The sequence below is a fragment of the Poecilia reticulata genome, chromosome 20, assembly GCF_904066995.2.
Source record: "Poecilia reticulata chromosome 20, P_reticulata-male-v2, whole genome shotgun sequence".
NCBI classification, from domain to species: domain Eukaryota; kingdom Metazoa; phylum Chordata; class Actinopteri; order Cyprinodontiformes; family Poeciliidae; genus Poecilia; species Poecilia reticulata.
Window position 1 is genome coordinate 8,745,866 of NC_088849.1, and position 140,521 is coordinate 8,886,386.

At 40.1% G+C, this 140,521-nt stretch overlaps 9 protein-coding genes, 2 long non-coding RNA genes and 1 pseudogene across 19 annotated transcripts; 5 read left to right on the forward strand and 7 right to left on the reverse strand.

The window, feature by feature from the left end:
• Window positions 1–814: 814 nt before the first annotated feature.
• On the reverse strand, window positions 815–10,584 carry LOC145549361 (uncharacterized). Its single transcript, XR_014085302.1, has 3 exons — window positions 10,412–10,584; window positions 5,542–5,693; window positions 815–5,223 (listed from the first exon to the last, which is right to left on the reverse strand). It is a non-coding gene; the product is annotated as an uncharacterized LOC145549361 (long non-coding RNA).
• Window positions 8,157–16,826, forward strand: LOC103482295 (crystallin J1B-like; annotated as a pseudogene). The gene is made up of 10 exons (XR_014085301.1): window positions 8,157–8,311; window positions 8,664–8,736; window positions 11,772–11,951; window positions 12,265–12,363; window positions 13,920–14,004; window positions 14,095–14,251; window positions 14,339–14,454; window positions 14,968–15,045; window positions 15,360–15,499; window positions 16,494–16,826. The product of XR_014085301.1 is annotated as a crystallin J1B-like (transcript).
• Window positions 16,827–18,651: 1,825 nt separating this feature from the next.
• sh3glb1a (SH3-domain GRB2-like endophilin B1a) lies at window positions 18,652–28,750 on the forward strand. The gene is made up of 9 exons (XM_008438376.2): window positions 18,652–18,926; window positions 19,293–19,434; window positions 20,318–20,446; window positions 22,527–22,660; window positions 22,886–22,978; window positions 25,829–25,918; window positions 26,041–26,141; window positions 26,382–26,613; window positions 27,625–28,750. Exons 1-9 carry the CDS (start codon window positions 18,864–18,866, stop codon window positions 27,730–27,732), a joined length of 1,092 nt encoding a protein of 363 aa, XP_008436598.2. The 5' UTR covers window positions 18,652–18,863; the 3' UTR covers window positions 27,733–28,750.
• Window positions 28,751–36,032: 7,282 nt separating this feature from the next.
• Window positions 36,033–40,931, reverse strand: nrros (negative regulator of reactive oxygen species). The gene is made up of 3 exons (XM_008438377.2): window positions 40,794–40,931; window positions 39,345–39,459; window positions 36,033–38,069 (listed from the first exon to the last, which is right to left on the reverse strand). The coding sequence occupies exons 2-3, from the start codon at window positions 39,444–39,446 to the stop codon at window positions 36,114–36,116; spliced, it is 2,058 nt and encodes a 685-aa protein (XP_008436599.1). The 5' UTR covers window positions 39,447–39,459; window positions 40,794–40,931; the 3' UTR covers window positions 36,033–36,113.
• A 5,843-nt stretch (window positions 40,932–46,774) lies between these two features.
• On the reverse strand, window positions 46,775–50,554 carry fbxo45 (F-box protein 45). Its single transcript, XM_008438378.3, has 3 exons — window positions 50,029–50,554; window positions 48,842–49,198; window positions 46,775–47,549 (listed from the first exon to the last, which is right to left on the reverse strand). The coding sequence occupies exons 1-3, from the start codon at window positions 50,353–50,355 to the stop codon at window positions 47,364–47,366; spliced, it is 870 nt and encodes a 289-aa protein (XP_008436600.1). The 5' UTR covers window positions 50,356–50,554; the 3' UTR covers window positions 46,775–47,363.
• An 876-nt stretch (window positions 50,555–51,430) lies between these two features.
• Window positions 51,431–56,402, forward strand: fam168b (family with sequence similarity 168 member B). Its single transcript, XM_008438379.3, has 7 exons — window positions 51,431–51,588; window positions 52,710–52,801; window positions 52,916–53,002; window positions 53,818–53,960; window positions 54,047–54,245; window positions 54,325–54,449; window positions 54,816–56,402. Exons 2-6 carry the CDS (start codon window positions 52,732–52,734, stop codon window positions 54,435–54,437), a joined length of 612 nt encoding a protein of 203 aa, XP_008436601.1. The 5' UTR covers window positions 51,431–51,588; window positions 52,710–52,731; the 3' UTR covers window positions 54,438–54,449; window positions 54,816–56,402.
• Window positions 56,403–56,780: 378 nt separating this feature from the next.
• On the forward strand, window positions 56,781–63,671 carry rbbp8 (retinoblastoma binding protein 8). 5 transcript variants are annotated; one of them, XM_081601416.1, is made up of 18 exons: window positions 56,781–57,223; window positions 57,304–57,346; window positions 57,422–57,517; window positions 57,941–58,032; window positions 58,748–58,820; window positions 59,057–59,253; window positions 59,337–59,429; window positions 59,643–59,716; window positions 60,169–60,236; window positions 60,324–60,582; window positions 60,696–60,840; window positions 62,260–62,354; window positions 62,468–62,591; window positions 62,659–62,796; window positions 62,876–62,918; window positions 62,995–63,082; window positions 63,153–63,294; window positions 63,376–63,671. In XM_081601416.1, the coding sequence occupies exons 1-18, from the start codon at window positions 57,121–57,123 to the stop codon at window positions 63,471–63,473; spliced, it is 1,971 nt and encodes a 656-aa protein (XP_081457542.1). In that variant the 5' UTR covers window positions 56,781–57,120; the 3' UTR covers window positions 63,474–63,671. The 5 variants fall into 5 exon arrangements, with proteins under 5 accessions (XP_081457542.1, XP_081457543.1, XP_081457544.1 ...); XM_081601417.1 differs by having other exon boundaries at window positions 59,060–59,253; XM_081601418.1 differs by having other exon boundaries at window positions 56,782–57,223; window positions 62,281–62,354.
• Window positions 63,577–69,099, reverse strand: slc35d4 (solute carrier family 35 member D4). The gene is made up of 15 exons (XM_008438386.3): window positions 68,631–69,099; window positions 67,975–68,021; window positions 67,824–67,901; window positions 67,641–67,722; window positions 67,448–67,525; window positions 65,885–65,910; window positions 65,475–65,526; window positions 65,347–65,395; window positions 65,219–65,261; window positions 64,611–64,646; window positions 64,347–64,381; window positions 64,185–64,254; window positions 63,970–64,063; window positions 63,824–63,888; window positions 63,577–63,746 (listed from the first exon to the last, which is right to left on the reverse strand). The coding sequence occupies exons 1-15, from the start codon at window positions 68,700–68,702 to the stop codon at window positions 63,683–63,685; spliced, it is 891 nt and encodes a 296-aa protein (XP_008436608.2). The 5' UTR covers window positions 68,703–69,099; the 3' UTR covers window positions 63,577–63,682.
• Window positions 69,100–69,639: 540 nt separating this feature from the next.
• On the forward strand, window positions 69,640–84,277 carry nsmaf (neutral sphingomyelinase (N-SMase) activation associated factor). 2 transcript variants are annotated; one of them, XM_008438388.2, is made up of 31 exons: window positions 69,640–69,787; window positions 71,946–72,032; window positions 72,942–73,020; window positions 73,339–73,400; window positions 73,553–73,589; window positions 73,682–73,732; window positions 73,979–74,050; window positions 75,370–75,417; window positions 75,541–75,593; window positions 75,691–75,820; window positions 75,905–75,976; window positions 76,077–76,185; window positions 77,152–77,328; window positions 77,441–77,520; window positions 77,622–77,712; window positions 78,333–78,396; window positions 78,588–78,639; window positions 79,033–79,153; window positions 79,590–79,721; window positions 79,809–79,851; window positions 79,937–80,103; window positions 80,605–80,716; window positions 80,964–81,022; window positions 81,172–81,239; window positions 81,324–81,391; window positions 81,471–81,594; window positions 81,767–81,850; window positions 82,021–82,171; window positions 82,398–82,500; window positions 83,377–83,486; window positions 83,677–84,277. In XM_008438388.2, exons 1-31 carry the CDS (start codon window positions 69,750–69,752, stop codon window positions 83,769–83,771), a joined length of 2,739 nt encoding a protein of 912 aa, XP_008436610.2. In that variant the 5' UTR covers window positions 69,640–69,749; the 3' UTR covers window positions 83,772–84,277. The 2 variants fall into 2 exon arrangements, with proteins under 2 accessions (XP_008436610.2, XP_081457541.1); XM_081601415.1 differs by having other exon boundaries at window positions 75,908–75,976.
• LOC145549336 (uncharacterized) lies at window positions 82,013–85,150 on the reverse strand. Its single transcript, XR_014085265.1, has 2 exons — window positions 84,748–85,150; window positions 82,013–82,484 (listed from the first exon to the last, which is right to left on the reverse strand). It is a non-coding gene; the product is annotated as an uncharacterized LOC145549336 (long non-coding RNA).
• Window positions 85,151–85,241: 91 nt separating this feature from the next.
• cngb3.1 (cyclic nucleotide gated channel subunit beta 3, tandem duplicate 1) lies at window positions 85,242–97,221 on the reverse strand. Its single transcript, XM_008438424.2, has 18 exons — window positions 96,877–97,221; window positions 95,805–95,949; window positions 95,122–95,185; window positions 91,913–92,055; window positions 91,522–91,821; window positions 91,223–91,431; window positions 90,681–90,731; window positions 90,367–90,453; window positions 90,208–90,272; window positions 89,973–90,095; window positions 88,288–88,429; window positions 87,932–88,091; window positions 87,745–87,842; window positions 87,536–87,619; window positions 87,345–87,463; window positions 86,097–86,249; window positions 85,843–85,993; window positions 85,242–85,529 (listed from the first exon to the last, which is right to left on the reverse strand). Exons 1-18 carry the CDS (start codon window positions 96,976–96,978, stop codon window positions 85,506–85,508), a joined length of 2,220 nt encoding a protein of 739 aa, XP_008436646.2. The 5' UTR covers window positions 96,979–97,221; the 3' UTR covers window positions 85,242–85,505.
• Window positions 97,222–97,529: 308 nt separating this feature from the next.
• On the reverse strand, window positions 97,530–111,664 carry LOC103482304 (cyclic nucleotide-gated channel beta-3-like). 3 transcript variants are annotated; one of them, XM_008438390.3, is made up of 17 exons: window positions 110,297–111,664; window positions 109,773–109,827; window positions 107,062–107,341; window positions 105,025–105,179; window positions 104,376–104,896; window positions 104,246–104,296; window positions 103,872–103,958; window positions 103,735–103,799; window positions 103,377–103,499; window positions 102,689–102,830; window positions 101,155–101,314; window positions 100,972–101,069; window positions 100,812–100,895; window positions 99,517–99,635; window positions 99,277–99,429; window positions 98,352–98,502; window positions 97,530–98,250 (listed from the first exon to the last, which is right to left on the reverse strand). In XM_008438390.3, the coding sequence occupies exons 1-17, from the start codon at window positions 110,399–110,401 to the stop codon at window positions 98,242–98,244; spliced, it is 2,358 nt and encodes a 785-aa protein (XP_008436612.1). In that variant the 5' UTR covers window positions 110,402–111,664; the 3' UTR covers window positions 97,530–98,241. The 3 variants fall into 3 exon arrangements, with proteins under 3 accessions (XP_008436612.1, XP_008436613.1, XP_008436611.1); XM_008438391.3 differs by having other exon boundaries at window positions 102,737–102,830; window positions 110,297–111,661; XM_008438389.3 differs by lacking the exon at window positions 102,689–102,830 and adding an exon at window positions 102,275–102,416 and having other exon boundaries at window positions 110,297–111,651.
• Between the last annotated feature and the right edge of the window lie 28,857 nt (window positions 111,665–140,521).

Here is a 140,521-nt window from a genome sequence, read left to right on the forward strand (position 1 = left end):
CCGTGGGCAACATCGCAGTCATGATTCAAGGGGTGTCTCCTGAAAGCGGATGCGGGCAAACCTTGTCGCAACCCTTCTCTTGTTTCAACTTCCTCTTCCACGCTGGGCGCCTGTGAAGTCTGGCAATTATCACCGTAAATGTGATTAATGTTACGGGGAGGCTGCTGGCAAAACATGCAGACACATAAAGATGCTGTAAAGTTTTTTTTTTTTATGACGCCTTTGCATTTGCATTGAAACATCCTTAATTTTCCTTTAAAGTGTTGAGTAACCTTGTAATGAGTAACCATGTGAGCTTCCTATGCATGCTAACGTACATGGTGGACGTGACCTGACATTATCCTGAACAGCTAACTAAAGTCACTGTTTAAACATGACATAAAAACTTCCAGTGTGTCACTGTAAGCAAAATAATGAGCAAAATGAGAAGTTGTGTCTCTGAACAATTCTATTTGAACTGTTAGAGAAGTGTTTTAGTTACGCTCCATGCTGTTCTTAAAGACTTTAACCTACCTTTATTTAAGTTTTTGTCCAACCAAGATGAATAATTTTGCTTAAAATGCAAGCAAAACTTATCAGTTTGGTGTCATTGTGAGCAGTGGCGGAGCTAGACTTTTAAAGTTGGGGGAGCCTAGGGGGACCAGGACTACCTCTGGGGGGGGGGGCACAATTTAAAATGTGTGTGCGCATACATATATATATATATATATATATATATATATATATATATATATATATATATATATATATATATATATATATATATATATATATATATGTGTGTGTGTGTGTGTGTGTGCATGTGTGTATGCATAATTTAAAAAAATAACCAAACTGAATATTTGGTTATTTTTTAAGCCCCTATGTCATTTGACATGTTATAATTAACACCTTTGACTGGCGCACATGGAGACATGATAGACTTTACGCATAGAGTTCATCGCAGAAGCAACTAAAATCAATCAAATAAAAGATCCTTTCTGAATATCATCTCATGGACTCTGAACTAAATGCGTCTTTCTGACCGGGAGCTGACAGCGTGTTGAAGAGTTATGGACACCTTGGTGAGGAAGCTCTGATTGGACACGTAATTTGTCAGGTAACAATAGTTCGGGTCGGACCAGAACTATTTGCCTGATGGTGGTTCGGGCTTCTAATGAGTTTACATTTAATGAGTTTGCAGCACACAGAGAAAACCTAAAGAGAATGTGATCTACTTATTGTAGTTTAAGTAGAGGAATAGCAGCTGACTGTTGAGAGAGGAAAGAAATTAAAGTGCAGATCCGTTAGAAACAAGCGCAGTGCGCTGGGCAATAAATGCTCCAATTAATCACACATGAGACAACAAACGCCAAATATACAATATATAGTTACACTGCTTAGTTAATGGTGTTTTAAGAACAAAACCAGTAAAAACTGAGTTAATACCTATGTCAGATTCCCTCCTCAGCCTCGTCTTGATAAGAACAGAGAGCAGTTCGCTGGTTTCTGTCCAGAATGTGATCAAGCGCATCTGACCACTTGGTGCGCAGACAGTTTCAACTTTATGCACAGAGAACATCGTGGAGCTCATTATTAATCATACTAAGAACAATATCTGTCAGAGAATCATCTCTGATCTGGACGCTTTAACGGCTTTGGAGCGTCTAGCAGCTGATCCGCTTCTGCTGGTTTTTCTCCCGCTGAGGGAAGTGATGCGGGATCAGGAAACGATCAGAGTTCTGCCGTCTGCTAATCACGTCATTTCGTGAAATGTTACCTGATTTCAAAAACGTTCTCGCAGAGAAATAATAAATGTTTCGTTTGATGACTACAAATTGGAAATAAAATGATTTTTTTCTTTGACGGACAACGAAAAAACTCCAGCTCCACCTCTGCTCCAAACTACGAACATTGTCGGCCCCTCTTCGGTTTTTTCTCTTTTTGCGGAGGATCAATAAATAACTTATTGGTGTTTTACCATCACCACCAGGTATGAAGTGCTTTAGCCTTTGAGTTGCACCACAGCAGCATAACTAAAACATCCAGGAGAAGAATATCAGCTTGTTGTTCTGAGTATAGAGGAGGCTGGTATCGCGCCTGATGAAACTCTATTTATTTATGTCACATGGACTTATATAAAGTTTTATACATTTTCTTTTCATATATTTGTTTTTCTTCTTTAGATATTAGGTTGACTTAGAATGATTCCAAATAATGTACAGGAATAACCTGGTGCTGTTACATGTCAATCATCAGGGGGGGCCAATCAGATGACAGGGGGGGCACTGGCCCCCCCTCTGGCTCCGCCACTGATTGTGAGTCACAATTAGTGGTGTCCCAACACTGGCCGTTTCTACAAAGACAACAAAGTTTCTTTGAGCATAGTTCGGCCTGACAAACAAAAAAAGTATTTTTATTGCACTTTTTTTGTCCCAAATGTCAGTTTCAATTGCCGCCTCTAAATGTGCTGTTTAACTTTCAGAGTTGGATCCAAAATTATTTGTGTTCACCCAATACCTGTCTCTGCTGGGTGAGAGTCAGAATACAGCTCACCAGTCCATCACAGGCCACCGTACATAAAATATTATCTATTTGAATCACAAATGTCTAACTGATCACAGTTTTTAGCTGGTAATGTATTCAAATCCCCATTAGCCAAAATAAAGCCATAAACCCTAGCTGTATTCTATATTTAGCCTGAGCTGGCACATTTTAGCATGCTAACGTAGCTAGCATGCTAAAATGTTAGCTACGCATGCAGTCGCACTTCAGTGTGCCGTCACTCCTGAATGGCAGAGGTTTCCCAACTTGAAGACTGTTTGTAAAAAGTCATTCATCTCTGCAGTTGTCCCCATGGATTAGAAATATATTACGGTAATTATCATATTCACATACTCTCAATGATCACATTGCTATAACATTATTGTTAACACAAATAGCTCATCAGCAGCAACTCGATGCACTTAGCCGTCTACAGACAGTGATGATGACTTGCTGAGGTTCAAAGCGAGAATTATAATGCAAAGGGAAGACGACATATGAGACTTGGGTTGCAGCGTGGTTGCTGGTGCCAGACAGTCTGTGTAATAAACTCTGTAGAGCGTTAAACCTCATGCTGACGTGAAAACACTCTCCCCAGTAATAAGGATGTTTCTTAGGAAGAACAGTTTGAGATGATGATATTTCAGAAACTGTTTAGCATTGATGCAGTTCTTCTTATTGTAAAATAAACTAAGGAAGAGTGGAAGATTATATTTTCTTATTTTTTTTTATTTTTTACTTTCAAATGTTTACATTCGTTCAGGTGCCACGTTCAACTTTTCAAATAATTGCAGGTATAAAGAGTAGGGAAATGTGGGAAATCAACCCCAGAACAAAAGCTAAAGACCTTGTAAAGATGCTGGTTGAAGCTGTAATTATCCCCTAGGGAAATGTAGTCATCATGGAGGAAGAGGCCATTACTTCAAATGCACAACATTAACCTAGCTTACAGTGTACAAAAGTACTTCAAGGAAAAAGGCATTCAATCTTTATACATGTTGACACACACACACACACACATATATATAAAAATAGGGTTTCCTGGCGGGCTTATAATACAACCCCGCCCAGTTCAAGCGTTTCTTGTTTTTCCATCAAAATAAAAACAAAAATTATACATAGTGTAAATACATACTCATCCCTTTTTAAAACCAAAGAAGACAGCAATGATTCAATGCCACGTCCACGCTCTCAGATGAGCTGACAAACAAATTCAACATGATGTCATCGTGATGACACATCTGTGGTATGTGATGCATATAAAACTGATCTAATGCCAGCCAGCTTTCTCGATGTGGTGGATCTGTCACCGCACCAAAAATCCCATGTTTTTTTTCCTTTGAGACATTAGTGGCACATTTTCCCAAAAGTCTTTGTAATATTTATTTTTTTCTGATCCTGGGATTGGATAAAAAAAAAAAATGGTGAAAGTAATACCAAGGAGTGGGCAGAGTGTAAAACAATGTGCAGCAGTATATGAGAAACAGAAACGGTAATGATTGCTATCAGGCCATGAACACAAAGCATAGCAATCAATCAATATGCTTTTATTAAAGTGGAAGTCTCTGGGGCCTAAAGAGGAGCGCCCAAGTGGAAATCTGGACCGATCAATGAGACAGCCGCCCGTGGACACCTGCTTGGCAAAATATGGCGATAACACACGATAGGAGGGGTGAGGTGGGAGGCGTCCCGCTGTAATTAGCCGATTAGCATAGACCGGGTGATGCAGCAAACAGATGTGACTTCACTTGCCAAACCCAACACTACCCTGAAAATGTTTATATTCCCATAGAAATCAGCAACGGAAAGCAAAATTTAGAGGACATGTTGACATAGCAGAGACGTGGTGTAATTAAACGTCTTTATGCAACATGAGATCCAGCAACCTTTTGTTAGCGGTTCAGCTCAAAGCATTATTTTTGCTCAAGCAACGTCTTTGTTCTTGCATTTTGCCTCTTGTAGCCATAACACTCACGCTGAACCTGAAAAAGGGAAGCTATGAGAGCGGCTCCGCGTCCGTTCGAAGGTTCGGGCACGAAGCAGGCAGCGAGCCGCCCCTCCGCTCCTCACCAAATCCTCGTATCATCTTGCATTTCTGTTAAGAGTGTCATTTATAGAGGCTCCTCCTGCTCATTGTGTCATTTGATCTGGTGACAGTGGCAGATCTATTTGTGCATCTCTTTCATCTCTCTGTGAAGGGCATGTTATCTCCCAGCCAAAGACAGGCAAAAGCTGTGCATAACAGCAGATGAGCTGCTTGAAGATTCATCTCCGTCGGTGCTGGCGACTCGACATTTCCCCGTAAATCTGAACGCGGTACATCTTGATTGCAGCATGAAATGAATCATTGTCATCTCTAATCGCGTTCTGATTCACTTGCAAGCATGAAATCTCATTTAAAACATTTTTTTCCTCAAGCACTTCAGCACTTAAAAGCAGCGTGGTTTGTAGCAGGAAGTGTGTCAGCATGGGGACCGGGGAGTGGGGTCACGCAGAAGCGGATCACTGCAGCTTTTGTTCATTGTTTTCTGGTTACAGCTATTGATTGCCCGACTCTACCCTCAGCACTCTATTTTTGCTGTTTTAGGAGGTCAGGAGAGAAATCAATGGGCTGGGAATACCCGTGAGGGGCTTGGGATAAGTGGTGACAGGCCTGGATTAGCGAGGTCTCATCGGAACTGTAACACCGGGGATGATCATCTGCGATGCGAGAAAGAGGCAGAGGAAGATAGAGAAGATGTTGAATCTAAATGGCATAGAGAGTCTGTTAAAGTAATCCATCCTGTGGTGTCTACAGGTTATCAGAAACTGAACTATTGACCTGGTAGCAATGTATTTAAGTGGAACATTAGCCTTATAAAATCCAGCCTCTTGCTCTACGCTTCGCTTTGTACAAAGGATCTGGGCTCTGGGTGTTGAGAAAAGATTGCTTATGGTGTTGAAGTTTTAAATTTTACCCAATCGCTAATGTTTGCCTGTGAGGTACATACTGTGCCGGTTTGATGCTATGAAGCTTACCAGAAGTTGCGTGCGCTGTAAATAACCATCCCTCCACTGCGAAGAGAGAAGTGCTGCCCTGTACAAGATGGTTGTGGGTCTTAATTCAGCATTTGGAAGCATGCCCAACACGGACTGAACAGTTTTAACTTCCACCACTGCTGTCGTCAAAACTGGAACAATAGGAAGTACACAATTCAAAAACATAAAATAGATGTCATCGTTCACTTCTCCTTCTGTTTGCTGATTGGTCCAGTTGAAATTTTACTGTCAAAATCAAGCTCAGTGAGAGAAACACCACACGGAGCTCTGAGGGGAGATGAGAATCCCCAAATTAAAGTTTTGGGGGAAATTCAAAATTTTGTAGATGTTAGTAGCAAACATTTTATACAAGAATTATTCATATAGATAATAAAACTAATATTGAATAGGTCCATGCCTGAATTCTAAGACCTACACCACTATTGATCCAAAGGCACAATAGTGTAGCTTGTATTTGCTTCTGAAATACATAAAATAGGCCAAAGAGGTTTTGGCAAGCTGTTTTATAGGGCAATAAATAAAACTGCTTCAAACTGAAGTCTGCCTATGGGTCATGGTAAACTGCATAAAATTTGGCAAAAACTGTGTTCTTTTCCATTATTTGCCTTGAATACGCCTTGTAAATAAAATAGAGAATTCTGTGACCATTTGGGTTTTTGTAGTCTGTTTCAACAGTAATATTTTCTGCTGTTGTATATTTTTTCATGTATTTTTATTCCATTGAGATGGAATTCCTTGACAGTTTAATTTTGTATTTTTTTATTAAGTGAATCTTTCATGTATTTGTAATGGTGTGGAAAAATAAGTCACGTTCTTGAATAACTCTGCGTTTATTTACCGTAGCACATCGGAAACGAGCTAACGAAGGAGCACAGCACCTTCACGGATTCCGCAACATAGACATAATATAAGAGTAGACCCCGCATTGGCTGCTCTGGCGCAGGAAATACGGCGGCCATCTTGGAGCGGTACTCTCTCCTACATTGCTCAATCAAAACAGCAGAAGATGCCTCAGCACTGAGGGATATTGTTGTTCGGATCTATGAATTATTGATATGAGGGCTCCACAGACAACATTTCACAAGTAAGATGGGCATATTATTGTGTATATTTTGTGATTGGAATATTACTTTACTGTATTTATGTCCACTGGCGAGATACCAGCTAATATTAGCTACGGTGCTTGGTAATACGGGTTCAGCCCCACTATGAAGGCTAACTGAGATTCCGTAAATCTAAAAAAATTAATCATTCCCTAACATTGACTTAGATTATCTGACACAAGAGCCTACATTAGAAATGAAACAATGTAACACATATTATAAAACTTATATTATGTATTAAAACATTCACCAGCAAAGTTTACACAGGTGGTAAAGACAATTATTTATATGTAATTCTTTCACTAGTAAGATACATCTTAAATCTTCCGTTTGTGTTTTGAAAGTTTCATAAAAACACGATGTGAGGAAGAAGAGGGAGACATCTATAAAGAGAGACGGATTCACTGCAGCACGGATGAATCTCTCATCGGATTTTGGACTCAGTCTCAGCTGCTAAATCTCTCTGAAGCTAGAACTCATTGATATATATATATCAACATGTATCCAATATATATTATTCAGTATTAATCATTATTTATTTGTGTTTGTATAGTTATATAAATATGTATTGATATTACTAAATTATTTGAGTAAATTATGAACGGCTGTGTGCTTTGTAATATGCTCATCATACATCAATATCAGAATATTCAATTCCTATTCTATTGTTATAGCCACTAAGCATATTTAAATATGCTGAACTATGTGTTAAAAACATACTTAAATAATACAATTGTTTATAAATGTAGCTTTGATAGATGTTTGAATATGGTTTCCAGTAACAAAAAAGCGTATTATGATCGATTAAATGCGCTGCTACGTCATTGCGCCTGCTAAACACATAAGCTGAGTGGAGTGGTGTACCGCTCCAAGATGGCCGCCCTAAATCTCATCAGCGACAATAGGCGAGAGCGGTCCATGAGGCGTCTATCTTTATATTATGTCTATGTTCCGCAACATCGCCTTCATTCTTACTCTTCCCACCGTTTCTCAGTTCCTTCTTGTCGGCGGCTCCACCTAGTGGTGTGGAGTGACATAACGATGCACAACAATAAATTTGCATAAATTGGATGAAGAAAAAACACTAAATCACACAAACCATATTGTTGATGCATTTTCAGAAACTGTTATTGCCCATTTTCTTTTACACTTTTACGGTTCCGACAGGGTCAGATAAAACAATAATAATAATAATAATAATAATAATAATAATAATAATAATAATAATAATAAAACTTCTCTTTTTTTAGCATTATACAGAGTAACTTTATTCGCTAAGCCTATATTTAAGGACCTAAAAAGGCAGAAAATCTGAGGATATTACTTGTGTATGCTGGCGAATTAAACAAGGAATGGCTGTAAAAAAGAAATTGGGCACTATGCATTCATACATAATATTTCCAAGGCAATTTTCAAAATAACATTTTTTGTGTGCGTCCAAACGACACAGATGGAATAAGAACTGAAGGCATCCCAGAGTTTTAAGCATTAGGCCATGACTCAGCGTGTTAAATAACAGCTTCCCATAGGCTGCGTGTGATTGGCTGTTCTTATCGCTTGGCTGATTGCAGTTTTAGCCCCTTCCAGAAAACTGACTGAAACAGGACTAGAAGGAGCTGTCTGAGAGCAGAAGATTGCACTTTGAGGTAGGAATGAAAAAAAACAAACAGTTTTTTGACTGATACGTTTTGCAGCAAAATACAATGTTTTGAGACATTTTAGTGACAGTAAACTACTGGGAGGACGAGCTTGAACCACTACGAGAATCAAACACAATGACTTCTGCATGTGTATTTTTTTACTCTGCGTCCGTCAAGTATTTTTAGCCACAAGTTACCATTTCCCAACAGCAGTAGGGAGCTATATTTCCACTTCTCTAATGAAATTCGCAGACTTTCATTTCAAGTTGTAGGGTTTTTTTTTTTTTTTTTTTTAGTATGAGACGTAATGTCACGGGAAGCCCTCAACATATTGAATGTCTTGTCTGTGGTTTAATAGAAGCAGATGGCCTCGAGCGTGGCTGACAGAGCCATTGGGGCCATTATTGGGGCAGCGGTGGCAGATGCAGCAGGTAAGATACACACCACCTATACAGATAACACTCCTCAGTCATATGATGTAAGTATATATAGGTACGTTGCTATTAAAAGCTCAGCATATTTCAAACAGAATGTCGTTGCTTTCTTTAGTCAGTGCTTTAGATGCTTTATCTGTTAGAAACATCTGGACGTGCCAGCAGAGTTTAAGGGAGGCGCCGTCATTTCTGAGCCATGTTGATTACACCCAACAGCGATAACCAAATTCAAAACAAGTCCTTAAATTCAGGTTACCACGTGTTAGCTTTCAGAACACTATAAAATGTAACAAAATGAATGGATGAATTCTAGTTATATACAGTTTGGATCAAAGATAAGATTTTATTCGGCCCTTTCACTTAGAAATGTAACTTGGGCTCAGTCAGGTTTAATGGAGTACGACAGGGTGCTAGGGCCAGGCTAAGACAATAAAAAGCAGGGCCGTGCAGAGACCACTAAAGGGGCAGGTGCTCAAAAACAAAAGAAGGGCACAACTAACCGCATTCTAGGACAGAATATTAACAAAGCTTCTCAGCTTTCAGAGTTTAATAAACAATGATAAATTACAAAAATGTGACATATACAATCAAAGCTAACGAACATCTCCATATAGAGCATAACACTATGCCTATGTAAGATATTTTATTAGTAGTTTCTTTCTGCAGGTCTATTTTGTTATAGGAAAGTATTGCAATATTCAAACCCGCAATTTAGCAAGATATGTAAATCAGAGCAAGACAACCAGACATATTTTGTCTTTACTGAATTACACTAATAAAAATATAAACGAGGGCACAATGCAACCTTTTAGTGGACTGTAATCTATAAAACAAAGAGCTGCCTGTTTGCTACACTTCGGTGGAGATGAAGATGGTCCATTCAGGGAAGCAGAGCTACATTAAACTTTAATGTGGAACTGCAGAAAAACGAAAAAAACAAAAGCAAAAATTGAATTGTTAATGCATGTCACCATGAGAAAAGCCTACTGAGTTTTCACAACACAACAAAAGATTTCTGATGTGTGCAAATAAATGTTTATGTTTGGTAAAAATTAGTTATTTAATTTAAACAAAATTCATTTTTAAAGGAATCATTACAATTCCAAAGGTTTTGATTACAATTTTATTTTACTTAACTGAGGTTTTTCTCCATTGAATAATTGGGAAACAAATTTAACTTCATACTCTGCAAACCAGACCCTAAACTTAAAATCTGGGTTGAGTTTTTTTCCCCTTTATTAATGACACTTTTATTACATTCATTATATCTATCATGGTAATTCAGGGTGAGTTATTTTTAATTCTAAATGAATATCCTTGTTGGACTTTTATTTAAGTGTTATTCTCCTTCAATATATATTTACCTAAGGCTAGAATAAATGAAATGTACATTATGCAGCAAAGGAAATTAGAAGATCGGACATATATCCATTATGGGGATGATCGGTTTTGGACGGGCGATGTGCCCATATTGCATAAGCGATACTAAAGAATGACTGATATCGTTAAAGATACAGGGGAGAAGCTTTTTAGTCATCTAGCTTTGCTAGCAAAGTCGTTAGCTAGCAGCTAACGACTGAATCTAGACCCCGAATCTATCAGGGTCATCAACAACAGCCTAATGTCTGTATGATAAAATACTGAATCGATAGATAAGAACAGTTTTCCTCACCTGAATGTTTCCTCCCGCTCAGTGGTTGTTCAGAGAAAGGCAGACGCAGAGGCCTGTCTGTGTCTGTTGTATTTCATTACCTCTCTGCTTAAACCGCGACTCCGAGCTGAAGCAGAAACGATACTTCAACGTTTCCGTCATCTGACAAGTAGCAAGTCTACTCCACTTTATTCACCAAAAACGTTTTTTTTGTTTTTATAATTCACCAAAAACTGTTCTGTGATCTGGAACGTTCGCTACGTTGAGCTCCAGTTAGCCGCCTTATCTCACTGCGCGAGAAGCAACTGCGTCATGCGTCACAGGCGAAAGGTCAAAGGTAACAAGGTTACCGGCTTATTATGTTGTACAAAAAAGTAAAGAATTTTAGCACATGTTTTTATGTGTCAGAAGAGGGCTTAGGAAATAATAATACAATAAATAAATAAAAAATAAAAAAAATTGACCAAAAGGGCACTTTGGGGCAAGGAGCAAAAAGGGCAGGTGCTCAAGCACCCCCAACTCCCTCCTCTGCACGTGCCTGATAAAAAGTAAAAATAAAATTATGCGAATAAATTCATAGGATTACGAGAATAAACTCGAAATAATACGAGAATAAAGTCATAATGTTACAACCAATCTTGTATATTGGATGTAATATTACAAGATTACAACCAGTCTTGCAATATTATGACTTCATTCTTGTTATTCTCATATTCATTCAACTTTTTTCTTGTAAAATTTTTCTTATATTATTACAAATTTATTTTCGTAATATTGTGGCTTTATTCTGGTAATGCAATGACTTCATTGGTGTTTATGCCTTTATTCCTTTTCTATTATAATTTTTTTTCTTAATATGGTCTTAATACTCCATCGTACTTGTAAGGCATCTATGATTGACTTTTGTCATATTTCTGGGATTTGACTGGGCCGATCTAACACACCTTAGTGTTGTTGTTCTGTTGGAAGATGAAGCTCCGCCCCACTTCTAAGTCAAGTTCTTCTTCCAGGATTATTTTTCTTCCTGTCTAACATCTCCATCTTGGTTAAGGAAAAATGCTTTTCTTTCTTGTACCGTAGCATAATTTCAGATTTTACTCGTGAAAAATAAAACGCTCCTTTAACTCCATTTCACAATTATAAACTACTTTGTGTGGATCCATTAGGTAAAATGCATTAAAGTCTAAAGATGTAGTTTGACAAAATGAAGAAGGTTAAGGGCTTTGAATGCTGTGTCTCCCATTACAGAGATGCAGCCCATTAACAGCAGGTAAAACGCTTTAGGAAAGCAGAGGAGAGAGAGAGAGAGAGGAAAAAAAAGAAGATATTATTAAATTTTCTATCTCTTCCCGTCCCTCCGGTTCTCCGTTAACCCCTACAGCCCAGCCGATGCACTGGATCTACAACCCGGACCGGCTGAATGAAGTTCTCTCCGACCTGGAGCCCCATCCCGAGTTTCGGCCTCTGTCAGCAAATCCTTTTTATCGCAGGACAACGGGCGAGCAGACCTGCTACGGAGACCAGGCGTACGTCCTGCTGGAGTCGCTGAGTCAGTGCGGAGGTACTGGACTTCTCCCAAAACAGGGCGTCGAGAAGTGTGACACGCACAAGCGAGATGCTTCTCAGAACCCTGGCTCGACTGTTTGTTATCAAAATTGTTCGTTTTTATTTTTGCTTGAAAGAAAACGTCGCGTGAAAATAAACAGAATCAGACATGATATAGCTGTCGAGACGTCACTCTTCTTCAGAAAACCTTTTCCTGCAGACGTCAAGCTGTTCTTTTATCACTCAAAATGTTTTTTCCAAGCTTTACAGTTTGTCTTTCTTCTAATTTACTTAAGTAATGATTACCGTCTCTGGCTTTTTTTTGATAGATGTCGACGTGAAAGACCTGACTAAGCGCTTCTACAAGTTCTTCGGGCCGGGAACGGTGTACGATCTGCCCATCAACGATCCTTACAGGAAAAAAGGAGGTAGCCATCTTTGCGACTTTCCATTTTTCCCCTGATTTCCCTACGCGTTAATGACCAACTTTAGAGGCCGGAGGGGATGTGAGAGCCACTGTTACGATCTGTTAAAGCCCTCTGTATGTTTCTTTTCTTTTCTTGCTCTCTCTACTGCGCCGTAAATGTTTGCTGCCTTGTTTTACTACTAGGATGACATGTAAGATTCAGTTCTGCAGTAACTTACCACAGCAGCACAGTACGCCGCTGGGCCCAGTAAACGGCAGACAGCTGCACGTCTTGGAGTCATTGCGTCGTTGTTTTTCGGAGGGATTTTCGTCACGACCGAACATAAAGCTTCACGTACAGAAACCTGAACTCAAGAAAGCATAAGGAAAAGTTGCTTCTTTTCTTTTCTTTCCCCCTCCTGAGTTTCACATCTGGTGAAAATCGATTCCGATATTTTACGATTTCTTCTGTTTTTGACACTTCAAAACACACTCAAACAGTTTCAGATAACCAAGCAATTTTTGATACGAAAGAAAGATAATCTGAATTCTGAAATAATACAAAAACAGTTTCTAAATATTTACCACTAGTCTTTGCCACATTAATGGGGTCTTACTGATAAATGATCTATTGAGCTGGATTTTGACTAAGGCATTGCAAAATCCTCACTTTTATTTTCTTTCTTATTGTTTTTTTTTTTTTTGCTTTTATTCAGAGGTAGACTTGTTTTTATGCTTTGAGTCATTGTCCTGCTGCCTAGTCCAATTAATTTAGTGCTTAAGGTTACTGATAGCTCGAGGTTGGACGTTGTTCTTTGGTATTTTTTGGGACAAAGTTTCATCAATTACCACATACCATCCATTTTTTGACATAGCAAAGCAACGACAGGCTCTACAACCGTGATGCAGATTTTAATGACATTTTATAAAAAATAAAAATCCACTCAATTTTTGTCTCATTAATCCACAGAAAATATTTCCAAAACGACAGAATTTCTTGTTCCCTGAAGTCAGCCTAGAAACTCTCCCACAAATGTCATTTTTACTCCTATTTCTTCCTTATTTTTTTATTTCTAATAATTGACACAGTCCAAAACTTAGCACAAAGTGAGGCTTGTGTTTCTTGTGCAGCTTCCTGGATGAGTTTATACGTTTTTTGTCGCATTCTTACAGTGGTTTCGGTGGGCCAGCCACTACTGGTTCACCACTGTTCCATGTTTTCTTCATGTGGAGAAAATGTGAAACACCACTGGGGTTTTGAGATCTTTTAGCCTGCTTCATGTTGTCAGACGGGTTCAGAGTGGGTGAATTTCTTTATTCTACAAGTCTGGCAGTAATCGGGCCTAGATTTGGGTTGTGAAATCGATTCCCAAGAAGCGGCTAATGACAATTAATTCCTGATCTAACAAAGGGAGCAGAGATATTTTGACAAACTGCTGAGCTGGTTTCATATTTTCTCTCCCTTACCAACTGAAACAGTCACTATCAAAATCACAATCTGCATTTACCCTTGTGTAATATCGACATCTATCTGGTGATCTGACCGCCATGAAACACTCTCATCATCTCACCGGTTAGGTCCCAAAGCCATCCTTCCCATTGACGGTCCGTGGAGGAACGCGAGCTTTCTTAAGAAATGTTGATGCAGGAAAAGAAGAACCTGGTGATAAAAAAAAAAGAATTATAAACTCAAACCAATTGCCGTCTTATATAAAATATTTGAAAACTTTAAAGGTTCTTTCTTTTTTTTTAGGCTGCGACGTGGACTGTCAGATTGACGGCGTCACCAAGCTCGCTCCGGTCGTCGCTATGTTCGCCGGGCGACCCGAGATGCTGGAGAAAGTGGAGAGCGCCATACGAGTCACCCAAAACAACGACATGTGCGTGGCAGTGACTCTGGCTGCTGCGAGGTGAGGAGGATGGGGACGATTTCGCCCGATTACGTCTTAAGCGACAGGGTCGTCCTGAATCGTGGTGTGTTTGTGTGCGAATTCCAGGTTTCTGGAAGGTTTCATTCTGAAAGGCCCGGATCCGGACGCTTTGGATGCAGTTGTGGCTCAGCTGAGCGACCCCAACAGGAAGAACCCTCAGGATCTGGACAGGGCAGTCATTGGTGATTGGTCTGACGCCGTAAACTAAAACTATCAAAATGGGGCCTTGCTTTGTGAACGTAACAGTCTTTAGTCCTATATATGTTACTTCTTAAGGGTTGCATTTACTGTGGTCATTAGAAATTGTGAAACTAAGAGTTGTACGGCGATTTTAAGAGGATAGAGTAAACATGCAATCTTGGGTAAGAACCACATAATTACCATCATGTGAAATGAGCCGCGACCTCAATCCAATCAGTTTGCCTCTCAGATTTAATTCCACAGAACTAATGAAAAGCCCCGGAGCATCCATGATAGTTAAACATAAGTTTTCCAACAAGAAATGCTGCACATGCTGATGTCTATCTTGAATTTGCACAGCGGAAACTAATTCCCCTTTAAACAGGATCAGTTAGAATGGAAGTATATGCAGAACATCTTTGAATAAACACCAAAGTTTGACTGATAAACTTCAAATGAACCACTGTATTTGTCTCTCTTCTTCTTCTTCTTCTTCTTCTCTGTCTCGACTGCAGCGCATATCAGCCAGGTGAAGGAGAACTTGGCCAAAGCGTCCCATCAGCTCATACCCGCTGTGTTCACTAACACATGAGGTAAGCCAGTAGATAGCAGCGGGACTCAGGTCTGTTGACTTGGCATCGCCTTCACGCCCTTCCTGAAAGCAGATCCTGTCATTAGGCCCCCCTTTTGCCTTTGATCTGTAATGCTCTCCCTCCGCCTCTGTTTTTTTTTTCTTTTTTTTATTCTGCCCTCCCATGCTGAGTTGGCTGTCTCGGGGTTTAAAAAGCTTTTAAAGTTCCCCCTCGCTAGATCCGTTCACGTCCCTGCTAATGGCGTCTGAAGAGCGGAGCAAATGACGGTGCTTCTGCGGATAATTGGAAACATGCCTGTGGCCGTCTGTGTCCAGCTTTGCCCGGTGCGTTCCAGGCGGCGCTGCACGGGGTCCTGACTATGAAACAGCTGGAGGAGGCTGTGAGGGACACCATGCGCCGAGGGGGATGCACCGCCAGCCGGGCCTCCTTCATCGGAGCCTGCTTCGGGGCGCAGGTACAGTAGGAATGTCAGTTGACGATCTGAACCTGTACTGGTAAAGGAAAAAGATTATTAAACACCTTCAGATGTAATGTATTTCAGTGCAGAGGTAAGCTTTCACAAAATGGTCATTATTACATTGACTAAAAGCTGAAAGAGACAATAATAACAAATGCTAATGTGTGGCACTTTGACCGGAACTTTGCCTCAAAACAAGGATTGTGAGAGAATGTTAAGTAAGTGTTAAAACATGGTGGAGGACGTGTAATGCTGTGGTTCTGTTACTCTACCAAAGGTTCTGGGAGTTTTGGGAGTGCAGCTCTTCAGATCAGAACGCCACAAAACCAGTGCAAAATGTTTCATCACACGCATCAAACTTCCTGCATGGTCGTCTCAGTTTCTAGAGCAATGATTCCCTTTGTGATCAATAAAGTATTTTTGAATTAAATTGAACTGGACTATTGTGGCAAAATTAGCGAGAGTAAATTGGATCACGAATGGAGACGAAGCGCTCGCAGAGCTAGGAGAACGTCTCGGCTCGCGGTTACGTTTTTTGGCGACAAGTTGGCAGAGCTGGTCAGCTTCTTATCGTTACACGTGATTGGCTACCGTCCATTTCCTCTGTGATTAAACGGAGCCGTGGTTCAATCAATAATTGTATGAAAAATTCCTCTCTGAATGTTTCAACCTTCTGAAATGGCATAGAGAGCACAACTCATTCATATCAAAGGTACCAGAAAGTGTACCACGGGTAATTTTTGTCCAACAAAATTACATGTGAACCAAATAAATGCCTTCAAATTAAAGGTTGTATTTTTGTAAAATTTCCAGTGAGACGCACTAAAAGTACAATGTTTTTTGCAGGTCTTGACGAGAAACAATGCATGGAAACATTTTGCACACATCCTCCTCGTCTATATTTGTGAAACACTCATTAGCTATGACAGCGCGCTCGTCTATTCCAAGAGTTTGTCTGCATCATTAATCTGTCATCTCAACGTATTTGCAGACCGGTCTCCGCGGAATCCCGGAGTCATGGAGGAAGAGGACGCTCAGATACCCTCTGCTGTTGGAGCTGGCTGAAAATGTGGTCAGCAAACGGCAGCAGTCGTAGCTTTAGCATAACATCTATTATTGACCGATTGAGTCTTGGCCTCCCCATGATACAGATGCACTTTGACATGGCAGTTCATGATGGCTGCATTCTAAAGTCTTGAGTGTAGCTTGAAAATATTTGCTCTGTCAAAGTTTATGTAGTTGGGGGAAAGAAAAGGAGGAGGAAGAGAAGAGAACGTGTGTGTAAATTGTGTGTGCTCAAAATAAAACATTTTTTCCCCCTTAACTACTGTATCTGTATCCGTCTGTTATCTTCTCGGCTGCTTGATATTAGGAAACATGTCTGGTGGGTAAATCATCCGCCGCAGTCAAGCTTCAGCAGCATTTCTATCTTCTTTATTCCTCTGAGTACGTTCTGTTATTTTTGAAGTGAAGGAGCTGCAGCGGACAGATTTACTTCTGGAACGAGGAGAGACTGCAACCTCCTACTCTCTCCGAGGAGCCTCTTTGCCTTTATGAAAGTGCTGACTTCGATATTCACATGTTTAAAGCATCCACCCCAACACTGCTGAAAGTTGGCCAAGCACAAGGCCATGCCAGAGACTTTATGTCTTTAGCAAGGCGTGGGTATAAAAATGTGGTGTGTAGGCTACTTAGTTGCTTTTCCAGCCCACTTGTTGAAAAATGACAAATGGGAAGTAGTTTAAAGTCTAAGTTCTAAAATGTAAAAAAAAAAGAAAAAAAGAAAAGTGAAGCGCGTGCTTTATTTGAAACAAACGGTGGCTTTGCCTAACAGGAAGAAAACAGTTGTGATTGCGTAATTACAGCCTACACGGTCTGTTAGCCAACGTTTAGGAGAGCGAAAAGGTTGTGACCAGCAGAAGCCTTTGTCTTCCTCCCACACTGCAGGCTCATTCTGTCATAATTACATCCAGACATAAGGAACATTTCATTTCTTTTATTTTTTATTTTTCAAAAGAAATCCCAAATTGTGCATTCTTTGAATAGCTTAACACAAGAACAGGCTTGTTAAATGTTTTCTTTTAAGATACATTCGGTCCCACTCAGAGAAAAGTGTCACCCTAACACCTTTATACTAATTTTTATCAGATTAGAAAAAATAAAAACACAGCTAACAGAAAAAGTGCAATGTTCTTCTGATCATTCTGTTGTTTTCTCAGTTTTATTATTATTATTATTATTATTATTATTATTATTATTATTATTATTATTATTATTATTATTATTATTATTATTATTTTATCTTTCCACTGCTGTTTTAAAGTTAGGAATGAACTCCACACACAATACAATGATTTTTTTTGGCCTGTTTATGGTCATACGCAGCATTTCAATCAGATTTAAGTCCAGACTTTAAATATGCCACTCCAAAATATCCATTTAGTTTTTTTGAGCCATTCAGAAATGAACTTGATTGTGTGCTTTAGATCATTGGCAATGTCCTACCAGGAGAGGTTCTCCTGGTAAAGAGCAGAGTATTTCAATTTATATTATGAATATAAACTATCAAAAAGTAAAAGATGTTCATGACTTATAGCATTATTCTCTCTCATAATACTTCCAAGTGTTTATCCTTGAGTACGGCCATCATTTTCATCTACTTTAGCAAACTAGTTTGCATAATTTGTGCTTAGTTGTTAACAATTTGGGGTTTTTAAAGTCAGTTGTAATTGGTCAGTGGTCACCCACTAATCTGCTTTAGCTGATGACCTGTGGGAACTTTTATAACAGTACTGAAAATACAGTTCTAGTTTAAGTAATTGTTTCGCTAGAGCGACGTAATCCCAAAAAACAGTAGGCGAAAAGCACGTTGTACATCTAATATGTATAAAACTACTTGCCATACAGGAACAAATATAGATCAAGAGAGATAGCCTATGCCGCCACATACTTTTGCTCCTGTGAAGAAAGTGATTTATAAGACGGCGTCGAATAAAATGAAATTATTAATTAATTAATTTGCCTGTTAAATGCAAGCTTCAAACAGTGTATAAATTATGAATTTTCTCTGTCATTTCATTCGAACTTTTTCATTTTATATTTTACCTATTTGCCAGTGAATGCCTCTCGCGCATGCGCGCGTCTACGTAAACGTTGTCTCTGAGAAGCCAGAGCTGTGAACTATCTTTCAGTGTACTATCTTTGTCTGGCTCAACAGCTGGGTGGAACTCAGACAAAAAAAAAAAAAAAAAAAGGAGAAGAAGAAAAGTTGCTTCAATGACACTTTTTGTTGGGATGACAGCTTGAACGTGAGATAAGCCCGTTCTTGTGTCAGGAGGAGAGCACTTTCACCTGGACCGCCATGGATTTTAACGTTAAGCGCTTAGCCGCGGACGCCGGTACTTTCCTGAGCCGCGCGGTGCAAGTAAGTGAAACTGTCGGGAGGAAGTTGTTGCTAACTAACCTAGCTGCTAGCCTAACCAGTTAGCTCAGCTGTGAGATAGTTACCGTTACTGCTGTTGTTACTATGTAGCTTAGTGCCCTGTTGTAACCTGTGTGAAAGACTCTCTGCCCTCCAAACTTAGCTGTTACTTTTAGACAGTGTTTTTAAACTACGCAGTTTTCGTTTTTTACATGGTGCCACATATAACCACCAACGCAGGCCTCAGAAACCATCAAACAAAACTATCAGATGTAGCTAGGCAGATAGCCACTTGACATCTCGGTCCTCTTTTGATAAACCGATAAATGAGCGAAACTAACCATTTTGTTCTCATTATTTGGCTGACAGTTTACAGAAGAGAAGCTTGGACAGGCTGAGAAGACTGAGCTGGATGCCCATTTGGAGAACCTCTTAGGCAGAGCTGAGAACACCAAGCAATGGACAGAGAAGATCATGAAGCAGACAGAAGTCTTACTACAACCTAATCCAAGTGAGTATTTTATTTTATTTTTTTTTACCTCGTCATGGACTTGTTGATCATCTAAGAAAATGACATAATCATATATAAACTGACATTACTTCTGAGTATTTCTTTCCTTCATTTTACCCCCATAATTTGGTGACAGTTTTGTTTTTCATCTTTGTTTAAAAACTGACACATTCTATTTTATGTAGAGATGAAGTTATATACATTAAAGCATACAACCCTAACATTTTTCTTAAATTGAACTTGGGGTGAAGCATCATAGTACATGCTGTATTTTGATGCATTTTATAGACTGGAAATGGTGAGATTCTTAGTCGTGATGCATTTAATGAATTGAAAACAAATCGTAAAAGCCGACTGATTTATCTCTTGTTCGTCATTTGTTCAGATTTGACTTTATAATCTGTGTAATGTGTACATGTAATGTGTACATCGCCCCTTTAGAACAATGCCTAACATCCCTGAGACGGTGTGCCTTTTTTTTTTGACACCCGTCTTTTTTATTCGCTGTGTGTGAGCTCAGCTGTGCATCCTCCACAGCTCACACCATGATGCCGTATCTCTAAAGCCCAACCGAAGCTATAGGCACAACAAATACATGGACCATCTGGGGATTCCAGTCTGGTGCAACAGTCGGTGCTGAACTGTCTAATGTTCTTTTTACGCCTTAAACATATTTGATCAGAACCAGCAGAAGACCATTTCAGTTTTTGCTTGTTATGATTGACATTAATGCAGCTTTCTGTTGTGAGATAACTGGAGTCAGGCTGAAGGGAGCGCAATGAGAACACTCCTTGCATGTGGCTACCTCACGGATGTCTTATGACTTTGTAATTGAGTTATCCTATTCCGTTTTGTTTTTGTTTTTTCTTCTTCTTTTCTTTAGATGTTCGACTGGAAGAATTTGTGTACGAGAAGCTGGAGAAAAAAGCCCCCGCACGAATCAACAACCACGACTTGCTGGGCCACTCCATGATCGAAGCCGGAAGCGACTTTGGTCCGGGGACTGCTTATGGTGAGTGAGTTTATGACGTCGACAAGCTTTCACGTTGTTTGTTCTACTGGAAAATAAAAAAAAAAGAATAAAATAAAAAAGCTGTTCAAAAAGTTACTGATACTTTCTGATCCCTTAAGACTCAGAAGCTTTGTGCCAAACATCAATTTCTTTCTGTTTATGCAACAGGCTGAAAGCTTCTTAGAGCGCATTAGCTTGGACTGAAGGTGGGAAAGCATAAAGTAGTTCATCTGCATTTTCCTTGTGATCTGAAAATGTGTATTAATTATTTTAACGGATCGGTTCTTATGGACAATTTTCCCATTTTTTTAAAACTCTGACCCATTTCTCTGTAAGACTCATAATCTAAGATTTAAGTACAGAGTTCAAAATATTCTTTTTGTCATATCAGTGTACTGTGTGATTAAATGAACAATTAAATTAAATTAAATTAAATTAGCCTCTGTTAGCATTTCTGAGTGTTTTGGTTGCATGTTGTAAACCGGTGGGATTTGTGGTTTGTTTTGGCAGTGCAGTTAGCATTAATAACAATATACTTCCCCACATTTTATGAATTCAGTCACTAAAAGAAGACATTAACCAGTATTTCTACAGTATGCTGTGTCCCTGGTTTAATAAAACATGGTCAGTATTGGTAATAAATAGTTTATGCCTGCAGCAGTGCTGCTCTGACTTTCCCAGTCGGAAATTTCAACTTCGGTTTGCATTCCTGTTGTTTTTCTGGCTGGGAACTCTGGGAAATCGCACTTTAAAGACTACAAAGAGAACGCACCATTACCATACTTACTTTTTTTTATTTCTGAAGAGTGCCAAGACTTTCAAATCCAGCACGATCCTCAGTAGACGGAGGAGGGAAGAGAAAAAGAATAGAAAACACCGTATATATTGCCTGCCGATTATTTTCTCATGAGACGGTTATTCTGATGAGAAATCTACCTTCAGATACAAAAAATTAATGCTAAGCTAATACTGTGAAGTTGCAGGAGCTAAATAAAAAGACATACTGACAGCAATGTGAAATAAAAATGAACGAAGGTCATGATTATTACGCCAGTGTGCACAAGATTGTACTGATGCAGATTTCTTTCTGAGACATATTTTGTTGTGGAGTTCAACTCTAAAATATTTTAAAATTTAGACTTTCTTTTTTTTAAATGTGACAAACATGAAATACTTTGCTTTGCACATAAAAAGTGACAGGGAAATGCTTTTCGACACATGAAATGTTCTGGTAAAACACAGCACTTTGTTACATTCATGAAACTTGAATAACATAATAATAATAATAATAATAATAATAAATGTTCAACTCTGGGTATTTATTTGTTAAATTCTTTTCATTCCTTCCATAATTATACTCTTGTTTTAAAGTTATGTTTAGAATGGTAAAAGTGGGATTTTGTTAAACATAAACTGAAATTTTGACAATAATAAAACATATTTGATAGTTTGTCATTGCTTCAGCTAATTTCTCTTTGGGAATCCAACTTATTGAGGCAAAAAACTTATATTGTATCTGCCTGTCTGAGTGTATAGTTTTATTATTTTAGCTCAAGACTATTTTTTATGTCTGAATAATTACAATGAGGTTTGACTTCCTGAAAGTCTAAAACAGAATCTAACCCTCTTTCTTATTTAAGACTTGAGTATTTCAGAAATGTGCATACAGAGAGTAAATTAGGAAATTGTCAGTGTTGCCTAGCAACTAGCAACCTTTCTCTTCTTGTTGCGTTGAATTAACTTTAAACTGTTCATTTTTTTCCTCTAGAGAGAGGGGGAAAAAAAAATCTGGATTTAGTTGCTAATAAGCTTATTACGTAGCCAGTGTGTCAGACAATAGAACTGCTCAACAAATCACCTCTATGTAACGGTTTGGATTTCTTAAAACTGATAAAATGACATTCATTTGGAAGATTATTTTATTTGTGCAGCAATTTTTTTTTTTAGAGGGCAAACAGTAAGGATCTGCGTGCGTGAATGTTCCCGAAACGCAGCTCCTGATGTTTTAAGCACAGACATGTTGAGGCCTCTGGCAGATTGCAGCGCTTTGTGAACTCTTCCTTGTGCTGCTGACTAACAGGAAACGCTCTGATAAAATGCGGCGAGACGCAGAAGCAGATCGGCGGAGCCGAGCGGGAGTTCATCCAGAGTTCTGCCATCAACTTCCTGACGCCTTTTCGAAATTTTCTAGAGGGCGACTTCAAAACCATCCTGGTGAGTTGGGTTAAACACGACAAACGTGTCCAAATTGTCCAAGAGCGAGCACGGAGGAAATGTCCGGGTTTTTTTCTTAAAACTTTACGTCATTCCCTATCTAAAATAAAGCAGCTGAACACAGCAACCGCACCCTTATACTAGTTGAGATTTTGCACCGTTTTTAGAATCCAGCATTACTAATGATGTTCCTTTCTTCTCTCTTTTTTTTTCTCCCCCATTTAGAAAGAACGAAAGCTTCTACAGGTCAAACGTTTGGATCTAGACGCAGCCAAAACCCGGCTAAAGAAAGCCAGGATGCCTGACGCAAGAGCTGCAGTGAGTACACACTTTAAAGAAAAAAAAAGTTTTTCTGCGACTTTTAAGTCACATTTGTAACCAGTTTTAGAAACACAAACATCCCGATACGGATTGAAAGCCTCTAAAGTCGCACAAGTTTTGACTGACACACGGAGCTGAACGAATGTCCAGCTCAGCCCTTGTGACTTGTATTCCTGATTCTGAGCACCGATGGGAAGTTTCAGGTTCCCCTTTTCTGGACGGTTTGTTTTTCTCTGTGACGGCCAGTTTTTCTTCATTTTGAAGTTCCATATTCTTTAGGGCTTTTCCTCAATGTGTCCTAAAGTATTTTAAAGCCAACTTATCGATATTTGCAAGCTTTTAGAGATGTTGAAATACCTCTAACAGACCAGCTTTAGATGCGTCTATATGAGGGCTGCATGACACTGCAGTGCATACTTGGTTAGTATTAAAGTATAATGCATTCAGGCTGTATATACCAGTAAAATACAGCGATAACTAATGTAGCATAAAATTGAGGCGTTACGGTAAAGTCATTAGGAACTTTGACCAAGTCCAAAACAGCAGATGTAGACCAATGAAGATGCACAATTTTAATCATAACAATAATAAAATTATTATTTTAGTGATTGATTTATTCATTCGATTATTCTGTAATCAAAATGTTATTTAAACCTTTGAGGCTTTTTATGCAATATTAAAAATACATTAAAAAAGGCAAATGAACAAATGATTCAATTCCTTTTTCAATATGACACTAAGCTTAAAAGTTCCTTTTTAGTGAATGCTAAAAAAAAACAATAAGTGCCAAATGGAAGTTTTTATTTTTTTACAGAATTTGAAGCTAAGACTCTGCCACTTGAGAGTTTTAGGTAGAACATATTTACAGACAGTTTTGGGCTTTTTTTTGTCTTAAATGTGAAATGTATCTATTTTTTTTGCACAGTTTTAACTTAATTACTGCTCTGAATGTGTTGCTCCTTCAGCCACTGGCCGTTCTGTGAGTCCTTGTGCTGAAGTCAACTGATTTATGGAATAATCGTAAATTAGTTGACTATTACTTCAATGTTCATTACGGTGAATCACTTCACCCCTAATTCAGTTTTATAGGCTACTCGTTGGGGCTCCATGCATTGAATGAATAACAGAAAGACATTAACTCTGGTTAATTAACTAATGAATCGTATCGTTATCTTGTCATTCACCAAAGTCGTGTGTTTTTCTAACTTTGTGCGCCGGTCGTAGAGACATGATGAAAATAAACTTTTCTTTAAGCAGTTTTTGGCCAATATTTCCTTACTTCTAATTTTACTTTATTCTTTGACATTTGTAATTAGACTTGACTTTAACACGTGATTCAGACACAAGCGGACGGCTTTAAATGCGCGTCTTCTCTCACAGTGTTAAAATTTTCTCCGTGTGATTAAAGCTCGACTGTTCATGCAAATAATCAGGGAGATATTTAACAGTCACCATGAGCTGCATCGTGGCTCGGTAGCATTCCTGTGGAGTCGGTAGGCTGCAAGCCGCTTTACTCATCAACAGCAAGTCATGTCAGGAAAAACACGTGATGTTATTTACTATTGGTAAATTGTGAAGCCTTTGTGAATTGATTAAAGTAAAGATTGCAAACTTGATTAGGGGCTAGTCTCAGCTCAATCCCATTAAAGACATTAGACAGATTTCCCTGGGCAGAGGCAGTTTTTCTCCTGTTGCAACACGCCTCTAAAACCTGACAGGCTGCATCCTTAAAAAGTCTTAAATTCATGCATTTAAAATTAAGCCCTTAAAATATCTTAAATTCACTTAAAAAAAATTAAGGTTGGCGTTAAATATGTTAACAACAGGTCTCAAATTTTGACTTGGCAGGACTTTTTAATCAAGTATACCTTATCTGTTTTTTTTCTTGTGGCCACTCTCAGACATCTTCATTGCAGCTCTCTGCTAACATGCCCTTACTAGCTAGCTAACTTTTTAGCGTATATCACAAAGTGAAAATTTATCACCAGTTGGCTGAACGAAGTTTGTACATTTCTTTGGAGACATAAGTCTTGATGAATTCCTCTCGTAATGGTCTTAAAAAGACTTAAATTTGAGTTGTTGAAACCTGCAGAAGTGCTGTTTGAGTAAGCAAACACGAAACCTCTACTGTAAATATTAGTTTCTGTGGGTTAACACCAGCCCTTGTTTTTTTGTTTTTTTCACTCATTCTGCGGCAACGTTTAGTCGTAAGAAAACAGATGAGAACCAACTAACAGCCGCCGTCGCCACAGGCGCAGTGCGGTTTCGTTTTTTTTTTTTGCCTCCGTACAAACACGGGAGTGAGGATGTTGCTGTTGCTGTGTTGGCTGCAGCAGCTGTAGCGCTAACTACTGTGTCACGTTTTGTGTTTTTTTTTGTGTTTTTTTTCCGCAATGCCACAGATGTGAGCAGAGGAAGTGACAGAGGTGAGTGGAATGTTGGAGCCGTGTTTGATTTGAACACACAGACGCACCAAAACCCCAGGGCAGTTATGTCAACAGCTGCTAATCTTCCTGCATCTCCTCCAAGACACGTTCAGCCCCAATTTTTAAAATGTCCGCTCCCCCCAATTCCCAAATTTTGTAGTGTTACAACCACAATGAATATATTCTGTTGTGGTTTAATATTCAAGACCAACTTTTTTTTTTTGTAAAAGAAATTAGCAAATAAAAACAAAGTTGTGGTGTGCATTTGTGTTCATCCCCCTAAATTCATCATGTTGTGTGAATGCTCAGCATATAAAGTGGTTGATATTTTTATAAAAATAAAAAAAAAGGTTTAATAACCATATTTAATTATAAAAACAGCTAAGCTTGGAAAAGTAAAGAGACTTTTCTTGGTTCTCAGGCAGAGCAGGAGCTGAGGATGACCCAGAGTGAGTTCGACCGACAGGCAGAGATCACGCGTCTGCTGCTAGAGGGCGTCAGCAGCACTCATGTAAGTGAACTCAGAGACGTTCATGTCTTTCTCTGCTGTAATTTTTTATTTTAAAATGATTAAAAAAAGCAGAAATGTTTCTTTTTTTTTAAATTGATTTTTTTTTTGTTCCACATTATCAGGCACACCATCTACGCTGCTTGAATGACTTTGTGGAGGCCCAGACGACGTACTACGCACAGTGTTACCAGTACATGGTGGACCTCCAAAAGCAACTCGGCAGGTGAAACGTTGCTGCCGCCTCGCTTTTGTTTTGTCCATTCCCAAAGAGCTGAGAGATTACACCTGTAATTTGAATAAAAGAGTGACTAATCTTCAAGTTCGGTCACAGTATCTTTAGTGCACGAATTAAGAGTTAAGACTTAAAAAAGACAAAAAAGAGACCAAATTTCATGTGTGCTCATTGTCAGTTAGCCTCTATTTTCGAACGAGTTTCGCTCATCCTGTCTCCCGCCGCCACCAGTTTCCCATCCTCATTCTCCAACAACAACCAGTCGTCCATGTCGGGCGGGGCCAGCGTCTCAGTGCCCACCGCACCCATGTCTGCCTCTCTGCCCAGCGTCTCGGCAGGCAGCTTGGCGGCGGCGGCGGGCGGATTCAGCGAGCTGCGGAGCTCCAACGGCAGCCGCAAAGCGCGGGTCCTTTACGACTACGACGCCGCCAGCAGCAACGAACTCTCCCTGCTGGCCGACGAGGTGAGGCTTCACGGAAATTCAGTCGCACTTACAGTTGTGTTTTCGTTATTATGCATTCCTGGTAAATGTTAGTTCCGTAGTATTGTTGTTTATTTTTAGTTTTCTTTCTAAGAATCCACAGACTTTCAGTCAGCTCTGAATCACAGCAGTTTCTTTTTTGCATACTCACAGATGCACCATCTGTTTAAACCACATGGTCTCCCATTGCAGGACTGCAGAAGTGCCACTCTTTGTATTTGGCTGATTAACAGTGACTCCATGTTGCCTCATTCCAAACATTTTTCTTCCATAAATTATTAGTCTTTGTCAGAGGTTTCTTTGGTTTCATCAACTTGCTAAGTCTGATAGTAGGAATGGTAGAGAATTCATTCAGTGGGCTGCTGAAAATATGCTTTTGAGTTAGAAAATGTTTAAAGTTGACAGAAAATGTGAAAATATCACTAGGTAATTATCTCTTATTGGAAGGCATTATAAACACCATCTATAAAGTCTTAAAAGAAGCAGGCATAAGAAAATAGGTCAGTTTTTTTGCACTTCCAAAATGTCCAAAATATTTTTATCCTTTTTCTGACATGTCACTTTATTTACTGATGATGTTGGCTTGCTCCGTTAAATTTAAAAAAGGACACCTGACCTCAGTCAGATATCTCCCATCACTGTTACTGGTGTATACAAACAATTACAATAAATAAACAAAAGACGTGCTTAGCCTGGTGGGGGCGCAAGTAAAGCCTGCTGGCCCGCCAGGCTTACAATACAATGACAGAGCAATATTACATAGGTGAAAGGGAAGTAAAAGTATTGGGCCAAAAACTGTTCCCTGTGGAACTCCTGATTCAACTGCATGAGGAAAATCTTTAATAACGTAGAAGATTTGACAGTGAATCCGATTTTTTGCTGTCAGTTTTTTTCATTTCCCTGTCAGAACATGCTGATGACCTTACTTTTGTAGTTTTGCAGACCTTTTGTTTATAATTCTCTCCACTTCCTGTTTGTTTATTTCCCCCCTAGGTGATCACAGTTAGCAGTGTCCAAGGCATGGACTCAGACTGGCTGATGGGGGAGCGAGGCAACCAGAAGGGCAAAGTGCCAATCACCTACCTAGAGTTGCTCAACTGAGGCACAAATCCTCTCTCTCTTCTCTCTCTCTCTCTCTCTCTACTCACATCCTGTGCAACCAGCTGTGATTCTGTATTTATACCATGCTGCAGGGACAGGCCTCACTTTCTATTTCATTCAGTTTTTTTCTTTCATGTTTCTTTTGTTAAAAAAAAAAAAAAAAAAAAAAAAAGATGGACTCTGTTATGCCGCAGACTTTAGCAGGAATAAATAAATCTGAATGACGGGAGAGCGGATGGACCTTTTTCCTCATTAGTTTGCAGAAAATCTCTTAAACCTTCTTTGATGCCTTTGGGTTTGGTTCTACTCGAACTGAAACACGTGCCACACTTTTGAAGATTTTGTTTACAAAATTGATCTCAGATGGTAACCCTAAATGCTCCCCTCCTTTCCGTACTGGAAAAAAAAAGCACTTCAGCTTGAAGTGAAGAGTTTTGCTAAATATTTTTAATTCTTATTTTATAAGCGATATTCTGGAGGAGCAGTAGCTGTTATGGTTGTCCTGAAAATGAATTTCGTTTGGACCTTATTGTTTGCGCTTTGCCACAGATGTGTTAGCATGAAGCTCGAAGCCGTTTCTGTTCTTGTCCAATGGATTGTTGGAATATTGCCTTCTACAATCTGCATCTACTCCATCAGTATTGAGCTCAGTCTGTTAAGTATTGATTACTAATTTTTCAACCCTCCAACGGAAAGCTTTTTTCCACCAGTTTTGCGGGACACAAATCAGCCACGGCTGTGCTTAAAATAATAATAAAAAAATAATAATTCTGCCTTGTTATGGAAAGAACTTGGTATTTGTTTCTCTGGTTTTGATCAGCTTGCTGTTTTACTAAAGAAAATGTTTGCAGTAAAGATTACTAACCCATCTGGACTGACATCAAGTTTGCATTTCAACTTTTATATGAGCTGTATTGTTGCATTTGAGGCCGTATTACAAAATCGAGCTTTTGTATTTTGTGTAAGTGATGCAGTGGCATGTGATTGTAAAATAAATATGAAATATGAACCATCGAAAGTAGGCATCTCAACGTTATTGTACAGGTTAAAAGAAAATTTCAGATTGCACGGGTGTACTTACAGATGAGACCACCAGAGGGCAGGGCAGGAAAGAATATTGGTGTGAAAGGCAGCATAGTACAACTGAAATGAACCAAAAAATAAATGAATAAAAGAATGGAAGAATCATTTTAAACAGAAGTTGACAAAGTCAGACATTTCAATCAAAACATTTTTCCTCTGAAAACTATTAAGAGTGTGTTTTCACACACAAGTGGATATTCATAGACCTATGGGAAGCAGTTTGTGTACTATTTGATATTGGTAATGCATGCCATCGTTTCTTTTGTGTACATCTACACAACCAGGCTGCACAATGTGGTCTTGCAAAAGAAAAACTTTCCCAATTACGAAAGCGTGTGTCCAACTATTAGGAGCAGAAGTTTTTCTCCACCAGCGGCGTAAAAGTACCTTCTATTTTTAAATGCCAACTAGTTGACGAATCACCAAAAAAATAAAAAAGATTTTAGATGATAACTAAATACAGAATCTTACTCCTACATTACAAGGAACATTTAACTCCTGTGGCTGGAATTTATTGATCATCATGGAAAAAAAAGTTAAAAATAAAGAAAAATGTTTTCTTATATGTTTAACTGAACTTAGTGGTGCTGTTAAGTACTGACATATGGTAGTTTATATCAAACATGATTGGAAAATAAGAATAAAAGAAACAGAAAAATTTATATAACATATAATTAAAATGTATGGCATAATAGTTCTATGTTTGAAAAGGGATATGGGCAAATATCCGTATGTTATATTGTACCCCAGCATCTCAAAACCAAAACTGTCTTTGCCTCATCGGGTTGAAGTATCTGACAGTAACTGTTGAGCATTATGCTTAAAAATTCAACAGTGTTGAATTATGCCATCCTCAACTAAATCGGTTAAATAATTGTTCTTTTCTACTGGGTGATGTTTCTACATTTCTGTATTTCTACACCGCTTTAATTCTAACTACAATAATTGACAACTAGTGTGTTTAAAAAAAACAAAAACTAGTTCGAACTTTTATCCTGTTTTATTTTTATTTATTTATTTTTAAGTAATCTTAAATCTCAAAGTTTTGTCAGATTTTTATTTTAGCGTTCTGAGCTTGTTGAAGAATTACCTCATGGCCATGCCCTTTATAATGAAACATTCGTCATCTTTATCATTCCATAAACCAGTGCACTGGACAGGAAGCCATTTTGAAAGCTTCACAAGATGTTCGTGCCACACAACATTTTCCATTTGAGGTTCCTCATCTGAATTTCAGAGGAAAATCGAAAGTTTTAAAAAGTTTTTTTTTTTTTAAACCCAACATGCACCCCCTTACATATTCAAGTGTGTGATAGATTGAGCAGATCTGTTGTTCTTTTATAGAATATTACAATTTCCCCTTGAATTATCTTGCTTTTGATACGACAAAGGTGTCAAAACCATGGAAAAAGCGGCCAAACGGCCTTTGGCAGAGGCAGCTTGGTGTGTTGTTGGGGGAGCTTCTCCTTCAGTGACGAACAGCTTGGTATCACTGAAGGAGATCTCAATGAACAGAGATGTCAGGATGAGATTCTGCTCCCGGTGGTAAACCCATATCTCTACTCTTTGGGACCAAACTCTAACCTCACATGGTGGCTGTTTATCAGAGACTACATTCGGAATTGGGTAGTAGAGGTCTGTTTGGATAGTTAAATAAATAAATAAAATAAAAAGCACCCAACCAAAAATAAATAACCAAACACATTTTCTTTTTTGTTTTTTGTGCTATATTTAATTTGGTTGTCTCCTGTTGTATGATCAAATTGTTGCAAACATTCAAAATAGATTCTTGAACTGGACATGTGCAAGTTTAAGTTTCCGCTTATTTATTTTTGATAGTCGCAGTTTTTGTTTTTTTGTGCGATTGGTTTTCTTTGACATCCTGGTGAAGCTCGACGTTCACTGCAAAGGGCCTGTCATAAGAGCAGAAGGGTAAAGAGGAAGTGAGTTTTGCAAACTGCCTGTTGACTAATAAGCTGCCTGTACATCTCTTTATACACGGGAGAATAATTTCATTATCCAGAACGTAGCTATTAGTGAAACCTAAGAGCTAGCCTCTTGTTAAATAAAGAGTTTTTCATTTATGTTTAACCCGAGACAATAACATGTCAAACCAACCTGCCACCACAGTGCTGACTGAGAGTTTAAATACTTCACGCCGTTATTAGTCCGTACCGGACCACATCGCTAACTGTTGCTTATCATTTCATGCTCCCAAAATGAGAGTTTTCACAGGTTTTGTCCATCGTGGAGAGGTAAAACGCAGTCAGCTCGCACAGATAGTCAGATGAGCGGTAGCATGCCTGAGAAAAAGCACTTCCTCTTTCAGCAGTCCTTATTTTCTTTCATATTTTGATGGCTGCCACAACAAATGTGCTATTTCGGCGATGTATCTGCAGCCCGCTTGAGGAAGACTTTCAAGTCACAGTAGCAGAGAATGCAGATACCAAAAAAAAGCGTTCATGTGCAATCAACTCCCTATCTGGTGACAAGTTGAAACTACTGAAAAACATTCTGCAGGAAAGTTAACAGTGGAGATGGGGTGATAAACAGAAGCACAATGATAAGCATCTGCTTATTTAAGATGTTTTGTGCAGGAAGCTGAAAGTACAAGGACACCAAGAAAAAAAATGTCACTGAGTACGGCTTATTTTCTTTTTAAGTATTGAGTTACATAGTTGCTAGGTGATTTGGCCTCAGTAACCATTTAGTCTACCACCCTGCTCAAAAATGGAGAGTGATGGGCTGCATTACTAACATTTCCTGCTCCTCTGATGCTCAGTATCCCTAATTTAGCTCATTCTGCAGATACGAATGGCTCTAACCCTTGACTCAAACGTACGTAGGCTTATCTAAAGGGACTTGCATAATACGGAACACAAACAGAGTACACTTGATCCACTGACATCTTCCTACTCTCTTTATTAGATGGACATTCGTTTTAGCATAGTATCTCGGCACTACAAATCATACCACCTTGCGATTTGGGAGAAAATGTGTTTGGAACTCTTGATTTTTGAAGGAAGGCAGGAATTGTAGCAAATGTTGCTCATGGTCCCCCAAGCTGCTAAATGGAGAGCATTGCATGACAAAAATATTGTCATCTGCACACTCGTTCTTAAGGATTTTTAAAGTTCCCAGTGGGAGAAAGTGACCAGCCATCCCATAAAGTTTAATTTCTAACTCATGTTTTTAAAAAATCTTAAAATACAATATGTCTGCCTTGTTCATGAAAGTAGCGATAGCTTCAGTAGTGAATTTCTGTTAGCACTTCTATTAGTTTGTCTCTCATCTAATGTTGGTGCTAGCTCGTTTTCAGCTAATAGCAGCTGGTAATGTGTGAGCTCCATGCTACTTTCCACTTGCAAGTACGTCATAGCTAACCTGATTTTCATAATGATTAAATCTCAGAATTTATGTTTATCCACGATAAGCCAACAATGCCAAGCAACAGAATATCTGTGCTAACACGATTATTAGCATGCTAATAATTCTCACCCAAACTGCAGTCTGAGCTGTTTCATTGACTAGTTAATTAAATATTAAGATGAATTCAAATCTATCTTTAGTATGGGAACTTCAACCTCCAATCAATCAGAAATCAATGCTTTGTGGTATACTTAAAAAACTGTCACTGTTAAGGTGCATTTCTTGATTTGCTCTCTATGAGGAAGTTGGTCATCGACAGAATACCTCAGAGTATTGTCAACATGTAGCTGTGTTCAGAATGACCAGTTGCAAATGGTGTGGGAAAATCGTCATTCGCTCTTGATTCGGGTGCAGCTTTTACTTAGAGTGAAATTGTTAAAAGTGAAATAAGGGAGTGAGAAATGGTGAAACAGCGTGAGTATCATTCTACAACAGTGATGTACCATCTCATAACAGATAACGGTGAGAGCTAGCAACCCTTTACTGTAGGGTCACCATAGATGAAAACAAATCGTTACTTGTTTACTTGTGTGTATGAGTTGGTATCAGTAGAGTTGGTCTGTACATAAAGTTAGAAAATAAACAATTTAAAATCCCCATTAGCCATTAAGTTGTGTGATCGCTAATGAGCCACATAGCCAACAAACAAACATTTTGTTTGTTTGTTTTTTTGCTATTTGACCACGTTTTTCTCAGGAAGTTGCTGTATGGGCAGTCAATAGCCACCAAGATTTAATTTTGCCCAACAATAAACATTATGTTGCAAGCTTTAATATGAGTAGAATGTAAGCAGAACAACATTCGAGTGGGAAAAGGATGTATAACAGGTGAATTAGACCAACTGAATACGTTGTTCATTAGATCCAAATGTGCAAACAACAAAACCTAGAAAAGTCAGTAAAAACCAGGCTCTTGTTGGACGCTGTGCTTCCTACAGAGAGTCTGTTCCCTCGACTATTGGAAAAACAATTGGTTGCTATAGGCGATTTTGCCCAATGGCTAATGTTTGTCTGTGGCATATGCAATGTGCCAGCTGGTTGAAACTTACCTAAATTTGCATGTCGTAAGAAGGGCCATGGACCTTTTACCAGCCATAAAACACTTTTTCTCTTGCTCAACATTTGGAAGCATTGCCGACATGGACTGAATGGCTTTGTTTTCTTCCTCTGTTGCCATAGCCACACTACAACCCTGTATAGGGAGACTACAATTCCAAACCAGCAAAGAAAACCAGTATCATCATGTTTGCTGATTGGTCCGGTTGAATTTCATCTGGAGAAATACCGTACAGAGCACTGAAGAGAGATGAAAATTGAACGGAGTAGGAAGAATCCTGCGAGAGGAATCTGGAGTAGCTATGCCTCAGAGCCTATGGAGAAGAATATGCTAACTGTATACAAAATGTCACAGCTGAGATTTAAACTTTAAACTTTCTACCCACAAGAAGTTGAATTTTTGCTCAAGGAATTTATCCAAAGTATCATGGTCAATCAAATCAGACATCACAATCTAAACCAGCAAAGAAAATGTTTTGCCTCACTGAGAGTTCACATCCCATCCAGATCGATATTTGTAAGCAAATATGGCTTTTATAACCAAAATTCGTGCGTATGGGTGACTGAGAGCGCAGATATATATGTGACAGAGCAGAGGGAATTTTTGATATTAGCAAGAAGTCACGTCAGGTAGTGACACAAATGGACACAGAAGATAATGTGGGCTGACATAGTGAGGTGACCTACTCGTGGAGGTTGGTTTCATTTCAGACGCAGCTGCAGTGCAGAGCTGAGATGTTCGTTGCTACCGCAGCAACCCATATTGGTTGGCTGGTTGTGACTAGACCCACAAATCTGATCCTTAGCAAAACAACAAACAAACAAAGCTGCCTGTTAAAAAGAAGCTTAAGTCAGAAGGGTTAGACAAGGGTTAGTGCAACAGGACTATCCATAATACTCCATAATACTATTTTGATTGCACCCCACCACTCCACCCGGATTGTCTTCCTGTAACATCCTGTTTCTAAAAACGCCCGGACATCCTCAGAGGTTCTTCATCCGCAGATTGACCATCCAAAGCTGTTCCGATCCCTGTGGCTGGTATTTGTTTAAGTCCGACTTCTTCTGATATGACATGTCCACTTGGTACATTTGAAGGTTTGCAGCTCATACGTGCAAAATTGCTGCCTGAAGACATATAATTCATCCATTTCACACCAAATTTCACTTCCCTAAACTTATTGGCATTCATCTGTCAGAAACTGTTGCGGCACACATGCAAAGCAGTACGCACGCAAATACCATTTACAGTCAGCCACGCGTATACTTGTGGTGTATATTTGGTAACCCATCTTAGTTTGTTCCACATAACCACAGATGGGCTATTTAACAAAAAAAAATCTCGAACATAGATATGTATTTCCAGCCTGATGTCTTGTGTGCGTAACTTCCTGTGCGTGTCGTATCCTCATTATAGATTATGAAATCAGTAACTCGTGTTCAGTGCAGTGTTTATTGCCCGTTTAACTTTTTTAATAAAGTTGTTTTCCGTAGTCGACTAATCAGATGGAAAGACTAATTTCCCACAATCTAAAGAAGCAGCAAAGGACCTTCCTTAAATGACTCTGATTGCCCGTCTTGTCGTCGTTTTGCCATTTCGTTCAACCAGAATCAAGTCTTTACCTCTGCGCATTGACTACTTGCAACCTAGCATCTTCACTTTTCTCAACTCCAAAACCTCGATGTGTTGTAGTATTTCAGTTTCACAGTAACCTTACACTCTTCTTAAGACATCAATATGATGATCATCTGTGCACGGCCACACTGTTTCCATAAATGACCAACACCTAAACCAAAGACCTCAAGCCATGAGTTTATTTCTCACTCTTATCAGCTTGTGCCCTCTGTTGACAATATTGCATCACCTGCTTTTGACCCAGTTTTCACTCGTGCATATTTTTTCTTTTCTCTTCTTCAACACGTTTTAAAGCGAGATAAAAGCTGAAATCACGTTTTGGTTTTTTTACTGACTCATAATGCGTAAGGCAAAAGCAGTGTCAAAACTAATGAAGTTTTTGAGACTCGGAGAATGTTTCACTCTGGTTTCTCTTTTTATGTTCCAACCACCATGACCCTGAGCATCACCACAGTGGTATTTTGGTTACCTTCTGGTTTGACTCCGGCACTTAATACAACTGCACACTTATCTACCAGCCTCCCCGCTACTACACAACAACACAAATCGCACGCACAGGAGTGTGAATGCTCCGCTGCTTCCTTCTGTGCAGGATAATGTTGAGCTGTTGTTGCACAGCCACAGATGATCGTATTTTCATCGCTTTGTGAATAAAATATTGCGTCGACACAGATCGTGCAGCACGTTTTATTGAAAAGACTGAGCCGAGGTGATCCAGAGTGACTCCTCGCACGCATCAGTGCGCTGGAATCGCATGTTGATGAAGCGTCTTCGTCTCACTGATGGGAAGAAAGCCCCAAACCCCTCCTCTCTTGAGATACAGAACTGGGCAGTTGCTGCACATCTTAGCAAAACAGGAAATTTCATGTTTCCTCTGCTGCTTATAGCTACAGCTTGCATCACTCTACTTCTGCATATCTTCACACACACACGCGCACACACCCACATACTGACAAACCGAGACCCACAAAAACACAGCCACAGTTTTACATGACGGTATTAGGATTCGGGCTGGTTTTTAACCACAGTTCAAGGAGCAATACAAGGCAATAGGACACAGTAAAATGCACCTTTGTTGATGCGGTTATCACTGCAGATAGCTTTTGAAGTGTATTTTATTTTATTTTCAACATCTAGACAATGTACAAAATGCATTCACATTTGGTGTTTATAAAGTATCAGTAGGATGTGGGCTTCAAATACTTCTTTTTGATCGATGTTTGTAGGAGTTTGGGCTTGTAGGTGAGGAACGTAACAATAGAGATTCCAGTCAAAAAAAGACAAATGGGCACAAGAAGCAGAATGTACCACAGGATTGACTCCCCTGCCTCTAAACAATAAAATCTTTCTGAGTCCTGCACTCTGTGGGTCATTTGTAGGATATCGTGGCATTCAATATCTGACATTGCAACCATATTAATTGTCTTTGCGCTTTCAAATATCCTAAACCACTCTGTTTGGCAGCAGTTGAATGCATTTCCACTGAGGAAAATAGTCTGAAGTTTTGAGGCTAGTGTATGAGCTTCACCAGAAGGGATGGTGGACAGTCTGTTGCCCCTCACGTCCAGGACTTTCAGGTCAATATCGTAAAGTGATTTGGGAAGACTGTAAAGAGAGTTCCTTGACAGATTAAGTGACTTCAGACTTTGAAAGTGGGACAAGTCAATGTCTCGTGTTTGAGTGTTTCCTAAGCCCAGATGTTGCAACGTCCTGCTTAAACATTGTAATGAATCTTGGACATCAATCCCAGGATTGTCAGACAGTTCTAGGTGGGTTAGCGACAACCCTGTGAATGCAGATTTTGGGACAGCTTCAAGGTTGCAACCTCTAAGGTGAAGCTGCCTAAGGGAGTCAATGTTGTTCCATTGCAAGCATTCTGTAATGCTGCTGGTGTTGATCTTTGTTTCATCGGGTAGGCAAATGCCAATGTTGTTATAGCTCAAGTCCACAGAGTGGATTCTTGGCAATGAAGAAAATAATCCAAAAGGTAGCTCCTTCAGATCGTTCCGACTCAGGTTAACATAAGTCAAATTGCCCAGCATGCTAAGCGACCCATCATTCGCCGAAACCTGGCTCAGTTTGTTGTTGCTAATATCCAGTTCGTACAAGTTGCTGGAGAACTGTTCTGTTGAGAAATTGAGTGTTTCCAGGCAGTTCGTGGCCATCCGGAGTCTTGACAGGGTGGGCATTTTCTGAATAAACCCATCGGGGAAATAATCCACTCGGTTTCTTCTCAAATCTAACGTGTCCAGAGAAGAAACATCACCGTGAAGGTCATCATCCCACAACTGAGCAGTCACATTTTTTATGTGCTTTTTTAGGTTATAGAACTCAACACTCGTGGTTGCGTTCTGGAGTGTGCTATTATCCGCTAAATGTTCATAGAACCTGAGAATATTGTGCGAGAGATAAAGGTTCTGCAATTTACTGCGTGTTGGCAAAAAAGGAAAAAAGAAGAGCCTGTTATTTGACAGATCAAGCGTCTCCAGCTGGAAAGTGTCGTTGAGATCCTGCCTTGAGATAAACCACTCGATGAAGTTGTAGCTGGCATTGAGGACGACCAATTGAGTCATGTGGAAGTCAGTCAGACAAGGCAGATAGTTGAAGGCCAAGTTGAGCCTCTGAAGCTTTGGGTTGCTCCCGAAGGCGCTGTCAATTTCAAACATTATGTTTCTTTGGAGATCAAGGTCTTTGAGGTTATGAAGATCCCTGAACGAGGTCTCATCCAATCTCTGCAAGAGGTTTCCAGAAAGATTGAGGTACTCCAGGGATGATAAGTTTTGAAGTAGAGTGGAAGCCATTTCATCGGTAAGCTTATTCTCAGAAAGATCTAGAAATCTCAGACTAGGTAGCGTTCTTAATGCAAGGCTGGTTTCCTCAAAGCCAATGTTTATATTGTTATTTGCTAGGTTTAGGTTCTCTAACAATTGTGAATCTGGAAAAACATTTGATTGTACTTCCTCCAGACCATTGCAAGCTAAAGTTATGGTGATTAGTGATGGGTAGCGAAGAAAAGAGACATTATGTAGTGTTTTAATTTGATTGTAGTTGAGCTGCAGCTCTTCTAAGTTCCCGGGCAGTCTTTCTGGTACAGATGAGAGTTTGCCATTGTTGCACAGCGCTGCCTTTTGTACCTGTAGAGAAACAAAAGCACGCAGGTTTCAGTTTTTGCATTGTGTTGTTGGTCGTGAAGAAGAATGAATTCATCGTTCCAAAAAGTCATAAAAATCTGGTTTTATTTGAAGTGTCGACCAAAACTTTAGAAAAATAAATATTTCCACATAACTAAAGACCAGCGCTGTGGGCTGTAGCATCGGGTTAAGTGCGAGGTTAAAGATCATCACGTCAAAGCTCTTTTAGTTAGATTTTTAGATTACTTTCAACAGCACATCACATTGATATAATCATCCACATGGTAGCACGCTATGTTGGCATTACTACTGCTATATTAGCTATATATATATACTGCGATATATATATATATATATATATATATATATATATATATATATATTCCTGCTAGATTATAGTTTTAGATTGCTGATTTGACCTCGTCCTACTAAGATGACAACGAAACCCCACTTTTACAAAGCCAACCTCTTGTTTTCTCTCTTTTCAGGAGTTTGTTTTCAGCCCATCATCTGAGCAGCACGGGTTTTTTCATGTGCATGAGAACTATTTTGCGATTGGTTCGAAAATTTCAAATGACTGAGGCTAATACAAAAAATAAAAAAAATAAAAAATCTCAACATTCCTCTTACCACTCAGTCAAAAACGTTCTGCAAACTATGTACCGGCCTTTTCTAGGGTAGGTATGTAAAATAGGTTGATACATTAGGTAAGTAGTGATAGTAATTTTCAGCTTTATGCCCTGTGTGTTGAGCGTAAAATAAAAAAATAACAAATAAGTTATAAGACAATAACTCAAAAAACTATTTTTAGTATATTTTACTCAGTTTTAATCAGTTTTCGATGCAAATATTTAATAATGTTTACTTAGTCTGGTTGTATTGGGAAATCTGTCACGAATTTACAGATTTCCTCAGCACTATTTTATGGGGTCATATTTCTGGTCTAAACAATTGTATTTGCGCAGTAGTATTTTATTATCTTTTCTAACAATCACTTTTTGCTCTTAATTAGTTTTTTGGGGGGGTATTTTTATGAGCATGTATGTATTACTTTATAGATTTGACATCTTCTCAATAGCTAGGAAGAACTTTAATTTGTTGTTTGTTTTTTTTAAGTAAGTTCATAAATAATCCTAAGGAAGTAAAATAATGTTTTGCAGAGCCAGCGCCTTTTTGACGCAGCCTGTTCTAAGCTCCTTTCCGTGTTGTTTTATTTTTGTCTTTGTGTATTTCACACTTTTTACTATTGTTAATCTCAATGAAAGTGATGCATCTTACCAGCTTGCAGGGACTGTATTGTGGATGGCTTGAGACGGGTGTCAGGATTCTCCACATGACCAACAAGCAAAATAGGACGGGAGTAAGACCTTGGTCTGGCATTTTATCATTCTCACTGTTAAAAAAAACAAAGAAAGAAGACAAAAAAACAAAAAAGTTGTCACTTCTCAGTTTCATTTCTGTTTACCATAACAAAACAAAAAAAACTCATGTGCCATGAAAGATAGCTGAAATTACTCAATGGTGACTTCTTTAACCGTGCACTTACTCAAGGAGAAAAAGAAATGAAAGCAAAAATAATTAAATATCTGCTTGACGTTAAGCTGATTTAAAAGTAAGGCTCTTTCTTTCGCAATTGCCAAAGCAAGATTTCAGTTTCTGACTCAAAATAAGAAAAAGATTGTCATACTGCAAGCGAAGTAATGCATTTTCTATTACATAAATTACGTAAGGTTGTGTTTTGCCATTTTAATAATTTTCCAAATCCTTAATTGTCACACTATGCTAAATTGTTGTCACTAAAAGTGCATGACTAAAATATCTGGTCCATAATTTATTTTATTTTTTTCCCAGTGGTTAGAAATCCTAAAAACTGAGATGTACGCTGCATGTAACTTCTTTCCATTAATCTACATGCTCATGACAGTCTAACATATTTCACAGATTTAGAATTTTTGGAATTTAGATCCTATACCAGTGAGCAGAAAGTGGCATATATATATATATATATATATATATATATATATATATATATATATATATATATATATTTTTTTTTTTTTTTTTTTTCATGAGAACGGAAGCTTTGGTCAAAATTTCCCAAATTTCTTCTCAAACCACTGTCATGCGTTTGAAATAGGGAGGTTTTGTGTTCCCCTTTTTGCCGGCACGCACTGTTAATCGATGCACTTTTAATACTGACTATTTTTGTTTGTTTGTTTGTTTGTTTGTTTGTTTTTACATGGAAATGCCATGTCGACGACAAATCTTTTAATGTCAACTTTTTTTTTTTTTTTTTTTTACTATACTTTTGTTGCCGGGTTTATCGGCGATCTTCAGGATTCACGGCGCCTGCACCGCTGCGCGCCGCTTTGTCGCACATGACTACTGTTCTGAGAACAAACTTGCTTAAAAGATAACACACAACCGGCTCGAGATAAAAAAAAATCATCGGGTGGATAAAAATGTATATATATTTTAAAAAAATGCCGTACAGTACAATTTGAAATCATGCAACCCTGCATATAAATTCCTTATATTATTGTGAGTTAACGCTTAAAAGGCTTTAACCAACTGACACAAGAAGTGCAGGCAATATCTGTTTTCAGAGCACATCATTCCCCATATCTTGCTCAAAGATTGTAAATATCAAACATTCAGCATCTGCTTGTTTAGCCGTGTCTCTTAGCATACTGAGGTGGTTGAACGGAGCTTAGTGCATTTACTTACACTGGTGGTTAGATGCGGATTTCCCAAGCCACTGACGGTTGATCCCCTGACCATATCGCTGAGTGACTTGCTGTTGTAGGAAGATCTCTCTCGTGTGTGTGTGTGACTTTCAGCTGCAGAGCTCCTCTCTTACTGAAGCGCTAGTGCCCCCCCAACCCCTCCCTTTTTTTTTTTTTATTTGTTACTCTTCACGGAAGCAGGCAGGCAACGGAAACCGAGTCACATGGACAAGTTGCAAACACACTGAGGTTCTCAAGACCCGAGCCACAGGAAGGCGAGCGCAGGCTCAACAGCTAACGAGCAGGACCGTGTGCGTGTTCATGTTCTTTTTCTTTCTTTCTCTCTTCCTTTCTTTCTTTCTTTCTTCCTTCTTTTTTTGCTCTTTGCAACATCACACACACAAGTTGTGTTGTGACAAGAAAGACGACTAGTACCAGCAGCATGAGTGCCACCACAAAAACCCAACGAGAACACACCCTTCACACCCTCCGCTCATTCGGATCAGTCAAGCTACTAGAAAGGAAACCACTCAACACACACACACACACCCTTCCTGCCTGCTTTTCGGCCTCTCGCAGAAGCTGAGGCACATCTGCATAAAGGCAGGTTTACTAAAGTTACACTGAAGGATCGCAGTGGTTCTGGGACCAGGAAATGCAACAAAACTGACAGAGTGGGGGGTCATTAATGCTCTACACGGCCGCTAATAAATCTACAAAATGGCTACTTTCAGCAACCACAAAGTTCCACAAACTGTTCCGGTCTTCTTGTTGAAAATCGGCAGGAGCTTAACCAACTCGATTAAGTTGCTCCGGCAGGGTTGCTGCTTTCAAATCTAATGGGTGCAAGAATAGGGAATTGGGAATCAGGAAGTGCCGTTTATGTCCTTGGAGGGTTCATTTGTTAGTAATTCCTTCCTGTTTTCGTACAGGATATCTCAGGCTCTCGGTTCTGACTGGCTTAAAATTAGGTGGCATGTGCATTACAGAATGTGCATATTGACTCAGCTGCCTGGCTCTTTGTGAGACGACTAAGAGACAACTTAGAATGGGCATTGACAAAAACGTGCCGCCAACTTATTTTTATTGTTTTTTGCACAAAGGCAAACTTGTCTCGCGAGAAATAATGGAAGCAAGGAAAACTTGAGTCCATCAGATGACATAGAAGTCTTCTGAGATTGTGGTTCGGCGTGGCATCACGATCTGTCACGAATTACCGTCAAAACCAGCTGCGACAGGAGGTGCACATACACTCAGCTCGTATTAGATTTCTATTTTTCATCCTGCATTTGAATCATTCTACTTCCAGGGTGAAAGGAACATTACGCAAACGACTTAATCTTAAGAACAAGCACTGGATTTTACAGCGGCTCAAAATCAAGCATACACCCCCCCGGATATCTGTTTTGGAAACCATTACTAGGTTCCAGAGAAACAACTTGCTTTCATCAGAAAGCAATAAGGCTCCGGTATAAAAATGTCTCAATATTTGACCACTCTTCTTTTCAAAACTGGCAGAGGAAGCTTAAAATGGGGGTGTTTTTAACGGCAAGAGTGTAGCTTTCAACTACAGCTCACGGACAGGTTTAGGTCAGTAGTTTGGATAGGATGTTTGGGTTCATCGTCAGGTTGGAACCCCCAACAGTGTCCAGGTTTTACCCGTCGGACCTAGGCTACCATTTTCACATGAAAGATGAGAATGATCAGGAATCGAGGAATCATTAAAGCTCAAAAGTTGAATCAAAAATCGCTGGAAGAGAGTGGAGTCGCTTTTAAATAATTGTGGGTTACAACGGTGCAGACAAAGAAAAAAAGGTCTGCTTCAAAATTGTGCATCCGTTTCCTGCTTTAGTTATATATATATACACCTTACAATCTGCCAATTCTGGAAACAAGATGGTCTGTGCCTCACCAGGAAAAAAAAATCCATGTTTTTTGCACGACAGAAATCAAACCCTCCTTTTGAACAGTTTTTAGCTGGTTTCCACAAGGTGCTCTCACAGTTTATCTTTGCTGATGAGCTTCAAGTCTTTGAGGTTGTAGGGCCCCCCTTTGCAATCGACCTCATCTTTAGAGATTCAAGTTGGCACTCTGACTGGGTCACCACAAAACATCACTACTCCTTCCTTTTCAGAAGAAACATTCTGGTAAAGTGAGCGTAAAGTGAGCTAGGGGTTTGAGTAATCTTGGCCGTCACTTTAACAGAAGGATGTGTTTTGATGATGGTCTGTTTGGCCATTCGGCGGAGAGTTATGTTTATCACAGGGTGTCGTAGGTCAACAAGATGGTTTCACTTGTGTGATGTGGCTCAATCCTAGTGACTTCTATGGTGTAGCTCTCTGGCCTTTGTTCTGAGTTGAGGTCTGAGTAGGACTTTCAGGTATTGCACCTAATATTTTGCACAAAAGCAGCAGCCATACAGCAGCTGTTCTCAGGCTTAATTTATGGCATTTTATTTGAAATCGGTTGAAAATAGAGTTTGTCCACCAAGCCACCGTGATCTCTGAGAGACTCTGTCGTATAAATGTTTGGCATTGTCTGCAACTCATCGTTACAATTAGACTTTGACGAAAGTTGTAGCCTCTACCAAGAACAGCTTGTAGAAGATTGGCTTATGTAGTGTAGATGTCATCACGTTTGCTTCACACGCCAAAGGTCTCTGGTTCAAAATAAGACAGAAACAGCAAGTAGTGAGCGAGTAAGTAAGTGTTAGCACTCCAGCCAATTCAGGTCTTTTGGTTCTGGCCCACTCTGTATTCCCACAACCAGAACTAAACATGGAGAAGCAGCATTCAGCTTCTATGCACCATAAATCTTGAACAAGCTTCTAAATATCTGCAAAATAACTGGAACACATTGTTCCTTTAAATCCAGACTAAAACATCCACCTGTTTAGAGTTGCTTTTGAACCATAATGCATGAAACATTTTGATGTGTAATGATGGCACTTAGCAAAATGTAACGCTTTCTCAGTTCTATGACTTCGTATTTTTGTTTTTATGTGAATCACTTTGAACTGCCTTGTTGCTGAAATATGCTATACAGCTTAACTGGTTGGTTGGTTGGTTGGTTTATAAGTAAGTAGTGTGAGAGGAAATGTGAATAGTCTCATAAATGAGGTGATGAGTACACAGATCCTAAAAAAGAGAAGCATGTGTGGGGGGGATTACTTCCATCCAGTGGAAAGAGTCATGTTGCTCTTTTAGATGTCACTCACCCACCTGTCTGGTACCTCTACAACCAGACTTCTGGTTCAGCAGGACTTGTTGATGCCTCTCAAGACATTCACCCAATACAACTTACTTTAGCCACTTTTTTGATGCAAGATGTCACTACTTCAAGAAGGGTGAATACATTATTTTAGTTGAATAGAACTAGCGCCTCTATAAAATGACATAACTGCAAGAGAATTTGACAGCTATACTATCAAATAGCAAATTCTACCAAAAAAACTAAGGATGACTTGTTGGTTTCTCAACTGCTATGGGTTGAAGCAGTCCAGTAAGGGAGGGGTCAAGCACATTGACTCAGGATGTCACTGAAGTAGCGCTCTACTACAGCATGTGACATCCTGTGTCTCACAGCCTCCTGATTTCAGGCCTGCATACCCGTATTGCCAAGCCTGCTATCCACTGTAATCTATCAAAATCCAATCATATGGCCACATTCATTTTATTCATTGTACTTCACCAATGAATGTGAACCACAAGGTATTATAGCTACAAATAACAGAACGTGTTTGCGTCACATCCACATATGCTTGATATGCGTCCACACAGAGCCTGGGGGCTTTCTCCATGGAGCTTACATGTTTTCCCCGTGCATGTGTCGGATCTCTCAAGATATTCCAGCTTCCACCCACAGTCCAACAATATAGATGGTGGACATATATATTCACTGCTGGGTGGCAGCAAAGTCGGTATGGAAGATGGAAGAATACAGGATGATCTCATCAGTGTTTGGTCGTGTAGAGAACAATGTTCTGTGTTTCATCCTAAGACTTTTGCGACACCTTCTGGTCATATGAGGAACTGCGTGTAAATGCATTTGGTGCTTTCATAATTCCATCCACCTTAAGTGTCTGACTTTGCTGTGGCTCAAAATATTGGCCACTCAATAATCACTTACTCAATACCTTGAGTGGCTCAAAAATGAACATTTGCAGATTTTCATTTAACTTTTGAGTGACTTATTTTGAGGGGACAGCAAATTTACACTGCTTCACGAGCCACACAGTGATTCTTTACGTTGTAACAAAGTGTCATATCTTCAGTGTTGTCCCATGAAATAGTAAATAAGACATTGGAAGCCTGGAGCCACAATTAAAATAAAAAATGTAATAAAAACAAAGTAATAAAACAAGTACAAAGATTTAGCATCTTATTGAGTAACATCTATATGAGCGATGGAGAAAAAAGGGATATAATCCTTTGTGATTGTGCACAATCAGTGTTGTGAAGAGAATTGTGATTTGCTATATTAAACACAAATTAAAAAAATAATGTTGATATGAGCTAACATATCTACATTATGTTAGTTCATAAATAATTTAGCATCTGGTATCAGTGTGATTGAGGTCATCTCTCTCGTGCTTGTTCTCAGATTTCATTTTACATCAGTCAACCATAGCATAATGTTGTACATTTTACCATCAAAGAAATCATCTGTGTGTCTTTGATCATCATGGAGAAGCAATCACAAGCTAAAAGATATTCAGATTTCTTTGTAAATAGTTTTAGATTTCACAGTATGCAAACTTTCAGATCACCAAACTAATGGTAATATTAGAAAAAAGATAATCTCTGTGTCGTTTATCCATTGGGGAAAGAGGCAGGATACACCCCGGACAGATCCCCAGTCCATCACAGGGCAACACAGAGACAAATACACAAACACATTTCTAAGGGGAACTTAGAGAGACTAATTGTCATAAAATATACGTTTTTGGACTTTGGGAGAAGGTCAGGGCACCGACCGGGTAGAACATGCAAACTCTGTGCCTGACTGGGTTTGTAAAGTGGAAACTTGTCAATGACTGACCTAGCATTCTGCCTCAAATAAAGCTGAGCTGAGAATGTCGATTAGTACAGCACAGAAATCGTTCAAATGGTGGTATAAGCAGCAAATTTGGCACAGATACTCCTTCGACATTTTCAAGATGGCCACCATATCCGGTATAGAAGTAGGATTTGCTATAAGTATGTACAGACTTGCCCATAGAGCATCCAGCTTGATCAATGTCGTAGGATTCTGTGGTAAAATATGCCATTTACATGGCAGCTATCTTTGATTTCCAATGGTTCGCATAATTTTCTTTAAGAGTAATGTCCAAGGAATGTTTTCACAAGATTTGGTGCTTGTATCATGATTTGAAAGATTATTTCCACTAAAGGTTCACGATTCAACAATAAGAAGCAGACTTGGCTTGAAAAGGAATCCATGGGAGAGTTCCAAGGCTAAAACCACTGCTGACCCAAAGTAACATATTCTGTGTGGACTAACAAGATAAAAATGGAACATTGTGGAAGGTTTATTTCCTGTTAAAACCTGCGTAAAACTGATACATTTCAGAAGAATTACATTTTACTAACAATTAAGCATGTTGGTGATTGTCTGACAGTCTTTGGGGTTGGCATTTTCACTAAATAAATAATTGACCGAGATCAAAATTTGTTCAATTTAAAACATTCAAGTGTGATAACAGAAAAAAAACACAAACAGAAGATTTTATTACGGAGGATAATATGTCTAAAAAATAAACACAGAAATCTTTGTTGTTATTGTGGCACCGTGAGGACTTTATTTTCAGGCCATACAACCATACAGTGTCTATAGTACCAGAGATAAAATCACAAAATAAATAACATGTAATACTACAGTAGCACATTAAAAAGGACACATATTGTCATGACACAGGCAAAGTTTGCACCGTTTATGAAATAATTATGTCTGCAATTCATGCACTTGACAGCTGGTCGTCCGTTTTTGAATTTGATCAAAGTGTACCAACAAGTCAACGAGGATTCGGTTTCAATTCACTGCAGTCCGATTTTGGACAGAAGAGATGACTTTGGCTGACCCGCAGAGGGCCGTTTTAACTAACACACACCAAACAGTTTGCTTTAATGAGTACTCTTTCACTTAAAATGCTAAAGTATATGCCACAGTTGAGAGTAGTTCTGGCCTCATTGAAGCAGAAATGACGTCTTACATAATTGTGTAGCATTATTCGTCTGAAATATAGGGAATAAAACGATGCTCTACTGTCCTGTGATCAAAACAGTCCAGCAGCCAAACTGTAAAAGTGGAGTCGTTCCACGTCGGTACAGAAACATGTTTATGACAGTCCGTACGGTTTTCCGTTTCCACGTGGTGTGCGCGCCCTCCCGCGCGTTCTTGTTGAGCTGCGGTGAAAGAGCCAGACCTTAACTCCAAAGTCTGTTTTTCTCAGCCACATTCGAACTTCATGACAGAAAGTGGTAGCAGTCTGTTGACAAAAAAAAATGGGGCAGAGGAGGTTCTGCTCCTGTCGGAAGTTTGTGTTTAATACGAAAACGGGGTTAATGTGCGTCTAGCCGTCCAGAGGTTTTCCCAGATAAACCATTGTGACTTCAGTGTTGCCGTACACGGCGGAGACGGCCGGGAACAGGCAGACTTTTGGAAGTCCGCGGAAAGCAACGCCAAGGAACTCGAAGCCCCTCTCGAAGGCTAACGTCTTGTCGTCCATGTCTAGAATTACTCGTATTCGCTCCCCGATCTGTCAACGATAAAGAAAGAGTCACATTGCGGAGCATGAGTACACAGAAACGATTGATTTCAAAGAATGACAATTTGCAGAAAATATAAATTGAGAATAGTGATGGGATAGTGTAAAGGTATTATTTCAGTTTTTAAGTGCTTCAGTTTTTTGTTTATGGGAATCTTACAGTAAAAGTCCTTCTAATGACATATTAAGAATAGGATTGTCTGTTAAGCAGACAATTCTATGCAGACAGATAGGCGTGAGGCTAGATAGGCCTCACGCCTATCTAGCCTCACGCCTATCTGGTGAGGCTAGCTACCTCACCAGATAGCCTGACTAATTAACTGGCCACAAGCTTGTTTTAACCTACAAATAGCAGCACAAAATTTTGATTTTGTTTATCAAAATGCCACTAAAAGTGATGCGAAGGTAAAATTTATAACTGTAAGAATCAATCTTTTGCATTAATAGGATTGTTTGTTGCCTTCCAGTTTTAAATAAAAGCAATGAAATCACGTTTTGTATTTAGAAGTACATCACTGAAAACCATAAATTGTTTAAATTCAGTTCAAAAAGTGAAATACTTCAAGTGTCTATTTCTATTATATTGATGATTATGGCTTACAACTAATGAAAAATGAAAATTCAGTTCTCCAGAAAATCACATTAAGTAAAATTGGAAAAAAAAGAAGGGATTTTTAATATAGAAATGTCATCCTACTGAAAACTAGGCTCATGTACTGTGCAGTACATGCGCTCCACATCTTTTTGCATGAGGGTAAAGAATGTAAAGAATCACTGTGTGGCTCGTAAAGCAGTGTGAATTTGCTGTCCCCTCAAAATTAGTCACTCAAGCTCACTTGCATTGTTCTGTCAGTTGCCTCTTAACAGGTCATACATTTTCTATGGTAGCAATCAAGAAAAGTGATGCCATGATTATTAAAGCAGGTATTGGTACGTTTGACAGTGTGTGCAGGTGCCAAGTCCTGCTGAGAAACAAACTCAGCATCTCCATCAAGCTTCTCAGCAGAGGGAAGGACAAAGTGCTTCCTGCTAGACGTCTGCGCTCACTGTGACTTGGTGGAACGAGGACTTACTTAACAGCTCTCTGAAAATCCCTGATGCTCAATAAACTTCTTTTTTTTTTAATCACACTTTTATTCCTGCCACTTAACCTCTCCTCCTCAATTTGCTTAGAAACAGCATTATTTGAACGCTGAATTTGGGTTTTCTGTTCAATTCAAATTTTCCTACATGATTTCATTTCGGTGCAGTCGCAGTAAAACCGCGGGACGCGCTGCGCTCACCTGGTATTTGGGCGCGTTGTTGCACTGCGGGAAGTTTCCGTTGACCTCCCCGTTGTGAAGTAGGTTATTGTCGACCAAGTTCCAGCCCCAGCTCTGGTCGTCGCTGCCCAGCAGGGCCACGTAGCCCTGGCACTGCATCGCCGCCCGCTTTGTGGCGATGCCTATCACGGCCACGGTGCCCAGGGGCCCTTCCCACCAGATCTCCCAGGCATGCCGGCCTTCTGTGAAGCCGATTTTGGCCCGCGCGCCGTCCGTACTCTGGGCTATGGGGTTGCGGTGCAGGGTGAAGCCGTTCTTCTTCACGTAAACATTGCGGGAGCAGTCATGGGAGCTCAGGGCGTGTTGGAAAGCCTTAAGCTGTTGGTAGAACACATGATATCAGTCACACGGTTGGCATCTATTGTGGTTATTAGTTGCACAAAACTTTGTCTGTTAAATAAGGATTGTCATCTTGGAGGGACGTTTGGTGCCTCCATTGGTTTTTTGCCACCATCTTTGTGTTATACAGCAACAGAACAATCTACATTTTGTTGCAGCGTGGCATTTAGTTTTCAATATTAAGCCATGTAGGCCACACTTTTTCAGATTCTTATACATCCAAAGTTTTTCATCCACTTTGTGTTCAAATCCCAATAAAATACACTTAAATTAGTGGCTGCAAAGTGGCAAAAGGTGAAATGGTTTACAGAGGTATGAACTGTTTATCTAGAGATCAATGTTAGGCACATCTTCAATGAAATGCAGCAATAATAAAGGATAAAAACAATGCCTGATGTAGAATTTAATTTTTTTAAAAAGTCACACTTGTAGTAGTTCTATTGTTTGTTTTAATTTTTAAAGGAGTGAAAATCTTTAATTTAGTGACAACTTTCACATTGTTTAGTTATATAAGATCAGATGACATGATAAGATCCACAAGAGTTTGAGTGAGTACACAGAATCCTTACTTGATGAGCATGAAAACAGAAACGCATATCGTCCGTCCTGCTTAAAATATACATTAAAAACGATTGCAAACATGTACACTAAGTATATATTAGCTTTATCGTGCTAATAGATATATAACAGAAGAGAAGTGTTGCTTCTTGTCCAATAAAAACCTTCCTAGGACGGATTTTTTGAAAGGAACTCGTCATCTACCGCGTTCCCCACATTCCTATACAACAAGACCGTCTGTGGAAGCCTACCTTCCCCTTATATGTGGGCAGGTTGCACAGGATATCAGACCGCAGGGCTTCATCGCTTAGCGTCCGAGAGCTGAGGCTGCGCCACACCTCGCTGTTCTCATCCGCCAGAATGTTGTTCCAGTGCCAGCAGACCAACGAGCAACGCATCAGGTCAAACAGCTCTAGATAGGAGAAAATATGCTCCAGCACTCGGGCTGGCAACCTCCCGGCCACCCCTGCGCCTCCGCCCGCCGGTGTAGCGTAGGACAAGCCGGCGGAGCTGCAACTGGCCGCCGCCGCTGCGCCCAAGCAGGGAGAACCTCCTCCCCCAGCGGCTGCTACAGACATTGGGGTCCTTGCTCCTCAACGACGACACCGGCCGACCGAAAAGTTTCACCGTGTGCTGTGAGACGACCTCTAAAATAACCAAAACGGCGTCATTTTACCTGTAAAAGCCCCACGCAGGTCGCAGTTAAACCATGAGCACAGAGCCTGCTCTTCCCAGTTCAATGGCTGAATGAAACGATGCGTCAAGGTCCTGGAAGAGCAAGTACAATACTCACAGCCTTGTCGGAAAACTGTATTACACTTAAATGTGAAACTATGTAATTTATTACAGCCAAACATTGGCATTTGGTTGACGTGTGAGTCAACCAAATGCCAATGAAATGCAGCCCAAAATCGGTCTGTTATGTTTTTATTGATCTTTAAGGACCACATAGTTGTCAAAATAATGAGCTCACAATTTCACAATGTTTACGAAATGTGAGGCTACATTTTTAAGATATTAAATTTTTTTTTTAAACGTATGGCTTAAACTATGTCTTTCTCAATGGATGCAATAATATTTTCTGACCTGTTACGGTTGTTTTTATTGTTATTAAACGTGTCGTCAACATATGGCGTACAGTGAAAAATTAATAATTGCTTTTTTAAGTAAAAAAAAAAAAAAAATCACAAGAGATAGAGAAAGAGAGAGAGAAAAATAACTCCGAAGGGCAGAAGAAATCCGAAACGCTTCGTTGTTAACGTTGCTGCCATATTGTGAGTGGACTTTTGTGTCGAGAGACTTGCAAGACGTGTTCCCGTGATTTTTAAAAAGGTGAACTAAATGGGGATTTAAAAAAATATATATAACGTAAATTTAATTAAATGTAGTAGTTTGCGACTGAGTTAATTTTAGGCACATTTTGTTTCACATTGTTATTTTAAGGTCGTGCAGAAGTCTGTTATTTGTATTGAAATAAAAATCTTACTGATTAAAAATTACTCATCAAATTCAGTTAACGTTTATAATTATTGTTTTAAAGTTGATAAACTCGGTTTCTTCGTTTCTCACGATGAACTTGCCTCTCTCAATATGGCGGACATGCTTGACGTACCGTTTCTGCCACGGCAACGAAGCCAATGCGGCGAAGGATTGTGCTATGAAGACCACGTGACAGAACGCACACGGAAGTGACGCGTGGTGCTCAAAAGAGTTAAGCAAAGCATCTGGGAACAAAACACCAGCTAGCTCAGTTTTTATTTAACAGCCGAGGACCGGAGCTGGGAGCAAACACACGGTGGAAACGGTTGACAGTAAGTTCCAGCTCGGGTTGTGTTGAAATGAGGCAGAGTTGAGAGTTGTGTGCAATGTTGGGACAGTCCGTCAGTGCAAGAGCACAGCTGTCTCGGTTGCCTGCCTTCCTCCTGTCCGGAGCAGCGCGGCCTGTTGACAAGTCCGTCCCGTCTGCGAGCTATCCGGGGACTGTCCCGCGGCTCGGCACGGTCACACGGGTGATCTGCAGGTCACACGGGACAACCGAGAAAAACATGCGGCTACCTCAGGCGCGCTGAGGTAGCCGCATGTTGGGTGCCATTTAAAACCTGCGAGCTAAGCTAGCTTAATGATAACAAAGCGACGGGATGTTTCGGAATTCCTCCGCTGAGAGAGAGGTTGCCATCTTTTCTTATGCACAAGGAGAACACCTGACGTCTCATTTAGCAGAACACACACAAAGTCCTTGGTGTTGCTAAGACCTACAGGGAACGGGTTTTTCAAGAAAATCAGAAAATTGTGTTTAAAACGACTTCATTTTTAAAGAAAATAATTATATTTCAATAATGTGCCGCTGAAGTTAAGATAAAATAAGCAAATTTAATGCAACTTAAATACCGCCAATATGGCTAAAACTATTTTGTCTAATGTGGTTTTTATTTTGAAAGTGATACTTTTATTAAGAGATATTGACCACATTGTTTGTTTTTTTGTTTTAGTGCTGAATGCTTACATAAACCAATGCACAACTTTCAACCTTGTTTTTACACAAATCTTGACTACAGTAATAATATTAAATGTAAGTTCTAATTATCAGGATTTCCTTCAAATTGATTTTTTTTGTAAAGTGATGTAATGGTGTTTCCAAACATCACCTCTAGAGGGCAGCATAACAAAATGTCTAAACTGGAACTGAGCGTTAAAGTCACAGAGGGGGGGAAAAAAACGATGTTCTGAAACAAAAACATTTTATTAGGTTATTTATCAAACAATATAATGAAAGTGAGAGTCATATTTGTAGAATGCATTTTAGTTTTTTTTTTATTGTTATACTTTGTATATGAATATGTTGGAATTTAGTTTTAAAGGCACATATTTCATGTTTTTAAAAAATGGCTAACTTGTACCTTAAATGTTTTTATTTTTACTGTTTTCATCACAGTTACTATAAGCAGACAGACGCCATGAATCCTGTATACAGCCCTGCACCAACAGGGGTTCCCTTCACCAACACAAAGGGTTTGAGCTATCAAGGTAATTTCTTCTGCAGCAACGCATGCAAAAAAAAAAAAAAAAAAAAAGCAACACAGATTCATAAAGGTTCTCCAAATCAAATCTTTTTTTTCCCGCCCCTTTGTTTGGCCACAGCGGCCGGATTTCCTGTCGGATACGCGACCGCTGCACCGGCATACAGTCCCAGTGTTTATGCAGGAGCAAACCCGGGCTTCCCCAGCGGTAAGAACTGAACTGTAGCTTTGAACGTTTTTCTTTTGCCTTCCTTTACCATCGGTCCCCACTGCATGATTGCTAAAAAAAAAAAAAAAAATGTTTGTTACAATTCCCGTGGCAATTTAGTTATTGCTAAAAATAACTGAAATGTTACTGGAGTTGCAACAGTAGCATTTTACTTTTTACCAATGATTTTGAATTAAAAGTTCCCAATCTAACTCACTAAAAACGAAACATTAATAACAAAAGAGATTATTCAGGCACATTTATTTAATAGGACTTGTAATAACTTCACTAACTGTGACTCTTCTTATTTTATTTGAAAGAAAAGTTTCTAAGTGTGGATATTTTCAATGCCAGTTAACTGTTTTAAAAATTTGCAATGTGTGTAAGCAATAGCAGTTTGTCAGTGCATGCTTAAAAAGTGTTCGTATTAAATTAAGGCCTTAAAATATCTTAAATTCATTTTAAAAAGTTAAGTTTGTCTTTGCAGGACCATTTACTTTCATATACTCCATGTATCTGTTTTTCTCACTGGATTTTTTTTTTTGTCAGGCAAAAGGGTCTCACTCAAACGTCTTTGTTGCGTTCTGTGACTCGAGGCGGTTTAGGCTACCTCTAACTAGCTGCTAGTATTCGCTCACTGGTTAGCTAGCTTTTTAGCATACATCTTGGGTAAGTGCAAATTTATCACCAGTTGGCTGGATGAAGTTTTTACATTTGTGTGGTGATACGGGTCCTTAATTCCATTTATAATGGTCGTTAAAAAAGTTTTCAAAGTCTGTGAAACCCCGAAAAAACTAAGTGTTTCCTCTTGCTAGGCTATGCCACTGGCACTGCTTTCAAAATGTCCTGCTCTCCCAACACGGGGACCGTCCCGCCGTACTCCTCCTCTCCGAACCCGTACCCCGCCGCCGTTTACCCTGTGAGGAGCACCTATCCCCAACAGAACCCTTACGCACAGGTCAGTGACTGGGAACAGGTTCGGACTGTCATGTCTGACAGCATGATCGTATTTTTCTAAAAATATTTTGCTCCTCTTTAATCCAGGCGCTAATACCGTCACAACAGCAAGGCACCTATTACACGCAGCCGCTGTACGCTGCTCCGCCTCACGTCATCCATCACACAACGGTGGTCCAGCCCAACGGGATGCCCGCGGCCATGTACGCCCCGCCCATCCCTCCCTCTCGCCCCAACGGTGTAACCATGGGGATGGTAGCGGGCACAACCATGGCCATGTCAGCAGGTGAGCTTCGGCGGTTTCCGACACGTTAGTGGTGCGCTTCGGGCCGAAACGAAACGTGTTTGTTTGTGTTTCTTTCTAGGAACTTTGTTGACAAGTCCATCACCAGCACCCGTTGCCCCCCATCAAGTTACGATGCCCACGTATCGGGCCCCTGGCACCCCCAGCTACAGTTATGTGCCCTCACAGTGGTGAAGAGACTCAAGCGTGAGTCCAGTGTATGACTGAAAGTCTCTCAATATTGCAAAAATATTCACGTCCCTTTAACTTTTTCACATTTTGTCACATAAATGTCAGAGTGTTAAAATTGATCAATGCGAAACGATTTGAATTTTAAGAAATAATTATGGAATGCGGACACAGCGGTTACTTTTTCAGCAATGTGTTAATGGGTTTTATCGATGCATTTTGGCATCCATAAAACATTGAGAACATTCGTGATCCTAATATGAAAATGAGTTTGTTTTTTATGTGTCAAAATGTGAAGGAAAAAAAAAAGTTCAAAGGGTGTGAATAGTTTTCGAGCGGCGTGCAGAAACCCGTCTTGACTCATGACCGTTCTTCTCCCCGCAGGTCGCAAAGGCGTTAGATATGCATTCACACTCTACTCCAGTGTTTTTCGCTCTCGGCAGCGGCCTGCCCTCGCAGCGTCTGCAAACCACTTAGTCTTCTTCCAGCATAATGTGAATCTAAAACCCAACTAACATAGATCAGAGCCCCGTTCCAACATGGAGGGGGCTTGGAAGGATAGGCCCATCCCCATGTATCCCAGCCCCACCCCGTCCCTCTTATATCAACAAGGCTGCATTCCATCTGCTCCCCCCACCCCCACTTTCCTTCCAGTCCCCGCCAGCATCAGCACCTCTGCAGCCTGGCCTCATATCTCACATCAAACTGCAAAAAAGGAAAAAAAAACAAACAAAAAAAAAACCTCCAGGCGAACCTTTTGCGGACTGTCATGCAGGTTTTTATAGCTTAAACTCTGAAGTGGTAAAAAGGGAGTTCTGTTTTGTTTTTTTGTTTTGTTTTTATTATTATTATTATTATTTGGAGGATACCTATGACGTTGAATGCATGTGTGTGTGTATAAATATATATATATATAGATATATGAAGTAATGCTAGCTTGATCTACCTGCTGTGACAGATGCAAAGTCAATAAAAGGCACACGTCCAAAGGAACTAAAAAAAAAAGAAGTAATAATCTGCAATGCTGAATCACCAGTGACCGTCTCATAAATGTGAAAAAAAAAAAAAATAGATTTTTCATGCAAAAACGTGCCTGCGTACTCCGACGCAGAGTCTTACCATTTCCACTGCTTTCAATATGTAACGCAAGGTTTTATTGTTTCTTTAAATGACGCAGCGTCTTTACTTCACTTTTTTTTTTTTTTTTTGTATTTTTTGGGGGGGGGGGGGGGGAAGAGCCGGGGAGTGTTTGAGTTTGTGCCTCTGACTGACAGCCATTCCGCAACTTAACCAGCCCGAGTGTTTCATTTCGTTTTCTTCTTCTTTTTCTGTGTTTTTAGGAGAAGTTGCTTTCTAAAAAATAAAAATCGAAAAAAAGACCAAAAGCAGTTTCGGCCTGTTAGAGCTGCAGCGTCTTCGTTTTGGCCAGAAGTGTTCTTTAGCAAGGAACGGAGAGAAGTTGGGGGAATCATTTGACGAGAACAAATGAATGGGAACGCCATTTTGTGTTTGTGTGTGTGTGTGTGTGGGCGTGTGTGCGCGCACGTAAAAGAAATGGTCTTAATGTTGAAAAATAAAAAATGTCCATAAAAAGCAGTGCCATACAAGTGCAACATGCTTTAAACGTTCACATCGAGATAGTTTGTGTCCAGGTAGCTCTGACGCACTACAGCATTAAATCACTGCTAACTGTGGCTATGTTAGGAAAACATCATATTGTTCAAGTCCAGTTGTGAATAGCACTACTGAATGAAGGCACTAAGTGAAAACAGTTCAAGATTTATTTTCCTTTGTTTTTACCCTTTGACATGGCTTACCTCAAAGTAAACCCACCATTATCACTCGTTTCAGACATGCTTTTTCTATGTTGCCTCGGTCACCTCAGTTAAATAATCTGTTTTGTAAATGTTATTTTTGTGATTTTGGTTCATGTTTTGTACTCTAAAAATAAAAACCAACTATAAGGGAAAACCTCTCTCTCTTTTTTTTTTATCAAATACTTTCCACAGAATAAATAATGACTTTACACATACATAACTCATTTTCAGGTATAAGTAGTTCCATTGATTATAATGAGCCTATAAAAAAATAATTTTCTTTTCTCTTTGCAAGTAGCACTGGCCTGAAAATAAAGGATATGCAATTGTTGCTAGTAATTTTCTTTTTGGATTCTTCTTTAAAAAATATAATCTTTTTTTGTAAATATGTTTCTAATTAGCATATTATTTCCTTCTACTTCCGAATTAATTATATGTTCTATTTTATAACACCTTGAGAATATATGTGGAAGTTTTTCGTTGAAATGTGACAAAATGTTTCGGCAAGTCACCTTATGAGAGGGAACGAGTTTGCCTTGAACAGTAGAGGGCGCCAGAGCCACAGACGCTCAGCGACCAGAAGAAGACTGCCCATGATGCAACTCGGCGCGCTAACTTCAAGATAGATGTTTGTTTTCAGTTCAGCGTAGATATTTGCCGCTTTACTGTAGTGGTGTCTCAAACCTGTTGGTGTAAATGCTATTCGTGTCTTTCCTTCGAGCTAAATTAGTCAAACTTTATTTTCTTGTTTCTTTGTAGTATTTTAGTAGCTGAAGCTGTCTTGGAAAGTTCGCAGCTGCGTTTATTAAATAGTCAGAGTCTAGCCTACATTTAAATAAATAAAAAATAACTTGCTGACGGGTCAAAGGAGGATGAGCAGTCCAGGAGACCGCAGCGGCTGCTCCGTCAGTCCCGCTGACCTCTTTGAAGACGTTTGGAGGCAGCTAAAAGAGTGCCACCACAACACAGTACAAGGTAACACACCTCGCCGAGATTAAATACAAGTAACTTAAACTATGTTTTAACATTCACGTTCAGCATTTTTCGTCCTCTAGAATATGAGTCGAAAGTGAGCAAGCTGAAAAAGGACCGCTGTCTGTGAGTATGTTGCACCATTTGCTACCTGCACTGGTCACCCGCAGGCCAGCTGAGATGAATTTGGTTTCGTTGCAGAGACGCCCAGAAGCTGGAGGTGTTTTATAATCGCAACCAGCAGCTCAAGGAACAAAACAAAAGCCTCCAGGACTCCATCGGCCTGCTGGAAGACAGGTGGCCTCCTCACAGACTCACACTTCTGTTTTGCCCAGGGAACTTTTAGTTGTAAACAGAATGGTGGACCTGGTTGCATTGCAGTTCTACGTCTGACGAGAACAAAATTAGGATCGTTTTAAAAATAAAATAAAAGCATGCTTTGTAGGCTCAAGTTACATTTATTTCCAATGCACATTTAGAAGCTAAAAGTCCAAATAGCTCCCAATTAAGATGTGGATAATGACTTCTAAGGCATTTTTTAAACCATTAGGAAGATTTTTTTACGTAAATCTCAGTGCATTGAGTGCCGGTGGGGAGATTATGCCTCCATAGTTGTTGCATCTGTCTAAGCGGACAGCTGACAGGTTACATCACATTTGAAGTGCCACAATTTTGCCGTAAGACATCTAGCAAACTGAGAAGAACATTTCCTGTTTCCAGGCTCCGTGTTGCAGGGTGTGATCGATGTGCCGCCTTGGAGGAGAAGCTGAAAAGCAGTCAGGATCAGAATATGGTTGTCATCACTAAACTAAGTAAGTTTTTTTTCTATACTAAGAGGCACTTTCAACCTGTCTTAAGCTTAAATAAACTTAAACTTTTAATGTTTACATGTTGCCATAACAGCTCTGTAAACCAACCTGGGGGTATAAAATCGTCAGGTTCATCATGTAAAACAGGTGGAGCTAAAACAAGAGCACCAATCACAGTAAAGAGGCAGAAAGAAAGATGGCAGGTACACAAATCTATAAGGTTGTCCATGTTTTAGTCTAAAGTATAAAAGCTGCAGTAACCCTAACCCTAAAAATATTTTTTTACACATTTTGAAACCTGTCACCATGTTGTGGCAGAATGGTATGAGACGGATAATCTGTGAAAAAAAATTGGGCTCCTCTGCCTTTCCTCAGTGCAACCAATCAGAGCCAAGAGGCGGGTCTTTGCGCTGTCAATCCCTCATCAGTGTGGCTGGTCATCCCCATCCCCATATGCTTTCTAATTGTTTTAAATTCATTTAGACTAAGTGATGTACACAGAGCCACATCCAAAGATGTTTTAAAAGGTTTCTATAAAAAAAACTCATACAAATATTAAGAGGTTTAGTTATTGATTAATCTATTGTTTATTCTACTTACCAAAGCCTGAAGAACCATGTGTGTGTTTTTTGAACCTTTGTCACTCTGAGCATCACTGGGCATAATGATCTTACATTCTGGGATGTATTTAAGAGTTTTTATTCTTTATACCTTCCAGAAAATGAGAACAAAAACCTGGAAGATGAAAACAGAAATCTTCAAGCTGAACTGCAGAAGATGAAGATGCGTCAGTAAGTCTGCTAGCTTAAATAAATGCAGCATGAAATGTAGTTTTCTTTCATTTAAACTCAAATGATTTATTGTTATAGTTTCACTTCTGGTGTTGAAAAGACAAAAAAAAAACATCTCTTTTTTTGGAAACTGAATCCACGTCTTCACAAACTATTCTCTGGTACTTTTAGTAACTTTTTCAGGTTCTGGCGTTGGGCAGGAAGGTAGAGGAAGGTTTCACTTCTCCTTTCATCAGCAGATGTTGTTTTTGCATCAGTGCGGACCTGGAGGAGACGTCGGAGCAAGACGAGGGCGTCATCCCGGACTCGCCGATCCTGACCAGCTCGCTGCCAGCGGCGAACAAACTGAGGAAACGGAAACACCCCGACAAGAGCAGACATGTCCGTTACGCAGAGACGCCGCTGCCGCAGAAGAATAACTCCCTCTTTAATGGTCAGCCCCATTTTGAGGCACCAACAGTCGGCTCTCATGGCGATAAAATACATTTTTATCTGTTTTTTTAATTCTCATTAAAGAGTTGAAGAAAGAGGCTGATGGAGGTGCAAAGAATTCTGGGAGAGAAGTGCTTGTGCCAAACACTTGTGAACTGGACACATCCCAGAGCTCAAGTATAACCACACCTACTGGTTTTTACAGCTTAATGACACCAGAAAGAGGGAAAAATACATAAATAAATGCATATTTATATATTTACCAAGTACAAGACTCACACTATTCTTTGTAGAATTTCAGATTAAGATTCTGTTAAGCTTGTTGGTCTTTCTTATTTTTGTTTTAAGTCGTATCTGTGGACTTTTATTTTGAAATTTCTATTATTTCAGATGACATGAAAGAAGAAACTGAGGAGGTAGTTGCAGAAACGTGCGCTTTAGAGGTGCTTGACTGTCGCCATCTTGTAAGTACAGCTCTGTGTGATCAACATACAGCGCCCAACACATAAATATATGTAACAAAAATATATTCATATTTTATTGCATTAATGATGGATCTAGTGAAATATTTCTACGTTATGGGGCAAATTGCTTTAAAAAAAGCAAGTCAGAAGTGCTAAATTTATAAAACAAAAATGCTACGTTCCTAAATATGCAGTCAGAGCAATAATTGAAAGTTTGAAACACTTGAACTATGGCAAGCAAGTTTGGACAAAGAACCACCACCAACAGAAAGCTCAGGGAAGTAAAATGTCTCCCTGTCCTACCATCACAAATGCTTTTTGTCAGCGTATGTTGAAAGGCCCCTGATACCAATTAATAAGTATGGTGAAGGATCTGTGATGCTGTGGGCCTGTTTTCCATCCCAGCCAACTTGACAGGTTTCTGTTCTTTCATTTTAAATCTGTTGCCTCAGAAAGCGGAGTTGACTCCACGTCATCAAAACGACACACAAAATATCTGGAAGCGCAACGCTCGTTTAAGGCAAGCACAACGACATTTGATTATGTTGGATCCTTCTGTGTTATCAGCAATAAGTTCTAATAATCTTTTATTTCCCCACACTTTAAGGCCTTTCTCTTCAGCCACACAGACCCGCAGTCCAGACTCGACCACGGAGAAATCGTTGTCTCTTCTTCCGAGTATTAGACGCTTTTCGGAGGAAGGCTGGGCCAAACGGAAGAAGGACGGTGGCGCTGAGCTGCAGGGGGAAGGCAGAGCGGGGAGTAAGGAGAAGGTGGATGATCAGAAGGAAGCTAAACCCTTACAACTTGAAACCACGAGCCAGACCGCCACACTTGGCTTCAAAAAGGAGCAGCAGGACAACGAGGTATCAATTCCTTTTTTAAATTATGTTTTAACTCAATTTCCAAGACCTTTCAGAGTCTGAGAATGACGTTTGTCAGAATTACAGTTTCAGAAATATTGTTCAACGTTCCACAGGGTCCAAGCCAAAAGCTGAACGTCTCTTATGCAAGTCCCACTTTCAAGAAGCCACTGAGTAAAGCTGGAGACAAACCAGATGGACGTAGAAGAGCGCCTCCGCAGGATCGGAGTGCAACCCAGAAATGCCTTCAATCTAACAACGGTCAGTCATTTGCAACATAGAGTAGAGATTTTATTGATCAAGTCTTTTCTATGACTGCAACTGATGATTATTTTAGTTTCCAATTAATCCATTATTCTGATTAATTAGTTAAAAAATGGTAACACTTGAAGTAATTGTTAATCCAATAAATGGTTGATTATTCTTTGGATTAATCAGTTAATAAATGGGTACCAAAATGTGGTTGGTTAGATTTTTTTAATTTATTTTTTATTATACATAATATGAACCGGAGGGTGTACTCCAATTACAGGGGGGTCACACTCTTAAGCCTCCCTGGTAAGGTCTATTCAGGGGTCCTGGAGAGGAGGGTCCGTCGGATAGTTGTACCTCGGATTCAGGAAGAGCAGTGTGGTTTTCGTCCTGGTTGTGGAACACTGGACCAGCTCTACACCCTCAGCATGGTCCTGGAGGGTGCATGGGAGTTCGCCCAACCAGTCTACATGTGTTTTGTGGACTTGGAGAAGGCGTTCGACCGTGTTCCTTGAGGGGCCCTGTGGGGGGTTCTCCGGGAATATGGGGTACCGGGCCCTTTGATACGGGCTGTCAGGTCCCTGTATGACCGGTGTCAGAGTCTGGAGTCCGGCAAAGCTGCCCTTTGTCAACAATTCTGTTCATTACTTTCATGGACAGAATTTCTAGGTGCAGTCGAGGTGTTGAGGGGATTCGTTTTGGTGGCCTTAGGATCACATCTCTGCTTTTTGCGGATGATGTGGTCCTGCTGGCTTCATAAGACGGCGATCTGCAGCTCTCGCTGGAGCGGTTCGCGCCTGAGTGTGAAGCGACTGGGATGAGGCTCAGTGCCTCCAAATCCGAGGCCATGGTCTTGAGCCGGAAAAGGGTAGAGTGCCTTCTCCGGGTCAGGGGGGTCGTCCTGCCTCAAGTGGAGGAGTTTAAGGATGCCTCCTGGACGCCTCCCTGGTGAGATGTTCTGGGCACGTCCCACCGGGAGGAGGCCTTGGGGAAGACCCAGGACACGCTGGAGGGACTATGTCTCTCGGCTGGCCTGGGAACGCCTTGGGGTTCCCCCGGAGGAGCTGGAAGAAGTGGCTGGGGAGAGGGAAGTCTGGGCCTCCCTTCTGAAGCTGCTGCCCCCACGACCCGACCCCGGATAAGCGGAAGAAAATGGATGGGTGGATAATATGAACCAGGAGAAGTTAAAACTAAGCCTCTTGAGGACTTTTGTGTAGAACGTAAATTTATAGACAAAAGGTTTTTCTTTATCTTAGATTCAAGATTCAAAATCAATGTACTTTTTGTACAGTTTTGACTTAACTACTGCTTTGGATGTGTCGTTCCTTCAGAAAATGGCCTTTTTGGGGGGTCCAAAACAATTAATTGATGTACTAAATTAGTTGGCGATCGCTTCAATAATCGATTCTTCACGATTAATCGTTTCAGCTGAATGTGGTGTTTTCCCAGACGGCAGGAAGCGAATGGTGGAGTCCACGTGGAGCATCGACCCGGCGCTCGCTTTGTCCATGTTTGAGAGCGAGGTACGGCATCGGCAGCTTTTATGTTTCTAAATTCTTCAGTCACAGTGCCTTGAAGAAAATAGAAATAATTCTGAAGTATTTTTTTAAAATTACTTTCTTTGCTGGGTTTTTAGGAAGTGGAAGTACAGCAGCAACCTGGAGAGCTGGCAGACACCGACTGCACCTGGGTCAGCCACAGCATGCTGCAGCGTCGAGCAGAGGACAGTCAGGACGGGGAACGCGTCAAGTCTGGTATAGGCAAGTTTTTTTAAAATGAGCGGAGAAATTAGGTGGTTGATTCTCATAAGGCGTTTAACTTTCCAAGGACTCGGCGAAAAGGCCAACGACAGTTTGGATATGATGTTTGATGCAACAACTTTTGAGGAGTACAAATCGTACACCTGCTCCAACCTGGATCAGAGTCAGCATTGTGATGATGCCGAGGAAGTTGAGGAGATTAACGGTACGCATCTAGGTTGAAGCCATCAATCAATTACCAGGCACCTATTTCGAGTTTGATTTTGATTTACTCATCCAACTAGATCAAGATCTTCCTGAAAGTCCTGCATGTCACAGCAAAACCCGGTAAGAAGGTTCCCGATCAACACTTTTAGATTTTTAGAGGGTTGCATGGGTTCCAACGCTCTCCTGTACGCCTCAGGCAGCCGACCTTTGCGCACGTGGCCGTCGTTCGCCAGAAAGACGAGAGGAGAAAACTGAAGGGTACCACATGCAAGGAATGTGAAGTGGTGCGTATTCTGAGTCGGAACCGGTCCTGAAACGTCAGGTTTGGTTGAAATAATTCCCCGTTTCTTGCAGTACTACGCTCATCTGCCCGAGGAGGAGAAACGGAAGAAGTTATCCGCTTGCTCCAGGCATCGATACCGCTACATTCCACCCTGCACTCCTGAAAACTTCTGGGAAGTTGGATTCCCGTCAACACAGACCTGCATCGAAAGAGGTAACACACTTTAAGCTGCAAAGACGGGACGACCGCAGCCTTTAAACACCTTGAGCTGAAAGCTTTCTGTGTCTTGCTCAGGTTACATCAGGGAGGAGAAGAACCCTCAGGCTCGTTCACGAAGACGACAGCCGTTTAATGTTTTGTTCACCCCAAAAAAAAGCCAGAAGCAGAGCTAAGACCGTTCACCACTACAGATATGACCTGAGCTGGATGTTCCAGCTTTCAATGCGACTGTAAAAACTTTGTGCTTACTGTAGAACTGTAAGATAATACACATGCTATATGTATAGTTTTATTCATATTATCAGAAAACAAGACAAGACATTCTTAAAAAATGTGAAATAGTAAAAAATAAAATCTCTTGAAGAAGTGCAGATTTTTGTCTTTATGGTGGAGATTCTTTGTCTGAATACAGCAGCAGTGCCTCTCCAACATGGCTGCCAATCACACTGTAAAAGATAAAATGTCAATGCTTTTATGTCATTTCACAATGCATATTCTGTAGAAATCAGAGTGAAATTCTTACCAAAGTAGAGACGCAGAGTTAAAGTCCGTGTTGAAAACCAAAGGAGAGAGGAGCATGGCTGCGACCTGGGAGGAAACGGTACCAAATAAATGACCTCATTATTTTGAAAAGCAGCTGCTGACTGTCGGACAATTTGTGACGTTTACCTTGGACAGAAAAACCCAGGCCCTGAAGTGCTCGAGGGACGGCCCATGTTTTAATCTGACCGTGGCCAACAGCAACAAAAACCCCAACAATGCACTGCAGAGGCAGAAACACAGGAATTAAAACGGCTGATTCGTTAATATACATATTTTTAAATGGCACAGTTTCACATTTATCTAACATTAAGTCATCATTATACGCCGCTATCTGCAGTCACCTGGCGCAGCAGCCGCAGTGAAACATGTGGGACTGGAGGGAGGGGAACTCCAAGGCACCGCTAATGTCACCTGCAGGGAGACGAAGTCGTCCGATGTGAACACGCCAAGCTTCGTGAATTCATACACAAAGGTGCGCTAAATCACCACTTGGTCGGTCATACCTGTTGGGTGAGCAGCAAGACCCAGCAGCAGCACACTAGTTCAAACACAATGACAGCTGTTGAGTATTTGTATGAAAGACAAACAATCCTAATAGAGCTGATTAAAGCGTCCCTTGAAGACTCGGATTTGTCCCGTTGATTAGTGGGCTTCTAATACTTACAGTCCCGCTTTGTGACTTTTAGTATGTTTAAATGTCTCAATATAATTGTACAAAATTAATTTTAAAATTCCCAAGAACTGATTTAATTTGACTGTATTCTTACCTGAACAAGTAGTTGATGCATTGCTGTTCAATGTCACTAAAATAGAAAATAAAAGTGAAATATGTAGTTACTGTTTCACTTTGGCATTCATTTCTTTGATACCACAAAGCTGAGATTTTTCTGTTAACGTCTCCTGATGTTTTTTAATCAGTGATATTCTGGAAACAAACCCAGATTTGAGCACCTGATTATAAAATGAAGTTTATATTTGAGGAGCAAAGCTGTGTAGGGAGTCTGAAAAGAGCATTACATGATCAGATGTGCAATCTTTGAGTATTAAGGAAAAAGATCTGACTGAACCATCACATCTTGGAAATGCATAGTCCTGAAAACGTATTTGCTCTCTTAGATTTCTGTTAAAACATTTCATCTCAGACGAAAAAGATGGAAAATACAACCACATTTAATATTATACTTACAGAAAAAAAAGCTGTCAAAATCATCTATAAACTTTATGAAAATTACTTTGCTAACTAGCAAGAATGCTACAAACTTTTTCACATAGAACCAAATTGGTTTGGGTAGCCTTTTTTTTATTTATTTTTTTACTCAGCTTATAGTCTGACATTAAAATGCGTCAATGCGACAACTACACGTGTCCTACTAACCTCAGATTAGTGGACTTGTGAACTCGAAACGCTCTGTATGCGCCTGGAAACGACAGATCAGACATGCAGTGGACGCTTCGGACTTTAAACGAACCACGTCAGGATCCGCTGAGTACCACCGTACTTACCGACGCAGAAGAGATGGCACAGGGCCCAAACGTAGCCGCTGTGGTCAAACTGTGAAGAAAGCGTAGAGTAACGAGACATGCGGCAGTGTCGGCGTTGCACTCACCAGTTCGTTGTGGAGAACCGTTACCTGAGGGTCATGCAGGGGCAGGTTGATGGCTGACAGCAGCAGGAGGCAAACGCTGCAGCAGGGAGATGGATCATGTAGAAATTTATGACATTAAACGTATGCTTGAAAAAAAAAAAAAGAAAGTGTGGTGTGTATTCAAACTTCTTCCAAGTTGGTGAATCCTTAAATTTCAGTAAAACTAAATGATGTGTTGCACCTAAATCGTTGGAATATCTCAGTATTGCAAATTCATGTAAATTTCTACAAGTGTTATAAACACGCATTGGGTGTCCAATTTGTTCCACGTGAATTGATGTTATTTTTCATTCAACAATGCGCATCTACGGGGTTTGTCTAAGGGCAGATTTTTCTTTAATTGGTAAAATTCTGTAGATTTTCTATCATAATAGTGGCTGAACAGAAAAGCTCACCTGATTATTTTAAGCCGCTGTGTCTTCTGCAGGAGGAGAGAGAACACAAAACTCATGTCATGTACAAGAATCCAATTTTGACAGACTACATTTTTCATGTTCATAATGAGTTCTCGGATCGAAAAATCGCGCAGACTGTCTTCAAAGTGTATAATAAGATGAACAGCAACTAATTCTTGATGTTCCTGTAGACTCATTGTCTGAATTACTTGAGTCTTTGCTTTTTTCTAAGAAATCATTTGTTGGTTCCTGAATGACTGTCAGCTGTTTGACTCTAGATCTCAATCGGAATCCAAATCTCTAAGTTTTGCACAGTGTTGTCACAGTGCGACCACATATTCACTTCCTTGAAATGTTACTAGATAGACCCCAGGGCTGGATTTAGGACGATAAGGGCCCCTGGACCAGAGCTGGCTTTGGTGCCCTCCATCCATCCATCCATTTTCTTGCACCCTTTTTCCCTCAGTGGGGTCGGGAGGGGTGCTGGTGCCCATCTCCAGCCAACGTTTCGGGCAAGAGGCGGGGTACACCCTGGACAGGTCGCCAATCTGTCGCAGGGCAACACAGAGACACACAGGACACACAACCATGCACACACACTCACACCTAGGGGCAATTTGGAGAGGCCAATTAACCTGACAGTCATGTTTTTGGACTGTGGGAGGAAACCGGAGTACCCGGAGAAAACCCACGAACGCACAGGGAGAACATGCAAACTCCATGCAGAAAGACCCCAGGCCGGGAATTGAACCCAGAACCTTCTTGCTGCAAGGCAACAGCTCTACCAACTGTGCCACTGTGCAGCCGCTTTGGTGCCCTATAATAAAAAAATAAAAAAATAAATAAAAAAAACGTCACGCAAACTACGTTACATTCATACTGACCAGCAGGTTTCAAACATCCTATACAAAATGGTTGGGGGCTGCCAAGGGGAGAACTGTAACCTGTTATTGTTAAAAATATAACAATATTAAAGTCACGAGTTTTACAAAAGGTACAATGTTTCTAAAACATGCTTTCATTGCAAAACATTATAACTACTTGTGACCTTGACTACTGCCCCGGTAGGGTCTTTCTAAAGTCCGGCCCTGGATAGACCAACATATAATTATCAAGTGGAAGTAAAACAATACATGGTTTTCAGAACTTTTTACAAATACTTTAGTCCTTAATCAGATACCCCTAAAAAAAAAAATCTAATGCAGCCTATTGGAGTCTCCTTATCCAGCTGTTCGGTGATCCTGTCGTAATAAGATACGTTTTCTGACTGTAATGTGACAAAATGTAAAAAGGGGCACTTATGCCAAAAACTGCATAATTTTTCAGATTTTTAAGACCACAGGGGGAACCCAGATGAAACATAGGGTACGACGTACACTTTTCTATAAAACTCGGAGCGTCTTCAGTCAGAGGCTTCTTCAAATAGATCGCTACAGGAGAGCCCCTTCCTGCCCACAACCTGAACTATCTGAACTATCTTGAATTGAAGTGATGCCGCTTTATTCTCTTGAATAAACTGAGCTGCCCAGACACGACGAAATAATGCTGACAGCAGGCGCTTACCTCTCTGTGAACGGTGCGGGCGATTATGTAACTAACTACATGGGAGGAATTCTGAAGAGTGAAGAAGAAAGGAATGTCCTGTGCAGGAAGTGAGAGGAAAACAAAACGGTGAGAAACCACAGTACGTACCGCACGAGCAAAAAAAAAAAATAATAATTTTTGCAGACGCCAAGCGAGTTATTCCATCACTCACTATTCGTGATAAGGCCCTGGAGCCTGCGTATATATTTCCCACAAAAAGGAATGAGCCCGGAAGCCAGGAGAGAGCAGCGGATCTGGAGCAAACACACACATACACACACACACACACCTCACTGTTAGATATGTCTGGAAAGCTGGTGAAACATAAACAGCAAGAGGAGTAGCAGAGGAGTACCTGGGGATGCGACTCATCTCCACCCAGCCCAGCTTTCCAGATAGCAGAAGCAGGGCGGCTCCAATAAGTGTCTGCCATCTTGAAAAAAACAATCTCTCGTTACTTTACGAGTGAAGACGTAGTGTTGGTTTGTTGTTTCTTATCTACTCACCCTTGAAATAAAGTTGGATAGGTGAATTTCAACACTGACAGGACAAACTGCAACACAAAGCGGTTGGGTTATATTCTGACAGATATAGATTAGTGTGGTGCCATCATTCATTATTAGGATTGAGAATAATTTTTAATGAAACTATTCCACTCTGGTCTTGGGTTTTTTAGCATGTTTTCTTCAGGAATAGCCTTTTTTTTTTTTTTTTTTTTTTTTAGCTCCATCCACCTTCACTCTCCCCGCTGAAGAAAAGGCATCCCCCAGGCATGATGCTGCCACTTCCATCCTTGTTTCAACATTGAGAACTATGGGCATTCTCATTTGTTCACTAATGTTCTCCGAGGCCTTCACAAAACAGCTGGATTTATGCTGGGATTAAATTACAATCGCAAATTAACAGTTTTATGGGCTTCTGAAGACACTTGATAGCACTCGAGGTATCAGGAAAAAAGGGGTGCATGGTTATTTATGTTGTCACGTAGTTACGTAAGAACAAAAATGTTTGTTTGGGGACTTTTAAATAGAGCTTTGGTGTAGCTGCCTTTAGCTTCTACGCCGCAGAATAATACAATAATACCTTGGTTGCGTTTTGAATCACACCGGATGAACACTTTATTAAAACCAGGCATAGACTCCCTTATCCTTTCACCGCTTACCTTATTCGTGAAATATGACACAATGAAAACGAAGCTAAACGCGAGTCCAGACACGTGGCTTCTCCAGTGCATGATGTTCCGCAGACACTCTGCAGAAGATACATTATGTCTATACGAAGGCAGAAAATCCTACATTTGATACAATGTATAGCGCCTTCCCCAACAGAACTGTTTTTCAAGCTCGGAAACTTCCCTCACTGCGGACACGTCAAGACGCTTAACAACAAAGATCGTCTACAAATGGAGAGATGATTCGCTCGCGGTGCACCTGGCTGCACCGTCGACATTAAATGTATTATTATTAGTAGTAGTAGTATGTTAATGCAATAGACATAAAAGTACAACCTACCCTCTATTACCATCCAGTTTGCATATGAGATTTGACATGCTTAATTATTATCGTGTGTGTATTTATTTATTTACTTACTTACTGTGTCTGTTCACAGAATACTCAACCCACTAAAGCCTTTTTATTTGTATCACTATGTTGTACTGCAGTGTTTCCCATTGCTGTCCTCAGGGTACACTTCTCTGCATGTTTTAGATGTTTCTCTGCTTTAATACAACTGATTCAGATAACTGCAGCAAAAACCTGTTAGCCAACCGTCAACTGATTTTTTAAAAGATTGTTAAAGCAGGGAAACATCTAAGACATGCTGGGCAGCATGCCTTGAGGGCCATGGTTGGAAAACACTAGTGTAATGCACTGTTTTGTTTTAACTTCCAACCTTGGGTTCATGTGTTTGTTTCCCGTTTAACTCTTTCAGTCAGTGAATGGTTAACAGCAGAACATAAGAATGGCCATGAAAAATATATAACTGAAACAATTTGATAAAAAAAAATCAACCTGATAAAATGTTTCTTCCATAAACAGTGAAAATGATTTGGTCATATACTTCCTTTTTTGACAGAGATACCGCAGCATAGTAATATTTCTTGCTGTCCACTCAAAAACAAAGTAAAACAAAAGAAAAGTCAGAGTGAGGACTCTTCACTATCGATTTCGCACATCTAATTTGGCTGACAGTTGGTCACGTGGTTTCAAGCAAGTTTCCGTGTTGACAGAGCTTTGTTGCAGAGCAGTCGGTGTTGAGTTTCTGAGGAGGATGCGGTGCGGTCATGGCCTTTTTCAAGACGCAAGAGCGAACCAAGGAAAGGTTAGTGCCGCTCTCCCGCTTGTTACCATTATTGTTTCTGCCGGGGAGGTCAGTAGTAGCCTTTTTTTTTTTTTTTTTTTTTGTCGCAGCCGCATATTTTACACAGCGGGGTGTTTGCTTTCACTGCGGCTGAATGTCATTAATTTGCCGTCGGGGCCACTCAGCTAATGAGAGCTCCTCTGACAGCTGTGGGGTGCTTCTCATTATTGAAGTCATGAAGCTGCTGCCCGGTTTGAGCCTGAGCCAGGGCGAAACAACACATGACGGCTGCTTCATTTCATGCCTGGAAATAATAAGTGCTAAGTGACTTGCACTGTAACCTATATTTATCTCCAGCCATCATCTCATACAAGCTCTGCTTGACCTCACCTCTCTGAGTTGAGGTCATCGATGGTGGTTTGACACTGGGAACAGTGTTGTTGACAGTAGGTGCTCTAAGCTGAGCTCACAGCAAAAAGACAGGCTTTAATGTTAGAATTATAAAAGGTGTAAAATAACATTTTTGATGCAGGTAAAATACCGTTAACAAACAGAATTCCGTCAGCAACAAGAAAACAGATTGTAAATCTGTTCTTGTTTGATCAAGAGATAGCAAAACCTCTATTTGTTTCGTGTGGCTATAGGCTACCATCCTCGATATATCGCAAATATATAATTAAAGTAGTGTCAGAGCGCGCATTATTACTATTATTATTTCAAATGACTGTTTGGATTTCATAGGTAAGCGATATGGAATAGAAATTTTATCGCGATATTTTGCGGTGCAGTGATAATGACAAAAAATACGATTAAAATTATTTTTAGGCACTTGTATGGCAGTGAATGCTTGTATGGCTCTTATCAGTTTAGTTTTTTAAAGATTATTAAATGGGATTTAGCAAGACATAGTTAACTATTCTTATTATGATAATAAATTTTTCACATTGAACAATGCAATAAAAGGGCTAATATATTTCAAGTGTTCTGGACTTGCGTTTTCCCAGTTTTTTCATAATGGGCAGCGCTAAACCCCATGATGAAACATAGCAGTAGCAATTTTGAGGCAAAGTGGTTTTGTCTTTCTTTTTTTTTTTGTTTTGTTTTGCTTGTTTTTTTTATTTTATTTTTTTTTAAATAAGTAATGGTGGAGAAGCTGGTCAGAGTTGATTGGAAGGTAGATGAAGCTAAAATACAGGACAATCCTGAAAGATGACCCGTTAGAGGTTGAGTGAATAGTAGTTCACCTTCCAGCAGAACTATGACAATAAACATCCAGTTAATCCCCAGTTCTGCAACTTTTAGATGTGATTCTTCTTTACCACGCCTGTATCAAACAATAAGGTCATCAAGCTGCAAAGTGCTGCAGAGGGACTTCAGCCATATGACGTTGGAGCAGGGATGTATGTAAAGTTTGCATCATTCCAACCTTCAAGAATTTGAGCTCAACACCCCTAGTTTAGATGTGTTAGCTTGGCCTAGTTAAAGTCCAGAACTAAATCCAACTGAAAATCTACAGCAAGAATTCAAAATTGACACACACTGTTTTGTGTGTTCGAGTTAAGACTTTGAACAATTCTGACTGTGCCTCACCTGGTAATTATTTTCACAGATTTCATTTCACGATGCATGTTATGTAGTTCGGCCATCTTAAAAGAAACCTGCTAGCTGAAAGTGATGCTCTTTGAGCAACATGTGAGTTAAATTAGATGGTAAAGCCTCTTTGACAGAAAACCATTGTATGTTTTGAGTGGCCATGCTGACCAAACAGCTTGGGGGTAAACAGGTTACCATGTTCTGGAAGAAAAAAAAAAAATTGAAATAATGTCATCACCGGGCTGCACAGTGGCGCAGTTGGTAAAGCTGTTGCCTTGTAGTAAGAAGGTTCTGGGTTTGTTTCCCGGCCCCGGTCTTTCTGCATGGAGTTTGCATGTTGGTCTATGTTTGTGTGAAAATGTCCAATAATTAGCCAAAGAGTCCTCCAATAACCAACTGAGTATTCTTGTTTTTTTGTTGTTTTTTTTCTGTCACTTGGTTGGTTCAACTACATTGAAACTAAATAGTCATACTCTGTATATCCTGTACTAATGTTATTATTTTAGTAATATTTTAGTATTTTTTAATATACTAGTTTTTAGTTGCCTAATGTTCAGTTTGCTGATTTTTTATTTTTTTTTCACAGGTTTTCTCTGTTGTTGCTGGACTTGGAGGAATATTACTTTGAGCAGTACACTGCTTGCCATGTGACAAGCCCTTCAATAAAGGAGAAGTAAGTGAGAGCATTAATGGAAATTCTGAAACTTAATCTCGTCATCTGCTTTGCTTCAGGAAATGACTTTCTCAGCCTTTTTTTTTTTCCTGAAATATAAAAGATTGATTCAAATCTGTCACCTCTGTAATGTTCGCTTCGTGCCTATGGTGGCATTTGAAGTCTATTGAAGAATCAAACATTGTTTCATTCTGTAATACAAGAGTGCGCAAACTAAAAGATAAAGATCAGATATTACCAACCATAATATAAACACAGTGACTACATGACAGCTAAGCGTAACTGTACTTCTCCCTTTTGTGTGTTAGATGATTTAGGTTTGTTTTAGGAGCTAATGCTAACAGCACAACAACACAATGTGTTGACCTCATTCTGAATTAGAAAATGCTCCAGTTATGATGTGTACATGATCACAATGTTCTGTCTGTATTATAATCTTTCTGCACCAGTAAGAATATTTAAGTTAATATTATTTATTAGATTATTTTAAGTGTACTTTTTCATGGCAGTGTCTCATTGAGAATAAAGGGCATTTATGTTAAAGATTAGTTTTGCATGTAAATGTTCAACAAACGGTCCTATATGAGGTTGTCATTTCTATATATGTATATTATTTTATTGGACTGTGACCACTCAAATAGCTGTAACAATAATTGAGTCTTTAGTCAAAAAACATTACATTTATTTTCTTGGATTTAAATCCTTTTGTTTTCATGTACGAAAATGTTTAATTTTTATAGAAATAAAACAAAGAAAAACCTTCTAATAAATATTGATAGTTCATGTTGTTGAGCAGAAAATAAAGCTTAAAGCTGACATATGTAACTTGTTTGATTTTGGCTTTTTAAAACAAAATTGTAAATGTGGTTTAAATAAAATGGTAACGTAGCTGTGTTTTTTTTCTTCCAGTAAGATCAGAGGTTCCTTCAAAGTTTGCTCCAGATCCATCATATTTGATCCAGATGGCCTTACAGAGCCAATTATAAAGGTTTGTGTTGATACTGCAAATGCATTTTTCTGTCTTTTTAATCCTGCAGTTTATGGAGATACAGTCCACACTTTTACAGTTCATAAATCATAAAAACCATCCAATGTAGGATTGTTGAAAGCTAAAACATCAAGTAGTGCAAGTGCAATTAAGACTCACTTGATAACTTTTCTCATGGACTGTTTATGTGATGCTATGATTAAGGCGAGATAAGAGAGTTTATTGATCCCACAATCAGGAAATGTACATGTGCTAGCAGGTTTTGAGTAGCTGTGCCCGTCTTTATGGCTTATCCTAATCGATCCTCGATGTTTGCAGATTCCTCTGCGAGACTGTCAGAGAATCGAGTTTGTGGAGAAAGAGAACAATCCTTTTAACGAGTGAGTTTCCCTTCATTTCTGAGTACTTGTCGTTTTGTCAAACTGGTTTGCTTACTTGAAAATGTTTTGCAGCTACGCTGCATGCTTTGTTTTGTAAAAAAAACGTCTGCTAAAAGTCTTTCAACCTCATTGGATTTGTGTTCCTCTCTCAGGCCGCATCCACCGGCCATCACAGTTTCCTGTAAGCAGGTGAGATATTCTACAAAGCCTCCAACTCAGGGCTGCATTTTTCTGTTTAGTCTGAGTGAATGCGCCTGACTCATTTTCACTTTTTCTTTCAGGTTATTTTCATCAAGGAAAGCAACGTCATTACGCCATATAGGAATGAAAGGGTGAGTCAGCTGGAGCTGCTGTTTACCTCATGTGCTTCACTGTAGCAGCCTTATGGCTATCATTATCTTAACTGATTATAACTTAACTTTTACTCACATTTAAATCTAACTAAAGAGAACAGAGAAATCTCAAAGTAAAACTCAATATTTGACAGTGTTACATAAGAAATATTTTTAAAAATTGGTAAAGAAGAGAGTTCTGTCAGCTTTTCTGGCTGCTTAACTTAATTTCTCTTATTTTGGCAGGGATCAAAGAAACTGACCTTTGAACTGGAAGGTTGGAGTAAAACAGAAGATGTGGTACAGACATTATTGCAGGTATGTGATTTTAAAATAGAAAATCAGATTATTTAAGCTGATTATGTCTTTTAAAAGTGTTTCAAAGACATTTCAATTGTTTTCATTGCTTTAAGATATGCACAACACATAAGATAACGTATCATTTACAAAGTACTTTAACAGTATTAGCAAGGCTCAACAAAGTACTGTACAGTCACACCTAGTGTAAAGGACAGAGTAAAAAGAACAGCACAAACACACTCAGACATTGTCTTTGGAACAACTTCAAAAAGGCTTCTGCTCCGGTCGTAATTGGAGAAAAGTTTATGTCTACTGCTAATTTTACTTGACAATGAAGTGTCAGAGTAGAATCAATATTCACTTCTAGTTTTTATAAGGCTTTGTTTTATAGGAAGAAAGATAAATACAAGCAGCATCACTTTCACCTCGTCATTTAAGTTTCAAAGATTGAGCAACATCCTAACGTCAAAATAAAGCCGAACTGAGCGCACACTGATGGTGTTGAGCAGAAAATAAAGCTTAAAAAATGCTAAGATGCTGAAAAAGAGCACAGAGTCGTAGCACAGACAATAGAAAAAAGTGGAGGTCTGAGATTAGTACCCTGTGGTACTCCCCACCCCGATTTCATTTTAACCAAGGGTAGAACTCAGTTTTCCACTTTTTCAGAACTTTACATAAGAAAACCTAAAAAAACCCACCTCAAGTCTGACTAAAGAGAACTGCCACAGTGGGTGCCTGATGGGTTCATACTGCAAACCAGATGGATGACAGGCAGACTGGCTCCAAGCGGTCAAACTCATACACAGAGTAGTAAAACCAATGGATCTTCAGGGGATTGTGAAATAAGAGCCCTGGTCTTTACCACCTTCTCTATTTTCACCACACAGGAGGCATCACTCCTTTCCTAAACATCACCAGAAATATTAAATGGGGAAATATCAGACAACTCGTGTAATTTTGGTCTCAGACATGTTCTTGTGTCATGAATGTTTCGTACTGTTGTTGCACAAATTTGTGGCATTACTAGGTAGTTTGGTGAGCAAACTGCTACCCTCTGCTTTTCTACTGATGATGTCACAGTAAAAGCACCGGAAACATGGAGAACTGCTAGCAAAACAAAACCACAGCCACCCTGCGCATTCATCTACAGAGGAAATGATGTTCCCTATTAGCAGGGATACATTCATTATGTGAAATTTGGGACCTGGAGATCAGCCAGTTTCTGTAGTATTTTTGCAAAAACAATAATAAAATAAATTTGATGAATGTGTTTAATCCTCTCTTAGCCTTTTATCTCATTGTTATTTTTCTGTTTTTTATCCTCCTAAATCTGGTAGCTCCACAGGGCTTCCTGTCTGGACAAACTAGGAGACCAGACGGCTATGGTAGGTTGATCATTACCTAACCTCACCTCATTTCAGACAATAAAAAACATTAAAAAAAGATCCTGAGTGACTCATCCCGTGGCATCAACATATTTTTACATTTGAATATCTGTAACTCCTTAGATTGCGGCTAATCTGCAGTCCCGACTGGCAAGGTCGTCGTTTGATAAGAATTGGTAAGTAGATATCCGAAATTCATACTGGTTTAATTTCATACACTAGCAAAAACATAGATTAGTTTTGGGGTAAACGTAACAATGCTCTGCTGTGAAGTTTTCAGAGTGTTGCAGAGAAGCCACACATGGAGTGTCCTGTAGAGATGGTGATGCCTCTGGTGTCCAACCCGGGCCACGTCTGTGTCACAAATGAAAACCTTTACTTCCAGCCCCTGAACGGACATCCGGTGAGTCCACAGACACAGTGGCCGGCTGCTCGCAAAACGATGCCGCCCGACAGAAACGCCGGTTAACCTCACATGTTGTTTCAGCAGCACGTGATTCAAATCAAACTGAATGAAGTCAGGAGGATCTACAAACGGCGGCACGGGCTCAGGCCTCTGGTGAGCAGCGCTGGACGCCTGCTTCAAAAATAAAACATCACTCACTGTGCGTCCATAACTACAGAAAGATTGTAAAACGTGTGTGTTTGTGTTTATTCAGGGGCTGGAGGTGTTCTGTAGTGAGAATAACTTGTGTTCCGACATCTACTTGAAGTTTTACTACCCAGCCGACAGAGATGAAATCTACTACTACATCGCTACGTTTCTGGGTAAGGAAGCACTGGAAAGCTTTTGCTGTAGAAGAGCCAAGCGTTCGTCATCAGTAAGCAGAAATGGAAATGACTGTGAATGAAATTAGTCCGCACCTCAAAGATGATTTAATAATAATAAAATCCCAGGAAATAATTTTTGCCTGAGGGCATCAGATTATACAACACCCAACTTTGAATGTCTTGAAATTTATTCTGAACGCATTTATAGATTCACATATTTCCATACTTGCTTTTAATTTGTTCATTTTATTTACATTTTGTATTTAGGTCATGTTTCAGTTTCTTGTAATTTCACATGTGTGTCATAATTTTTTAAAATCTTTAATATATACATTTATATTTGCTTATATGTTATTCTTTGGATGGGAGCATCTTGTCAACAAATAAGCAATTTTTCTTGGGGGATCAATAAAGTATATTTTGATTCTGAAGTTTATGACTAAAAAACGAGAGCATGAGAAATAATTTTAAAGAATTTCTCATATCTACTGGCAAAATCCATCTGAAACACAAGTTTGAGAAGAAAAAAGATACAACAAAGTTGAACTCTTAGACAACCAGGTATTTCATCTTTATATAATATGAGAACATTACTTTTTTTTCTATCTGCACCTAAAAAACATTGAATAAATGATCTGGTTCTCAATCACACCTGACGATCATTTCATGCGTTTATTAATGCATATACAGATTCTATATCTTGCATTTTGACGTGTTAGTTGTAATGTTTACGTCAACAATAAGTCATTAAGAAACATAAAACTTTAAAAAGTGGAGAATGTTAATAATGCTATCAAACATTTAGATTTTTTTTATATGTATGATTGAAGTTCTATTTATTTATGTGAATGCAGCAGAGTTTAAAATGTACTGTAAAAAATACAGGAGAAAAGATCCCTTTTTGTTGGTGTTGAAATGTTCAAATGAATCCGATGTCATTGAGTTTTCCTCTGTTTGGCTCAGAGAATCACATAAAGGAGCACACAGCAGAGAGCTACATGCTGCAGTGGCAGCGCGGCATTCTCAGCAACTATGAGTATCTCCTCCATTTGAACAACCTGGCCGACCGCAGCTGCAACGACCTGTCCCAGTACCCCGTCTTCCCCTGGGTCATAGCCGACTACACCAGCACGCAGTTAGGTGGGTCGGTGTTCCTGTTGCAGGCGGAGAACAAGCTGGAAATGTGTGGAAAAACCAAAGCTGTGAGAGATTTTTATTTATTCAAGGCTTTCTTCTTTTTATTTTTTATAAGATTTGGCAAATTCGGACACATTCAGGGACCTGAGTAAACCCATTGGGGCCCTGAATCAGGAGCGTCTCGACAGACTGCTGGTGAGAGGTTTAAAGTTGTTTTCTGTGTTTTAAGCTGTTGCTGTGTGCAAGGAGACCCCCACCCATCCCTCGGTAACCTCTGAGTGGTTCTGCTCTCACAGGCTCGGTATGGAGGCATGCCCGAACCGCGCTTCATCTACGGGAGCCATTACTCCTCTCCAGGATACGTCCTGTTTTACCTCGTCAGAGTCGGTATGTTGAAGCTCTAAGCTCAAAGCTAATCAGCATTTATAACAATTCATGATAAAATGAATGATACAATTGCAGCTCCTTTAATTGTAAATATTTTTTAATAAAAAAAATAGCGCTGCAATTAATGATTATTTTAGTAATCGATTAATCAATAGTTCTGTCGATTAATTGAAAAGGACAACATGCTCTAAAGATTTGGACTTTTTAATGCAATATTAGAAATATATTAAAAACGCAATTGAAAAAATGATTCAGTTCCTTCTTTTAAATAAGAAAATAAACTTTTTGCCTAAATTCAATACCATAACATTCTTTTATTAAATCTGAACCGGGTAAAGCCAACGGTATGCAACCTGATGAATTCTGGGTAGAACAGAATTATGGACAAAGGGTTTTTTTTTTATCATAAATGCAAAATTGACGCATATGTTGGATTAATTACTGCTCTAAATATGTTTTTTGAGTCTTTATAATCCAGTTAAAGATTAAGTGATTACAAAATTACCTGAAGATTATGTCAGTAATCGATTAATCCAATGAATCGTTTTAGCTCTAGATAAAAATGAAGTCAGATTTAAATATTTTGCTGAAATGTAACAGAAGCTGTCCTCTCTCATCAGCTCCAGAGCACATGCTGTGTCTGCAGAACGGCCGCTTCGACCACGCAGACCGCATGTTCAACAGGTAGCATTACTCAAACTTATCAACATTTGTTTTCTTATATTAATCTCAACTAAAGTTCTCCATTCATGAAACTTTCCACAAAAATTGCACATTTTTTATTCTCTTTACTTTTGATGATCATCAGCCGTTTATGTATAAGTGTTTTCATTTTTCTGATAGAATATTTACTTTGGTGCTTCTGTTTCCTGCAGCATCAGTGAAACATGGAAAAACTGCTTAGAGGGAGCAACAGACTTTAAAGAGGTAAAAACTGGACGTTAATTTTACATAGAGTACTGACAGGACTAGTTCTCCTACTCTTTGTGGGTTTCCTCAGCATTTTGTTAAAACAGCGCCCCTAGTGGAATATCGGAGGCGAGGAAACATGAGATCAAAGCAGCTAAATTATTTTTAATTCATTTGTTGTTAAAGATTTCTTTGTATGTTTTTCATCCAAACTAAGCTGTGCATTGCAACCAGCAGAATGTTATTGAGAATGTTTTTTTTTCCTTTTTCCATCAAAGAGAACTTTAGAGAACAGTTTTATGAAAGATTTGCTCCATTGAGTTTGACACTTTAGGGGTAAAAGAGGTTATAGTTTGCAAATACAGCATCTCTGGAGGAGTGCGTTATATCTTTATGTCCTTACTATTGCAGCTGATCCCAGAGTTTTATGGAAATGACTCCAGCTTCCTGGAAAACAGACTGAGTCTTGATTTGGGCCGAAAGCAGAATGGAACGTTAGTCGGTGACGTTCTTCTCCCTCCGTGGGCCTCGGGTAAGTTAACTTTTGTCTGCATATCCCAGGTGGAGTGACCTGGAAAAACCTGGAATTTGATTTAAGGATTTTCAATGTTTACTTAAATAAGGGGAAATATTTGAACGTATTAACCAGGTGACAATGGAGAACTAGTTCTCATTTACACTGTAAATAAAGAAAGTTTTTATTTTTCTGACTTTATTTCTAGTCGTATTTGTGTAAAACATTGATCAATCTCTTTTATAGTCTGTTTTGTATAGGTTTAATGCTCTCAGCCTGACAAATGCAGAAATTTCTGACACATGTTGCAGTTTTATGATATTGCTCCTGGAAAACTGGCTTAAAGAGATTTTCTAACGCTGAGCCTTAAACGTGGGGGAAAATATGGAACTTTGAAATGCATAGAAAACCTTGTGTCAAGTCAATAAAGTCAAAGTGTATTTTATCTTTCCAGATGCCAGTGATTTTCTTAAAAAGCACCAGCTTGCCTTGGAGAGTCAGTATGTATCAGAGCACCTTCATGAATGGATCGACTTGGTGTTTGGATTCAAGCAGAGGGGCACTGAAGCTGTCGAAGCTCATAATGGTAACACTCACTTAAAAAAAAAAAAAAAAGGAATTTTAAACCCAAACTATTCAGAAAATTTCATGTCCATTTTAATTTTCTTTCTAGTTTTTCACCCGTTGACCTACGAAGGCGGGATGGACTGTGACAGGTGTCAAAGAAAATCACCTGAAAATGATAATTATTGTTGTTCTACGAGTTTCCTCACTAACCACTGTCCCCCTCTCCCCGGGAAGCATCGAGGACACGGACCAGAGAATAGCCATGCTGACGCAGATCCTGGAGTTCGGCCAGACGCCCAAGCAGCTCTTCACGAGCCCTCACCCCCAGAGGATCATACCCCGGTTCCAGAACCTCACACGGAGCTCCAGCGTGAACTCCGCCGTAGGCGAGCTGTCCCCTGGTAACGCTGCAGCTCACGCATTCAGATGCCTCTGTTTCAACTGTGTATTATCAGTAAAACACATCTACTGTTTTCCAGTAATCTGATCCAGTAAAGCATTCTGATTTCAAAATAAAATTCAACGTTCACACACAGTGGCAAACCCACAAAGTGGGTGTGAAGTTAAGGCCATGTTCCAATTACAAACTTGAATATCAAACGATGTAGTTCGGGATTGCAGAGTGAAAGAAAACGTTTATGAAAAATGTTCACAAAAAAAAAGAATCTGCAGCAGTTTTACACCCTTAAATGTTTCGTCCTATTTGACGTCAATATGGCTTATGGCAAACCAAACTTCTTACTGCTTCTAGTTTCACCACTTTTATGTAAACCTCACAACTATTTGCTGCTTTGTGTTCCTTTATCATACAAAATCCTGTTAAAATGCATTGAAATGTATTATTGTAACACGATAAAATGTAGAAAGTGGTGTGAAACGTTTTCTTCCATGTGCTGTTTCAGTCTCTCTGTGTGAGGACTCGTCGTTTGAAGACCTGACTGAGGAAAGCAGGAGGATGGCCTGGGCCAACATGGCAACTCTGAAGAGGATCTCCAGCCACAAAATCCATAAGGAGTAAGTCTGCTTGCTTTCTTCTCGACAACGGTAATAAAAGAGTCATAGATGTAACGCGGTGGAGCACAGAACTGAAAGTTTAGTTTCAGACATGACGTTTGGGCAGCAGGCAGCATCGTCTGCTTTGGAATGTTTCAATGGTTTTGTGATGACAGATTTGTTTTCATGAAATATTAGAAATAAATCTCCTAAATATATACACTTTTCACTCTAAACATGTAACTAATTCTGCCTTTTAAACGTCCAGAGCCGTGACGGGCATCGCTGTGACTCGAGACGGAGCTTCGATCTTCTCTACATCTCAAGGTTTGGAGAGAAAAATACCTGCTTGGTACAGCGTGTTGTTTGGTAGCTAAGCAACTGGAAAGTTGCAACTGGAAAGTTTTCTCCTCCATCAAATTTAAGTTGAACTTAACATGTCTCACTTTTCTGTCAACTTGATGCTTTTATTCCAGACTCAACACTTAAAATGTTTTCCAAAGAGCTGAAGGAATTCCAGAGGAGCGTCTCCTTCTCCAACATGGTAAACAGCTGGATTTCCTGCCGTTTCATGTCACATAAAACAAGTCCAGCTCTGCGAACAGTAAACCTCTCTGCTGTTTTCCAGGCGTTATCTTCATGCTTGATGCTGGCCGACGGGAAAACTGTGTTGTGTTCTTCATGGGACAACAACGTGTAAGTACAGTGAGTGAGTGAACGAGTGATTAATTTTACTTGATGACTCTTTCCTGACCTTCTCTGTCTTCCCTGGCAGATACTTCTACTCCATCCCTTACGGCCGGCGGCAGGACACACTGATGGGTCACGATGACGCCATCAGTGAGATGTGCTGGTTTGATGATAGGCTCTATACAGCGTCCTGGGATTCCACTGTTAAGGTGCCCTTTTTTTTTCACCTGCAAAAAGGTATTTTAAACACTACTAACGCTTTACTTTCTGATGAGCATTGCACAGATTAAAGACGCACCGATTGAAAATTCTGGCTGACTTTAAAAGCCTCACTTGACTATTTTGATTTATTATTTTTTTGTTCTGGTGTTAATTTTGCAGGTATGGCAGTGTTCTTCTAAAAACCAACCTGGCAACAAAAAAAATACATTTGAGCTGCTGGCTGAGTTGGAACATGATGCTGGGGTGAGTCGCATATCTGCATCAGTTTACTATATTTTATGGTCACTATATTTTATTGTTGGGAAAAATACAACATTATTTGTACTAGAACATGTATTATACTTTTCAGTGTCAGCTAAATCTTTCTTGCTTGATGCTAATAAAACCTGGCTTTCTTGCTGTCTTACCTTCAGGTAAACACGGTCGGTCTGAATCCTGCTGGAACTCTGCTGGTGTCCGGCTGTAAAGACGGGACGGTTACCATCTGGGACACCAGCAGCTACCGGACTCTTCACCAGGTCCACTGCCATGCTGGAACCATCCACCACGCCGCCTTCAGTCCTGGTGTGTCACAATAGCAAACTACACCCTGTTCTTTCTGCCATGTGCGAGAGCAGCAATATGATTAAGCCTTAGCATTGATCAAATCTGCACAGAAACCTCTTGATTTTATGAAGTATTTTCTCTTATTTAGAGAATATTCAAGTTTCTCCTTGAATATATATGTTTAGAAGCATGTTTGAAAGGTCTGGGTAACTCAAAGCAAGTCTCTGGTTGTTACTTTCCTCAGACAGCAGACATGTTCTCAGCGTTGGTGATGACTGCTGTATGAAGGTGATGGACGTTCAGACTGGAATGATGATCTCTTCTGTTAAAGCTGAGGAGGAGCAAAGGTATGAAACATATTGTCGCTACATCTGAAGCTTTTTAACAGCTTCAGATGTGCCTTAGCATCCAACATAAGGCACGCTTATGTTGGATGCTGCTAACATAAGCGTGCCTTGGAAAAGTTTTCATACCCATGAACTAAAATCTATAATGTATTTTATGTGACAGACCAACACATTACAAAGTGGAGGGGAAGCACACATGGTTTGCAATTAAAAACCAAAAGCTGTGGCATGCATTCGTATTGATCTTTACTAAAACGCCCATAAATAAAACTGAGTTCAACCACTCAACCTGAGAAGTGATCTGATTAGTCTCTAGAGTTCAGGGTTGGGTTCTAAAATAATAAGCCAATGATAACTCTAGAGTAACTGCAGAAATCCACAGTGAAAAAAGAAAACTGTAAGAAATCTTGTCTGTACTTCACATTTGTTGGGAGATTCAGGGCGATCCTGGAAGAAAAGCTGCTGAACTGCAAAAGAAGAGCTTTCTAGGTTAAATCACATTCATGACCCAGTCAAAGTCCATCCAGAGCTAAATCTAATTTAGTATCTTAGATGAGCCTTGAAAAATGAAAGTTCAGTCTGACTGAGCTTGAGCTATTTTGCATAGAAGGAGCCAAGTACTAAACCATGTCACACTTTTCAGATTATTTGTACAGGAAATCTGATGACACTGTATTTATCTTTACATCACAGTTCTGTCCTACTTTGAGTTTGGACTCAACAATAAAATACATTCAGGTTTATGGCTATAAGGTGACAAAATGTGGAAAAGTTTATGGTGTGTTGACGTTTTTTTTTTTCTTGCTGTTTTGAGTAGCTGCCTTATCTATGAAGACCCTTATCTGTGGGATTTATCAGTGTCTCTGCGTTTTGCAGATGTTTCTGCTGGGACGGGAGCTCGGTGCTGTGTGGAGGACGCTCTGGTAACCTCCTTCTGTGGGACCTGCTCAGCAACACGGTCATCAGCAGAATCCCCGCTCACTCTGGTACAACTCATCTTTATGAGTTAACCACAACTTTACATGAAGGATAGTAATAAAACAATCCACCCTGATTCACTGTCAACATACACAATAAAGACAGACTTATTAAAGAATCGGGTTAAGAAGGCAGATTTTGTGTTATTTTACGCCAAACAGTGAGCTGATTAATAAATATAAGCGCTTGCTTTTCCAGGTGCTGTCACCGCCATGTGGATGAATGAACTGTGCAACACGGTGATCACAGGTGGAGAGGACAAGCAGATCATGTTCTGGAGGCTGCAGAGTTAAAGGTCTCTCTGCAGCGACGGAGACCAAATCCTCTAGTTAAACGCACAGGACATATTTCCCTCTGATCATGTGACTCAAGTCCAAGGAACAGACTGATCTGAGATTTTACCCTTACCCTTACAGTATGCCAGAAAGTTGGGTGGAGGACGTAATGTTACCATAATGTTAATCGTTGTCAATTATATCGAAATACAAACATGTCTAAATGCAGTGTTTGCTTGAGAGCAGGAAGCTAAAACAATTTCATCGCCTTATTTTCAATTGTTTTTAATGTCATTTATGGATAGTTGTGTGGATTTTATTTTATTATGATTTTTTTTAGGTTATTCTGAGGAACAGCTGTAAACCCAAGAAGCTTGTATAGGTTATAGGATGGATGTTAATTTTTTTTAAATCATCAATGATGTTTCTACTTCCATTGCTTTATGTGCATTTTATTGTTTAATGTGGACCCAGTGCTTTATGCTGCTCAAGTGTTGCTACAGAAACACAAAATTACCTCGAAAGTGGTCGTCCAGTTTGTTTTTTAGCTCAACTGAAAAACAAAACATGGAGAACCTAAAAGGGATACTGGAAGGAAAAAAAACTTTCTTGCCTGATCTCATGCACACAAGAAAATGGTAAGCACAAAATACTATCTCATGCGAACCACTAAGTTTATATTATCCTTTTTTTCCCTTCCATGTCCCTTTAGGGACACCATAAGCAAAAGTAGCAGTTAAAAAAAAACATTTTATCTTATCCATCCATACAAACTGAGAGCCTATAATCTTTAACCACAAGTAAACAAATGTAGTATAGCTAAGTAGCTAGCATCATATGATGCCGGTGAAATAAATGGGGAAATAAAATGGTGCTAGCTAGCCTGGTAAAAACTAGCCTCTTGGATTTTGTTTAAATTATTTAGCTATTTTCCTCAATGTCTAAGGTTAAGCTGTAATGTGTGTAATGTGTCAGTTCAACGCTAGAAGCTTACCTGCGACTTTTTCTGCTTGCTGATTGGTGCGTTTGAAAATAAATCCACTTCAATTGGAGAAAACCCAGACAGAGTTCTGAAGAGAGGTTATATAGTCGAGCGGAATTGCGTAGCGACGATGCTAACTAAAACTTAAGTTTTGCGTTCAACTTATCAAACTATCGTATCGATATCGAGTCCATGGGCTCAAATCTGTTACTTTAATAGTACAGCACAGAGGATTTACGGATCTGACGCAACAACGTACGGCGCACGGAAGGGGCGTGGCCTCAATATCCTATCAAGCGGTGTGGGTGAAGAATAGCATTGGTCTGCTTATCTGTACCAGTCTAAGATTCTTTCTAATAGAGCCTATTGTAATCTTATGTAATCAAATAATTTCTAGTAAAACATTCTGGGAGACTAAGGAGCTACCACCGAAGTGACAATAAACCTGCAGAAAATTTAAACCATGACACGATTGATGAGGTAAAAACTATTAAATGACTCAATAATTTGCTCTTAAGTTCATTTTAATGGATTTCTGTCTCTTCAGAATTTGAGAAAGTTGATCAAAATACTTGTTACAATACAATAGACTTGAATTTTAATTTCAATTCTACTTGGATTTTTTTTTTGTCCTAAATGTCAAAGGTAAATAATCAGAAAGCTTAGGAGAAGCTGTCACAAATCTGCACCCTCATTTGTGTTTCAATAATCAAAGTTAAAATTTACAAAACTGTACATGATAACATTTAACTTTAAGCAACTTCCGTCTCTTAATGTCCCTCTTCTGCACCTTTCTGTAAACAGAAGACAACGAGACATGAGCGTTCAGAAGGTTTACATAGAACTAATCAATGGCATTAACATCTTTAGAGCTTTTAATGACTCATGAATTATTACTTTCCAGAGTGGAATGATCATACAGCAAAAAAACTAGTTTGAAAAAAAAAACCTAGTATTTTGTCATATCCACAAAGGAAACTAGTTCATTTCATTTAAGTCAGAGGCACACAATTATTCATGTTTTTTTTTTCTTTAAAAAAGTTATTTGTATTGTAACAATTTCACCCTGCAAATTCTCCATCGGTTTACGTGTCATGAAGATCTCACCTTGAGCTTGTCGAGCAGCCCCGCTTTGCGCAGGTTGCCAAATGCTTTGAGGAGCTTCGGCGTTGGGGGTTTCTGTCCAAACAGAGTCAGGCCTTTCGGCTTCTCGTCCTTGGTTGGAGCCCCTGCTGCAGCTTTGGCTTTAACCAGTTGCCTTTAAGGATCGCAGAAAGCGCACGTGAGCAACGCTCAGCGGATTCTTGGTGATATAAACTTCTGCAGAACAGGACTGCTTCCCCCGAAAGCGACTCGCTCACCTGCCCTTCTTGGCCAAAACCTTCTGGGACTCGGGGTAGTGGACGAGGATGTCGAACAGGTCTTTCTTTTCCAGAACAAACAGGTTTGCAAAGCCGTATGCTCTCACGTTAGCTGTCCGCCGGTTCCCTCCATCTTTGGCAGACTGCAGCAAGCTATAGGCAAACGCACAGCAGTAAAGTCTTAGTGGATAAAAAAAACTGGGAAAGTTTAACAGATTAGTAACGGAACTGTTCCAGCGGTGCAGCATTGTACCTAGAAAAAATAAATCCTGTCCTCATAGCTGCTCCTGCTGTGGTTGAGAAGAACAAAGATCAAACAATCTGGCAAAGATGTTATGCTTAGAATCAACATGAGGTTTTCAGATTTAGAAACGGTAATGGTACAAGATGGCAAGCATGGTGGTGGCAGATCATGCTGTGGGACTTTTCTGTATTGCACAAAATGTGTGGAATAATGAAAACGGAGGACTATCTCTAAAACTCTGCAACTGAACCTGAAATGGTTGAAATTTGCTGCAAAGTAGCTTTATTTTATTTCAAGATTTAAGATATTTGCACTAGAAACTAGACAAAAAATACTTTGTAAGATTTTGTATTTTTGTAGTGTATTAAAATGAACTCAAGCTGTGGTCAGATATCCACTGGAAGCTACTTAGACTTTTCTCCACACATTTTTAAAGGGAATGTATATATTTGAACCGGTATGAATGAGTTTGATCCTGGAGTAAAGAAAATTCACAACAATTTCAAAGTTGTGCATCAAATGATTAAAAAAAAAAAAAAAACTTCACTGAAGTTTGCTGTGTTCACTTCAAAAGCACAAAATCTTGCCAAATAATTTTGGTCTAGTTTCTAGTGCAGATATCTTAAACTTGAAATAAGACAAAACTGACTAACAAGTAACTAGTGAAATAATCTGCCAGTGGAACTAGCACTTTTTCATTAATATTCAGAAAGCATTTACTAGTTCCACTGGCAGATTATTTCACTTATAACACTGGAAAATGTCTTGTTAGAAGTTAAGTAATTTGTCAATATTAAGGAGTTACTGACAAGTTAAAACTATTTCTTGCTGAAAAGTTACTAAGTTAGTTTTATCTTACTTCAAGTGGAATATTTCACAGACATTTTCACTCAAAACTAAACCGAAATTACTTGGTAGGATTTTGTGTTTTTGCAGTGTAATCTTTCTAGCCTGCTAAAGAGCCGATTCATATTTAGCTCTGTGTCGGCCGAGTCGTCCCAGACCTGATTTCTCCGAACACGCAGCCGGCCTTCAGCGTTACAAACACGATGCTGTTGTCAGGCCCTCCCACCACCTGCACCGCTCCGCTTTTGATGATGTACATCTCCTTCCCGATGTCACCCTGCAGAGGGGGGAGGCAGGACGTCAGCTTGCGGCTCGGTCTTAACCTCATCGTATCACGACTCGCTCTCACCTTCCTCACCACAAAGTCTCCCGGCAGGTAGATGATGGACTTCAGCCTCAGTAACATGTCCACCAACATCTGCTGGTCGCAGCCCTGAAACGGACTCCAGTTAAAGCAACATCAGTTCAGTTGGCTCAGATTTTGATCATTTTCTGCTAACAGGTCCTTCTAGCATTCAGTTGAAAACGGCGTATTCTTTACTTTTCAGTCTGAGTCACCTGAAACAGCTGGATCTTTTGGAAGGTGGCCAGGTTTATATCCACAGCGATGGCGATTCGCATCACCAGAGGCATCTTGTCCAGAAGCTCCGTCTCATCTGGAGAGGTCGAGACAGCCTTCTGATTCTTACAGGTGTAGCATTTATTTTCAGTCTTTCACTGATTGTAGAAGTGCATTAGTTCACACCTAGCATCCCCTGAGAAGCCCAGGTGTAGTTGTACCAGGTGCGGACTCTGTTCTGGACCAGCTTTGGGATGGTGTATGTGTTCATGTACTCCACACAGCCGTCCATCGACGCACGGAAGTACGCCTGAGCTGCCGTGGCCGCTCCTATGACGTCTCTCATCTGGAGGGAAGAGACAGAAACTCTCCTTAATCACTACATGGTCCCCCCCTGTACGGACGTGGACACAAGCTTAGACGTTTCTATTGCACCTCTGACACTGTATGGCCCTCATCCAGCCTTATTTATCTCACTTCCAGATGTTTTAAAAGTGCTAATTCTTCCTTCTCTCTGGGGTGAAAATAAAAAAGTATTCCACCTGTCCAATCAGGCTGGAGAACACGAAGACTCCGACGAAGAAGTTGGTCATCTGAAAGGTGATCTCGAACAGAGTCACCGGCTCCGGGAGACCCCCGATGTTGATGAGGCTTCGTACTGCAAAGTAATAACAGCGCAGGTACCTGGCAGGAAACGGCAGAGAAACGACTTTCATCTGGTCTGTTGTAAACTTGCTTGTGTTCATGCAGCGGCTCAGTTGATTTAAGGTAACAAACCCTTAAAATTCATCTTGTACTCAAGCTGAATTATTGACGCTGTTATTGCTGGTTGAATTATTTATAGGAAAGAAAGAATATTTAAAGTGAAGGGTTAGCAGACCGGAGTTCATTCTAAGAAGTGTTGCATAAAATCACTTGCAGTTCCTAAGAATCACCTAAATAAATCACAAATGTCTTTTTAAAGGATAGTCTAGATTAGTTTAGAACTTCTTTGGGACTTTTATGACGACTATGAAATCTGCATATCAGGTAGAGAGGTCATAACCTTAAGATCAAGTGCAACTCAGTCCTGCAGTATAAAAATTATCCAAAGATCAATGATTAAGATAATTAACCTATTCCAAACTTTAAGGGAAGGAGTCATTACATATTTTCCAGGCATTTTACTGCATAATCAAGTCACCTTATTGTTATGAAAATGCTGTGTATATAAAAAATAACTGAAATCCCGTCACTGCAGTATCGGACGCCTTGAAATACGACTCTGTCTCTTTAAGAAGCTCTTATTATTTCCGTTACTCCCCCTTCAGAACATCATCACAAACAATGCTTCCACATTTTGCTGTTTACAACCGCTCTGGTAAACGACTGACTAGTGGCAACAGCAGACTGCTGCCACTAGTCTGTAGGGGAAGCCGAGTCAGCAGGAGCAGAGGAGGGATAATAACTCATGGAGAATGCCGAGACTTGGCCACCGAAAAACAGGCCCAGAAGAGGCATGTTTTTATGCTTGTGATTTCAAATTTGAACTTTTCATAGTCACCTTTGTTTTTTCAGTCAGGACCACATGGACTCAGTCTGTGGTTGCATGACAAAGAAAAGAAATTTAAAAATGGGAACCAAAAAAAAAAAAGGTGGTTTTTGTGCTCCAACTTCAATAAATAAAAGCAAAGTGTGACCTTTACAAGCTATTGCACATACGACAAAGCATGTGATTGAATTTGGGTAGGCTTTTTTTTTTTTTTGGGGTACTTTTAAGGTGATGGTTAAGGCAATTTGTGCACAAAACCATCCACTATAGCTTTATTATAACTCTGAGTTGGTCAGAGTTCCTCCGCAGCCGTATCAAAAACCCACCAGCGGTTAGCACTACAGTTTGATGACGGACGTTCTCGTCCTGCGAGGCACAATCAGTTACTTTTTCACATAGGATCAGGTTTGTTTGGGCCCACATTAAATCCTCATTTTAAAATTTCTCTCTGTATTTACTTGAGTTATCACTCTGTGATATTAAAATTAGTTTGATGATCCACAACGTAAATGTGGCAGAACCTTCTGGTTGTTGTCACGTTTAACACACAGTTAGTGCACTTCTTGATTTTATTTCAGTGAGAAGCTTCAAGAAGGGTTGGGACTTTAAATTACGGCCTTAAATGGATCTTTGGCCAAGAAAAAAACAAAAAAAACACAACACTTTCTAAAGGAGTCAAAGATAAAAAGTACATACGCTGTGCCTTTTCCATCATACACCCATGTAGTGGAAGCCAGACCCTGGAGCACTGAGGCGACGTAGTAAGCACAGGCGTTGAGGTGGAGCATGTAGAGAAGGTAACCTGTGGTACGGGCCACTCTGCACCAGACATCCAAATAACCTTTTAATAACACCAGACGTGGGTTCCATCTAATCCTGTGTTTCCCAAAAGCATAAAATGTATTTGCGATGTTTGGCGTTGAGCATTTACCTCCAGATGTAAGCTTTGGCCATGATACTCTCAAGTCGGTCACTGAACTCAAAGAAAGACTCTATCTGAAACAGACAGACAGAGGGACTCGCGTAAAGTCGAGTGGTAAAAAACAAAAAAATTCCACGTTTCAATCGAGATGACGTGACGGCCGCCTACCCTGATGAAGCGGTTGAATCTGTAAATGGAGGAGAAGCCGAAGTGTAGAGAGAGAAGGTCGAAAGGGATGATGCTCAACATGTCTGTCTACAAAAAAAATAGAAATGTTTGAATCTTTTGAAGTTACCGTGTCTAAATGAAACAATTACTAAATTATAGAAGAAACGTTGTAATACATGAAGGGAAACCATGCTGAGTTAACTAAATTATTATTCATTAGTATCCTACAAAGTTAAGGAACGTGATCTGAGAGAGAAAGATGGAGGTTTTCCATTGAACATTTTGCTGCATAGCTCATGCAGATACGTTCTTACCTTAAATCGATAAGATTTCCGATAATGCACTTTGGTCAGAGCTCTGTCTTTCTGAAAGCACAAAGGGTTGATATGAATTACGAATGGTTAAAATGTATCTGGACTTTTAAAAATGGGGGTGCACCCAGGATTTCTTTAAAAAAAAACCTTGGGTTTGGAAGGGTTTTAGAGCTTTTCGTAATTTTCCAAAACAAAACAACAAAAAACGTCACATTTAGTCTGTTTGGTCATTTTTTGCTGTTTGTGAGATTCTTCTTTGATTCACCTCATAATTATCTAATTTAAGGATTTGAAGCAAAATAAATAAAAATATGATTGTAAACAGCAAAAACTAAATAACAGTCAGATCTTGTTCAAATCAGTTTATTACGTTACTAAAGTTGAAAAAGTGTTTGAATTAGCACCGATAACCTTGACACGCCATGCCTGCAGTCACAGAAAACAGGGGGAAAAACACTTTCTGCTGATGAAAACTGACTTGGTGTCACTGAATGACCCGTGGGTCGGGTGAACCGCCCGGACAGAGATGCTTTGGGACTTACAATAATGTCTCCAGCTTTGACAAACTGCAGTCGAGGCTGCCAAACCATGATGTCAATGACGTTGACGACATCAGAGAGGACGTCGAGCAATATCCAGAATGGGTTGGCAGTGTCATTGTGGTACGGGAAGGCCAGCCGGGCGGGGCAGAACCAGACGTTGTAGTTGTACGCAACGGCCACGACCATCAACCAGGTGATATACCGACGATCTGGTGAGAGAAACGAAGAGAGACGTGAGGCTTTCCAAGCTGACGAAGACCAGATGCGATCATTGGCGTTGCATTGCTGGCACCGTGTACCCGTGAAAGGATCGATGGTGCTTCCCAACACGGTGTCCATCTTCTCCTCGACTGGATGGAAGAGGACATCAAAGCACGAGCAGCTGATGTCCGGCAGAATCTTTGCCTTCCTCCTGGCCTCCTCCGCCAGCCTCTCCTCTTCTGCTTTTTTCTCGGCCTCCAGTCGTTTCTCCTCGTCTTTCTTCTTTTTCTCCTCCACCTTTTTGGCTGCTTCCTCGGCCTTCTTCCTGTCTTCTTCTTCTTTTGCTATGCGCTCCTCTTCCTTCTGTCTGACGTAGTCCTCTTTCCTCAAAATGGGTGCTGAAAAGGCAAAGGGGTCACGGTGGGAAAAACAACTCTCCAGAGTCGTTTCCGTGTTACTGACTTGACCCTGATTAATTCTAATACTTACTAACAGGTGGAGTGATTTCTGGAGATGTGGCGTAAGGGTCTATACTCTTCTCTTTGAGGATTTCAGTTCGTTCTCTCAAAATCTTTATGACATTCCTCAGGACGTCGTCTGCGTACCTGGAGTAGACCACCGGGGGTTCGTCTCTGAAAACGGGAAGCAAAAAAAAAAAAAAACGAAAATCAGCTGAAAGAATGAGACAGAGAAGCTGCTGGTTAAAATATGCTAAATAACATGCTAAGGTGAGGGTCTGATGCAGTGCATAAATATTCCTACCACTTGGACTTGCGTCATAAAACACAAACTCCAAGACTTTGTTAATTTTTCCATATGCAAGGAGGCCAAAAAGTTCTATTTTGAATGTGTCAAAATGTAAACAAGGTCTAGAGGTAAGGATATTTTTAAAAAGACACAGTTTTGGAAATCCTGAAATGTATTCTTTTTTTTTTTTTTAACTTTTATATGAATGTCTCAGGGCTGCACAGTGGTGTCGTTGGTAGAGCTGTTGCCTTGCAGCTAGAAGGTTCTGGGTTTGATTCCCGGCCCCGGTCTTTCTGCATGGAGTTTGCATGTTCTCCCTGTGCATGCGTGGGTTTTCTCCAGGTACTCCGGTTTCCTCCCACAGCCCAAAAACATGACTGTCAGGTTAATTGGCCTCTCCAAATTGCCCCTAGGTGTGTGTGTGTGTGTGTGCGCATGGTTGTTTGTCCGGTGTGTCTCTGTGTCTTCTTCCTGCAACAGACTGGCGACCTGTCCAGGGTGACCCCGCCTCTCGCCGGAATGTTAGCTGGAGATCGGCACCAGCAACCCTCCCGACCCCACTAAGGGACAAGGGTGTAAAGAAAATGGATGGATGAATGTCTCATAATACATATTTATATTGCCGAGTACAATGATGGCAAAAAAAGGCTAATTGTTTCAAATCAGCGGTAGCTTACATGTGAATGAAATCTGGCAAAAAATAATTAATTAAAAAAGAAAAAAAGAATGCAGTCTGAGATCATCCTCAGTCCCAGACGCTGCACTAAGCTGGTAATCTGCTTTTCCTGCTTTAAGAGTCACGCTGCAGGTCACAGGTGGATCAGGGTTTGTGATTCTGCAACATAAACCCACAGAAACTGTTTGGGCTTTTCACGCTTAGTTGTTTACGACTGAATGCAACCGTACAACAATTTACAGCAAATGTCATGTTAAGGCATTTTAAAAGACAAACAGATTAAATTCATATCCAATTATAATATGAAAAAAACCAATTATGTATAGACTGACTTGAAATACATCCAGTTTATTCCATTACAATTAGGCCTTATTGGTAGTTTTAGCTACTCGATGCATTTTTTTAAGCAACCCCTTGTGCATGTCATGGCATTTTGTCACCACTTGAGGGCAGACTCAGAAATATCTCTCACTAACCTCCAACATCGTGCCATCTTTGAAAGCTTGGGATTGTTACTTTAATTTAACACTAGCCTGTCCACACTGACTCATATGCACAATCATTCACTTGCTAGAGACTAAACTTGGCAGCAGATATCAGTCATCTTGTTTTAAACTCAGGTAAAAGTGATTCTGCTGCACATAAGACTGGAATCACTGAATCTTCTCAAGCTTTTTAGCAATAATACACACCAAGGCCCCAATAATGCTGCACCCTGTGTGTGTAGAAAGCACTGCTTATTTGTAACAACAGATACAACAGATAAAAATAGGTACTGGAGCTAGTTTAGTGAACTCGTGGAGGGATTTAACCTTGGCCAAGCCTTTTTATACAGTGGCTGATCACTGATTCAGTTGGCTGGCTGCACCTGCAGTGTGATCTGGAAGCGTTGGCCTTAAGCAGTACAGGATTTACTTTGTCTTTCTTTGCCTAGGCTTTTTTCTGGGTTATTCTTGGATTTCTATTTTCAGCGGCTTTGTCTTTGACTTGTCCACAGCTTTTACTTTCCAGCGCTTTAGAATTTAGGTCAAAGGAAATTCTTCTTGTCAATACAAGTTTTTCTTAGATTAGTACTGCGAACAGATGCTTTCATTGCATTTCTAAGCTTTAGTGATGTGCCATTTTGATTAAGATGCTATAAACACTGACTTGAGTTTCATGTTTTGTTCCATATGCAGGCAGACAGGTAATTTACCTACCTTTTCATCATGACATGCCGTTGTGTTTAACATGGTACTGTCATTTGCTAGCTTGTCTGCTTAAGAGTCTGTTCCAGGCTACAAGCTCATTTCTCTCGTCCCTTTCAGTTCCTCGTTTCATTCTGTGATCTACTTTACGCCTTGTGATCAACTGAAAGGTCCTAACATGAAAATGAAGGGGTTGAAATCGAACCGCCAGTATTATACCCCTGACCCACCTTGGAAAGTTTTAACAAACCTCCAATCGCCATCAGCTGTAATAAACAGTAGTACAGGATTGTACAACTAGTATAATGCAGCACAAAGCAAAAAAAAAAAAAAAAAAAGGCAGAAAGAAACTCCCTCTATCATAGAGGAAATCTTAAGCTTGACAAATGTTGCAAGTTGTTGGTCACAAGGCTTTGGTTCTGCAACCCTGACTGCGTAATCTGAACTTGTACACGGCCAGTGATCTCTGTGTGGAAGGACAAAGTGATCCAGGATCATTTAGTAGATCTAAGTAGATCTACTGTCTTCAAAATGTAGATCATGTTTAGTCCTGATTCTATTGTAAAATTACCTTACAGTGTAACACCCTAAGAGGAAGCAAAAAGGCATCGTGGTGTCAAGCGGTTGAGTTTTGCTAAGTTGCGCCAAGTTACAAAATCTCAAGACTTCAGCCACGGATATTTAGATGAGAAGTGCCAATACTTCTGAATAGATCAGCTTCTGAAAAGGAATGCTATGATCTTTATGGTTCTGCAGATGGATATATTCAGAAAGGCTCTGTTGTTATTATACTGTCCTTTGTGTGGACACAAACACAAGAATCTACAAACTAGATTTTCCTACTTTGCATTTCTTTGTATTCATGTAAACATTTACCGTCTAACTTTCACTCTTTTAAAACCCAGTTATCAAAACACACTCTAAATGAAGAGGGATCCCTTCCAATCATGAATCCAAACAAATAACATACATGACCTCAAAACTTCTGATTGACCAATTCTGAAATGTATAACATCCTATTTCTTAAGCTGATTCTAACTCAAACTGATTGAGGTTCCCAGCATGCATCACTTTGTCCACATTCTTACCCTTCAGCCCCTTCTGGGTTAACGGGAGCAATATGAGCTGGAGAGGGAGGCACAGGAGCAGGACCTGGAAAAGTTAAGAAAAACTTTTGGGTCGGTTTTAAGTCTTGACACTTAAAAAAGGTGAGGCAGAGAAAACTCAAGTGTGTTCTCCGCGGTGGTGAAAAGGTAAATCTAACATAAATTCCACCGGTTAGTAAAATATCTCAACTTCATACAGCCAATTTAACTCATCATCAGTGGTGCATCCATACGACGGAGCCTGTGTGTATGATTTTGTCCATGTGTGAAATGGAAAATTTAAATTCAAACTTCTGTCGATATATATGCAACACTGGGCATGCTAAAAGAAACAAAACTTTACCAAATTTCTTTAAGACCCCAAAAGTTAAATTCAACACACTTTACATACATCTTTTAATGGATTTCCTTATGATCAGTGCAAAACTTTACTAGGTTCAGGCAAAACAGCAATTACTGTAGGTTTGGTGTCAGAAAATCATGACTGAACACACAGTCATCAGTCCAACATGCTATGTGTGATCTTTAATGTTTTGTCGAGTGGCTCTATGAGACAACTTAAGTGAGAAGACGAAGAACATAAAAAGATTGTGAGGCCAAAAACTGTGCAAGTTAGTAAAATAAAATACAAATACATCTACACGTGAATTTAAACAACTTCTCACCAGTTGTTTGTTCTTCCTTCTTGGGCTCATCCTCCTTCTTCTGCTCATTTATTTGCTCCTCTTGTTTCTCTTCATTTTTCTCCTCCTTCTTTTCGCTTGTCACCTTTGGCTCCTCTTCCTCTTTCTTTTCTGTTAACTTCTCCTCCTGCAAATCGTCAAAACAAGGGAAATCTGTTAGACGTTTCTCTCAGATACATTTTTCCCTCCCCGTACCTTTCTGCTCAAGTTTCAATTATTTTTGCTGTGGATTATTTTTGGAATTATCCAAAGCTTTAATAATCAACAATCTCTAAATTGGGATCAAATTGTAATTCATACCAAATTACAGGTACAGGGGAAGCAGCATGGTGCTGTGGGAGTGTTTTGCTGATGGCAGCAGGAGGAAAAAGCGTCCTGTGAGAATTTGAAGCAATAGCTCAAGACATCAGCCAGGAAATTAAAGCTTGAACACAAACAGGTGACGATGACGCCATGTCAGCTAAAAATGAGCTAAATGGCAAAAGTTACAGCAATTCTGTCAGGAGGTTTGGCCTAAAACAAGTATATGGAAGGACAGACAAAACATCTGACCCAAAAAGTCTTAGAGCTTAGAGCAATTCTACCAAATGCTAAGGAAATGTTTTCAAATGTCATAATTTGAAAGAAAAAAAAAATCCTTTTTCATTATTCTGGCAGAACAAGACATAATTTTAGTAATTTTCCAGTAAAGTAAACCGAGAAGGTTGAGGCTGCAAAATCCAAATCGCTCAAAGTTGAATAGTGAGAAAAAAATGAAGTTTGTACTGAATGACTAAATCTGATTGAACGAGCAGAAAACTCAATGCTGTGGCCAGAAATCGAGTACAATAATAATAATTGGTATTATTATTACATAGGCGAGAATGTGAGTAAAAACTAGAACAGGAGCTTTTCTCCACATCAGTGCCAAGCTGCTTTCACTGATCATCATCTGGTGTAGAGAAGTATCATAAGGCCATCAGTGAGTTTTATCTTTTAGCGGTAGCTAAAAGATAAATAAGTGAAGAATTTAAGTGAATTTAAAAAAAGAAAATAAACACAGACGAGGCCTTACCTTGGCTGGTGGGGCTGGTGGAGCTGGTGGTGCTGGTGGTGCGGTCACAGGGGCAGGCGGAGGCTCAGGAGCGCCCAGAAACCTCCTCAACCTGCTGAACATGCTGGAGGAATTGTCCGTGGGCTCGTCTGCCCACAGGAACCCGGTAGACTGCCGTGTCGGACCTAAACAACTTCTTTAAATTTCTTTGAATCAGTAATTCCCTCTGGGCACTCCCTCTTGTCTGTCTGGGCCAGAACAAGATGAACTATCACATCCGCCAATCCCTGCCAGGCGGGACAAACGTTTTTCATGCCGTACTCTGAAGAGCCTGACTTAAAACAGTAGAAGTATATCACAATTATTACATATTACATATAACCTGAGACGGAGATGAAGCTATACTTTATATAGCAGAATTTTTAATAATTTCTTTTTTAATTCGTTTTTAAGGTTGGGATATGGAAGAAAACACATAAGGTGAGAAAATATGGGGTGAATTTCACTCTCTTCAGTGGTTTATGAGGATGCAGAGTTCATGAAGAGACCAAGCAATTAATCAGCCTTTACAATGTCTGTCTAACAGGATTAGATCGGATCTGCACCAGAGCTTCTGCTGCGCAAACTGGAGGCTGTGGGACTAAATCAACAGACACGAGAAAACAAAACAGAGCCACCGTTACATCTGTCAGTCATTTATTAAGGTAAATATGGAGGATTAAATCAGTCACATGAAATAATAATAATGAAATAATTGTGTAAAAAAACCACACACACAACAGAACTGGACAATAAAGTCATAAAAAGACAAATGCATTCAGTGTAAAACAAAACAACAAACATCTTGCATTGCCCACCATTAGAAGTAGTTCATGAAACCAGTGACATTTTTTTTTTGTTGATATGGGCCATATGGCTCAACAACCAGGGCGTCACTTCATCTAGGGGTGGCAAGAGTGCTTTACAAATTGAGAAAAAGCCAAGTTTCTGTTTCCTATTAGCTTGCATTGCAACATTGGCCTTCTGGCAGCAAAACCATTAGAAGGTGGCAGCAGATTTCAAGATTCATCACACAACAACCACAATATTTAGACAGACAAGCTGTGTACAGATATTGCACACAGCTTGTTCAAAACAGTGTTGAGTTTTGAATGTTAATTGATTTTACTTGTGGAAGCAAAAAGCAAAGGAAGGACCATTTAATCAGGAACCACAGCTCTGATGCCAGTGATTTTATTAACAAATGTACACATGCATGCTAAGCACGTGATTTACATCACGTTGAAATAAAACACTTGATATAAAACAATAAAAAGAACATGAAATAAAGCTGTACCTTTACTCCCAAAATGGAGTTAACAAAAAATACACAGTTTAGCTGAGTCCTTACTTTTCCTGTTGAGGAAAACCAAAAGAAAAAACAAACAAAAAAACAAAGTAGTGTTTAAAAGTGTTGTTATGATTTACATCATGTGACTTAAGTAGCGTCGACTTACCTTTAATTGGTTAAACATCTTTTTATTAAAGTTTCCACCGAAAGCTCGCAGCAGTTTGGGTGTTGGCGGTTTGGGGCCGAACAGCGCCAGCCCTTTCTTCTTCTCCTCCTCTACTTTTGCTGCCGCCGGGCCCTTTGCCTTCATCAGTTTTCTACACGCAGATACACAAAAATAAGAACAGATTACGTCGGTCTCTGAAGTTTTCGTCCACCCATCACAGGAGAAAATGTCCAGATCAATGTTGAACTTTTAGTAACTGGTCCAAAGCGTAAATTGTTGCAGACAACATCAATGATCTTTAGCAATTTACACCTCAATATTTGACTTCTTCTCTGTGCAGATTTCGCAAAGTTTATTTAAAACTGCAAAAACACAAACATTTTACGAAGTATTTGTAATCTAGTTTCTACTGCAAATGGCTTAGTACCCTTCAAATAAGACAAATCTAATTTAGAAGCAACTTTTCAGGGGGATATTGGAGCTTGTGTTAAGTAAATAATTCTTAAAACTACTAGTTCCATTTGGCAGAATAGTTTACTTATAACATGGTAAAACTGTCTTGCTATAAGGGAAATGATTTGCCAATGGAGCTAGTACTTTTTTATCTATATCAAGGAATTATTTACTTAAAACAAACTCCTGTATTTTCTCCCCTTGTGACTTTGTAACAGCTTCAGACTGAACCCTATCCCTCTCATCTGTACTTTTTTTCACAGCATTGTTTGTTTCTGTATGTATAATTTTGATCCTGCAAATGAAAAATAAATGTATATGACTCCATAATTGAAATAAAATACTGCAGCAGGAGATTGTTCAGTATAAAACCCATCTCTCACGCTGGAATAAGAACGGCTCAAACAGTCCTGAAACATCTGATGATAATGTGATATTCAAGGTGAAACTTTTAATCAGATCCTGTGCTCACCTCCCTTTTCTGGCCAACACCTTCTGAGACTCCGGGTAGTGGATGAGAATGTCAAACAGGTCCTTCTTCTCCAGAACAAAAAGGTTTGCGAAGCCGTAAGCTTTGACGTTGGCTGTTCGCCTGTTCCCTCCGTCCTTAGAAGACTGCAACAAGCTACAGAAAACAGTTGATTTCTCATTATATGAGGAGCTTGGAAGCTGCATGTACAACCTGTAACTCGTTTTATCTGTGTGAACTGACCTGATTTCTCCGAACACGCAGCCGGCCTTCAGCGTTACAAACACGATGCTGTTGTCAGGCCCTCCCACCACCTGCACCGCTCCGCTTTTGATGATATACATCTCCTTCCCGATGTCACCCTGCAGAGAGACAAAAACCACTGACACAAAAGACACAGCAAACCTCCACGTGTATTATTGTTAAAGAATACCTCAATACTCCATTTATTGGCAGCTGACATATTCTATAACTTATTTTCTTTTTGAGCTGATCCGAGTATCTAGGGAGTTTTCTTCTAACTTCAGAGATCCTTTTTGTAAGTGGAAAATGTCTCCAGCACATGTAAACAATCAACTGCTCTATCTGGTAATGAAGGAAAAAAGAAAAGAAAAAAAAGAGAGGCCAATTTTAGCTTTCAACATGTGACCTGTGACCTCTGTTTACCTGGGCTTCACCTGGAGGGTTTCAAACAGACCTGACCTGCTTTATGTGTCCAACAAAAACAGAAGAAAATAAAAACATTCAAAGAATTGAATGAATGAAAATTTTAAAGGGATCTACTGATATGAAAATTTAAGCCGATATTAATATTGCTGTTATGACCGATAACTGGTATCTACCAACATTTACAGATTTTACATGACTTCACTGCTACTTCACTAAAACTCCCCACAATCCTTTGCTGCATCACTATCACTGTCACATGACCATTTACTGCTCTTCCCCTCCAGAAACAAACAAGAGGGAAATAAATATCAGTTGTTTATATGGACACGATTGTAATTATTGGACCAAAACCGATATGTTAAAAAGTGACTAATATTGTCTCATACCAATACCAGTGCTAATACACCGTGCATTCCTAAATTTCTGTATTGTTCTGACATTAATAATACAATTTCCTGTAAACACTGACAATACAATACTCTCTAGCTTCATATAAAGTCCATTTCTTTCTGTCTTACAGAGCATTGAATCTTCAGCGAATGTTAAAGTGACTGGTTCTCATAAGTGAGATATTTGGTATCAGACTGGTGATCTACTCACTGTTCAAACCACTTCGTAACAAATAACACTTTCTCTTAGTCACTCTTCAAAATGGTAAAAACAAAGGAAATACCCCATTTGGGAAAGGCAAATGTTTGTCTATGTTTATAAGGAAAGACATTCAATATTCACATGGGTGCCCATAAGTATGAAATATGTTTGTTTTTTTCTCCACATCTTATTTAGGGTGCCAACAGATGTTGCGGATGCCTTATCCAAATAATTTAATCGTACGTTAGGTATCCAGTGGGAAAAGGACACAAACTCACTTTTTTCACCACAAAGTCTTCCGGTAGGTAGATGATGGACTTCAGCCTCAGCAGCATGTCCACCAACATCTGCTGGTCGCAGCCCTGTGGGAGCACGGAGTTTTTGTTTAGCGCCTCAGTCTTCTGACCGCGTTGGTGGGATGACTTCACACGCCCGTACCTTGAAAAGATCGATCTTCTGAAACGTCGCCAGGTTGATGTCCACTGCAATGGCGGTTCTCATTACGAGAGGCATCTTATCCAGCAGTTCAGACTCATCTGTGCATCAGCATAAAGCGGGAGAGGTCAGGAGAACGGGCCCACTCCCAAACCCCAAATTATTATTCAGCCAGTCTTCACTGACCCAGCATGCCCTGAGCGTCCCAAGTGTAGGTGTACCAGGTGCGCACCCTGTTCTGCACCAGAGAGGGAATGTTGTTGGTCACCATGTAAGCCACTGTGTTGTCCATGGAGGTTCGAAAGTAGGTCTGTCCTGCTGTGGCCGCGCCAATCACATCTCTCATCTAAAGCAACGTGATAAAAACAGTTAAATAAACAGAGGACGACTGATTGGTGCGTAAATGAGAAGCTACAGTGCTGGGCAGAAGTAAACGTACTCTTTGAACCTTTCCAATTTGGTCATGTTACAGCCACAGACTTTAATTTTACTTTATAAGACTGACCTACACTGATCTATAAAGAGTGATCCAGGCAACAGAGCTAACTCCAACCGAGAATCTGTGGCAAGACTTGAAATTCTTGCTCAGGGATGTTCTCCATCCAGTCCGAATAAGTTTGAGACATTTTGGAAAGAAAAATGAAAGAGGCTTCCCAAAAAAACCCTTTCATCATGACTGGTGGTTCTGTTCCACCACTCGGGAGGTTGCATACAAATCCGCAAGATGTTTTTCAAATTTTCTTGCCACTAATTTTCTTGACTGAACAGCAAATTGACAGGAAATTTCGAGGGAAGACATGCAGTAAACAGCCTGCGACTGGGAATCGAACCCAGGTCAACCAAGTGGAGGACTACAGCCTCGGCACACGGTGCTCTACCAACATGGCCACCAGGTGCCCCAGACGTTCTCCTGTAGAAATTTGTATAATGTATCTGCCGCTTTACAATCATCCACTGATTTGTGTTGTTATACCACATAAAATACCAGTTAAAGTCGTCAAAGCTTGTAGCTGTAAAGTGGAAAAGAGTTCAATAGATACATACTTCTACTGGATGCTGGACACACAGTCAAGACTCTAAAGGGAATCAGAAAAAAAATCCAAAAGTGTGAAGGATTACAGGGATGTTGGGTGTCTAGTGAGATTGATCTCCTACCGGGACACATTCCATTCAGCTATCATGTTAATAGGACGTGTTGAACAAGGTGTCAATGTCTTAAGATAGGAGATGCTAATTTTAGGACGCAGACCGATGAGAGGTGCTTGGTCTACGACCTACGCTACAGACAATTTGGTCGCTGCGTTACCTGTCCAATCAAACTGGAGAACACAAAGACGCCTACGAAAAAGTTAGTCATCTGAAAGGTAATCTCAAAGACCGTGTGAGGCTCGTTAAGACCCCCGATGTTGATCAGACTGCGGACGGCATAGTAGTAGCAGCGCAGGTACCTGTGGAGGAGGTGAGGGGGCGTTAGAGGGACGTCCACAAACAGCGCAGAGAGTTTCCCAACAGACAGCTGTACCCGACTCAATTGGATGTCATGAAAGAATGTCAGGGATAAAGATGTATTCTTCTTTTGGAAAATATTAAATTCATTCTCCTATATGATTCCCATGAGGTCTTGCTGCATTTTCTTTTGGTGCATTTGCTTTTACAATCCAACATAGACACAAAGCGAAGCAAAAAGATAACACGAAGCATGCCACGAGAAAGAAGCTACCTGGCCAAGAATGACGGACATAAAGAACGCCCCAAAAAGGTAGTTCACCATCTGAAAGATCTGTCCGAACATGGTGTCTGGAAATGGCAACTCGGCAATCATCAGAAGGGATTTCTCCGCATAGAAGAAGCAGCTGAGGTAACTCCATCAGCAGCAGCACAAACAAACAAGACTTTCAGGTTTGGGGTTTCTGTCAATTTCTTTGGGACAAACTTTGTCACGTAGCAGCTAAACATGATAAACACTTGTGACAAAACATTTTTATAATTCTGGAGTGGTAACAAATCTGTCAGCAGTTCAATTTTGATCAGAAATAATAAAACCAAACAAGAAAAAAAAAAGATTTATTTGGTTTTCTGAGTCCAGGCGAACGCATAAATATGTAAATAATTTGACGCAACGACCTGCAGTTAGAAGCAAGTATGTTTAAAAAGGCTTTCACTCGAATGTTGGGGTGATAAATTGAAAAAGAAAATTTGAGGATTCAATTGTAGAGTTTGACTCTGACATATTCGTATTTAATATTCAACAAAGGCTTACCAATGATATGCTTCTTTTCCCTGATCAAACCGTATATCTTTAGTTACATTCTGACACCATAAAAATGTCACTACACTTTACCAAATGGGAAGCTTATATTTTATTAGAGTTTTTGTGTGTTCAGTAATATAATCGGTGGTGTACTTACGCGCTGCCCAGACCGGAGTAGACCCATTTTGTTCCACCGATGCCCTGGTACTCCGAGGCCACGTAGTAGAAGCAAGCATTCAGGTGGAGCATAAAGAGGAGATACCCAATGGTACGAATCACTCTTAAAAGGAATTATAGCAACAGTTAAACGTTAAAGGTTTGTAGCTTGAAATTCACGGGACTTTTGTGGCACATCTTGACAGCTTTATTTAAAAATGAGCTGCATCGGGAAATAACCTTAATCAGAGGCAGAGCTTTCTGTGTGGATCCTCAATTCATTGTTTGAATCACTTAAAAGATGAACGTCATTGCATGCTTTCCCCCCCCCCCCCGCCATTTAATTTTATGGAACTCACCTCCAGATATACGCCTTGGCCATGATGCTCTCCAGACGGTCACTGAACTCGAAAAATGTATCTATCTTGAGAATAAGTACAGGAGGATGTCAGTGGGGAGGAAATGCACTTCACTGTCAGCACATTACTAAACTCACCTTTAGTAAGCGATTGACTCTGAAACCAGATCTGAATCCGAACTGCAGGTACAACAAGTCAAATGGCAGAAGAGAAACCACGTCTACCTGTCGGCGGGAAACAAACGACATTTGAGGTCGAAACAACTTTAACGAAGTTTACAGAGGCTCTAGAAAGCTTTACACAATCCCGTCTTTCTGGGGATGCTAATGAGAGATATTTGGACACACAACTGCTCAGTCAGGAAAGTCCCCCTTGGAGTGTTTGGAGGTACTCTGAGGTTTCAGTTGAAGTGTACAATATGTCTCATTAAAAGCCTTAAAGGATTTCAGGGGTGTGTATTCTTCTAAGATCTCCTATGAGTTTAAATATGCATGAATCTGAGCTGAAGTACCAGTAATCTCTCTGATTCCCTGTAGTGCTTGGTTGTCAAGGTACGGTCTTTCTAAAAGAGAGACAAAAGATCATTTGACCCGTTATACTCTTAGCAACTTCCTCAGACAGTCTCTTGGCTCCACACTCACTATGATGTCTCCTGCCTTGACAAACTGCTTGCGAGGCTGAAACAAGATGGCATCTAGTAGGTAAATGACGTCCGCCAGGATGTCCATGGCGAACCAGATAGGGTTGACGAACTCGTTGTGGTACGGGAAACACATTCTGGCGGTGATGAACCACGTGTTGTAGTTGATGGCCACTGTGACCAGGCTCAGCCACGTGATGTAGCGACGATCCGTGAAGGGGTCGATGGTGGGACCCAGGAAGGAATCCATCTGGTTCACCAGGGGGTTGATCATGAAGTCCACCGATGCCCAGTAAGCTGCAGTCAACCTCGTCTTTAAGGGCACCTTCACCTTCTTCTTCTCCTCCTCTTCTTTCCTTTTCTCCTCCTCCTCTTTCTTCTTCTGCTCAGCTTCCTTCTTTTTCTTCTCCTGTTCTTCTTTCTTCTTCTTATCTGCCTCCTCCTTCTTTATCTTGTCCTCCTCTGCTTGCCTCGCCCTTTCCTCCATCACTCTGGCGTATTCATCTTTAAGCAGCAGTGGAGCTAAAATGATAACAGGTCAAAGTGAGATGACCTAAGTTTTCTATATTTGTCCTTACTTAGCAGGTAAGTGTTATCGATAATAACGTGTCACAGCTGAGCACAAAGACGATAGATGCAGTTGTACTCACTGACAGGAGGGGTTATCTCAGGGGACGACGCATACTGATCAATCACTTTCTCCTTGTATAATTTCAGTCTCTCTTTCATCTTTTTTGCTACGTTTCTGAGCTGCTCATCTGAATATTTGTTGATGACAATCGGCGGAGGAGGTGCCTCGTCTTGTCTGGAGAAAACAAAAAAAAAAAACACTCCAAAAAGTCACTTGACAATGAAATTGGAAGTGAATGGAAGTTTAGAAGCTTCAATCAAACGTTTTGGTGAAAAATTGCGACCAAGTTTGTTATCATTGTGTAGTTCATGGTGGAGCAGCTGTTAGCTTTGTTGTCTCATAGGAAGAAGGTCCTTGAGTCTGAATCGTTTCTTTCTGGATCTAACGGCTTCCTTACCCTAAAAACATGCATGTTGAGTCAACTGAACTCTCAAGTTGCCCTCAGGTTAGTGTGAGAGCTTAAATATTTGTTATTTGTATGTTTGCTGTGTTAGACTCCCAACCTATCCAGGGAATAACATGCATAAGCCAAAGACAAATATTACTTGTTTACTTATAGAGTTCATAGGTTATTCTTATTTATGAACTCTATGGTAGTTTTAATCTTAGACATTTGGTCAAAACTCAGTCCAAACTCATTACTGTGATCTTGTTTTGGTCAGTGAACCTCCACTTTTATAAGTGAAGCTACTTAATTTAATTTAATTTAATTTAAATCTGACAGCTGCTCCCTACATAAGTACACCAATAAAATAACAGTGAAATTAGCAAATGCACAAAAATAAGCAAATCAATTATGAAAATGAACAATAAAAACAAGGCATTGTACAGTGAAAAGCATAACACAATATTATATAGTTTTAATATTTATATAAAATAATATTATGAATGAAGATACTACCAATGTAACTTTTCCCAATGGAATCAGAAAATGTGTGTTCAAATCCTGCCCTCTTGTGGATAGAATCAGTAATACACCAGACTGAAGACTTCACTTAGGTGTGCAAGGTTTTTATTTTACTCTTTAAGGAAAATAATTTTAAGATAAAATCTTTTCTTTATCACAGAGTAACATGAAGATACTAAGAAGTAACTGTTTGCACTCTGTAGTGAAAGGTGTTTGATGAACACCTTGAGTTTTATTATTATTTTTTTTGCATCAATCTTCATCATTTATCAAGGGAGCCAATTATATTTTCACACAGGTCCAGGTCGGTTTAGATATTTCTTTTCCGTCATCATAAATCAAATTATTACATAAAAACAGCATTTTTATATTTACTGAAACTATTATTTTTTACTCTCTTCTTTTTTTTTTGAAGGTGCCTAAAACTTTTCAGTATCACAAAAAATAAATCTATAGGGAAGCAACTACTTTTTCACCGCGGTTTTTAGAAGTGCAACCATCAGCACTGGGATGAACACAAACACAGTGCGTGACCCAAAATTAAAGTCAGACATGCATCACGGTTGATAGATCTTGAGATATTTCGGTCAAAACAATGATCAGCTCCTGCAGCAGCAGCCCAGGTCACCTGCAGGCTGTGTGTCCTCATGTCTCCTCAGTCCACGCCTCCATCACTCGGCTCTCATTCTCTCCCTGCTGCCTCTGACATTCATCGTGTTTTGATTGCAAGTCTGTCTCTGCAGCTGAGAAGATTAGCAGCTGCTGCTTCCCGTTAGCCACATGTCTTTCATGGCTGAGCCACACGCAGCTCTGATGAGCTTCTTATGCCTAAAGAGCTGAAAAGCCCATAATCCACTCTCAGGTCATTGCTCTGTTAATATACACGTTGAAACCAAGGGATAAAGATCTCAGATACTCTGTTTACCTCTCACAGCTTTCTCCGCCTCTCTCGCCACAACTTATCGGGCTGCCTGATTAAATCGTGATTAATTAGATACTGAGTTGCCGTGTCTGCCTATGTAAAATGTGCTTCGATAAGCGTATACTAAATCTCCTCTGCTTAGTCGCTTCTTAGATTTAATGAATCTTCCCTGACATGAATCATTTGAGTGCAGGTTGATTAGTTTAGTCGTTGGGTGCGGGACTCACCCTTCAGGCCCCGGCTGCTTAGGGTCTGCAGGTGTGGCTGCTGGAGCCGGAGCTGGAGCTGAGGCAGGTGCAGGGGCTGGTGCCGGTGCAGGGGTCGGTGCAGCTGCTGGTGCTGGTGCAGGGGCCGGTGCAGGGGCCGGTGCAGCTGAAGGTGCTGGTGCAGGGGTCAGTGCAGCTGCTGGTGCTGGTGCAGGGGCCGGTGCAGGGGCCGGTGCAGCTGAAGGTGCTGGTGCAGGGGCCGGTGCAGCTGCTGGTGCCGGTGCAGCTGCTGGTGCAGGGGCTGAAGATGCAACAAGCAAAAATATAGCATTTTTCTAAATAAAATGAACTTATGGAAACATGTAACTTTTCTAATTCCTTTCATTTCACTATCATCGATATTACACAGATCAATTATTTCCAAAACATTTATCATCCGGTTGTCTATAGTGCCAAACAAGCAAAAAAAAAAAAAAAAAAGTTTCCCTTTTAAAGAATTGTTCTGTTTTTTGCTTTGTGGTCACAATGAAAAATACAAAAAATAATAGTTTGAAAAGAAGACAAAAGAGAAGTAAACAAAGGAGAAGGAGGAAAAGAAGACATGCCTCAGACTGTGGAAATGTAGGTACAAGAGCAGGTGTAGATTCAAGCAAAAACAACAAGATTAACAACGATAATATTTTTATACTGTACAAGATTATAACATAAAAAAATTAAGCAGTTATCAGAAATCACAATATTCTACTCATGACCCAAGGGATGTGCAGCTGAGTAGGATGACTTTTTTTTTAAAATGTACATTTAAATAAATAGCAGAAACAGTTTTCAAACAGTGATTTAGTTTATTGGGTGAAAACAGCCATCCAAACTAACCTGGCCCTGTGTCAAATAATAAATGTCTCCAAATCCTAAGCAATGCTTGAGTCACTCTTGGTGGCAACATCTACCATCAATAAGTCCTTTGCATCGCTGTGGAGGATTTTTTTCCCAGCCACATTGTAAAGGGTTTATTTATTAATTAATTTTTTTAGCATGAACAGCTGGCCCAAGGACTTGGCACAAAATCTTAGTCTGATTTAACAATTTATATCATTTGTTGATGTTAAAATATGTTGGATAGTCTGAAACATTTTAGTGTGACAAGGATGCAAAAGAAAAAGGGGGAAAAAAGCGACTCTACAATTTCCAAAATGGCTCATGGTTTGTCTTCGTTGACTGGTCAGGTTTTAAAGGATCTGTTGACTTCCTGCGGCAGCCTCTCAGCACCTGCCGGTCTATTTTACACATCAGTGCGTTCTCACGTTCACAGGCCAGCGTCTCACTCCGACACGGGCGCACAAAACATCAATGGCCACCCTGTGTTTACGGTCACACCTCTTTTATATCTGCCTGATGCTGTTATTGTCCTGGGCTACGCCTGCTGATCGCCTGCGGTGCTCCGTGAAGCTCCAGCAGCAGAGCTTTGGATTTATTCTCCGTGTTTTTCTCTCTCGCAGGTGGTGCCAATTGTGGTGAAGCAACACCAGATGATGGAAAACACGAAGCGAGCAGGGCTGTTCGCAGCTCTGTCTCTCTTTCTCCGACTCTCCCTCGTAGCCGGGGTCACAGAGATCCCCGCCGTTGCGTTGTTCAATGTGCAACACTGAACTGCAGCGCTCGGTTTGTTGTAGGAAATCATTTCTAAACTCGATCTGTGGTTGTACAGAGCTCACACTACAAACAGGATTCACAGGGTGGACAAGCAAGAAAGAGAAGAAAAGTCTTTCATTGGACAAAATAACAGAAACCTGCTGGGGATGAGTTAATCTGACAGAAAACAGATGATAAAGTTTTTATTCTAAATGTAGAAGTTTTGCAATATTGAAATGTGTGTGACTCAGTGTTGTTCACACTATTACTATTACTATAATTAGGTGTTCACATTGCGGTGTCATCTGTTTTACGTTTGAGACTCTTATTTTGAAACGGGAAGAAAAAGAAGGTTTTCAGTTAATTGCTTTTAATAATGATTAAAAGTATCGTTATTGAAGGAGAATTTTTCAATGTTTCTTCAACATCAGGAGCAAATTAGAACCGACACGAAATCCACAGCTTGCCGTCTTGAAATGGTTCCAATTATTTTGTTTTTCAAGCTGTAGTTTGCACCTGGAGTATTGCAGACAGCAATACAGACTAATATCTGGATTTCTGGTAAACATAAGTGAAAAATCAGGGTTTTTTTATGAGAATAATTCTATCTTTCATGCATTTCAGTCAGATTCTTCTGAAGGCTTTGTATGGCAGCATTGCGTCAGCCTAACCTTGTTTGACTTTGAGTCATTAGGTAATTATAAATAAGAGCGAGAAAAAACAAAGAAGAAAAGTCACATGGCGTACCTCAAGGCTCCATTCTCGGCCCTTTTTGTTTTTTCTCGACGTTTATAAGTACAACCCTGATGTTTTAGAGTCCAAAGTACCTCTAGAATATCTTCTACAATATATTTGATGATAATATGCATCCCTATAATTCTGTGTTGCCACTTGAACGAATGAGTCAGAATTTCCACAAACTCAATGCAGAAAAGAGAGACATGCAAAGTTAGCAATCTGAATTTAACTAAGCAAAAAACACCGAGGCGTCATCATGAACCCAGATCTAAATTTAATCAAGTTTGGTTTCATCATCCCATTAACTGAACTGGATGTATTGTTACAACCCCAAGTTTCAGGTTACAGTAGAGTCACAAGCTTACCCTGCGGTTGCTCCTCTTTCTTCGCTTCATTTTCTTTCTCGTTTGGCTTCTCCTCCTGCATGACAAATCATCATTTTCCCCAGATTCAGATGCTTGGTTTTACTAGTCAAACCAGATGGCATCAGATAAACATTTGGTATTATTATTTACAACAAAAATAAAAACTCAAAGTACCAGATTAGCAAATTATTCTAGTGGCTGTAAGTCAATGAAAACCAGACAGTCTTCTGGTTGAACTTGTTGGCTTTGACTTCATTAAAAATCTAATGTAGAATAATCAGAAATATTTGAGTGCATCAATGGAAGGGAGGATAGAAAGTCAAAGTTACAAGTTGGGAAACACATTAAACGGATCTGCATGACATGCAGGACGGGACACTCGTTTCTTTTAATGTTTCGCTAACTCGGATGGCACTTCTAGTATTTCATGCTGCGTAGAAGCCTGGAAGCTAATCCGAGCATAAAAACATTTCTTGCATCTTATAAAGCAGAGACTTTAAAGACATATTTACAAGGTGTCTTACCTTAGCAGGTGCAGGAGCAGGTGGAGGAGCTGGTGATGCCTTGGTGGTCCCAGAATCAGCTGGAACCTGCGGGCCTGAGAAGAGGCCCTTAAACTTGGCAAACATATTTTTGAAGATGCGGATATCGGTGCATCTGTTGGGCTGCGCTCCCCTTTGCTGATGCCTGTGGAGCTAACCGATCCCCTCTGCACGCCGCCCTCTGCAGAGCGACGTATCCTCATGAACTGAGCTGGCCCTGATGGCATTACTGCTTTTAGCCCCACTAATGCTCTCACACAGAGAATAGTCCGCGCCATTGCCACTGACATGTAAACCCATCGCTATCTCATTTGAGATGCAAATAGGCTTATGGATGACCACTAAAGCAGGGAGGACAACTGCAGCAGAGCTGGGAAAAGTAAGGGCACCCTCTTCAGAGTGGTACGAGTCCAAACCCGTTGATGGGAGGATGAATGGAGCCAAATCCTGGAAGAAAACCTGCTGGAGGTTTGCTGAAGTCTTGAATCTAGGATGGAGGTTCACATTCAAGGAAGACCAAGACCATGAAATGGACAATGAAATGAGCTCATTTGTCATTTCACAGAATTAAGAGCACTTGGCAACAAGAAGTGACTTGTTAAAACTCTTTGCCACAACGTCCATCTCTACTGTGTGTTGTTGCTGGATATGTTTCCTCTTTGTTTTTATTATTTCTAAAAAGTTGAGCTTTTTGCATGTTTGCTTCAGCACCATTCCATCTGAGATTTTATTTTCTAATTTAATTTAAATTTTCATTGTTGATATAAATTACTTTGGCTGGTTTATTCCTTGACTCTTTGTGCAACATCCGTTGAGTTTTGTGAAGGACCGGAGTTTTCTGGGACAGAAGAAGAGAGGAATACGAGGACCAAGAAGCAGAACATTTGCTTCTTTACCTTCGTGTTGTCAACTGTATCATAGAAAATAGTCATTAGATCCTCTTGCATTGCCTTGAATAATCTAATTAAAGCCTTGGTGTGGGGTTAAGCCTTTGACACGGCGGTGGTAGAAGCTCCAGGTTCATGTCGGTCAGCCTGCTGACAACTTTTCAGTCTCTGAATCACAACATGTTAATGAGGACAGTGCAACACATTTTTAGCAAAACGGACTTTAACTTTTTTGATTTTCCTTTTCGAAATGGAATTAACATGCATTCAGATAACACATGGATAAAAACAGGTTCTGGTTGCAGAAAAAAGACCCGAAAAAGGTCAAATAACTGTAAACTCAGTTCATCTGAACTTCATCTGACAATCTCAGTCCAGATTGTCATATTACAAACAGTAGCTAGCAGATTCCTTTTGCACGGTGTACACAATGTACCTTTATGCTACCTACGTGGTCATATAAATAAAGGAATGGTTCCTATATGCAAAAATTTGGATCTTCATATACGATGAAATCAAAATAAAATATGTATAAACTTTTCCTATATTGATTTAGATTTCGTAAATTGTGTATTTGTATTTCTCTGGGTATATGAAATCTTAGGTTTATCACATATCATCTATTCTGAATAAATATATGTGAATCTACATGATAAACATTTATGCCAAAGTTTTTTTTTTTATGAATTTTGTTTTATCCATATAAAATACGTGGAATATTAGAATATTTTAATTACACTGCTTTATTAAAAATCAAGAAGGGACTTTAAAATTTGCAATAATGTCAAATTATTAATCACTGATTCTATTGTGCGCACATTTATGAAACTCTGCTCTAAAACAAATCAATAAAAACACAAAACCTGCATTTATAACAAGCTTTTTGTGTTTAATTTAAGAACAAATTAAATATTTTTACTTTATTGTTCTTTGGTTTATATTGTTGTCATGATTTGATCACATTAATTATATTGAAATATCTAGAACAAACTAAGCAAAATAAAACTCAAAACCAAAAAAATAAATAAAAACCAAAAGTTCTACTTATTTAGCAACATATAAGTTTATAAAGTTAACCTGAATTTTGACACTTTAAAAAAAAGTCAGTATGTAATACAGAAATGCTAATAGATCCAATTGGTTCTAGTTTAGTGCGGTGTGTTGTATTTTTCTGAGCCGCCACACGGGGGCAGTAAATCCTTATAAATGACCCCTCTCCATTCCCTTCCTGTAGCAGATCGTGAAACCGATTTCAGCAGAACCAGCCAGATGTCATTGAGAATTTCTCCGAGATCAGCGAGAGACTCCAACCAGCATGACTTATGAGCATTTTAAAGACACCAACATCTGGTGTCACGTCAAAACTCGTCCCAGGGAAACAGAAAGAAACTTAAATTGTTTAATCCCAAAAGCCACAGGACGGGTATTTATCATCTGAGAGTTTTCCTGGCAACCAGATATGGTTGACAAATGACTATCAAAAAGTTGCTGTGGTTTTTCAGACAACATTAAACTGCGGTTAGGTAAAACGTACTTTTTCTCGTGACGTCAGCGGATTCAGCTTGAATGGCATTAAAAATGCCATTACTTACAAAAAATACATTTGATTCACATATTGGCCTGGGGTTAAAAAAAAAAAAACTACAACTCATACATCAGGAGAACGCGAAGCAACCCTTTAATCGACATCCCATCTGTGAACATGTGTTTCAGCTGTTAGCTAAAGGAGGATAAAATGAAGTAACACCCCAGGCTGCAGCTGCGATGCATTTATTTCTCTGGCGTCGTTTCTGTCTCTCCAGCTGCAGCGCGCCGGTTTATTGGCTCCCCCTGCTGAAGCGGTGTTTTCTTTGGGTGCGTGTGCGCCACGGCGATGACGGCAACCCTCGGCGTGGACTCCAGAGTGGGAGTTTCGGCGCGGTAGTAACACAGCGAGCGAGCCCCCGCAGCACCGAGGTGTGACACTGAGAGGGGCCAGAGGGTTTTTGTGTCTGGTCCCGAGAAAGGAGGCAAACCCAGCTCAACTAGATGCTAGTCTGAAAATTGATGGGATTTTCACACTCTTGTGCTGAAGGCTCACCTAAAAATGCTGTTTGACAATTGATTTATCAATGCAAACTAAAGCCCCAAATCAACTTGTTTTTAGCAGACAAGCTATAAATTGGACCTATATTCGTGCGTGTTTCTCCATTCCAACATCAACAAAAAAAGGCCCGGTAACAAGCAGTTTATTTGATTGAGGTTTATTGGAAGAGTTGCAGGATCCTCCAGACTTGGACACACCTGCTCTATATGTACCTGCATCCTCTCTTAGCTTCAGCTCCAGTTTTTTTTAATTTTTTTATTTGTTTTAGGCCTGTGGATGGAGACACTAATGAAAGAAGGTTACTTTTGTATTTCCGTGTTGATTTTGTCAAACGATTTTGGTCATTTTCCCGTAGAACGACGTCATTCTACACCCAATCATTCATCCTTTGTTTTACGCCGGTTCCTCCTGCGGCGTCTGTGGCCGAGAAGCTCAACCTGAGTCTCGTCAGACCAAATTACACGGTTCTAGTTAAAAGCCCCGTAGAGTTTGGCAAACTTCGCATGCTCACATTTATGTTTAGAAAGAGAGGGATTTTCTGGCGTGGCTCCTAAACAATGGTTGTTGTGGAGACTTGTTGACTCAAAAGGTGACGATAAATATATTCGCGAGGCACTACAAACCCAATTTATGTCCGCGAGATCTATTTTGTGCATGCAAACGCCGGCAGTCACCTCGTCTTTCCACGTCTAAACTCAATCTCTTCTAAGCTGGCAGGGATTTCGAGTGCTTTGTGCCTTCATTGCTTTCAGGTAATGAGTTTTTCTACATCTGGTCAGATGTTGATGCTTCTTGAACTGGTAATAGATGGATCCTATTCAGAGGGGATCAGGAAACAAGAAAGTCAAATGCGGAATTGCTCCTGTACAGAAGAAATTCAAATAAAGGGTGTTTAGTTCTGAGAAAGAACTTAGAAGAAAGTGGGAGAAAGTGAAAGGAAGACAGAACGCTTGGAAAGAAAGACCGCAGGAACAACAAAAGAGGGACATGAAGGGATAGAGAAATTGGAGGAAAGATGGAACCTGAAAGAAAATAATAGATTCACATCAGAAGCAGGAATTGAAGAGACGAGGCCGGTCAAATTGATCAGCGCTGTCTGAGAAATGACAAGTCGATGCTCTCCCTTAGACGCAGTGATCATTTCTCATGAATGTTAACAGCACCATTCCTCTTTTTTTTTTTACTCCTTGCCGTCTGACACACCCCTTGGCACCAATCAAATCTTACACGACAAAGCTGTCAGCCAACATTAGGCCACAGGTCTTTCCTCTGTAACACCCGGAGCCTGACAAAGGTCAATTGTTGCTGAAAAATATTACTCTGTGGGTCAACACTTCCTGCATGAGTCACACAGACACACACACACGCACGCACACACGCACGCACGCACGCACACGCACACACGCACACACACACACACACACGCATACATGTGATTGAATGTAACTTGGAGTCAGAAAACACACCTAGAAAACTGAAGACACAAGAAGATGTTTGAACCGGATTATAAAAGTCTCCAAATAGACTTAAAATCAAATGACTTGTTTGCTTGTTTTTTTTATTTTATATATGCGGAAACTGTTTCCCTGGAAGCAGCAGATGAACTTCCTGGAAACATGTTTTCATCATGCGGTTGCCAAGTGACCTCTAGGAAATCCCTGCTATTGTTTGCCAAGACCTGCCGAAACAAATCATGCACAGAGGCTTGTTAAAAATCTAACTCAGGATGATTTCGTTTGAGAATTTTCAGATTTCCTTTTCTTTTCCGTGGCTCTAATGCAACATTTTCAACCCATCAACATAGCAACCAATCATCCCAGTGGCTCTCATTTACAAGGAGCAAAATTGGACAGGAGGTAGCTTATTAGCATGAGTGGCACTGGCTATTTTCCTACCTCTCCCATTACAATCAGGCACATTTATAATTTTAACCAGACGGCATTTTATTCATCCTGTTAGCTTACAAATAGTACAAAATGGCCCCATCCGTAGAACCAGGGGACTCATTCCCAATGAAAATGGTAAGTTGCATAAAGAGAAACTGATTTTCAGCCTCTTGAACTAAATAACTCACATCCGGTTGTGATGTAAGGTATAATTTGGTTGAAAGTTGATTTCTTTTTCCCCGTCTTGATATGTTTATCAAGCTGCTTGATTTTTAAAGCATCTCAGTCACTGGCAGCAAGTCTCTAAGCAAAGAAAGATGCATCTTAATTAAGCTGAATATTGATGATTTAATCTGTAATTCGATTCAAACGGTAAAACCCACGTAGCTTCACCACACACAGCTCAATACATGTACGGCTTTGACTACGACTGCTAATGAATATTCAAAAATTCAACATTTCTTTCAAGTAACCAAATTGATTTGTGAAACAGCGATGTTGCATCGAGGACGACGCAATCACCGGGAAGATTGCTGACCTGACAGTTGCTATTTCCTCCCACAGAGAGGCGAAGCCACAAAAGGTCATTGCTAAAGAAGTTTGGCTGCAGTCGGGGGACTGTATCCAAGCATAAGTGATGAAAAATAGAGTGGAAGAAAAATGTGGAACCTCAGCATGTCTACGCTCGGCTAAATATTTACCAGCGACCTATCCTGTATTGATCAAGGCCTTCCAAGAAACAAAGAACCTACAAATCCACAAAGCTATGTTTCTATACAAAAAACCTTTTGAATTTGCTTCTGTTCGAGTTTTTCTGAATGCCAACAAGGACAATAGTAGGTAATATTGTAAAGGACTTCAATACTTGGCATTGTGTTATAATTTAAGTGGGAGTTCCTGTCTCTAATGATTGTTTCTCTTGGCCCAAATAGAACCGCAGCTTTCTGGGTTAATGCGAAGACGCCCAACTCGAGTTTGAAGCCAGCCCAGAGAAAAAGTCTCTACGTTTGTCTGATCAACCTGAAAAGTAAAGCAAGGTTAAGTTAAAGAGCTTCACCAGAGTCTTTACATTGTTTCTATAAAAACACAGTTTCTACCTAAATTCCCACACCCATGTCAAACACACACACACACACACACACACACACACAAACACCTGGGAGAACAAGAGGAGGAAGGTGAAGGTTAATGAAAGGTGTGCCTTTACTCTTGCCTTGTGCCACCCTTCACAGATGGAGACACTGATAATATCCACACTCCCCAGCCCCTTAGCGTCTCCAGGTCGAGCTGTTTTCTTCTCGATAACAGCTGCAGAAGTGAATATGTTTGTGTACAGACTGCAGATGTGGACTTTTGCTACGGTTTTATTTTTCTTCTGAGAGTAACATAGATGGGGGAGATCTTATCAAGTGTGACTCATTGTAGTCCTGTTTTTGTAACATCTTGACAAAATCTTTTAAGTGCTTTAATTACAGAGGTTTTAGTTTTACACTAAAACATATTCCACATATGAGAACTAACAGAAATTTCCATCACCTGGAGTCTCTGTCCAGATAATGGAAGCTCGTTACACTGTAGCTAAGACTGAGTTCATCCATCCTTTGGAGGAAGTTCATTTCTGGAGGATGTTGTTCTTTTCATCGTCCTCCAGATGATGCAGATCAGCGTACCGATCTAGGGAAAATACAATGACCAAAGGATTGGTGAGTCGAGAGTTACTCTAAGTAAAGACCCAATTTGTCTGTCCATCTGCCGATGCATCCTATCAACACTTGTGAACAAGACACTAAGATACTCTTAAACTCATCTGAATGAGAGGAGTAACTTCAATTTCGACATGTGACATTGTCGCATGATAAAAACTGCATTATTTTGTCCACACTGAGGCGTGTTCCTCTCTTTCTCGACGATAGGCCTGGGCTGAACTATTTCACAGAGCTCTCTGTCATGGGTTGTAGGATTGCTTGGTTTATCGTCGTGTTTCTTGCAGAAATGCGAACGAACAGCCATGTTGATATTTTCTTTCAACAGGTTTCTGTACCTTCAGGTGACGTGAATACATTTGAGCAGCCTTTATCAGACGCTGAGAGGAAATATGTACATTTGTACGATGACAAAGTTGTTGTCAATGGAGGAGGATGTCTGCAGAAGGGTGTGCAACCCTCTTTGAGACCGTTTCAGTCACAAAGACGATGCCCTATATGCTCAGGGAATGATGTACACTGAAGCGTAAGAGGTGTCAGGTATGTGAAAGGTACATGTGAATACGTCCCTCAACCATGTGACCATGTCGACTTTAGAGCCTTTAGGTCCTGTCCATGTACGCCACAAGGTGCAGTTCAACACACACAGGGAAAAGACTGAACTTTTCACCATGAATGCGGACACAGCTCCCTGGGCAAACGGAGATCAGATAGCCACTAAAAGATACCCAGATATGCCATGTAACCCACAAAGATATTACAACACAGTGTTCAAACTTTACCTGCTGGGATTTAAAGAGACATTTTCAAATCAGCCATTCCCCTGTACAGAAAAAAATGACTACAGATCTGGCAAGTTGGGCACATTCGCCCTGTGATCAAACTACGAGGTGCTGAAAGAAGTCTCCAAAAACCTCCAGATTTAATCGTGAGCCCTACATCATGCTCCTGCTACCGTTGCTGATATCTGTACAATCAATTAGAGACTGCACATGTGTGCAAGGAGGAAACCATTGCTGTCTCCTAGAAAAACAAATGGGCTTGACTAAAGTTTACCCGAGAGAACATGGACAAAAACCAGGTCTTCTGGAATGATGTTCTTTAAACAGATGAACCTCAAAATGATGGACAGCAGAAAAAAAGAAAGCCGGTCCCTGGAAACGGCAAACGTAGTGGCACAAAGCACTTGGTGCGGAGGAGATGTGGAGCCACGTTTAAACGTAAGTACGTCTGGAAAAACTGAGAAAATAAGGGAAAACCCCCGCAAAAAATAAGGTACGTCTAGCTGTGGCGTATTTATTTTGGAGACAGCAAAGCTAAGTGCAGAATTTGTAAACTGAGAATATCCAGAGCAGCTGTTATCCCCTGTGCATTTGCAGTCGTATTCCATTAATTTTAATACTACTGAAAAGTTCATTTATTTCAGTAACTCAATTCACTAAGTGAAACACATTATATAGATTAATTACACACAGACTGATGTTCAAGCCATTTTCTTTGTTAATGATGATGATTTTTCCGCTTACAGCTGAAGAAAACACAACATTTAGGATGAGAATTTTACATCAGGCTAATAAAAAAACCACTTTTAATGCAGATATGGAGGCTAAATGAAAACTATGTTTGATACATGCTTAAAGGTTTTTTCAAACCTTAAATATGACAAAAAAAAAGTATTTGCTTGAATTGCAAAAAACATGTATTTTTTTAATGGTTAAAAAAAAAAGCAAAAAATTGCGTTTCTATAAACTTACTTCATAAAATATTTAATACAAGCACGCACATCATTCATAATTGGTAAATTAAGAGAAAACAAAACAACTTTTGGGAAGTGCCTGTTGCCTCTACAAATGCTCCAGCAAAGACATGAATAAATGAGGATATTATTTCAAACAAGCCCTTGTTGCAGATCGATGCACAGATCTGGGGAAAACAGAATGACCCGAGAACTATGACCACAGATTCTCCTCCTGCCTACGCAGTCCTAGTTTTGGCATTCTCTCTAACATATGGCTCCACCTATAAACACAGTCTTCTCTATAGATCAACACTTTCAGAAGCGCTGGCTGCAACCATTGTTACCCTCTCTGCGTCTCACTTTAGCACAGGAATGTTCCGCTCCCGATCCACCTTAATTGAGATCCGGCGTGTTGTCAGAAACTACATGTTTGATGAATGAAACAAAACGGACTCCCTGTCACTGCTCCAGTTCAACAGAGGTGCTTCTTCTTCAGTTTATTCTCATTTCTTCATTTTTTTCCTCACACACCTTTGTCTCTCTGAATGCCTGGTCTTTACCACTTGTTGACTTTGGAGGTACAGCCCCTCCATCCCCTTTCTTCTTTCACACCATGGTAAGATCCTTGTTCGTCTTCGCAAGTGTTTGGCTGCGCAATCTCCCCATCAAAATAAAGCTACACTCCTGCCTGCATGGATTCTCAGCAGAGCTGAGCAGGAGCAGCCCTCCACATAAAATAGCCTGTGCTTGTAGAGCATTTCATCAAGTCCAGAAGACCCCAACGCACTTCACCCGTTCACACACACTGATGGTTTGGTAAGGCTGCCATGCACCGACACCACTGGGAACCTCTGACCACCACCAGCAGGCAAGGCGGGGTTCTTGCCCAAGGACACAATGCCTGAGACAGACTGAGCAGGGGTACAACCTGGCAACCCACCAGTTACAGGACAAACTCCTATCACCGTCGCCCCGCTCTACTTGATGTCTTGTCGGTCCTTTCTGCCAAACTGCAATGTCAGATCTACATGTTCACAATAAGATTTTTCTCTGTTTTGCTTCATTTATGCACTTATTTTTACAAACACTTTATTTTTGTACTTTGGAAATGTATAAAAATAGGGAGCCATGTTTTTATTAGACTCTGCGCAACGCAAGCAACCAAATAACTACACCGACCTAAATCTGCTCAAGCACAAAATAAGCAACAATTTTCATACAGATGTATCCCCACACTGCAGCGTGATCACTGCATGAAATCCAGACATCCCCCTTCAGCCGTGTTAACCTGGGATTTTCCATTGTTCCCATTGCTTCCACTCCGGCTGATCCACACCTTTAAAGATCAGCTCAGTCATGCAACATAATTGGTGCCATTTGTGAATTTCTAGAGAGGCAGACCCAGTTTTGGTTTCTAAAAATGACCCTGTTTCACTGTTTGACTGTCGTCTCATGGCAACCCCGAGTTATGATTACTCCTCTGTTTGTTCTTGAAGAAACAGGAGATGTAAACACGCTGCTTCCTGCGAAGTTTGCTTCGTCCCGCATAACCAACTGGATCTGACCTGCTTAGAGAAACAATCAAAAGCTACAGTGACTGTTATTTAGGGGAACGACACAAAGGTGAACTTCATAGGTGATGGAAACCCAGATCAAATAATCCTGGATCAGTTGTACAATTCAAACTACTTTTTGCTTCAGTTTTTGTAATTTCTATCTCTAAATAATACAATTTATTTTAGTAATTACTATAAGCATATGCTAAATAGTAGCCAATCGAGCTATCATACTTTATAATAGAGTAATTTTATCAGTGTAAATGTAAGATTTGATTCAATTATATCACTCAAACTTGGTAAAAAAAAACCTTTTGGGTTTTTTTGCACTGCCTTCACCTGCTGCTCACACTTTGATTCTCTTTTTTCCCGCCAGATCCACAAACATTAATCTAAAAGTCTTGTGCAAGTCGTGGCTAGGCTAAGTTCACTAGAGAGTAACCTAAAATGTGCCATTTAAGACAGAGAGCAAAAACCTGACGGGACAAAGTGTTTATTCATGTGCTACCACATTTAGTTTGGAAGAATCAGAGCCATTTATGCATGAAATGTATTGCATCTCAGGTCATTGACAGACATGATAAAGTTTTTCTCTGTCGCTTTGGTGCACTTTTTCATTCATTCTCGACATTTGCAAAATAGTAATTGCATTTCTCAAAACAATTTGTGCAAACAGAAAAACACTTCAGATTGCCTACAAATGCCGATCTTAATCCTTAGTTCATCTCTCAGAATGGTTCCCTCATTTACTCATGCGGGAGAAACTCAGGACTCAACTGGGAGCAAATTTACCAATCCAGGAAAGAGTTAGAAAAACAGAAAGTCTAATGGAAACGTATAGAAATGTGCTTAAACTTGTTCAAGGACTTTGCACGTAAAGACTTGTACGACGACGAGACCCATACAATAGATTACTATCAACAGCAATTCAAAACGTAGGAATAGAGAAGAGACTTGCCATGGATGTGCAAAGGCACTTGCAACTTGTTGAAAGAAATAAGAAAATGTTTGTTTGTTTCTCTGGTGTGCACAACTGTCACAATGATTTGAAGATTGAACAAGCAGTTTTACGAATTGCAATTCTGTGCTGAGAAATGCACCAAAGTGACTGAGGAAAAAGCGTAAAAAAAAAAAAAAAAAGTGATAAGAAGTCCAATTTGAAATTTCCACAAGCTGCATATCACACATGTGGATGCAGGAAAAACTACATGTGGCGGAAAACAAACGCTTGAAATCACACTGAACATAGACAGACAGACATTTCTGTGTTTGTGTGACTGTTTGTTCAAACTGCCTGTGAAGGATCTGGTGAGGCAGCAGGTAGGAAAAAAACCTGCAATGTTTTGAATGCGGTGTCCGGTCAGCAGTAATGTGTGTGTGTGTGTGTGTGTGTGTGCGTGTGCGTGTTTTTGCACGTGCACACCCTCTCTCTTTCCTGTTCCCAGGCGAGTTGAACTGTGTGCCAGACAGGAATTGCAAACATCGTCATCCTGCTGGGACGCAGCACTCGACCCTGCAGCTCGACCAGGACGGACGACGCGCCTTTTCTCTGACAGGATGGGTGCTCAGTCAGATCGATCATGAATGACGGTCAGAGGGGGAAAAGAGAAAAAAAAAAAACTTAGCATGTGAGATCAGCGAATCTCACCGCTTGTTTTTCGAGGAAGAACAGGCCCCCGCCTGCTTCGTCTGCCCTTTCACACAGTTTTTCGTTCCGTGTTGTGTCCATTTTTCCTGGTCCCGTTTCCCCTCTCCAACCCGTCTGACATCAAGACCGCGGATGAACACGAACACAGAAATCCCGGTTTTTCCTCACCGGCAGTCTCTGTTCTGGTTCAAAAAAAGTAAATCATTTTTATCGCAAACCCATGACTCGCATATTAAAATGATTTCCCCTGCTGTAAAAATACCCTGATGGATGTGTTCAGTGATCCAGGTCTTTTAAAAAAACAACAGAAAATGATCAATAACCCAGATAGACCCAGGTGTATCTTCCTCTTTTTAATCATGATGTGTATTGTTTTTTCTTTTTTACAGTGTATAAAGCCTTTTTGGTCACGGGGCATATCTGAAGGAAACTCTGGAGTCTGAACTTGTGTGTTATCTTGTCTGTTTAATTCAAGCCTTTTCATCCCAAAAACTATCACTTCCAACCACATAAAGACTCTTACGTGAAATGTACAACTGGAATTACTCAAGCAAGTGTTATTTTTTTTCATGCAGATGAAACAATTGAGAAAACTTTCGTAAAATAAGAGGAACGCTTAAACCAATTTACGGCGATACGTTTTCAGCATCCAATGGAACCTGCGAAATGAAACGTCTGGGAGAAACGTGTTTGTATGATCTACCAGAACAACCTCAATAATCTGTATTTGAACCAAAGAAGAAGAAAAAAAAAGATGGAAGAAAGAAGAATTATGTTGAAGTGAAATTAATTTATGGACTAATAGATTTGTGTTAGTCAAAGTTTTCATATCTTTGTCCTTTCTTCTCAATCTACTCACCTCGTTCTTCTGTTGATAATTTTTTTAAGCACTTTGCTGAAGAGACGGGCCAACGCAGCATCTTCACTCTGTTTGATGAGCCACGTTGAGTTTACATCACATTCTCAGAGCCGTCCTCATGCGTGAATAAAGCATCGCGGGAAAATTGTTATTCACCGTCATAAACTTGGAGCTTTGCTTTGGCTGTCATAAAAATGTACTGACTAGTGTTTCAGCTGCTTTCTGGGCCATCTGGGGCTATGTTAGCAGTTTGTATGACAGCGACAGGTCAGGAAGTTCGGGAGGCAAAACGTTTTTTTACAACAATCACTGGAAAGATGAAAATACAACAACAAACAAACAAAAAACCCCACTTGTATCAAAAACATATTCACACCATTAAATTCACTTTTGTGAGAAATGCGCATAAACATAGGCCATGGCTTAAAGAAAATCGAGCATATAAAACACAACTGCAAGGCTCACTGTGAGGTTCAGCTGACAAAATTGCAAACAGCAGATCTACAAGTTATCTTTGAAACCAACTGTTTTAAAACGCCGTGACTCGGACATTTGGACAGGTCCAGAAAGTAAATCTCAGCCTAATATCATCAATTACACTGAATAAACAGCCATCAAACCATTAGATTTGATCAAATGTCATTATTAAAGTAATAAAAAATAATGACCATCAAAGAAATCTGAAATATATGAACCAATTTTTACTACTTAAGAAATCAAAGGGAACTCTAAACATAAGGGGTTTTGATTTTAGGGAACCCAGTGTTTCAGCTGTTTTGCAGTTTTCTTGAAATTTGTTCCAGATTTGTGGTGCATAGAAGCCGAACGCTGCTTCTCCATGTTCTGGTTCTACGGATGCAGAGCAGAACAGAACAAGAGTAGATCTTAAATGAATTTAGCTGCTAAGTCACTCAGTGATTTATAATTTTAAACTCTGTTCTACAGGGAGCCGGTATAGGAACTTCAGATCTGGGGTTACGTGCTCCATCTTCCTGGTTTTAGTCAGAACTCGAGCAGCAGCGTTCTGGATCAGCTGCAGCAGATCTGTAAAGACACTGCTGCGGTAATCAACGCGACTAAAGATAAATACATGGATGAGTTTCTCTACATCTTGCTGAGACATTAGTCCTCCAATCCTGGAGATGTTCTTCAGCTGATGGAACGCAGAGTTAAATCTGCCAAATACGTCCGTCTTTTTAGACAGGAATCCTAATTTAGTGCATTTAGGACTGAGTCACACTAACCCAGAGCTGTACTGATGCTCCCATATTAGCAAACGCTAAAAACAGAACCAGAAGAGGGGAAGGAAAACGAAGCGAAGGCTCTTCTGATGCATCTCGTGTTCTATGGGGATTTGCGGGGTTTTATGTAATGATATTCTCTCCGCTGTAGAAATACGTCCGTTACAAATTGTCACAATGCTCTATATTACTGAACGCCTGCTGAGTGGATGAAACACACACGCATGCACACACACAAATAGTAAATAAATGGAGCCCAGCCAGACAGCCTGTTGTATTTATGTTGCACGCTGCAACCGCTGCCAGGCTAGACAAGCGTGCGCTCTCTCTCTCTCACTCTCTCTCTCTCTCTCATATACACACAAAGCTACTACAGCAATTCATTTCCTGAACTTAGCCCACTCCGCCTGGTGACTCTCCTTCTCTTAAATTATCATTACCAATTTATTGGCCTTGACATGGTCACCCGAGATCTCGAGTCGTCATTTAATATACCTCTAATCTTTATTTTGAAAAAGTTACGGCGGGCGGTCCTGCCGACACCAAACGGAGGATTTACCCAGCACCCAGGGATCCATGAACGCGGAAGGCTGCGAACGCACGCAAAGCTTGCAGGAGCAGAAGCAAAGGAGGTATTTGTTAGCGTCCATGCTCAGAGAAGTGAGCGCGATCGATAGGCGGCTCCGTGTTGGAGTGAGTACGGAAACGCGATAGCCGAGCTGCTCCGGATTCGTCTCCGAGTTTGTTTGCTGAACAGGAAGCTGGGATCGATGAGCGGCAAGTCCGAAGGTATGAGGGGCCGTTTAGGACAAAATCTATGTTTTGTCTCTCACACACTACAAGAAACTCACGCACACTCAAAAAAACATCACGCACACTCAAAAAATACTCAAATTGCGTATACATACTACTAAAATGTCTCACGCACACACATTTTATCTTTCTTGCACACATACACTGTACTAACAACTCGCACACGCACACAAATGCTATCTTTCTCGCTCACATACACACTAACATGTCGCACACACATACAAAAGCTTTATTTCTCGCTCACATACACACTACTAACATGTCGCGCACACACACACAAAAGCTATATTTCTCGCTCACATACATGGTACTAACTCGCACACACACACAAACGCTTTCTTTCTCGCACACGTACATAAATGCTACCTTTCTCGCACACATACACTGTACTAACAACTCGCACACAAATGTTTCTCTCACATACACAAGACTAAAGTTGCGCGCACACACTCACACACACTCGTTTTATGTATGTGTGAGAGCGAGACTCGTTTTTTGAATGTGAGAGCGAGACTCTTTTTTTGAATGTGTGAGAATTGTCACGGAAGAGGCGGGGCATAATTTTTTGATCAACTGCGCATGCGTTGATCCTAAACTATAAGCTTCAATTGTTGACTCACTGTATGTTCTATTACTTAGTATATTTGTGCTTTTAAATATATATAGAACTTTAAACTTTCTTGAAGAAAGAGTCTGCTATACCGAACATGGCTAACTCTAGTTCAAAACGAGGCGGTATTGGACCGCAGTGAAGTTAGTTTCAAGTTGGATATTCGATATTCGAGCTCCGGGGAGTAGGGGCGTTTAGCACAAGGTTGATCCGATTTATGAACGCTAATGTCGGCCGGGGGTTCTCCACAACTCCCGGCCGCAACGCACCAAGGTTTACTCTTTCTTCTTCGGCACTAGTTGGCGCCGGTTAATAATTCCTGTAATGCTGGCACCCAGTGGACAGATTGTACTACAGCAATTTTTCTATTTCTAATCAATCAATCAGATTTATTTATTTCTATAGTACATTTAAGTTACAAGAAAGTTTAAAGTTCTATATATATTTAAAAGCACAAATATACTAAGTAATAAAACATACAGTGAGTCAACAATCGAAGCTTATAGTTTAGGATCAACGCATGCGCAGTTGATCAAAAAATTATGCTCCGCCTCTTCCGTGACAATTCTCACACATTCAAAAAAAGAGTCTCGCTCTCACTTTCAAAAAACGAGTCTCACTCTCACATTCAAAAAGAGTCTCGCTCTCACACATACATAAAACGAGTGTGTGTGAGTGTGTGCGCGCAACTTTAGTCTTGTGTATGTGAGAGAAACATTTGTGTGCGAGTTGTTAGTACAGTGTATGTGTGCGAGAAAGGTAGCATTTATGTACGTGTGCAAGAAAGATAGCATTTGTGTGCGTGTGCAAGTTAGTAGTGTATGTGTGCTAGAAAGATAGTGTTTGTGTGTGTGTGCGAGTTAGTACCATGTATGTGTGCGAGAAAGATAGATTTTGTCCTAAACGGCCCCTCATACGAAGGCATCAGACGTGTAGTGACTCAGACTCAGAAGAGCAAAAGCTGGACTCGGCGTTTGATCGAGTGTCGCCCAGTGGCTGCAATGCGGTTCTTGTAAACAAAAAGAAAAAAAAAAAAAAAAGACCTGAATTCCACTACCTCAGTGTCTGACCTTTTAGAATAGAACATCGTCCATCTATGATGAAGTGGTTAAGATCTACTTTGATTTGAATCAGAGGAGATGGACAACTTTACTCCATTTTTGCGTCACTTCACAATTGTGCACTATTTTCCGTTGGTTTAGTAAATAAAATCCTGACCAAATGTGTTAAAATTGTGTGACAAATTGTGAGAAAAATGGGAACACAAGTTATATACAGCATGTGTTTTCCCCGTTATCTTGCAGCCATTGTTCTTGGTGGCCTTGGCTTTGAAATTACAAACAGTCTTTTGTACCTCATTTGTTACATAGCATATGCTTCGGTTACTACTTGGCACTGCGGCTACCTATTGTTGAGTTTGGAACTCGGACCTGCAAATAAAACAAGTTTTTTCTCCCGTTTCCCCGAGATGATGAGTGGTTCTGTGTCACGTTGCGAAGAAATGAGCTTCTTTCTTCTCGCTGCGTTCATCCATTTTATTTAATTTCTGTTTGGTTACAAAGCAAGACGCAAGTGTCTTAATATCAATAGAGACTTAATAATGTGTTTTGCACAAAAATAACCCACGACTAATATAATCAATCGAAGAGGCAACTAGCATCAATGGAACTACAACATATTCTGCTTTCACACATTCTACAGGTAAATAGAATAGACTGCTTTGGATTTATTTCTTTTAGGTTAAAATTGATATCGACAAAGAGGTTAGCTGGCAGATGAGCAATTTTCAATCAAATTCTGTGGAAAAAAGACGAACTAGAAAGCTCTAAAAATATGTCACGGATAAATATACTTTAACACAGGGGAAATTAAGTCTCGTTTTTACGCAGAAACTGCATCTCGAAGGGGAGGGTCATTGTGAAGACGTACACAACGTTTGTTACACTGAACTTAAAGTTTAAGGCTGATTCAGTGAGAAGAATGATTTTCCAAAAAAAAAAGTGATGTTTGACTGTTGAGCTTGTCGTTGCAATAAAGGCAAGTGAGTAGAAGCTTCTAAATCCTGAAAACTGGTCCAAGAAGAAAACCTCACAGCATGAAGCTGCCACCACCATGTCAAATTAGCCTTCTTTTCCCATGATAAACAGCATATGTTTGTATTGACTCATGTTGTTTTTGCATATTGTAAAAATTACTTTGATGATCTGAAATAGCTGAGGTTGACCAAGAAACAAAAAACTGATTTTTCATGGATGGACATAAAAAAAAAAGATTAAAACAAACTTAACCTAAAACCAATCTCCGACGAGCGCCGCAGCTATTGTTTTACCAGTTTTCAGTTTCTTGTTCTTATGTGCACATTTAACACGAGTTAAAGGGAAACGTAAAGGGCGGCTGTATTTTTTGACCGTGCCAAATAGGCACTTAGCCTCTCAACCAGAGAAGTTACAAGTCAAAGTGCCTTTCGAGGCCAGGAAGCTAAGTTTGTGTTCCTTTTTCATCAAGCTACTCACTATTAATATTTTATTACATGCATCAACATGTCCAGCACATGAGCTCCAAAACTGTCCAAGGCCTCTTTCAGTTATTATAGGTAATTGCCCTTTAAGACGCAACATTGCATCGTTGCGCAGCGATTTAAAAAAAGCCCTGAAGTATTTTAGTAGCTCCTATATAATATGGAAGCTCTACAATCTACGTTTCGGATTGAGGTGATAGCTGCTACGCTGACATGTTTCCATCAGATTTGAAGCTTTGATTTTTTTAATTTCATTTTTTTTTTGCTTGCCCAGAAAAGTTCAGTTTTCTTCCCCTCGTTACTCAGATGACTGAGCGGGGCTGTAATTTTCTGTGCCCCTGGGAACTTTCAGCCTCTCTCATGTTTCACCACCAGACTGGCAGCACTCCACGGGCGATTGTGGAGCGAGGAGTTCGTGCACTCGTAATTGGTGACGCTGCCAAATCCTATGGCCGTTTTGCTCAGTCCTGCGATGACGTACTGACCTAGAAGAGTCAAACGAAACAGCTGTGGTTCATTGTATTTTTTTTTTTGTTTCTTTTTTTCTTACTTTAACCTGCAGACAATTTCCACAGATCTGACCAGTCCTGAAAGACGCCCTGTACCTCAGCTGACCCCTTTGGAATAGGAAGGAAAAGGAAAATCGTTTTGCATCGTGGCGCTCCTCGGGATGACTCACTCGGACCAGATGAGAGGGGAACTTCCCGTCTCTCTCTCTCTCTCTCTCTCTTCGCTCAGCAGCTCCTGTCCTTCCAGTCTTCTCTCCACGTTGACGTTTATATTTATGTCCCGCTCCTTTTCCTCCTCCTGGCGCAGTGTCAGACACGTTTAAAAGGAAGAAGAAGAAAAAAAAGGAAGGGGCATGAAATGAAGCAGAGAGTCGAGAGGGTGAAAATAATTGGGAGAAAGTAATTTAGGGTGATATTACATTGCTCGTCTGTGGGAATGTTTTATTCCCACAGATGCCCCCCCCCAAAAAGAGAGCTTCCAAGCACCTGTCTTGTGTTGAAAAGTGACGCTCCGTCTTTCACTGAATCTCACTCCGTCTTCTTCTGGGCTGGCACTTTGCACCGGCACTCATCTTTTCCGGTATATATCCATTATGTGAACCCCAGCAAAGAGATTTGTCTCCCATGCAGTGTGACAAAGCATTATCTGCTTTACAGTGCCTTGAAGTAGACCGACTTATAAAAACATACTACAGCCGCTTGGTTTGATTTATCTAACACACATCCGTCCTGCTCAGCGTTGTGCTGAGCACAGAGAAGGATGCCTGAATCACGTCTGCTCTAAAATGGCTCAACATGCCCGTTGTCCTGGGAAACTCAAATGTGAGAGAAAGTATTACAATTTTCCAATCTTAACTTGAACAACTTGATAAAAACCGCTCAGATATTTAATCACTAAGTCTGTGTTTGTCCGTGTACTGCTATAAGAAAGCAACTCGTACTGTTATGTTTTCGGTTTTATTTAATTATCGTATATCGTATATCTGTTTAATCACATATTAACGCTGTTTAGCCAATTGTTTTGAATTGTTAAAAATTTAACCAGCGACCTCTAAAATCAAGAAAACACTTAAACAGAACCTGTCTGGTAACAAAGAAGGCTAGAAGACCTCAAAAACAGCACCTTACAAAGCACAGTGTAAAAAAAACTAGAACAAATGACATTTATCAGCATGGAAAAGGTTACACAGAAAGTTTTGAGGGCTTTGGATCGGCAGGGAGCATGAGTGAGAGCCATTATCCACAAATAGGGAATAGTGATGAATCTTCACAGGTACAGGAGATCAAAATTGAAGTCAGAAGATCTAAAGCACTGCAGATTTCACCCGACTCAGCTAAGCTCAAAATTCAACTCAACAGTAGAAAAGATAAAACTGGGATTTTTTGAAGGTGTGCAAACCTGCTACATTTGACCACAAACCTAAAAGAGCAATTAAAAAAAGGAGACTGTACTAGATCCTTTTCTTCTAATGCGTCGCCTTCCTACTTAATGCTCATTTTGAGGGTAACATGAAGCAAACTAAAACATAACGTTTTTTATTTCCATATAGTAATAAGAAGTCCTTTCACCATCTGGCTTAAGACGCAATGAAAAAAAAAGCCGAGTGATGAATTGAACCATCAATTACGTTCTCAGTCAGACAATCCTGAGGGTAAATGCCTGGCAGTTCATGACACTTGTGTTGTGCAGCGGCACAACGACTCAAAGCAACCAGAGTCATCGGTTGCTTCGAGTTGCTGTGATGTATACCGATGGCACTTGGCAAAAGGTAATGTTTCGATTGTTGACTGTGTCTTCTATGACTGCATTTCTGAGTTTTTATGATGTAAAGCACCTTGAGCTGCCTTGTTGCTGACATGTGCTATACAAGTAAACTTGATGATGATGCATCCAGTAACATCTTTTTTAATCATCTTCTTAATTTCTCCTGCCTAATACTTAAAAAGAACTGAATAGAGAGGGAAAATACTTTTTCAAAGCACCATGTATTCCTCCAATTCCTGGTCCATTCAAAGGCATCAGTCCATGTCCAGAGAATCTCCAAAGAGACGATTAGTTGCCTTAGCAATCCTGACAGCTGAGTCACCTCAATGAGTTGAAGTTTTTACTCTATCCTCTTGCTAAGGTTTCGTAATCACTGGAAATCATGCGAGAAAATGGCAAAACATATGTGAGGAAGCCGAACCTTTGGCCTTCGCTGGACTTTTAAACCGGATAATGTTCCAGGGCAGATTTCCAGTCTTACAAGGACTCGGTTTAACAACACATCTTATAATATTTGAGTGCTTGTCATTGTCCTCTGACTTTCACTCTACTGAAAATCTCTGGTGGCTTTTGAAAAAGCCGGTTTGCAGCACGTAAACTCAAGAATATCAGTGACTTTGTAAGTCTTCACCATTAAGGAATGTGATTTCTCAGGCCCTCTGCCAGAAACTACCGTCTGGCTATGAATCACATTTGCAGCTGGTCATAACGGCACGAGGGTCCTTCACTAACCCAAATTGCAATGGGATAAGGTGAGTCGAATCAGTTTAGATGCAACTTTGATCCATTTCTGAGCTGAGTGCAAGTGTAGAAACGCCGTTCGTGGCTGTTCTTTTTGTCTTAACGATTGCAGGGAAAATGATGCAAAAAAGACAAAGGGTGATCACCAACCCAGTTCAAGTTCAGTGATCAAAACCTTTAAAACAAATACTTCAACCTTTTCCGGACTTGATGAGGGCCCGGAAAATGCTCTGTGGGAGCTATGTCAGGAATAAAAGGCTCTGAGACAATGCAACACCAATTATTCTCTTCACTAAATCAAATTAATCCCTGCATCGAACAACGGACCAGCCAAACCCTCCGAATGCCAGTTTAACTGAGTCTTACTGGCAGCAGCAATTCAACTCAACTTAAATGCATTGATTGAGATTTAAATTACAATCTGTTCCTGAGCTTGTCACTGAATTCTGGGAGTCAGGTTACCGTATTACACCAATCGGTAATGTGTTACTGTCAAGGTCTGCAAATAACACCGGTCAGTAATCGATGCGTAAAGGTTCTGGCTGCCCAGAGAAGAGAAATGAGGCGGAGACTCTCCATCCACACCGGACCTCTAAAGCACGCTGAATTGCATTTCGGCGAGTTTGGATGAAGCTTAAAAGAATCAAATGCAATGTGTGATGGTGGGGAAGCTTCATCCGATGAAGAGCAAACTCCTCTCCTTTGGTCTACTGTCTGCAGCTCACTACTTTTACACTTTTTCTCCGCAGGCGCTTCAGGACACGTGTTTTTCTTCGCTAACTGTGAACACTTGCCACTTTATTGTTATTTAAGCAAGCTCAGTTATGCTTAGGAAAAACACTGTGACATTTTATTGCATTGTTGTTGAAAACTTTAATGTCTTGCATTCCCAGTACAGAGTTGAGCACAAACGGAAAGACGGAAGAATATCGACACTTTTTCAAATTCTCTTACACGTACAAATATTCACAGTGTGGGACATTCAGACATGATTTGCTACATAAAAACTGAATGCAAACAACTGCCTTCAAAAACTAAACTAAATTATACATACTTGTTTGTAACTCCTTTCAGCTCAGCAGGGGAATCTGCTGACACGGCAGTTTTGAGTTGTGCGCTTCATAAAAACTATATTTTATTTGCAGTTTGCAAGAAAGCAGAGGTGAGTAGAGCACCAAAGAATTGTACTAAAGTTAAAGTAGCACTACTTCAATGTTTACCTGAGTGGCCATTCGAGACGTAACTCATGAATCCCATGTGCCTAAAAAATAACATAATTACAAAATACCTCTGCTGGAGCGGTTCTGCAAACAACTACAAGAAGTTTGGAGCAACGCTGGAAATCGTAACAGGCAATTATGATTCTGCAATTGAATGTTATTGAATATAAAAGACGTACAGTAGGACATATGTGCATATATCTTACAACAATATATATATTTGTTTGTTATTCGTTTTGTAAAATCTCCCAATGGTAGATGTGAGAAGTTTTGTGCTGGAGATTAAACTTGAAGGGATTATGGCCAACACAAAAGAGAGAACAGTTATCTTACAGACACTTTTATTAAAAGTGATTATTTGCTTTCGGCGCAAAAGATGCTGCTGGCTTCAGTAGAATAAAATGTGCGCTCCGATTCACAGGTAATATGATGGAGCCTGATGTTCATCATCACGCCGCCGACTCTTGAGAAAACATCCTGTGTTTTCCCCACTTTTTTGCACCGCGCTCTCCTGGCGCCGAGCCTCGCCGCCGCAGAGCCTCATTTCAGTTGAAATATTATCACTCTAATCTCTGCGGTGGCTTTGCTTTCTTTTCTTTTTTTTGTCGAGACTCGGTTCACTCTGGCAGAGACGGGACGTGACCTCGCGTCTCACTGCTAGGTCTTATTTTTTCTTTTTTCAATTGAAAGACAGCTGCTGCTGTTGCTGCTGCTGCTGGAGGAACTCCTGGCAGAAAAGGAGCTCCTACACCCATTCTTTGATCATTTGTTTTTCTTTTTTCTTCCCAGTGTTCTCATCCTCCAGCTCACCAGCACCTCTCCCTTTTTTTTTTTTTTTCGCAGCTGGGAGAGCGAAGGCATTAATCAAAGGCATTGTTCCAGTGGCTGGGTGTTTGTGCTGGGTAGCGATGGTGGACACTTCAGTTGTCTTGGCTCTTGGGCGTTTTTGGTGCTGGCTGCGGCCGCTAGGCGAACACGGTTGTTAAAGTGTGGGAGGGTTTTAAAGTATCTGTCTGGGTTCTGTCTCGGCCTCGCCCCGTAATTCATGGGCTACAGTAAAATTCAGCATAAGGCAGAGATATTGTGGGACCTTAAAGGACAGCGAGAGGACAGCAGCCATCTTCCCGAGTCATTTTCCATTCTTTTTCTCCCCACAATGCATTACTCGGTGACAAATGTGTCCTCGGTCTCGCTGTCTTCGCCGTGATGGATGGTCCTCAGTGTTCCACGGAGGCCGCGGTGATTGGCTGGTGCTGATAAGCCTAAATGGCTTTAGTAGGGCTCTAACAGCCCCGCAGTCCCATAAAGACAGTCATCCCACAGCTTCCCTTGCAGTCTGGGTCTCTGACTGAAAATTGACATTTAACCAATGCACTTTTTCTCTCACTTTTGACCTTTGTTCCATTAAAGAAGGAAAAAAAAAAAGAAATCACAGACAACCAAGCACCACAAGACAAACAATCTGCTATCAAAGAGGCAATCAAACTGTCCAGACCCCAGTGATCAAGCTGCTTTGCTGTAAAAGAAAGTGACTCTTTGGCTTAGAATTAACTTCTACTTTTCCTTTTTCTCCTTTCAAGAAAACATAATCCAGCTGCTTCCACTCCTCCTGTCAGCAATGCTCAGAGCACCCTAACTTTCATGGAGATAGTGCTTATCAGCGGTGGCCCATCCCGGTGATTTATGTCAACGTCTGGCTCTGTTTTAACTGCACTTTTCTGCTGCAGATAGTGCGGGGAAAAAAAAAGGAGGGAATTTGGTGATAGGCGAGATAGAGTCTGAACGTCTAGGCCTGAATTGTGTGATAATAGCAGCTGCTGCCGTGTGTAGCAAACCCAGAAGGGTTATGTCTCTTGTTGGGTCAGTGACAGCTGGTCTTTTTATGATACCGACACCCGGATGCACTGAAAGGCTTGATTTTCTTCTACACTCCTCCTTGCCACCAGAGTGACGGTCGTGAAACCTGTGATGAGATGATGCAGCGGCAAGCAGGCCGTGCAGAGGTGGAATCAGCATCACTGTGATTATTAATCACGGCGGACTGATTTTGAGGGACTGTTGTCCTTTCCAGCAGTAAGGACCACCAGCAGACAGACAAAAACTTCTGAGTTTAGCTTTTCAGCCAAGGATGTTTGCTCAGGCTTGTCGCCTCAGCTGTTAATTTTCAGGAAAGTACGTCACTGCTTTTACGACAGCGATGTCACCAACTTTCAGTTCCTCTGCCAACTTTGACAATAACCAGACAAGAATTTATGGACTCCCCCACTCTTTGATTGAGCCTTTCTTCCTTCTGGGACTCCAGCTTCAGTTGGAGCTCCCGCAATGACAGATGTTGTGTAAAAGCTGCACAGATTGTTTCTGTGATTTGGAGGACTGCTTGGCGATCCTGCCAAAAGATGCGTAGACAATCTGAACTTTTAGCCGCAAAGAAACGCCTCTTTCTGAGCCGCGGGGATGGAGACATTGGGTCAGGCAAACCAAACTTCAGTCGCTTCATTTCATGCCTGTTTAGGCTTTATTTTTCATCATGACGATATCCAGCTAATATATAAATATCAAACCAACCGTCCATCATCGTTTAGCTAATATTGGGTCCTGGAGGTCCAGGAGAAAGACCCAGAGATGTTTCTCCTTAGCGCTACTCTCAAGCTCACTCTTGTTGATATGCATGCAATACCCATGCTGGAAACAATATTCTGTATACATAGTCCCTCCAAAAAGTCATCGCTGTGGAGTCTCCTCCCAAGGAGACGTATCTGGAAAGTATCCAACAAGAAGAGCACCAAGGACGAGTCTGTACATTCAACTCTAAGATGCAACTACTTACCACAATTTAGATTTTATTGAACAGAAATATCAATACAAACAATAAAAAACTTTAGATGTTTATAATCAACAGTCTAATGGCAGAAAGAATAAAAACAGAGTAGTCCTTAAAAGTTTTATAGTTTTGAACTTGGACACGCCTGTTTGTTCTGTAAAGGGCAAAGGAATCTGAATTGCATTAGACAAATTAAAATAGCAGAGGTTTCGTAGTAAACAGCTGCTCCTTTTGACAGTCACATCTGTGTTAACATCAACCCCATCTATGAGATGCAGAGGAGCAGTGGTTCTCCTCCAAACCTCTCTTATTCAGGTGGCTCCTTACCGCCTCAATAAGAGAGGGGGGTGAGCCAAGCCACCCTACACAGGAAGCTCACTTTAGGCCTTTGTAAAAGATTCTTTTGATTTATATCTCCTGATCAGAAGTGATGGATGGATGAATCAAGAAAGTTTTTTGGGTCAGAGCTTTCTTCACCAACAATCACTGTGAAGAACTCACACCCTTCAAGTGAAAGTTTTCAAAAATGTTCACTCACTTATGCAGTCAGGTGTTAAGACACCTGACTGCCCCATTACTATGTGCTTTTCAGTGACATTATTATTGTTTTATACACAGATGTTTGTCGTTGTGGTTTCTGAGTTTTATGATTAGTTTTTTTTCTCTCTTTCTGCAGGTATAGAAGCAGATTCTCTAAATATATCTCTTGTATTCACTCTCTCTATTTCAATATCCCGATTAATTTTCTTTTTCCCCCCTCTTTCTTTTCCATGTCTGTGTCCCTCACAATTTAAATAAAACGTTTTTTAAATGCATATCAAGTGAAGCATTATGCTCCAATTGTGAGCGTAAATGTGCCAGGCTTCCTTTTTTTTGGACTCAAAAACACATCTGATCGCTACGCTGCTGAACCGAACAACAAAAAAAAAGGTTCAGTCTTTGGTTTTGGAAAAGAGACTTTCACCAATTGTCAAACTTCTGTTTCAGATGAAGCAGTGTTGCTTTCGTCCTGGCTGTGGGACGGTGGACCAGATCTTTATTAAGTCTGAGAAACAGTGGAGTTCATAGAGGTTTGTTTTATGTATCTGCAGAGGCTTACCGCCATATATCCCTTGAGGCATTTTTATGGAGAATGCTGAAGGAGGAACGGGGTGCCAAGGAGGCTTTTAGGGCTTTCCAGCTCTTGTATAACGGAAGCATAAGCCGCCTGCTGATCTTGGCACGCTGTCGTAACACTTTAACTAACTTCATCAAATAGAATCGCAGTGGTCACATATTTCAAACAGAGGCAGGTTATGTTTTTAGCACAACCATTTTACCGGAAACATTTGACGAACTGTTTTTATGCTACAATCATTCCCCAAACAGAAACACACACACCTTCTTAAATGGACTGTGTTACATTCGGTACTTGTTGGAGTGATTTTCTCTAATGGCAAGTTGTATCAAAAAGTAGAGCACAGTCATGACAGCTACTCCTTACATGGCTCCAAACTTCTGCAGATCACCTGACCTCTCTGTCCTGGGACTTTGCCGTTTCTGTATCTCTCAAACTTTTCCACAAACATACACAGTGAAGGCCCTGCACTCCATAAATTAATCTGCCTCCCTGCTTACACGATTGTCTCGAGTGCGTGTGCGTGTGTGTGTGAGAGACTGTGTGTCTCCAAATCCTTGACACTGCAGAAAATGATTTCCCGCCTCAAGAATAATTCAAGTCATCCCTGTGCTGGTGGCGATAAACTTTCCGCCAGTTAATTACAAATGTATGGAAGGATTAGCGGGGGCAATTATTATTATCAGTGGGAAAATTTATGATTAGTGTCACAGAGTGTTGTAAGAAAATAGCAGCCGAAGCGTGAATTAATTTGAGATGTTTGTTTATTGTGACAGCAGGATGAAGACCAGCCACTCCTGGTGGTATAACCTTGAGGGCTCAAGAAATGCAGAGCTTTGCTTTTCTGGAGTTTTATTCATCCCTCAGATGAAAGCTGAGAATTTTAAAGCCGCCGGGGGTTAAAGTAATGATTTGTGTGTGTTGAACTTGTCCTGCCTGCGACTGCGACAGCGCTCATGCCCTCACATGTACTTCTCTGCTTCCTTCACTCTCATCCGCGACGCGACGTGAAAAGTGGCGTTCCTCATCGGCTGTAGCCAGTGTCGGCTATAGGGCAAGTCGTAATCAAGCATGTAAATGGCTGGAAATTAAATCAGCGACAAAATAGATTCGTGCACAATTTTATTTATTCCAGAGCTAAGAGCTAAAACATGTCAGGGCCAAGAGACTGCCTGCCTGAATAAATGCATTAGTTACTTGCACGGGTGTCACAAGATCACTTCATATAAAAAAAAAAAAAAAACTTGAATATTTCTTATCAAGATCAAATCTATCCAGCATCTGGAGAAGTCATTATGAAGATGACTCCTATTATCTACATCTTTATTTCAGACTGTTATATCAAAAATGAAAAAGGAAGCAGTTCTTTAGATGCTTTGTTGTGTTGTCAAATGTCAGCCAAATAAATTGTTGGATTACCCAGCAGAACTGCTTCTGCAACTTTAAAATGTTTATCTGCCATCTTTATGGATACTCTGTAGTAAAAAAAAAAGTAAATTATTTATTAACTCCAATGAAAAGTGTTGGAGTTCGTTCATTTAGTCTCTGTGCTTCACCAAGTCCTTTTACCAGTTCCAGACCCCGACCAGAACCCCTAAGTGTAAATTACCTTGAGAAATAAAGAGATTTGGTTATATATTAAAAACAGGCTGCCGAAAATGATCAAATGTTACAAGCTATTCATGTCATACAAATGGAACAGATGCAGAGTTACATTCATCGTCCAGCGCCGCGGCCACAGTTAGCAAACCTTAGGGGTGACACCAAGTGAAGCGAAGATTGTAGCACGAGTTTAGCTTTTTATTCTTCTCTGCAATTTGTTCCCTCCCTCAAGGATAATCTAATCAGTCTCAGTCAGTTTCAACATGGTTATGAAAGCTGTAGCCTGTAAGCAGTTTAAAGAGGCTAAAAGCGATAGAGGAACAGACAGAATCTACAACAAAAGGCTGCCGTTAGCTAACTGTTAGCAGCTAACCAGTTAGCATCTGCTTTTAATTTCCTATTGGCACAAAACTTGATGATTTTATTTATTCTGGAGTGCATTTCACAATCACTGGGTTTAAGTATGTAGCGTGATCAATACGCACACACACCAGTTATGGACCAGAAATATATTTGGAGGCACATTTTATACTGCAGAACAATGTGCAGTTGCATTATGAAACAATAAAAAGAATAATATTAATATTAAAAAAGTTCCGAAGTTACATTGATGGTGTTTGCAATCATATAACCATCTTGCAAGACAAGAAACCAGTGTGACCATGCTAAGACCTGAGAAAGCTAATACCAGAAAGCGGCTAATAATGGAAAACTGGACGTTTTTTAAAAGGAAAGCTTAGTTTTGATCATTACACTAAATCCATACCAGATGACAAAAAACAAATCTAGTCCAAATTATTAGTGCTAATCAGACATTTCATGCATCGATTTGAAGAACTGTGTGGCGATTCTAGTGAAATTCACAACCATTTTAGGTCCAGTTTTTTTTTTTCCTCTTCCAATAACAGGCAGAAATCAAAATGGCAAATCGAGCAGCTTTTGCTGATACTAGTTTGGACAATTCAAAAGCAAAATAATAAAACTTTACAAAGACATCCCAGTGTGGTTGTTGACTATTGGCCTTTCTTGGTCCTAATCAGCTTTATTGAATGCATAGGCAACGTTGATTACATTTTCACCAAGCCATTTCTCAGCTGTTAATGTTTCTGGCTGACATCAGCAGCAGCTTAACAACGGCCACATATCTCAATGACCTGATACTTGTAAGAGATAAACAGACTGAGCCGAGCGGTAAAGTCAGCATCTCCGATGCAACACAAGGTTTGTGCTGACTCTAAATCAAAGTGATTTAAATCTAATAGCCTGCAGGTCAGAGGTCAAGGATACAAATAATATTCATAGTGTAGCGTCTGAACTGGAGCAAGGTTGGTAAATTAGGGTCGGTGCTCTCCATGCACCAACCGTAAGGGAAAAGTGCAGCCCTTAATTTTTGCTTTTCCCTATGCATACAAACAGACAATATGACTAGGTCTTATACTGTAATTGGAGACACATTTTATACTACAGAATGCCATGACACATTGTGCAGCTGCATTATGAAACAATAAAAAAATTAATTCTTATATTACAGAATAAAAAACCATTTGTAACCACTGAGGCTCCACAGAGAGACGATTGAGCTTTAAACACCTCCAAACAGCCCAGCTCAGCATTACACCAACCACTTTGGCTCCAATGTGACAAACTGAAATGATTGAGCTCATCTGGCCTCTCATGAGGTATGCTAAGCATGAACTAATTATTAGGTTATGCTTACAAATGCAATAAAGCTGTAAGCAAATCAGATACAGATAACAGCCAGTTGATGAGCCGGCCCGACAAGGACTAGAAGGAGAAGCTCTAGTTCAGCATGCAGGCTCGCTGGTGTTACCGGAGCACGAAAGAGCTGCGACAATACGGACGTATGAGCTGCTGAGAGACGACAGAGATCAGCACGGTTTAACTGGTCAAGCTTGTGTGGGCAGAGGAGTTAGATGGAGTCTGGAGAGTAAAGGTCAATGGTAAAAATGACGGTTTTAGTCAGAATGTATCAGGGATTTGCATAAATCATGTATTCTGGACTCTTAAATGCACTGCCTTGCAAACACACTGCAAAAACAAAATATATCAAAAGGTTACTTTGCAAGTTAGTTTTGTTCTTTTCTTCAACAAACTGATGTTTGCACCAGAAATGAGACACAAAATACTTTCTAGACTTTTGTGTTTTTGCAGTGTACATTTTTACATATTCCAACAACAAACTTCAAGTATTTTCTTAGGATAGCAAGTGACATGAAGTGTGAGGAAAATAATATGTGGTTCTTAGTTGTTTTTATTTTTTTAAACTTGAAATGTGTGGCATGCCCTTACTTACTCCAAATACATGGAAAGATGTTAGCAAGGCTACAAACCCACCAAGGTAAATATCCATGCAAACTGAAAGGCCCAGCAAGGACAACATTTAAAAAAGAAACTGCAAAAATCCACAACTCAGGTGGGAGAATCTGAGATCAAGACAATTACTAACTGTGCACTGACCAAAATCTGACTGAAACGAGAAAAAAAAAGAACAATTTAGAAAAAATTTGGAGTGGAGCTTCACCTTCCAATGGAACAACGGCCCTAATAAAACAGCCAGAGCTACAATATAATGGTTTAGATCAGACCATATTCTAGTGTTGGAATGGCCTAGTCAAATAAATCATATTAAGAATATGTAGATTTGACAAAGAATATGCACAGATGCTCTTGGTCCAATGTAACTGAGCTATTTCCGCAAAGAAGAATGCACAAAGAATTAGAGTCTCAAGATGTGTGAAGTTGATAGAGATGTATATCCTAAAGCAAAAAATAAACATGAGGGGATTTTGAATCTACTTACTGATCAAAATTCAAAACAAAGGAAGCATTTATGGTATATTTCACGTCTTTTCAAATATCCAATATA

Bases quoted from the DNA above. Each gene is read 5' to 3' on its own strand.
- sh3glb1a (XM_008438376.2), top strand. From the start codon at position 18,864: ATGGATTTTAACGTTAAGCGCTTAGCCGCGGACGCCGGTACTTTCCTG. The intron at 19,435-20,317 runs GTGAGTATTTTA...TCTTTTCTTTAG, and splicing joins CTTACTACAACCTAATCCAA to ATGTTCGACTGGAAGAATTT. The intron at 22,979-25,828 runs GTGAGTACACAC...CTTGGTTCTCAG, and splicing joins TGCCTGACGCAAGAGCTGCA to GCAGAGCAGGAGCTGAGGAT.
- fam168b (XM_008438379.3), top strand. From the start codon at position 52,732: ATGAATCCTGTATACAGCCCTGCACCAACAGGGGTTCCCTTCACCAAC. The intron at 53,003-53,817 runs GTAAGAACTGAA...TCCTCTTGCTAG, and splicing joins AAACCCGGGCTTCCCCAGCG to GCTATGCCACTGGCACTGCT. The intron at 54,246-54,324 runs GTGAGCTTCGGC...GTTTCTTTCTAG, and splicing joins AACCATGGCCATGTCAGCAG to GAACTTTGTTGACAAGTCCA.
- LOC103482304 (XM_008438390.3), bottom strand. From the start codon at position 110,401: ATGTTTGCCAAGTTTAAGGGCCTCTTCTCAGGCCCGCAGGTTCCAGCT. The intron at 103,959-104,245 runs GTACTTCAGCTC...TCCCGCCGACAG, and splicing joins GGGAATCAGAGAGATTACTG to GTAGACGTGGTTTCTCTTCT. The intron at 100,896-100,971 runs GTACGGGCGTGT...GTGCTCCCACAG, and splicing joins AGAAGATCGATCTTTTCAAG to GGCTGCGACCAGCAGATGTT.
- slc35d4 (XM_008438386.3), bottom strand. From the start codon at position 68,702: ATGCACTGGAGAAGCCACGTGTCTGGACTCGCGTTTAGCTTCGTTTTC. The intron at 67,902-67,974 runs GTGAGTAGATAA...GTTTTTTTCAAG, and splicing joins TATCCAACTTTATTTCAAGG to ATGGCAGACACTTATTGGAG. The intron at 64,382-64,610 runs GTAAGAATACAG...TGTTTGAACTAG, and splicing joins TGCATCAACTACTTGTTCAG to TGTGCTGCTGCTGGGTCTTG.
- nsmaf (XM_008438388.2), top strand. From the start codon at position 69,750: ATGGCCTTTTTCAAGACGCAAGAGCGAACCAAGGAAAG. The intron at 77,329-77,440 runs GTGGGTCGGTGT...ATTTTTTATAAG, and splicing joins CTACACCAGCACGCAGTTAG to ATTTGGCAAATTCGGACACA. The intron at 77,713-78,332 runs GTATGTTGAAGC...CTCTCTCATCAG, and splicing joins GTTTTACCTCGTCAGAGTCG to CTCCAGAGCACATGCTGTGT.
- cngb3.1 (XM_008438424.2), bottom strand. From the start codon at position 96,978: ATGTTCAGCAGGTTGAGGAGGTTTCTGGGCGCTCCTGAGCCTCCGCCT. The intron at 95,950-96,876 runs GTAAGGCCTCGT...GACGATTTGCAG, and splicing joins CACCAGCCCCACCAGCCAAG to GAGGAGAAGTTAACAGAAAA. The intron at 85,994-86,096 runs GTGAGCGAGTCG...CGATCCTTAAAG, and splicing joins GTTTTGGCCAAGAAGGGCAG to GCAACTGGTTAAAGCCAAAG.
- rbbp8 (XM_081601416.1), top strand. From the start codon at position 57,121: ATGAGCAGTCCAGGAGACCGCAGCGGCTGCTCCGTCAGTCCCGCTGAC. The intron at 58,033-58,747 runs GTAAGTTTTTTT...TATACCTTCCAG, and splicing joins GGTTGTCATCACTAAACTAA to AAAATGAGAACAAAAACCTG. The intron at 63,083-63,152 runs GTGCGTATTCTG...CGTTTCTTGCAG, and splicing joins CATGCAAGGAATGTGAAGTG to TACTACGCTCATCTGCCCGA.
- nrros (XM_008438377.2), bottom strand. From the start codon at position 39,446: ATGCCAGACCAAGGTCTTACTCCCGTCCTATTTTGCTTGTTGGTCATG. The intron at 38,070-39,344 runs GTAAGATGCATC...GTTTCTCTACAG, and splicing joins AATACAGTCCCTGCAAGCTG to GTACAAAAGGCAGCGCTGTG.
- fbxo45 (XM_008438378.3), bottom strand. From the start codon at position 50,355: ATGTCTGTAGCAGCCGCTGGGGGAGGAGGTTCTCCCTGCTTGGGCGCA. The intron at 49,199-50,028 runs GTAGGCTTCCAC...TTCTACCAACAG, and splicing joins TGCCCACATATAAGGGGAAG to CTTAAGGCTTTCCAACACGC. The intron at 47,550-48,841 runs GTGAGCGCAGCG...TATCGTTGACAG, and splicing joins ACAACGCGCCCAAATACCAG to ATCGGGGAGCGAATACGAGT.